The 120,467-nt window shown below is 45.5% G+C and overlaps 1 protein-coding gene across 1 annotated transcript; it reads left to right on the forward strand.

The window, feature by feature from the left end:
* Positions 1–21,953: 21,953 nt before the first annotated feature.
* EXO5 (exonuclease 5) lies at positions 21,954–106,671 on the forward strand (the record flags this gene model as incomplete). The annotated part of the gene is given in 6 exon segments (XM_082246366.1): positions 21,954–22,094; positions 68,352–68,540; positions 105,453–105,588; positions 105,591–105,649; positions 105,653–105,713; positions 106,459–106,671. Coding segments are annotated over 6 exon segments (789 nt in total). The 3' UTR covers positions 106,662–106,671.
* Between the last annotated feature and the right edge of the window lie 13,796 nt (positions 106,672–120,467).

Below are 120,467 nucleotides of genomic sequence, written 5' to 3' on the forward strand. Positions count from 1 at the left end.
CTGGAGCCTTGTCATAGGTCCAGGGTGGGTAGGAGACGGCAAGACCTCAACCAAGCTGTGGCGGTTTGTGGGGTCTGACGTGGTTATGGTGTCTAGTGGAGTGCTTGGAGCCCTCGGGAAGCACTAGGAGCATCCGTCAACGGAGGTACCCGGTCAGGGATGCCGGTTTATCCGTTAACACACTGCATCTGTTAGTGAAGGTAATAGTTAATTTGGACTAGCTTGGCTTCACTAAAAGCTGGAGATCAGCTTTAAAGTTATCACTGAATTCTGCAGACTTAAAAAAAAAGACTAAGACATGTAGACATTTTTTTTATTATTGCAACCAGTGTAAGTACCTGAATTTCACTTAGTATTAGCCTCTTCCAATATTCTATATAGCTGCATTAGGATGAAGAGAGGGAGGGGCAGGACTAGGAGTTGCATGCAAATGTACAGGCAAGGAACACGCTGACAGGAGTAGAGTGAGCAGAGGGATGGTGTTGTCAGTCTGCTGCCGCTCTTTCATTGTCCAGTCAGAAACATGGGGGTGGAACAGAGGCACCATTGTAACTGTACGTGGTGCCATCTACCTAGTTCTCGTCTTGTTCATTAATATCACAGAGCCATAATAATTTATCCATCAGATTTTAATCAGAATCAGTGTTACTGACAGCATCCAACCTAATGTGCACTTTCATGTCCCAGCCTGAAGTAGAAAAAGTATAAGAAGTAAAGCAGTTTGCTGAATAAATACTATTTTAACCAAAATAATTAAAAAAAAAATACACTTTTTTAAATGCTATGCTTTTTTTTAATATTGTCATCTAAAATACATACCTACAAATAGCTTTAAATGGAACTTGTAATGCTCATAGTTTTCTGTGTGCTGAACAATCAGTTATTTTGCCAAATCCAATAAACCCAGTGGGTAGAATCTGACAGTTTTAATGCTGTTCAATGCAGTAATTAAAGCTAAAGCCTTGCGCATATATCAGCAGGCTGAAAATAGCCGAGACAGACAATGCCTGCTGCGCTGAAAGCCAATCATTTTTAAGGGACAAGCTGATGAAGCAAAATAGGAACATGGAAAATCAGTGTTAATTTAGAGAAACAATGATTGCATAAATTACAGACCATTACATGTGTCTAAACTCAGAAGAAAAGTCTTAAACAATCAACGCTAGCAAGACAATAAATAAGTTAAAGCGTTCACATTTTCAACCATTGTTCATACATCTGTTGTGTCAGCCCCGCTTATGGTTTGCAAAACTTGGCTACTTTTCTAATTAGTGGTATTTTTCAACTTTGACTGTATACAGTGTCATTTATAATCACCAACTGTTTATAAATTACAGTGTCTTTACCAAATATTAAAGATTCTGAATGATTTTCCTAGCATTGTCTGGTTTCTTTTTCAATTGTTTTATTCTAGTCTATTATATTTAGTGTAAAGAACAACATGCTTTTTTTTTTTTTTTTTTTCTTTTAATGTCATGCTGCAAAATTCTTCTTGATTGGTTTATGGGGTCACCGCAGTTCATTGATCATTTCTTTGTGTCGTTTAAAGATCAAGTCAGTTCAATAAGACATTCTCTATAAGGGTAAATGAAATGCCGATAGACTGGTGACAAGAAGCTTAGCTGCAGACATCAGCCATGCTGTGGACAGGTGGAGATTTCACTCTTGGGTTCCACAAAGAACAAAAGAAACAGCAGGGGATCAAACCCAATCCCACACCACTTAAAACTGAGGAATCAATAGAAAATACCTTTTATCTTTAAAGAAGGTCTCACTTTATTACCACGATCTATCACACTGTTAAGCTGGCCATACACAGCTCCAATTTTGGATGAATTCTGCTAAATTTGTTATTGGTTGAGTCGGGAGTGGCCCTGGCAAGCACCACCTGGCTCAACACACTTTGATTTAAAATTTGAAGAAGCCGTTGGAAAATTGTCAGATGAACAGCGACTGCATCCTATCAGATGCAGTCACTCTTCAGACATTTCAAGTAACAGTAGGTGCCGTACCTGCTTGAATAAAATAGCTAGCTGCAAAGATACATCTATCCATGCTGCTTAGTAAAGATGGAGTAAGGATAGAGGAATCTATAAGATTTCTCTTGTACAACCCGAAGGCTGAACATGGTAAATCTATCCTTTTATGGCTAGCCTTACCGGTAGCATGGGGGTAAGTACGACTGAAAATATTACTGTGAAAATATGTCAAGGATCTTTGGTTGCAGCAAAGTCAAATATGCTGTACATGTCATAAGGTACATTGTCAAGTCCAGCAATTCAATTAAATGGACTCTGTCATGGAAAAAATTAAGTTCTGCAGGTATAAAATACAGGCACACAGAGGTGCCTAAACATTCCTACAGCAGATTCTAAAACCTGCTACAGCCAAATTCCAGGCCACCCTGATATACAAATCTCTGACACTCCCAGGTAGTCTCAAAGCTTGCCTCTATATCTTGCCCCCCATTTCTATTGGTCCACTATGACAGACATCTTTATTCTCCAGTTGGAATCTGCATGACGTAGGAAGGGAAGAGCATGCATTGGGACTATCTGGAAGCTTTGCCTGTCAGAACAGTTCAGTGTCCTTCCATACCATTAGCACATGCTCTTTATATCCACAGCAGTTATTGTTTTTTTTTCTCCTGGCCGAGTTTATTTTTAAACTGTGCTTCTCTTTTTAAAAACAACTTTGTACCTCACCACTGGAGACCTCACAGAGCAGTGTAACTTAACAAGACTTTCAAAGTTGCCATATTCCACCTCAAAGAGGTTCTACACATTTTTGAAAAATGTTATCCCACCCTTCTCTCCTCTTCTAATGCCACAGTCCCATTAATTTCCAAAAAGTGGCTTGAAGACCTACCTATCCCTAAATGATCCTCTTCACATCTAGATATACTAGATGCCCCCATCACGGATGATGAGATAATAAAGGTTATTAATAGAGATGTCCCGAACTGTTCGCAGGCGAACTTCGCATGTTCGCGTTCGCCTCGGCGGGCGAACATATGCAATGTTCGGTCCGCCTCCTATACATCATCATTGAGCAAACTTTGACCCTGTACCTCGCAGTCAGCAGACACATTCCAGCCAATCAGCATACCCTCCCTCCCAGACCCTCCCACCTCCTATAAAAAAAGCAAGGGCAGCATCCATCTTAGATTCATTCTGAAGCTGCAGAGTTAGTTAGAGCAGGGAGAGGGCTGCTGTTGCTGAATTAATAGGGAAATCATTAGCTAGGCCAGTGTTCTGTTTCTACTCCTGCTGTAAGGACAGCATCCTGACAGCACCCCAAAAAGCCCTTTTTAGGGCTGGTACATCAGTCTGCTTTTATTTATTTTTTCTATATATTTATCAGGCATTTTTAGAGGCATGCATGACTTTTTTTGGGATTAGTGTAGGGGGGGGGGTCTAAAAAGTGTACCTGTGAAGTTTCAGCTCTGTATCATGTCTAGAACCAGAAAAGAAAGGTCATATAGGTGTAAAAGGAGGGTTCCCACAATCCCTGCTCTACTGAAAAATGATCTTTTATTCTGGTTCTGGACATGCTACAGAGCTGAAACTTCACAGGTACACTTTTTAGACCCCCCAGACACTAAATCACACAAAAAAAGTTCTTAAAAATGGTCATTTTTGATAGAGACAATTATTGGAATAATTTAAAAAAAAAAAATCTTTGGATTTAGTGCCTGGGGGGTCTAAAAAGTGTACCTGTGAAGTTTCAGCTCTGTAGCATGCCCAGAACCAGAAACAAAAATTAGAATTAGGGTTAGGGCTAGGGTTAGGGCTAGGGTCGGGGCTAAGGTTAGGGTTATTTTTAGTGCTTAGGGTTAGAGGGTTAGGGTTAGAGGGGTAGGGTTACTAACTCTAATCCTAAGTATCTCACCGTAACCCTATCCCCTAACACTAAACCTAACCCTCTAACCATAACCCTAACCCTCTAACCTTAACCCTAACCCTCTAAGCCTAGCCATAAAAATAACCCTAACCCTAAACCTAACCCTAGCCCTAACCCTAATCCTAACTCTAACCCTCTTTAAACATATTGGACTAGGTGGGACTTTTAGTGAGACCCAAGCTGGTGTTGCCCGGCGTCTCCATCCCTATAACAAGAAACAAAATGAGGTTGAAGGATTGTAAGAGGTGCATGAAAGTCAGCCAGCCCCCAGTCTGATGTACTCACCCTCCAGTCTGTCACCAACCAAATAAACCTGTCTCTTGGTACAAAGAACAAGGGTTTAGTTGACACACATTTGCAAACGCATGTGAAAGCTGCAGAGCCACTTCACGGCACCCTGTTAAATCTGCAGTCCTCACACTCTTAATTTAGTGTCCTCACACTGGAGGCACATGGCCGCTAATGGATGGATGGGGTAACAGGTGAGAGGGAGACAGCCCAACCTCCCCCAACCCACCCTCATCCACGACTGGCTGTTGTCTCAAAGACTCAAATAATTAGGTTATGACCATGGTGCAAACTGGAAGAGACCAGCTGAAAAGCATTACACCTCCATCCCCTTGATGGATGCAGTATATAGACAGGAAGGGATTTTATGTATGGGGCATGGCCTGTAAACCCTAACCCTCTAACCTTAAACTTAACCCCCTAACCCTAACCCTAGCCCTAACCATAATTCGTAATTTTTTTCTGGTTCTGGACATGCTACAGAGCTGAAACTTCACAGGTACACTTTTTAGACCCCCCAGACACTAAATCCAAAGACATTTTTTTTTTTCCAATAATTGGCTCTCTATCAAAAATGACAATTTTTAAGAACTTTTTTGTGTGATTTGGTGTCTGGGGGGTCTAAAAAGTGTACCTGTGAAGTTTCAGCTCTGTAGCATGTCCAGAACCAGAAAAAAAATTAGAATTAGGGTTAGGGCTAGGGTTATTTTTAGTGCTTAGGGTTAGAGGGTTAGGGTTAGAGGCGAAGGGGTAGGGTTACTAACTCTAACCCTAAGTATCTCACCATAACCCTAACCCTATCCCCTAACACTAAACCTAACCCTAACCCTTAAAGCCCAGTTCCTGTCCCATTTTGGTCGGTTCTGGTCTGTTTGCGTATGTTTGCGGTGCGTTAAACAGGGAGTTTGGTCTGTCAGAGTTTGGTCTGTCACTGTGAAGCGGGTGTAACCCTTACACTACCTGATCAATACAACATCATACCTGATCGTATACACACACTGGATGTTTTAAAGCACGTTATTGCAAACAATTTAGTAATGTTAGGTGATTTATGCCCTTTATGGATTAAAACCAGACTCTGCGTCAACTACGTAATTTTCCATGAGAGTTTTGCCATGGATCCCCCTCCGGAATGCCACAGTCCAGGCGTTAGTCCCCTTGAAACAACTTTTCCATCACTATTGTGGCCAGAAAGAGTCCCTGTGGGTTTTAAAATTCGCCTGCCTATTTGTAATGTTCCGGTACCTTTGGTACCCTAAATTACACTTTCCACAAGTGTATGCGCCCCACCATTTACTTTTGGAAAGGTGCGCATACACCTTTAAGACTGGAGCTGTCATCACCCAGCGCCGGACTAGATGGCTATTTAAAGCGCCGGTTCTCACTCACATGTGTTCGTTCAAACACCCTTACCTGGATGCTAACCTCGCTTGAAGCTTCCATGCTTGCAAGCTTACCTCGCTGACGGAAACTCGCCGCGCTGATCCCTGTATCCCGCTACTGGATCATCCGCCTCTCCTGAACCACCCTTCGGCTGTATCGCTAATAGTGCTAAGTACCCCGCAGGGGAATTCTCTATAAACTTATACTAAGCTTACACTATCTAGCTCTGCATAGTAAAGACTGTTTATCACATCTGCATAACTAGATTGCTAGCTCTTGAGACTACTGCTACTTTTCTGCACTGGGTTGATCTCTTTTGTATGTCCACCTGCTATTCTGTCATCTGCTCCCATACAACATTGCTAAACCTTCCTGCATCCATCTGCTACTGTCTCACCTTCAAGTGTCTATCACCTACCACCTCCACTCAACCTATCCCTCAACCTTCATCATTGTGTTACCACATACATAAAGTCATTCTAGGAACCAGCTTGTTAATTGTGTGTATTTACTGGCTGAAATAAGACCTTCCACACATGATGAGTCATTGAGGTTGGGAATGGTATCTCAGCATATCTCTTACATGACTACTGACGTGGAACTATTTCTGCAGCTGAAAATCCACACCATATAAGAAACGCAGGAGCGTTACACTATTGAAGTCTATGGCGGTTCGCAATGTTCGCCGGTTCGCGAACATTTGCGGAAGTTCGCGTTCACGAACATTAAATTTTATGTTCGCGACATCACTAGTTATTAAATCCCTTAAATCCTCAGACCCAGGTTGAGATAGATTTATAGCAATATACTATAAAAAAATTCTCCGTGTTCCTGGTCCCTAAACTCTCACAATTATTTAATCATTTAAGGCAACAAATTCCCAGAAAAAATGTTATTAGCAAATGTGTCTCTTCTTCCCAAACCGAACAAAGATCTGGCCCACCCACAAAACTATAGACCAATATCAGTTATTAATAACGACCCTGAAAATTTTTAGTAAAATTGTTTCCTCTATTATTCCTAAAATAATCCTCTTTTATTCCTAAAATAATTTCCCCTAATCAATCTGGCTTTATCCCTAATCGTCAAATAACGGACAACATTAGACCAGCAACTAACATTATTCAAGATGCCAACAAATTTACTAATAAAGTCTTACTCCTTGGATTAGACATCCATAAAGCCTTTGATAGTGTTTCATGGTGATATTTAGAATTCATACTATCCAGATATGGCTTTAAAAAAGAATTCTTACATGGTTTCCAGTCTCTTAAAGTTACTATTTATCTTTTTAAAGTCATTACTATACTTACTACACTATGGAGACCCTATCTTATTTTATATGAGCGGAGAATTGTCCATATTGCATTTATAAAATATTCACACCAGTTATCCAATCATGTAAATTCCTGTTCACTTTAAACATCCAATCACCCAAATCACATGCAGATGAAATAAGTAAAAATGAATTTGTTTTTTACAAGATCAATAACTGATTAGAATATTTGCTCAATGTTTGAGTGAAAATTCTCAACTTGTTTCAGAAAAGTGCTGGAGTAATTCTACTCTCAGGATACGCCCTAATGAATGGCTGTCTACAACTGTTATTGGGGTGCAGACTATCTGCATATGCAGGTTTAGGCAAGCGGAGAGGAAAATACAGCTACATTCAGCCATTCATTACTAGGGTCTGCTGTGGCAGATGTGTATTCCAGGAGAAAAGTACTACTTCTTGGACACATTGGACTCCACTGACAACTGTAGTGCCCAACTACAGAGGAGTGAATAATGAAAACTCAACTTTACCAGCACATCACCTATCCTACGTTGAAACCTTTACCTATTCATTCTAATATACACTAAGTAAAGCAAAATCAAAACATTAATACTGACTGTTAAAATATATCCTGGGGAATATATGTAGTAATAAACTAACTGCATCATTGAAACTGCATAGGAATCACAGCATTGGAAATCCCTCAGGACACCATGCTCTCTTTTTGAAGAATTTAATCAAAGTTCAGAAGGACTTGCATTTGTTATCAGAAACCTTGTCTGTATCAGCCCACAGATGTCGGTTATCCTAACATAGGATAGCCATCCTGTGTGAGAAAACCATTGATCCACAGTAAAGGAACATTGAATGTTTCTCAGAGCTGTTGAAAAATAAAAAATAAACACATGTAAAAGCACATACACACCCTGACTAATATTCTAAAGTATACATTTACATATATTATTTTTTTAAAACTACTATTCCTCCACCATCCTCCACCCTAAAGGATCATAAGTTAATCCTTAGAGCTGAGCTATGGGGTTAAAATATAGCCAATAAAAAAAAAACATATTTAAAACCTATACACACCTTTATTAAAATAATAAAGATATTTTTTAATATTACCTTGCCACCCCTTCCACCTTAGCTAACTGCATTCATTTCCAGACACATTATTTTTTTCTCTTTTAGGGCTGGTTCCCACGATGCCCACACATGAATCTCACAGAAATGTACTGTGCATCCCTATGCGATTAAGACTGCATGCAAAATGTACTCCATTTGCGATTTGCAGTGGGTGTCAATAGAAAGTTAATGACACCCCAAACGCAGGTTGCAAACGCATTGCATTTTCCCACACCTGCCCGCACTGGACTGCATGGTACAAAAGATCTGATTACAGTGCGGTTTAAAAAGTAGCGGATGCACTACTTTTGGTGCAGCGTGGTGTGATTTTAGCCCATTCAAAACAAATTGGCTGAAATCGCACTGCATAGAACCACATGTAAATCGCACAGGAATGCACAGCTCATTTCTGTGTAGGCATAGTATGAACCGGCCCTGAATGGGCTAAAATCGCACTACGCTGCACCAAAAGTATTGCATGCACTACTTTTTAAACCGCACTGTAACCAGATCACATGGTACAAAAGTACTATGCGATCCAGTGCGGGCAAACGCACTGCATTTCCAACCTGCATTTGGGGAGTCATTACCTTTCTATTGACACCCACTGCAGATCACAAATGGAATGCATTTTGCATGCCTTCTGATGGCACAGGAACTCACAGTGCATTTCTGTGTGATTCATGTGCTGGCAAGGTGTGAATCGGCCCTTAAAAGTACATATCAATCCTATGTGTCAGCTGCCAAGCTTCAGACATGCTAAGGCTTACATTAATATTTATTTATTTTTTTTCAATCACCGAGTTAAACAAAAAAATGACTTGATTCACCCATTCACACATTCCATTTATGTGGATGGGGGAATCATTTCCACTGAGCTATTGTGTTCTGACCACAGGGATACCTACCCTCTGTCAGAATACTGATCAGTACTGCAGGCTATAGCTGGCAGCACTAATTGACAGGCTGGTTGTACAGAAGTCCATCTACCACTCAACTTCTGTACAACCAGCCTGCCCATACATTGATGGAATTTCAGTTGGTCCGTGCTGAACCAGCCAGATTTCCGTCCATGTATGACTGGCTTAAGATAGTGGTCTCATGCAGTAAATATGGTCTCATCAAGAAATATGCACCTCTCTGTCATTGAGGTCTACTGCTCTCCTTTCTCAGCATAGATGTCCCCTCTGCTCTGCCATTATATATGCGTGATATGTGAATGCTGCAGACACAGGGTTCTAGATGAACACATACCCTGCAGTCTACAATAGTGTTGTCCTGAAGCACTTACTGACCACAATGAGCAGTAAAATTCCTTTTCTACACTGAAAAAAAGGCCTTAACACCTGGTCTGACTAGGTGTTAAATTCAGGAGATTTAACACCAAGTTTACACTGGTTTTAAGACTCTTCTGAGCTAACACGGGTTACTAAACAGGTACATTCCTATACTAACACTGTAGTTATCACAGAGACAACACCGTAAGGTGAAGAGATGTGATATTTGGTTCCTACCTTAACACGGTTTACTAAACACATCTTAGGAAATAATCACTTTGATTCTCTGTGATAAGGCCTAACACCACTTAAAACCCATTTAACACCGGTTACTAAACGTACACCTTAGTGCATTTTGTGTTTTACAGAAATGTACTACAGTCCATTTAACATTGTTTCCCTTTAAGACACGTTCACATCTCTGTTTTTCAGCCGCTGCATTTTTGGAAAGGGTCAGGGACTTTTTTAAACGCAACACTGTTGCGATTTTGGTTCAATAAACTTCAATGGACATGCTGCAGAACCTCAAATAGTGCGGTTTTTTATATGTTTTGCGGTTTTTAATCAGCCTAACATATACATCTCCAAAATAAAAAAAAAAAAAACACAAAAACGCATAAAAAACAAATGGCAAAAACGCAAAACACACTACAAAAAGAACTGCAGAAACAGATAAAAAGCAAACTGCATACGTGTGAACTAGGCCTAAGGTAGCTCTCAGGCACAGAAGAAGGAATATTAGGAATGGATGGATGAACTGAGACATCATAGGCATACTTAGGCGGGATGCCGGGTGTGCCTGGGCACACCCTATTTACCCCTGCACTAGCGCCATCCAGTGTATCATCCAGTGTACAGAAGTGCGTGTTATCTGCAGCACTTGATCTGCTGCATCATCTCCCTTGCCAGGCAGTGCTGATTCGATTGGCAGTGCCCAGTACAGTGTGTAAAAATAGGACAGAGGAGGCTGAATCTGCTCTGCCTCCCATCCTATCGCTCCTGAGTCTGCCCTGTCCCACACTCCACCTCATCTGACTTGCAGCTGTAGATCATGGCTGCCTAAGCCTAGGGACATGATTGTGAGCAGGCATATTGAACACCACCCCCCTCCTCTCCCATCCCTTCTCTCTCACCTCTCCTCTCTTTCTCTCTCCCCCCCTTTCTCTCACCTCCCCATCACTCTCACCCCCACTCACTCTCTCACCCCCTCTTTATCTCATCCCCTCTCTCTTACCCTACCTCTCTCTCTCTCTCTCTTACCCTCCTCTTCTCTGTAACCCCCTCTCTCTCTTTCTCTGACCCCCCTCTCTCACCCCTTCTCTCTCTCTCACCCCCTCTCTCTCTCTCACCTCCCTCTCTTTTTCACCCCTCTCTCTCTCTCCCCCTCTTCCTCTCACCCTCCTTTCGCTCTTTCGCTCCCCCCTCTCTTTACCTTTGACTGGCTCTGTCATAAGATGTAAAACACATTAAAAGATTAAAAAATGTTTTTATACACTTCAAAGTGTTTGTTTACACTTCTTTAAAAAAGGTGTGTGTGTCTATAATGTATATACAGTATATATATATATACAGTATATATATATATATATATATATATATATATATATATATTGTGAGGGGACTAGCTCGGTGGCGGGCGTGGATGACCCCTTGGGGGGGATTCGTTACACAGGGAGATAGCCGAGAAGTGGTTGCAAACAACAGTTTGGTTTATTCATGCAATTTTCTTCACCAGACTGCAAGCGTCAAAACATCCAAAATAAAATAAAACACAAAATAAATCCTTGCCACTGTGGGCGGCTACCTTCTCACACACAGGAACCTATCTAAAGAAGTCTGTCCCCAACCTACTGTTGGGCAGACTTGGCTGATCATACAGCAGACTATCAATAGTCCATTTATTATCTCTTCACATAGAGAATGTCCCTTTTCTCTTCACACAGCACATGTTCATTGGACTTTCCTTTCATATAGAAAACATCCATTTGTTTTTCACTTCACACTCTTCACATAGCAATAGTTCATTTTCTCACCTTGAGAAGTCTTCACACTTTTTACCCTCCTCAGTGCACATCGCCGCAGGAGGTCTTCCCCATGCTCACACAGCTTCAGGGGGCATTCATCTGACTGTCCTCCTCTCCCCAGCTCACACAGCGTCAGGAGGCAGCAATCCTTCTCCCATGCTCACTCAGCGTCGGGAGGCACACATCTGACTTTTCTCCTCTCCCCAGCTCACACAGCGTCAGGAGGCAGCAATCCTTAGACTTCCTCTGAACAAATTATAGAGGCCTTAATTGCCTCATTCTGAACAGCTGAAGTCTGTTCAACGTCCTTAGACAGTTCTGGCTACCTCTGCAGCCGACACCCTATAGTAATTGGTGAATTTTCTAAACCAGGTGGAAATGTATCTCCTGTCTGTGACTACATCCACAGATTTACTTGACTTCCTGTCACAATATATATATATATATATATATATATATATATATATATATATATATATATATATATATATAGTGTATCTCACAAAAGTGAATACACCCCTCACATTTTTGTAAATATTTTATTATATCTTTTCATGTGACAGCACTGAAGAAATGACACTTTGCTACAATGTGAATTAGTGAGTGTACAGCTTGTATAACAGTGTAAATTTGCTGTCCCCTCAAAATAACTCAACACACAGCCATTGATGTCTAAACTGCTGGCAACAAAAATGAGTATCCCCTAAGCTAAAATGTCCAAATTGGACCCAAAGTATCAATATTTTATGTGGCCAACCATTATTTTACAGCACTGCCTTAACCCTTTTCGGCATGGAGTTCACCAGAGCTTCACAGGTTGCCACTGGAGTCCTCTTCCATTCCTCCATGATAATATCACAGAGCTGGTGGATGTTAGAGACCTTTCGCTCCTCTACCTTCTATTTGAGGATGCCCCACAGATGCTCAATAGGGTTTAGGTCTGGAGACACCACCTTTACCCTCAGCTTCTTGAGCAAGGCAGTGGTCATCTTGGAGGTGTGTTTGGGGTCGTTATCCTAATGGAATACTGCCCTGCAGTCCAGTTCCTGAAGGAAGGGGATCATGCTCTGTTTCAGTATGTCACAGTACATGTTGGCATTCATGGTTTCCTCAATGAACTGTAGCTCCCCAGTGACAGCAGCACTCATGCAGCCCCAGAGCATGACACTCCCACCACCATGCTTGACTGTAGGCAAGACACAATGTAAAAGGAAAAATGGTTGTTGGATAAACTAGTCAGCATCTGGTATGAGCTACCTCCAATCCCGAATAATATGATAAAAAATGTAACGGGGATAGTGGGACACCCCCCTAAAAGGGTAAGGCCTCCACTGTCCCTATAAAAGAGAAAGGGATGGTAAGGAGGCTGTCACAACCAGCTAGTTTAGAGCATCGAAACCGCTGTATTCCAGCAAATTAACAAACAAACTTGTATAAAAGTAAAAGTTTATTTATGAGTTACAGACATACAAAAAGATAAAAATGGAGCCATCTCCATAAACTGACATTATTGTCTTGCATTTGGCAGTACACATGACACTATTAATAACCGATAAGGATAGGTCTAACGCGTTTCGCATGAATGGCGCTTTTTCAAAGACCGTTTGTTAATCCTCGGTTAACTATCACAAAAGAAGAAAAAATAAGTTACATATAATAGAGAAAAAATACATATATATCCATCTGAGCATACAATTAAAATGGACTAAATTCTGCAAAGAGATTATTTGATGCTCACCAAAGTGCTCGTGCTGCATGTGCTTGGACAAGAGGCCAGAGACATTGGCTGTGCTAACCACCGCGTATAGGACCATGTGCAGGAGGGATACAACCGGGCAAGGACCTCAGGGTGGCCACCCTTAAATCCTCACTCTATAGAGACAGGGAAAGGTGCCGAGTCCCGCACCCTCAGAGCACAGTCAAGGAAGTGAACTCCCTCGCCACCATACGCCCCCAAAGAGTCCTAAGGGCATATCATCTGGGGAATAAATCAAGTGAGAAAGGGGGATTTAGAGCTTCAAAAGCAATTCACTGTAGACTCACACTTAAATAAGGGGAGTAACTGGGGAAAATGGGTGTAGGCATCTGCCAAAACAGCATGTATCCCCCACCCTCCGAAAAAAGAAGGCCATTAACAATATATATATATATATATATATATATACCCAGGTAAACATAGTTAACCCAAGGCAAATCAAAAAATACGCACTTAAAATAAAATAAAGTCCTCCTATAGGGAGGACAAGGGAGGAGGAGGATAGACATATCCCCACTTACCCAATAGACTTGCAAAATGATACCCCGCTGGTTCTATCCATTGATTCCAACCTGATGGAATCATTCCCGGGACAAGGTGAGCCTTGGTGGAGAAGAAATCCCCCCACACACACATGTGCGTCCAGAGGGGGAGAAAGACAGCCGCGTGTGCACGCCGGCCAGTCCATACTCGGGTCACCAATCCAGCATCTGCAGCAACAGTAAACACAAAAGGAGAAAAGAAGAAATATATACTATTAAAACAGTAATTATAATAACAAAACATCATATAAATCAAAAAATTATCAATAATTTATTACATGAGGCATTTGTTACCCGGAGCACAAAAAAAAAAAAAAAAAAAAAAAGGGAAGAACCCCAAGAGAAAAAGAAAAGGGAAGAGAGGAGTTAGTAGCCAATGCTATTATTTATTTTAAGAAGGGCTGATATGAAATGACTGAGTTCAAGCCCGGAGAAGTCGTAGCGTGCAGGTTATAAATCTTTTAAAATTCTATTGTCAACATCACCCCCCCGAATACTGGGGTTAACCACCTCCAGGACATAAAATTTAACTACTTCAGGGTTGAAGTTGTGGTGATTACCCACATGCTTGCAGATGGGGGTGTAAACCAACCCCACCTCCATGTAGTATAGATGATCACCCACTCGACTAGGGACCTCTTAGTTTTACCCACGTAAAACGAACCACACTCGCAGAGAGCAATATAGACTACTCCAATCGTTTGACAGTCTGCATAGCAGTTGAGTTTATATGTAGAGCCATTCGGGAGAGTACAGGTTGGACCTGCCTGTATCCATGGGCAGATATCGCACTGACCACATGGATACGTGCCTTTCCGTGTCCAATCACCACTCTGCTGTACCTGCCGAAGATGGCTATGAACCATAGAGTCACGAAGTGACTTGGACTTGCGAAAAACTAACTCTGGATATTCGCGAACATAGTTGGACAATGTCCTGTCATCTGTTAAAAAATGCCAGTTTTGCCTCATGATTGCTCGAATCTGCGAGTGATGGTCATTATACGTGGTAACCAATTTGGTTGTACCGGAACCTAATGCTTTTTTCCTGAAATTAAATATTAATTCGTTCCTTGTACGGGCTTTAGCCTTATTATACGCCTTTCGGAGTACATTTTTGCTGTAGCCTCGAGATCTAAGTCTCTTCCTCAGAGCTGCGGCTTCCATTTCAAAGTCACCGTCCCTGGCACAATTCCTCCTAAGGCGGAGGTATTGGCCAAACGGGATGCTGTTGATTAAGGGGCGGGGGTGGCTGCTCGTGTAATGTAAGATCGTATTGCCCGCAGTTTCCTTGCGATACAAGGTAGTGCGGAGCAAACGATCCTCATCCACGAACAACCTAGTATCCAGAAATGGAAGACTTTCAAAACTGTGTTGCATAGTGAACTTTAAATTAAAGGTGTTTCCTGCTAGTAGGTCCATAAATTGGTACATTGCCAGTCCAAATGACGAAGACGTCATCGATGTACCTGCGCCACAAAAGAATGTGGCGCAGGTACATCGATAAGGCCTCATCCCGGAACACTGATCTTTCCCACCCCCCAGGTACAGGGTCGCGTAATACGGGGCACATGAGGTCCCCATCGCCACGCCCTGTACCTGGAGGTAAGCGACATCCTGGAACAGGAACACATTTGACCGTAATATATGATCCAACAGGATAATGATAAAATCTGCCATTGGCCATTCAGATTGATCTTGCTCATAGAGGAAGGTAGAGATAACCTCAATACCCCTAGAATGGGGGATGCTTGAATATAAAGCCAAGACACACTTGTCTTTGTACTCCTTACCTGGTTGCCACCACACACGCTTTACACCATCTGAACCAAATACATTTATCTTGGTCTCATCAGACCACAGGACATGGTTCTTTGCGGGCTTTCTTGTACATCATCTTTAGAAGATGCTTCCTTCTGGGACAACAGCCATGCAGACCAGTTTGATGTAGTGTGGGGCGTATGACAGGCTGACCCCCACCCCTTCAACCTCTGCAGCAATGCTGGCAGCACTCATATGTCTATTTGCAAAAGACAACCTCTGGATATGATGCTGAGCACATGCACTCAACCTGTGTGGTCGACCATGGAGGGGCCTGTTCTGAGTGGAACCTGTCCTGTTAAACAGCTGTATGGTCTTGGCCACCATTCTGCAGCTAAGTTTCAGGGTCTTGTCAATCTTCTTATAGCCTAGGCCATCTTTATGTATAGCAAAAATTATTTTTTTAGGTTCTCAGTGAGTTCTTTGCCATGAGGTGCCATGTTGAACTTCCAATGACCAGTATGAGAGAGTGAAGAGCGATAACACCAAATTTAACACACCTACTCCCCATTCACACCTGAGACCTTGTAAAACGAATGAGTCACATGACACTGGGGAGAGACAATGGCTTACTGGGCCCAATTTGGACATTTTTACTTAGGGGTGTACTCACTTTTATTGCCAGTGGTTTAGACATTAATGGCTGTGTTTTGAGTTATTTTGAGGGGACAGCAAATTCACACTGTTATGCAAGCTGTACACTCACTACTTTAACTTTTAGCAAAGTGTCATTTCTTCAGTGCTGTCACATGAAAAGATATAATAAAATATTTACAAAATGTGAGGGGTGTACTCACTTTTGTGAGATACTGTATATACATATACACACAGACATGCACACATACCCACACGCATGTGTGTTTGTGTTTTGGGGTGCACACCCTTATACAATAGGCAGCGCACACATGTGAGACATACTGTAAATAGGAGGGGTTAGATGGAGCAGACTGAAGCAGACTACTAGTAGTTGAATCCAACCAAGCAGTATCTAATGTGGAAACTGCAGGCTATGGTGGCATATTCTTAATTTTTTTAGCTCAATTTGAAAAAGATGAAGCCATACGTAAAAATAACTGTAAATGATCAGACTCACCAGAATTAGGCATAAAATCAGCCATAAAGGTAGGATTTACTGTGTGAAGCACATCTAACATTGATACTGGATTAGTAACAGGTAAAGTATCATCATCATTAATTAGGGGCACAGGTGGAGAAACTGAACAGTTAGCAGCAGGAGAAAGTCAGAGTGGGGGCTGCAGCCTGCAAAGGATTAGGAGCAGCTTAACATTTTTGCTTTTTTCTTGTAGGTCTGGATAATGTGAAACTCTGGCTAAGGGCCCTATCCTTTAGAGATCTGCAAGGAGGCAATGGTTATTTGAACTGGTGATACCTGTTTGAACTGCATAGCCTCTATCAAGGGCGATCTGAGCGGGGCATGTAAAAAGCCAGGAGGAAGCTGCAAAGATGTTTCAGATACCAGCAGGGACAGGCAGTGGCACATCCATTTATCCCTATCTGGTTTAGTGGTCTGCTCCAGCAGTCAATGCAGCATAGACTTCATGGTAAGCAGCTGCAGCACTGGAGATTTGTCTTTTTCCGCTGTAAACTGTTGGTCTGATAAGTACACAGTATTCTTTTCTGTTATAGGTTGCCTGGACCATTGAAGAATCCACGAGCCAGAGGATACACCACATGACAGGTAAGTCCATTCAAATTAAAACTTAAACACACACACTTTGGAATCTGCAGCGGCCTCATGGGTGGAAGGGGGCAAATGGTTTGCCCCTTCCACCTTTAATTTGTTATGGTATGAATTATTAGTTTTCAATATATTTATTTTTGGCTAGCACTGTATGTTGTATATAAATTTTAATATCATTTAGATACAGCAGTTTGGTACAGAAATGTTAGTATTTTCTTTCTGTAAGAGGAAAACATCCTAAACACTGGTACCAGTGGAAGGAATAATTTACCATCATTAGTGCCAGTGGGAGCAACATAGTGCCCCATCATTGATAGAAGTTGGAGTAATAAAGCCCCGTCCTTGATGTCAGTGGGGGGAATAGTGTCTCTATTTTGATGCCAGTGGGGGAAATAGTGCCACACTGTTCACATCAGTAGGATATATAAAGTGAAAGTGGGGGGTGTCATGGCGCTCTTCTAATATCCCAAGGTGGTACAAGGAATGTGGGTGGATGGGAGGGGGGGGGTTATGGGGCTGCGTGGGGGGTAACAAAGTTTGGTACTGTAGGGAAGCTATAGTCCGCGGCAGCCGGCTGAAGCGTGGAGAAGCCCTGAGAGATGCAAGAAAGGAGAGAGCGGCGCCAGCTTAGTATAGTACAAGTTTATTTAACACTGTTAAGATAGCCATCGCCTGACGAAGGAGCACGGATGCTCTGAACGCGTGCAACCCCTATTTTTCTCCTGCCAGGAAGTGATGCCATCAGGGATCAGAAGTCGGCAGCCGGAGCCCTGTTGTGCATGCTCCGCCGCGGCCAGTGACAACTAGCAGCCCCACAGCGGCTCGGCTATACCTCTGGAACCTCACCACCTTCTCCTATGACCACTATCCTGGAAGAGGAAGATGGATGACCCTAACAGTCTTTGTGTACCGGTCTCACCCAACCTCGGACAGTGAGTCACCAATTTTAACAGTGTTAAATAAACTTGTACTATACTAAGCTGGCGCCGCTCTCTCCTTTCTTGGATATATAAAGTGCCCTATCACTGGGATCAGAGAAGGAATAGTGCCACATTATTGGTGTCAGTGGTATGAATATTGTCCCATCATTGCTGTCAGTGGGAAAAAATAGTGCCTCATCATTGATGTTCCTTGGGGAATAGTACCCATCACTGGTCTCAGCTGAAGTTCCCTATTGTTGCTGATAATGGGCGGAGTTGTGTCTCATTGTTTGTGTCAGAGGGAAGAATGGGGTCCCAAGGGATTGTTATAAGCTGGCAAGGGGCAGCAGTTTATGAAGGACTGTCTTAGTTAGTTGACCATCTCTACTACAAGTAAAGGATTTTTTTCAGTGTTCTTGATATTACTTCTATAAAAAGAACATGTAGGAAATCCTTCAATTGTTTTTTACTGTTGATATATGACAATAACATGTAGCTGTTTACAGAAAACTGTTTTCCAGAGTAGAATTGACAGTGCTCTAATCTGATGTTTATGGTTCGCTCAAATTAACTATTTACAATATTCCTTTTATGCAAAATCTCAAATGATCTGTTTGATTTTACTGCATTACCCTATAAAATACAAGTTCCATGCACCATCTAGTGGTGTTTTGCCTAACACAAGTTATACAGTAAATACATTAAAAAAAGGTATACAATTGGTATGGCCTAGAAAATGAACATGACTGTAAAACTTCTATCACCATTTACCTCAAACTGTTCAATTTTGGGAGCCATCTTTACATTTTACTACGTTGTATACATTGCTTTAATTTGAAGATGTACCAAAACTCCCATGTTCTTAAATCACTCTAACAGAATTATTATGCATAATTAAAAACACGTCTGCCTTCGATATTTCAGGCTATTAAAAATGTAAAGAAAATGACATTTGTACATACTCCTAGTGACAAATGTCACCAGTACAGTTCTCATAAGGCCTATGCATATGACTGGCTCATCACTAGAATATAGTAAGCATGGATCTTCATCCATTAGTTTCAAGTTAATTGTTGTTCTATATTGTTGTAGTATACTAATGGCTTCTTTATTTACTCACTGTAAGCTTCTGTGCAATATGTTGTCACTTTATAAGGCCTCATGCACACTGGGCATAAAATATGCTGCTTATACAGGCATTTGGCTTTTCAGCCTCTAGAAGCAACTCTGTGTTAGCCTTTGTGTCTATGCATATTTGGGCATTTACAGGCATATTTGTAGAGGAGCGTTTACAGGCTAAAAAAAAAACATCATAGGCAAACTTCTAAACTGCCCATTCTCATACCCTCTAAACACCTATTCTGCAATTACTGTCCACCATCATACCCTCCACACCTCTGTCCAACATATTATTTAGGCTGGAACACCCTCTGTACTTTTCTCCTGCACATACTACCCGCTGTAATATCCTCTGCACTCCACTGCTACTGAATACAGTGTCTTACTGTCAGGGTGCCAGGAAACCAGACCGCACGAAGATGCAAGTAAAATAAAGCAGTTTATTAGAGCAACAACAATAAACACGCAGCAAGAGTGAGGAGTGAAATCAGGAACAACCAGGGTCAAGCCCAAAGTGGGTAGTCATCCAAGCCGGGATCGAGTCTAGAAGCGGGTATTTATCCAAGCCGGGGTCGACTCCAGAGGTGGGTCGTCTGCCGAGGCTGGGTTATTTACCGATGTGGTATTGAGAGCCAAGAAAGTCATCAGCCAAGCCAGGTCATGCACGAAGGAACACGGAGAACAGAAGACTGCTAGCAGTGATGCACCTTGGAGCACAAACACAAAGGCAAAGGACTGCAAGCCAAAAGGTGATAAAGGTGGCACAGTGGTGTAGTGGTTAGCACTTTCACCTAGCAGCAAGAGGGTTGCTGGTTCAAATCCCAACCACGACACTACCTGCCTGGAGTTTGCATGTTCTCCCTGTGCCTGCGTGGGTTTCCTCCGGGTACTCCGGTTTCCTCCCACACTCCAAAGACATGCTGGTAGGTTAATTGGATCCTGTATAAAATTGGCCCTACTGTGTATGTATGTATGAGTTAGGGACCTTAGATTGTAAGCTCCTTGAGGGCAGGGACTGATGTGAATGTGCAATGTATATGTAAAGCACTGCGTAAATTGACAGCGCTATATAAGTACCTGAAATAAATAAATAATATATAGTCAGGTGTGCAACATCATCACTGAGCGACGCCCAGGCAGCATGCAAGTGATGATGCAAACAGAGTTTATAAAAGACAGCAGCGTGCACATGTCCAAGAGGAAGGCAAGGTAAGACCTTGACACTTCCCCTCTAAAATACATTTTGAACATTGCAATATGTCCAGTTCTGCTCATTCTGGAATAGGCACACTTTGCTAGTAATAATAACAATCCAGAATCTGCAACTACAATCCCAGGATGCACCAGTCAACTGACAATTTTGCTGCACATTCGGGATTGCATGTAAATGCAAGAAAATGCATGTAATTGCATTAGAAAGTCGTATCCAGAACACACTCATTACCTGTAATGTAATGTAATTGCAATTAGCAATGAGTCAAGGGAACCCAGTTTGATTTGAGGCAGAGTTTGGCGACCATTACTAAAATTAGGGTGCCGAATCTGAAACGCTTTGAAGTCAATAGAGCCGAATGGTACAAAAAAAAAAAGTACCGGCCATTTTCTAGGCCAGGGGTCCCCAGAAGGCCCGCTTGTATGTTCTATCCGGCCCCCAGCTCATCCAGATACTGTCGAGACTGCAGGCACAGAACTGCCGGCCTTCTTGCTCCCCCCCCCCACACCCCCCGCTGTTCTCAACAGGAACAACCTGGATCTCGACACACATCAGACACAGCAACTCCCCCACACCCCTTCCTGATATGCCAGACATGCCGTGGATTGGTTGCCAGGACCGCCGGCGTCCAAGCAACCAGACGTCATCAGTTCAGCCCCTCCTGTCTCCCGCCCTCTGTTTAAATTAGTGATCCTTCCACAAACAGCCTCCTTGTGTAGCAATGGGCTGGAGCCACGAGGTGCAGGAGAACTATACTGAGCCAGTGACAGCAATGTTAGAAGCAGATGCACGACTTTACTTGAATGTTTCTAACACTAAGGACACAAATTTCTAGGAGACTCTGATGGGGACACATATGTGGGGGAGACTCTGATGGGGGACACATATGTGAGGGGAGACTGATGGGGGACACAGATGTGCAGAAAAGCTCTGATGGGGAAACAGCTGTGCAGAAAGGCTCTGATGGAGACACAGAAGTGCGAAAATGCTCTAATGGGGGACACAGATGTGCAGAAAGGCTCTAATGGGGACACAAATGTGGGGAAAGGCTTTAATGGGGGATACAAATGTGCAAAAAGGCTCTGATGGGGACACATATGTGTGGAAAGGCTCTGATGAGGGACATCGATGTCCTGAAAGGCTCTAATGGGGACACAGATGTGGGGAAAGGCTTTAATGGGGGACACAAATGTGCAAAAAGGCTCTGATGGGGACACATATGTGTGGAAAGGCTCTGATGAGGGACACCGATGTCCTGAAAGGCTCTAATGGGGACACAGATGTGTTGAAAGGCTCTTACGGGGACACAGATGTGCGGAAAGGTTTTGATGAGGACACAGATGTGTAGAGAGGCTCTGATGGGGACACAGATTTCGGAAAAGCTCTGATGGGGACACAGATGTGCGGAAAGGCTCTGATGGGGACATAGATGTGTGGAAAGGCTCTGATGGGGACACAGATATGCTGAAAGGCTCTGATGGAGATACAGATGTGCGGAAAGGCTCTGATGGGGACACAGATGTGTTTTTTTCTAAAGGGGACACGGATGTGCAGAAAAGCTTGAAAGGACACACAGATGTGTAAGAGACTCTGACTGGGACTCAGATGTGCGGAAAGTCTCTAAAGGGGACACAGATGTGCAGAAAAGCTCTGATGGGGAAACATGTGCAGAAAGGCTCTGTTGGGGAAACAGATGTGCAGAAAGGCTCTGATGGGAAAACAGATGTGCAAAAAGGCTCTGATGGGGTAACAGATGCTCAGAAGGCTCTGATGGGGTAACAGATGTGCAGAAAGACTCTGATGGGGAAATAGATGTGCAAAAAGGGTATGGTGGTGTTATTTCAATTTTATTCATTCATTTATAAATAACTAGATTTTTCGGCCTGCGAATATTTGTATCTACAATGTGGCCACCAAACTAAAAATTTGGCTACCCCTGTTCTAGGCTAATAATCATCATTTACTGCAGACCCACATCAATTAATATGAACAGAAGCTGAAGAAAAAAAAACCTGATCTGCTCCAGATGCTTAGTAGCACTGAATGACATCTCACAGGGCTCCTAAGCTTAACCTCCCTGGCGGTGATCCCGAGCGTGACTCGAGGTTGATTTTTTCTATCAGGAGCGGTAACCCCGAGTCACGCTCGGGGTAGTATTGCAGAGTGCCAGCGGAGCCCCATTAGCTCCCCGAGTCAATGCACTTACCTTGTCCCGGCGATCCAGCGATGTCCTTTGCTTCGATCGCCGGGTGACCGGCGTCTGACTTCCTGGTTCCGTTCCCTGCGAGCAGAGGCGGCGCACGGGAGCGGAACTGGGCGGGAGTTTTGAAAAGTGAAAGTAAATAAAAGAGGTGATACACTGTAATCTGAGAGGATTACACTGTATCACCACAGATTACCACACATCTGACAGTACAGTGCCCCTTCTTACATTATAGTTGTGATTTGTGCCCAAAAAAATATATATATTATGGCATCAAAAAAGCGCCAGTCTAAAGCGCTTTTGGACCAGCTGAGTGACAGCGGCAGCGACCCGGAGGGGCTCGCGGAAGTGAGCGATAGCAAATCATGCGGTGATTTGTCGTCTGACACTGACACGGATCTGGCAAGTGACAACGGCGATGACCCTGCACCTGACCTGAGCGATGTGCGCACTTGGTGCGCTATTGATTGCGATGCGGACCAGGTAGCGCCCCCAAGATTCCCGTTCACCGGATCACCTGGGATGAAGGTAGATGTCGAGCGTGACAATCCTCTGGCATACCTGCAATTATTCCTCACTGAGGAGGTAATTGAAATAATTGTCACGGAGACGAATTGCTACCAAGAGCAGCAATCTGCTATGCTGCATGCCAGGCTTTCCCGAAGCAGAAAGTGGGAACCGGTGACGAAAGAGGACATGTGGCTGTTTCTGGGACTCCTCTTTCTTCAGGGGTTGGTGGGGAAACCGTTCCAGAAATGGTACTGGACCACCAACAGGTTACTGGCCACTCCATTCTTTGGCACCATGATGTCTGAGTATCGCTTCTCCCTGACTATGAAGTATTTCCACTTCACAAACAATGAGGAGTTTGATGAGGCCACGCATCCTGCGCCCAAACTGAAAAAAATCTGGGAGGTATTGAAAATTATTGTGGCCAATTTCCAGCGGACCTATGTGCCAGAAAGGGACGTCAGCATGGATGAGAGTTTGATGGCCTACAAGGGTCGCCTAAGCTGGATTTAGTACATCGCATCCAAAAGAGCGCGGTTTGGCATCAAATCATATATGCTCTGCGAGTCATCCACGGGGTACATATGGAATTCGGTAATTTACACCGGCAAAGGCACTAAATTCAACCCCAGGTACAGCGGCTATGAGATGGCCACATCATCCGTCCTTACACTTCTGGAGCCATTGCTGAACCAGGGATATTGTGTGACCACGGACAACTTCTATACGTCCCCGGAACTATATGATGTTTTGCTACAAAATAGAACCGACACATATGGTACCGTTAGGCCTAACCGACGAGACATGCCATCTTTGTTTGCCAAAAAAAAACTAAAAACAGGAGAAATGGTTGCCTGGCAGAAGGGTAAGATGATGGCAATGAGATGGCGAGGCAAGAAGGATTTGTGTCTCATGAGCACTGTGCACACTACCTCCACTGCCATGGTCCACACAAAATGTGGGACAGATGTGCTGAAACCACAGGTCGTGATTGACTATAACAAAACAATGGGAGGTGTCGACAGAGCCAATCAGGCCATGACCTTCTATCCTGCTATGCGAAAACAGCAAAAAAAATATTATAAAAAAATATTCAGACATCTTCTGGAACAATGTCTATGGAACGCTTACATCCTGCACAAAGCCAACAGTGACAAGCCTCTTGCTCATTCCAAGTTTGTCTGGAAGGTGGCTGAGCAGATTTTTGTAAAGCACCAGACACCATCAGGAGTTGTAAATAGACCTGGACGTCGCGCTGTTGACGTGGTCAACCCAGAGCGTCTGACCGGCCGTCACTTTGCAGACTATATCCCGCCAACTGCAAAAAAGGCAGCACCGACCAGGATGTGTGTTGTTTGCTGCTCAAAACGCGATAGAAATGGAAAGAAAGTCCGAAAGGAAACCAGGTTCCATTGTCCTGATTGTGACGTCGGACTTTGTGTTGTTCCTTGTTTCAAAATTTATCACACGCAGCATGTGTATTGAATTTTCTTTCTTTGACAAATTTCCTTATTTACTACATTATTGAATAAAATTACATTATTTATGAGATTATAATTCATGATTTTGTGTTTCAAAATTTATCATATCTGGGATGTCTACTAGAGTCTTGTTTTGGTCAGGTTTAAGTCAGTAATTACTAAGAATTGTAGGCCTGTAATACATAACACCAAATTTCCATGCAAATAATTGTACCGCTTTTGGTATAAACTTCCAGACATAATCATACCGCCAGGGAGGTTAATGTCAACAAAGGGTCTCCAGGGTGACGTCACTGATAGAATATGGATATGACCATACTTGGCCAGTGACATGAAAGAAATTCCTGTGATGTCACTGAACAAGTATAATCAATGTGCATTTTGGGGGTACATTACATTTTTTTCCCTGTGTTTTTGCGTGAGGTTCTCCCTTACAATCAATATATGAATATTGAGGGGACTGCATGTTTTTTTTTCAACTGGAATTCATTTTTCAATATATTAAATTGAATACCAGACCTGAAAGGTCTAATGTGAATATTGGCAACTGGGATGATTTTTTTTATTCTACAATCCCGAACCCCTGTGTTTACATTCTGCTATCAAATGGTATTTCCTGGCTGACAGGAGACTGTGTAGAGCCAGGGATGATTCACGGTTAATAGAACACCAACCAGCTGCTGGCTTCCTAACAAGCAGCTCGAGGGGAAACTGTCATTTTAGCTGAAAATTTAGCAGAGGTAGTGGAACCTCTATGAACACCAATTTAGTTCTGCCATTCCCAAACCTCTGAACAAAAGCTCCGGAGATCTATCATATGGCATCACTTTGAGGCCTTTGGTGAAAAAAGTCATGAAACATCCAACTCCCACTGTCCATACACCTTGCTTGCTACATTAATTTCTGTGGCTGGGATCCCATATCCCTGGATACTGATGTCATCATAAATACAGACACGCAATAGGAATGGATGGAGTAAGCAGAAATGTTCTCTGTGCATGTTGTTCAGCTTTGGACAGTGGCCCAGAGCGAAGATCTCAGGAGCAGGACTAAAAGTCAGTATTTTGGTATGTGACCATAGATTTCTTAAGAACTTTAGGCTGGAAGCAATCAACCAGAAGAGGAAATAATATGAGGAAGACCTCTGCACTGTGTACAAAGTGTATGGATATTCTTGGGCTAACCAACAGCAGTGTAATTCTAGTGCGGACAGTGAAAAACTATACAAAATGAATACAATATTGCATAGACAGAACTCTTATTTACCTTAGTTCATTTGTTGCTCATCAATGAAGTGGTTCAGTTCTAAACACTTGTCAAAAATGTAGTTTAATTTCTGCAACATTATATCAATTCTGGATAGTAGTTCACTTTCTTCAGTAATTGATTAATTTAAGTGTCGGTTCACACTATGGCGACACGACTTCGGGCGAGTTATGCCGTTACCCGTGCACAGCGACTTCGGCACGGCTTGCAACGACTTAACATAATGGAAGTCAGTGCAAGTCGCTCCGATATCGCCCCGAAGTAGTGCAGGAACCTTTTTCTAATTCAGAGCGACTTGAGTCGCTCCTATTAGAACGGTTCCCATTGCAGAGCACGGTCCGCTACTTGTCAGGCGACCAAGTCGCCTGACAAGTCGGAACAGTGTGAGCCGGAACTCACTGTGATAAGCACAGGAATCTTCAAAGACATAAAATTAGACTAAAACTTAGTTCCTTAGTGGCCAAATGCAGTGATTTCTTTTTAAACCACTTGCTAACAGTACATTTACTGCTAGTGAGCAGCACAGCCAAGTACTGCGACGCACCCGCACATCTCGGGGTACTTCCTGGATTAGCAGCACGCTGATCTGTAATGTGATTGGACACAGCACTAATTTGTCAGCAGGTTACTGCCAAACATTTTGGCTGTATACTACCTGATTGGCCTTGGCCAGTCACAACACAGATCAGTATATGTTTGTAAACAAAATACACAGGATTCGTCTGTTATTTCCTCCCTCTTCATTCTAGGAGAGAAAAAAGACAGGTCTGTGTGAGTACAAGCAGCACAAGTACAATTGCATACAGCTGTTAGGCACATTTATCCCCTTGATTGCCCTTCACAGCTAATATTTTGATTGCCCTGTCATCCAGCCACTGCCATTAGTACAGCGTCAGTGTACAGTATTACCACTAACCACTGTGCCCAGACTCTGGCTGGGCAGCAGCCTGGGAGTCAGCACAGCCTAGCTGGGTGACAGCCCAGGAATCAGCACAGCCCGTCTGGGCGGCAGGCTTGAAATAAGCACAGCCCGGCTGGGCGGCAGGCCTGGGAATCAGCACAGCCCAGCTTGGGCAGCTTGCAGCAGATCATAAGCACTCTTGGCAGAAGGCAGCAGTTTACCAGTGGCAAGCTTGGCAGTAGACGGCAAGTCACCAGCGGCAGCCTTGGCAGAGGACGGGAGGCTGAACCCCATCTGCAAGCATGGAGGCAGGCTGAACCCCACCGGCAAGCATAGAGGCAGGCTGAACCCCATAGGCAGGCAGCATGGAAACAGATTGGACCCCCATCAGCAGACAGCATGGAGGAGGAATGGACCCCATCAGCAGATAGCACAGAGGAGGAATGGACCCCGTCAGCAGGCAGCATGGAGGAGGAATGGACCCCATCAGCAGGCAGCATGAAGGTGGAATCGACCCCATCAGCAGACAGCATGGAGGAGGAATAGACCCCATCAGTAGGCAGCATGGAGGAGGGATGGATCCCATCAAAAGGCAGCATGGAGGAGAAATGGACCCCATCAAAAGGCAGCATGGAGGAGGAATAGACCCCATCAGCAGGTAGCATGGAGGAGGAATGAATCCCATCAGTGGGCAGCATGGAGGAGTAATGGGCCCCATCGGCAGGGAGCATTGACAGTGGCAGAGTTGTATGAGCAGGAGAAAAGTTCTGTTTCTTTTTTGGCTTAAATACTGGGGTCCTGCAAGTAATTGCATAGTGCTGACCAGAGTGTACTGCTGATGGAAAAGTAGTAACAGTACTGGGGAGCATAGAGGAAAGAGTAACAGAAGTATAGGAAGAGGTCTGAGAGGTTGCTATGGGTAACGATACTGCAGGGGGAGCCTTCTATGGATTACATGCAGAGGAAGTGTGGTTACTGAGAGCAGAGTACTAATCTACAGTGGGTAAAGAACATTCAGTAGCAGCTGTGGTTTCTAAGGGTAACAAAGGAAGAGATTCTTGATGTTTAGCATCAGATCTGACTTTGTGTGAATCTAACCCTGGGGATAGGATCTCTGACCAGGCTTGTAGCAGAGGCTGAACTAAGGTAAATGTGTCTTTCCCTTGCTCAATTAAACAGTGCACAGCAGTAATACAATCTAACATCACCTGTTGTGAATAGGCTAAATACTGAAAAAAAAAAAACCTATACAATGTCTCAGCAGCCATCCCAAAAATCCAGCCTGAAACATAGTAAAAGGAGAGGTGAAAACATCATGGTCCTGAGAGGTAAACGGAAATAACAATTCAGAACAGACCCAAATCAACGTCTGTATTTCACTAAAGGAAAATCTGCCCTCATCAACTAAAGCATGTGCTGTTAAAATGTTTCCCAACAGTTGCTCATATGTTAGACCCTGCCAAAATGGGTAATACAAGTCATAGGGCTCTTTCACACTATCCGTCCGTCAGACGGGCTCCGTTTATCTCAGCGGGCGATCCGCTGAGCAGGAGGATGACAGCTGTTCTCCACGCTGTGTGTGGAGACACAGCTGTCAGTTCCCCATACATCTCTATGGGGGAATCGGATGGGAATGGACCGTCGGTCCGTTCTCATCCGATCCCATCCGATCCGATACGCTGGACGGATGAAAGTAGGGTTTCCATCCATCCAGATTTGATGGATCAGATGTCAGCAAACATGTCTCCACTGACATCCGATTCCCCATAGGGATGCATGTGGGGACCGTTCAGATCCGCCAAAAAAACGGACAGGCAGATCTGAACGGTCCACCTGTGTGAAAGCGGCCTTAATTTCCTATTGCAAATTAAACATGACAAATAACCTTTTCTCTAAGCATCTTGAGAAAAGGGGAAGTAAATACTCCAAGCAAATGGCCCCCAGTTCCCGGGTGTAGCTGCTCTGGTCATTAGCGGGCCTTAGTGTTGTCAGAAATCAACAGCTGGGAGACCAGATATATGTAGCTGCATCAAAAAACTGGGACCAGACTATGTACGTATAAAAATGAGATTTATTTACAGTGAACAATAACCACACACCAACAGCAATAAACATGAGAACACATAAAAATCAAAACTAAATGACAAAATGCCTAACCATTAACCTAACAAACTAACTGTTTACATACAAATGTACACAAATGAGAAATACACAAAGGTAGGGGAGAGCAGGGAGAAGATAGGAAAGGGGGAAACCAACCTGGGATGGGAACAAAGCAGCAGGATACTGGATGCAGAGTTATAAGATCAAGAGAAAATGGCTACAGAGTCAGGCAGCAGCATGACAAATAGGATACAAGCAGGAGCAGCCAAAACACTGAGGCAAGGAGTAATAGCAAAGGAGGGACTTAACCTTCCTAGCGGTATTCCAGAGTGTGGCTCGGGGTTACATTTCACTGTCAAAAGCGGTAACCCCGAGCCACACTCGGGGTACCACCAGAAGCATCGCTGGATCCTGGTAGAGGGGTTACTTACCTTGTCACCGGGATCCAGCGATGTATGCGGGCAGTGTGCTGCGACGGTTCTTCCTCCCGATGCTCTCTGTGCCCCAGCTTTCATCTCCTGTGACGTGACGCTCGCAGGGGGGTGGAACCGGCGGCAAATTCAAAAGTAAAACACACCAAAAACACTGATACATAGCAAAATAAAATAAATTCACATTAGATTGCCCCCAAGTACCCTTTTCTGCAGTTTTACTGTACTTTTTATGTATATATATATATATATATATATATACTGTGAGGAGTTAGCTCGGTAGCGGGGTTCGTTACACATAGAGACAGCCGAGGAGTGGTTGAAAACAACAGTCTATGGTTTATTCTTCCAATTTTCTTCAAACAAGTGCAAGCATCCAAAACAGCATAATTCAAAAACAAACATAAAATAAACCCTGGCCACTTGGGGCGTCTACCTTCACACACAGGAACCTACCTATGGTGTCTGTCCCAACCTACTGCTGGGCAGACACTGCTGGTCATACAGCAGAAAACCAATGGTCTTCGTTTTCTTTTCACACAGAAAAAATCCAACACTTCACCTTCAGAAGTCTTTCAGTACACTGCTCTCCTTAACGCACACAGCTTCAGGAGGCTCTCAGCTCACTGCTCTTCTTAACGCACACAGCTCCAGGAGGCATTCAGCTCACTGCTCTCCTTAACGCACATAGCTCCAGGAGGCATTCAGCTCACTGCTCTCCTTAACGCACACAGCTCCAGGAGGCATTCAGCTCACTGCTCTCCTTAACGCACACAGCTCCAGGAGGCATTCAACTCACTGCTCTCCTTAACGCACACAGCTCCAGGAGGCATTCAATCAGTAGTCATCCTCTGGATAACTTATAGAGGCCTTAATTGCCTCATCCTGAATAGCTGAAGCTTTTTCAACGTCCTTACACCTTTCTGGCTACCTCTGCAGCTGACACCCTATAGTAATTGGTGAATTGTCTACACAAGGCAGAAATGTATCATACCCAAGATGTTATAAAGAAGAACGCACAGTAAAAAAAAAAAAATTATATGTAAATAGTTGGTTTGGGCTGCTCATTCTTAAGAATTACATGCAAAATAATTGTACTGCTTTCAGCACCTAAAATCGGAAAGAATCATACCGCCAGGGAGGTTAAATACTCTCCCAGCAGGTGTGGCCAAGTGAAGCTGATCACTGGAAACTGCAGGCTTCTTCAAGACACCTGATGTTGGACACTAAACTTGCAGCTTTCCACCTAGAGGACCACAATGCCACCGGCAGGCAAACTCAATCCTAACAACCCGTTTTCCCCCCCCCCCCCCCCCATTCACAGCCCAGCTAAGGGTTCAGGTAGAAACAGCTAATTTAACAATGCCCCTTGACTTTTTTTTTAGCTTTTTTCACCAAACACCTCTATAATTTGTGTACCAAATTAATGTCTATGCCCAGTACACAGGTGCCAAGACAAATTCACACTTTGCCAGGCTATTTGAGTGGAAACATATCACAGTTTCCGAATCTAAAACTTTTTTGGGCCTAACCCTTAAAATGTGCATTACAAAAGAGAATGAATTGCGGTCAAATTGGTCCACAGACCAGTTTCATTATATGCTTATCTTCTCTGCTGCAATGGCCAGGAGAAGATAGGAGACAATAATGCATTTTAGTGACAATACCACATTCGACCCCCCATAAATTGCCTGTCCAAGGAGATTTGCAGACGTGTATACAACCCAAAGAAACATTTGCATAGACGAATTCCTTGTACATTTTACTGGCAGGCTTGAAATTAGGCAATATCCCCCCAACAGGCATGTCAGATATGTGGTCAAAATGTGTAAATTCTGTGAGAGGGCCACAGGCTATACATACTGCTTTAGAATTTATGAGGGAAAAGACAGTCAAATTGAGCCCCCCAGATGCCCAGACTACATGGGGAGCGGTATTAACATAGTGTGAGGCTTATTGTCACTCGTGTTCTGTATAGGGGTATCAGCTATACGTGGACAAATTATATTCAAGCGTGACACTTTTTTGACATTTGTTCCCCAACGACTCAATAATGCCCCACTTAGAAGAGGGAGGAGGCCTCCTAGTGCAATGAAGAACTACTTGGAGTGAAATGGAAAAACAAACTGGATGTTATTATCTTGTCTTCCATTCACCTAGACACAAATACTGTATAATCGTATCATTCACATGTCCACGAGTATTTAGCCTCTCGCAGAGCTAGACATTGGTACAAAAAAGTGTCTATATAATTATTTTAATTGGCTTTATACAATGTGTAGGTTACAAAGCAACTGAAAGAAATGGATCCTTCCTATAATTTCAGGAAGCTGTGGTCTCAGCCATTTTGTATTCAGAAGGCACTTTCGCCCAAAGCCCAAATTCAGATGTAGTTACCTGGCTGCATGAGAGGCATTTTCCAGATGTCCTCCAGCTACCCCAACACAAAAGTCACCGCAAATAAAGATATTGTGTCTGTGGTAAATGCAGAAGGTGCAATGCCCTTTTTTTTGTCCCCCTATCCTGGCCAACTTGGCCCCTGCATCAAGGACTGCTTCTGTCGCTTCCACACCGCAATGGACTATTAATCTAGGGTACAGCATGGCACAAAAAAAGGGGTCCACACAATTGTGCACAAATATACATGGAATTTCACCCCAAAAGACATTTTGCTACTTCTCCTAAGTATGGGGCTACCACATGTGAGAGACTTTTTGGTAGCCTAGCCACGTACAGGGGCACAAAATCCAATGACCACCTCCAGGCTTTCAAGGGGTGTTAACTTCACAATGGATTTCCTGACTACCAATGACATTTTCGGAGGTCCTAAAATGCCAGGACAGTATAAACACCCCCAAAATTACCAATTTTTGGAACGTAGACAACCCAAGGTATTTGCTGAGAAGCATGTTGAGTCTTTATTTTTTGCCACAAGTTGGAGGCACTTATTACTCCTCCTACTTATCATACGTAATTCAATTTATCAGTCCCGTCCACTCAAATCCCCTTGGAACATTTCCTTCTTGTTTCTCCAAGTTGGAGGCATTTAAATCCCAGGATAGTAAAAGCATCCCCCAAATTACACCTTTTTAGAAGGCAGACTCTCAAAAGTATTTGCTAAGAGGCATGGTGAGTATTTTGCAGATCTCATTTGTTGCCACAAGTTCATGGAAAATGAAGAAAAAAAACAAAAATGTATTCTTCATTTTCATTTTTCAAAACCTTGTGGCAAAAAATGAGATCTGCAAAATATTTACAATAGGCTCCATTCACTGTTCCATGCTCAGCGCTTTTCAAAAAAACTTTGCTAAAATACCGCATGAGTTATTGAGTTATGAGATATTTTAGTAGTGAAAACATATGGTAATTTAACACCTGGCAGTAGCTGGCATATTTATTTACATTGACAAATAGACGTTGTTGCTCAGCTGCGCGTAATCACGTAGATCTATGTGTTTATGTGCAAGCGGTCTCGTGATTAGACACAGCGGGAGCCAGACCGTTGGAGGAGTGGTTTCGATCGCCGCCGGTCTCCCGCGATCTTCAGAGAAACTGACAGGTACCATATGTACCTTTGCAGACAGTATCTGCTTCACATAGTGTATGCCGTACCATTTATGTTATTCTTGTATGATGCTTTTTGATTCTGTATCATTAAAAATTGTTTTCATTGTATACTAAATTGTTATATACATGTTGTTTCAATACCGCTGCAACAGTGCCTTAAACATCCCATTGGGGAATCTTCTCGTCCATTTCAAAAGATTATGGCAACAAAATGTGTCAAGGCAGAGCAATAGCATGGGGTGGAAGAAAAAGCCGGCTGCTGCTTCACACCGAGCAGCTCCACAAGTGAGCCGGCGGAGCTGTATATAAGCAATGGCTGCCTTCATGGCCTCATAAGATGTTTTTATTGTCTGCATGCTTTTATTAGTTTGATTGAAGTAGCTTTCTTCATTTTAATAAAATCTTTTGCAAGGTTTTACACAGACCTCAGTGTTTTTTTCCTATCGGCACTAACCCACTGTGGAGATGGAGAGTACTAAAGGGAGCGGTAAACAGAAGTCTCAATGTGGTCTATAATGATCTTCTCATTAACCCATTTAGGAGGAGGTGGAAGAGAGAGCAGTGTGCTGGATGATATTAATATTGTATATTTAAGCACTTATGCCTTCCAGAAAGGCAATTATTACTGGTAAATATAGAGTATTTACTTTTTTTTAGGGGGAAGGTGGTAGGTGTCACTGGTGGATTATCTGCTTTTTTTGGTGGTGGAATGCGTTTTTTGACGGACTTACATTTATATTTTTACATTTGCACATGATTAAAATGGAAGTGATTTTGGACAGTTTTATATATATTTGAACACTGGTGGGAATATGCTTTTAAACAACAAATGGACACTTTACCTTTGAGGCAGATTTTTTATTTATAGTTTATTTATTTTTTTCACTTTGCAACATTTTGGAAGTGTTTGGTAAAGGTCTGATACACTGTATTTTTTATTTTTTTCAGGTTCATTATCCAGAGCGCTGGGCTTATGTTGGGTGTTCCTTTACTGAACATACAATAATTATCAAATGTCAGATTTCAATTCGTCTGACCACTGAACAGTTTTCCACTTTGCAACACACCACTTTAAAGCGGAGTTCCGCTTCCCACTCCAAAAATTAAAAGTCAGCAACTACACATACTAGGACACTTACCTGTCCTGAAGTCCAGCGATATCGGCACCCAAGCCAATGTTTCCATCGGCTGTTGGGTGCTGCCACCGCTACTGCCGGTAAGGGAATCCAGCAGTGAAGCCTTTCGGCTTCACGGGCGGGTCCCTACTGCGCATGCGCGAAGTGCGCTGCGCATTCCTACTGGCTCAGCGGCAGAGGATGGAGGAGGGGGCCGAGCTTCCGAGGGACGGCGCCGCAGCGCCATATCCTGGAAGTGGGGAAGGATATCTGTCTAAGACAGGTACCAGTTCCCCCCTGTACACTGAAAGGTGCCAAATGTGGCACCGAAGGGGGGGGAGGAAACAAAAGAGTGGAAGTTCCACTTTTGGGTGGAACTCTGCTTTAAGTGAGCTTTGGCCCAGAGAAGACAGCAGTATTTCTGGCTCATGTTCAGATATGGCTTCTTCTTTGCATAATAGAACTTTACTTTATGTTTTTGGATTGTATGGCAAACTGTGTTTACAGACAGTGTTTTTTTGGAAGAATTCCTGATTCCATGCAGTGATATCCATCACAGAATCCTGCCTATTTTTGACACAGTGCCTTCGGAGGGCCCGATGATTACGGGCATCCAATATTGCATTCCAGCCTTGTCTCTTGCGCTCAGAGATTTCTCCAGATTCTCTGAATCTCTTGATGATTTTATGTACTTTAGATGATGATATTCACTATATTACCAAAAGTATTGGGATGCCTGCCTTTACATGCACATGAACTTTAATGGCATCCCAATCTTAGTCTGTAGGGTTCAATATTGTGTTGGCCAAACCTCTGCAGCTATAAAAACTTCAACTCTTCTAGGAAAGCTGTCTACAAGGTTTAAGAGTGTGTCTATGGGAATGTCTGACCATTCTTCCAGAAGTGCATTTGTGAGGTCAGGCACTGATGTTGGGAAAAAGACCTGGCTCCAAGTCCGTGTTCTAATTCATTCCAAAGGTGTTCTGTTGGGTTGAGGTCAGGGTTCTGTACAGGCCAGTCAAGTTCCTCCACCCCAAACTTGCTCATCCATGTCTTTATTAACATTGTTTGTGCGCTGGTGCACAGTCATGTTGGAACAGGAAGGGGCCATCCCCAAACTATTCCCACAAAGTTGGAAGCATGAAATTGTCCAAAATGTCTTGGTATGCTGATGCCTTAAGACATGGATGAACAAGTTTGGGGTGGAGGAATTTGACTGGCCTGCACAGAGTCCTGACCTCAACCTGATTGTACACCTTTGGGATGAATTAGACCACAGACTGTGAGCCAGGCCTTCTCTCATTAGTGCCTCGCCTCACAAATGTGCTTCTGGAACAAGGGTCTTCAAACTATGGCCCTCCAGCTGTTCAGGAACTACAATTCCCATCATGCCTTGTCATGTCTGTGAATGTCAGAGTTTTACAATGCCTCATGGGATGTGTAGTTCCACAACAGCTGGAGGGCCGTAGTTCGAGGATCCCTGTTCTGTCGGCTTTTTTTCTCAGAAAATAGGTACAGGAACTCAAACACTGCCCCCAAAAAAACCCTCACCCCTCGCCCCCACACACACACAAACCCTCCAAAGAGCATCAAATAGTGGGTGCGGTCAAATTTCCCTAACAGTGGGAGGGTCTTAAAAGGGCAAAAAATCCTAGGAGTGGATTATGTACAGAGTGCAGAGTTCAGGGGGGTTTACACACAGAGTGCAAAGTTTGGAGGTGCACTATGTACATAGTGCAGAATTCAGGGGTGCACTACACGTAGAGTTCTGCCCTCTTTCACAGCTTCTTACCTCTGTACATCCCATCATCCACATCTCATTTTCACCCCTCTTCAGCTCTGACCTCTGCATGCAACCCCTCCCCCCCCCCCATCTTCTCCTCACTTCCTTAAAAGCTCCACCATCTTCTACATGTCTTACTTTTGTTGCTGTATTAAGCTGAAGCACCCAGTTGGCTCTAGTACCCCTCACACACTGTAGTTGGCTCTGCCTCTCTCACTTCCTGGGAGATCATCCAGTGGGGGTGTCTGCATCTGCACTGCACCCCGGGCACCTGCATCTCCCTTGTCCCCATCATGCACTCAGTAGGAGCCACTCAGAAGATCAGATCTGTGGATGCCAATGGAAGACAAGCTGTCACTTGTAAACACAGAAGCTGGACTTCTGTGTTTACAAGTGATGGTGGTGATTGGGGAGCAGAGGGCCTGAGCCAGAGGTGGTGGAACTCAGTTCCACCAAGTTCCAGCTGAAAAAAAGGCCTGTCTGGCAGAATGGTCAAACATTCCCATAGAAACACTCCTAAACCCTGTGGACAGCCTTCTGAGAATATTTGGATCTGTTATAGCTGCAAAGGGTGAACCAACTGAATATTGAACCCTACAGACAAGGACTGGGATGCCATTAAAGTTCATATACGTGTTACAGCAGGTGCTCCAATACTTTTGGTAAAATAGTGTATTTAAAGTCTTTGCTATTTCATGCTGAGGAATGCCATTTTGAAATAGTTCAATTTTTAGATGCTACTTTCACAGATCGGTGAGCCTTTGCCCATCTTTACTTCTGAGGCACTCTGACTCTCTAAGATGCCTTTTTTATACCAAGTCATGTTAGGCAAGCCATAGACAGAGCAAATTTCTTTCCTGCATGATTCCTCTATCAACACAGACAGTGCTGACAAGAAACCCTCCTGCCAAGCCCTTGTCTGTTCCAGGCAGGGGGGAAGACTGTGATTATTGCTACCAGCTACAGCAACTACAAGCGATAATCGCAAGGGAATCTGGCAGGCTGGTTGTACCCAAGTTGATCGATCGACCAACAGCCTGCCCTCACACGGTTCGAATATCGGCCGGTTCAGAGCAACAGATTTGAACTGTCTATGGCCGGCCTTACTGACATGTTGCTAATTAACCTTATTAGTTGCAAAATGTTTTTCCAGTTCTTCCTAGTTAGTAACCATTACTTTGCCCAATTTTTGTTGCCCTATCCCAACTCGTTTGAGTCGTGTTGCTACCATTAGTTTCAAAATGACCTTATTTTTCTGAGGTCTATGATATGTGACCTGTTAGCTATAATCCAAATGTAATAGATAATGTCCCCTTCTCCTACTTGTTACTGCAGTGAATATGCACTTGTACTCATACCTTCAATTAAGCTATCAGATATGGTAGCAATTTAACTTTTGTTTCATATTTTCTCAAAATATATTCAGTGTATTAATTTTCCAGTCTTTATTAGACAAAGGAATTAAATTTTGCTGCTCTTTTGTGTGCCCGGCAAATACTGCTCTTTTATAGATAAGAAGCATGAATATTAACAGTATATTTCAGTTGAATAAATGATTTCTGTCCTTTATGTACTTCCCTACAATGAACTGAAATTCTTAGCTTCCTCCAACTGTAAAGGGCCAGCCTAAAATCAATTTACTGCACTTAATTACATCAATTTTTCATTTACAATTAGAATATGCGTTTTTACTGCAATTTTGCTCCAAAGATGCAGCACTTTTCAAAATGCACCGCACCTGTATTGTAGTGGGGGGAAAAGTCCCATAGGATTTAAAGGGAAAGATTTTTCTTGCGTTTTTCTTGCAAGGAAAAAACGCCGGAAAAATTTATCATTGTTAAAAGGCCCAAAGTCTCTAAGAACTTTTCTGTATTTCCCCTGCCAAGGTTATTTTTTCCAGACAGCTAGAATCGAATCCTCATAGCTGAGCTCATCCATGCCTCTTATCAAATTAGTTGTCTTTCTCTGAACTTTCTCCAGTTCTCCGATATCCTTTTTGTGAACTGGTGACCAAAACTGAACTGCATATTCCACATGAGGTCTGTGTAATAATTTGTACAGGGGTAAAATTATATCTCTCTCTCTTGAGTCTATCCCTTTTGTAATGGAGGGCAGAATTTTTTTTTTTTTTTGTGTTGTGTTGTTGCAATCAACAGTGTGTAAAGCAGTCAGTTTGTCTGATTAATTAATTTATGAGTTCCTGTGCCCCGCAGGGGGTGGGAGCTAAGGTTAATCTCAGCAGGAAGTGCAGATAGCATGGTGTCCTGTGGCTGGACAGGGCCAGACATGCTGGCACTGGGTGTTGTGTGCTAGTCTTGGTTGAGTTTAAGGTATAGTATAATTTTCCTATGCTGGGAGAAAGTGGCAGTCTTTTTCTAAACGTTGCCAAGTAATTGACAAAGGGGAACTGGTGTCTGGGTATCCCACAGGAAGGAGACTGGAGGGTGTTTAGAGCTGCTGGTGTCTGATGGTTTGGTATGGATGGTGTGCAACTTTCTGGACCATGGGACTGCTGTGTAAACCTCTGAGCTATGGCCAGATCCCCACAGCCCCCTTCCAAGAGCCTGTGGACTTTGTGGCACTGCCTGCCCTGCTTCTGCTACCAGCCCCTACCCCTGTCTGCCTGGATCTCTGCCCTGTTTTGGACTTATCTCTGTCTGCCCAGTTCTCTGCCCTGTTCTGGACTTGTGCCTGTCTGCCTGGATCTCTGCCCTGTTTGGACTTAGTCCTGTCTGCCCGAGTCTCCACCCCTGAGTACAGATTCTCCATTTCTGCTGGGCCATCCTACGTGTACTATCTATGTTGTGTTACATTGCTACCCGGTGGACTGTTTCATTGTACTGTATCTTGCTACCCTACTCTACCAAACACTGCTCTGCCCTGTTTGCCCTGTGGACTATCATCCATTTTCTGTACCATATTGCCGTGCTGAGGGTCATACCAATTGATATGTTTGTTAAAACGATCGTATAGCAAAAAGCGTGCTCTGTTCAAAATGTTGCGATTGTCGAAGTAAGCATTGGAGTTATTTCAGAAATCTGCAGTACTCCTGGAAAACCTTCTCTCTAATGGGATCACCTGATATGGAGAGCATCCTACCACAGTAGAGACATCTCATACATGGGATCACAGGTAAGCATTGTCCACAGGAGTCCTTAGACCCCTGCATATCACAATCTCCTCTCCACATCAATTTCCCCTTGACAGCAATGTTCTGAATCACTCCCTCTTCACAGCTGTGTCCTTTCCCCCCTCTTCACAGAATGCCCCCCACAGTACTGTCCTTTGACCTCCCTTCACATGACAGCCTCTCCTCCTGTAGTTCTGCCCCCCTGTACATCACAGCCCCTCCACATTTCTGCCCACTTCTTTTCTGAAACACCGAAATAAATCCTTGAAAGATAGCTGAAATGTTTGTTCAGATGATCGCATACCAAAAAGCATGACCTGCATTATGACCGTCAGAGTAAACATAGGAGCGGTATTTCAAAGATCCTTGGAGTGCCGGCCAAACCTTCTCTCTCATGGGATCACCATCCTGGACACAGAGAACACCCTAACACAGCAGGGGTACCTCATACACAGGATCACAGGTAAGCACCGTCCTCTTAACTGCATATGCAGGATCGGAGGTAAGCACCGTCTTTATGATTCAGCACCAACCGCCAAACCGTATCGCCACTTCCAACCTTCCACAGACTGGGGACCTGCTGTCAAGGAACAAAGGTAAGGGGGGTCAACAAAGCTAAGGCGGTCATCAACCACAGAAACTTTCCTCAAGAGAATGGGCCTCTCCAAAAGCCAAATAGGCAGAGATAGAGCTAGGACAGAGCTAGGTAGACAAAGGTAGGGGTAGATGAAGCTAGGGTTAGAGCACCGTAGAAGAGACAGGGTTAAGCGTAGACAAGCAGACAAAGGGAGGAGGGGGAGCAGTAACTAGCGGTTTAAAAGAGGTAGGGTTAAGTGGGGCTAGGAGGATACAGGGAGCTGAGGGTAAGCAGGACCGGGGGAAAGAGTAGCTGAGGTTAAGCGGTGGTAAGAGGTGTTAGTAGGGGGTGAGGGTTCAGTGTGCCCAGGTGGACAGAAGGAACCAGGACTAAGCACGGCTTGGGGGTCGGGAGAAGCCAACGAGTGGTGGATGCCAATATCAAGTTGGCACAGGGTAAAAAGGGGCAAGGTTTAAGAAGGGCCAGGGTTACACATCACCTAGGTCTGCAGGGTCTACAGTATGTATGGTATAAAAAAGGGATAAGCAGGGGCAGGTAAAGCCAGGGTTAACCAGGGATAGGTAATGAAGGAGTCAGAGCTAAGCCAAGGGGTGGTAGAAGTCGGGTCAAATGGGGCATTCCAGTCAAGGGAACCAGCGTTAAGCAAGTCCTGTGTACAATGTAGCCAGGGTTAAACAGTGTATGATTTTATGTGGGCCCATGCAATGGAAGGAGGCAGGATTATGTGGAGCTGGGTGTGGGAGGAGCCAGGGTTACATGTGGCTAGGGGTGAAAGTAACCATGGAGTTACCCACTTGCGGACCGCCCACCATACATATACTGCGGCAGGGTGGCAGCTTTGTGCCAGATCACGTATCTAGTGTGTGATCTGACACTTCTGGGTCTGCGGCGCACGTCATCGGTGACCCACTTCCGCTGTGATCACACTCAGTGGGAGCCCAGAGGTGGGTTCCGTGGACTCGATGTCTGCCAGAACCCACTGATTACACAGGCAGAAAGGCAATCTGCCTATGTAAACAAGTCTGTCAGAAGGGAAGGTATTGATCCTGTGTTTCTGCAAAGCAGGAACATGGATCTTTGCCTTCCCCTAGTCAAATCACCTCCCACACAGAAGTAAGCACAATCTAGGCACACAGTTAACCCTTTTATGTGTAGAAAAAAAAATGATATTAATAATTTAAAAAATAAATAAATAAATAAATACCTAGATCAAGGTTTGATCTAGGTTAGCCCCAGGGTTAGTGTCTGGGTCAAGGTCAAGGTCAAAATTCAAGGTGAAAGGTCAGGGTCAGTATTGTATGGACAGGATTATTTTTTAGTATCAGTGTCAGTTAGTGTCAGTGTGTTTAAAGCGGAGTTCCGGCCACTAAATTTTTTTTTTCAATAAAAATACCCCCAGGACAGTCAGGGCTAGTACATTCCACAATGGATAGCCTCTGTACTGTCAAGGGTCACACTTATCTTTTAGAAGAAATACTTACCTTTAAAATTTCTTTTCCAGCGTTGTCATCTCGGATGTGGGCAGCTGAAGCCAGCGCGTCCTCTTCTGCGTACTCTTCTGCATCCTCTTCCGTGTCCTCTTCTCCCAGAATGCACCTGCATCGGCCCCGCTCGTCACTTCCGGTGTGGCGCCACATTCCTCCACAACTTCTGGGCATGCCCGGAAGCTATTTAGCAGGGAATGCGGCGCCGCACCGGAAGTGACGAGCGGGGCCAGTGCAGGCGCATTGATTTCTGGGAGCAATGACGTTCAGCTCCCAGGAATCAATGCAAAGAGGAAGTGACGGGGCGGGCCGCGGCCGCAGAGGGAGGAAGTGCAAGAAAGGTGAGTATATTTTTCTTCAATAACAAGGTAAGTAAAAAAATAAATAAATCGTAACTATCCATTTCTTTTTCAGGTGACAAATAGGAAGCGGATGGCCCAAAATCGATTATGTTGATTTTGTGGCCGGAACTCCGCATTAAGGTAGGATAAAAAAAAAAAAAATTGTACTGTATTGTTTCTGGGCTGTACTACAGGTACAAACAACAACTATGTAGGTAGTAGAAATGAAGGCGCCAAGTATTTTATTAATAATATGAAGATGACCTGCTGCTTCTTTTTTGTTGTGTGTGTACACAAAAATAGGGGTTAGAATCAATAAAGTGAGCGCTGGTCCTAGTGTATGTTTGTATTGAATACAATCCTCAACAAATAATTTCAACAATACATCAAAAATTATAAGGTGCAAGAGTGCTCCAATGAAGCCAGTGCAATAAGCTGTGCAAGCTTATCTAAAATCCATAACATTAAACATGGCAGAATTCTGAATAATCAATAATAGTGCTCAAACATGGGCCTTAATTAGAAGCAATAGTGAAATGTATACAGATATTTGTGAATACTCCTTTGTATCAATAAGTGAATTAATAATTAAAAAAGTGCAATAGTGCCAATACTTAATCAATATCAACAGTGGAATATATACAGGTATTGTGAGTACTCCTTTAAAGAGGTTGTACACCGAGAAAAAAAAAATTTTCTCTTCTTTACATCCTGAAAGAGAAACCCATAATGAGCTAGTATGCATCGCATACTAGCTCATTATGAAATACTTACCTTAGAACGAGCCCCCGCCGTGCCGTCCGCTTACCTGTATGACGGGCGACATGTATAGTCGCCCGTCTTCCGGGATCGCGGCATCCGGCCATCTGATTGGCCGGAGCCGCGGTGACGTCACTCCCGCACACGCGCGCGGGAGCCGACGGTCACAAGACAGGGCTCTGAAGGAACGGCACGATCTGCCGTTCCTTCAAAGCGCATGTGCCAGTGACGTCACTGGCTGCATTAAAGGTAAATATCTCCTAAACGGTGCATGTTTAGGAGATATTTACAGTACCTATAGGTAAGCCTTAATATAGGCTTACCTATAGGTACAACTTCCTGAGGAGGGTTTACTTCCTCTTTAAATCAATGGGTGAATGGATAAAAAGTGCAACGGTGCCAATATTTAATAAATAAATGTGGCTAATAATGTCCGTGCTAATGCTCTATAGAGGTATGACTGATAAAAAAAGTCAGGACTTCCTGATGACGCATTCACTGCAAAATGCATTGTAGTCTAAGTCTTACCCGGACATCGTAAACCAAAGACATCATTTCCTGTGAGGCGGTGGAACGCACGCCGACCGCTGCCATGCTACAAGGTTACTATTCGGGGATACAACACCCACATAGCAATGAGCGATCTATCCTGTGCCAGGTGGGCACATTTCCATGTAAGCACCCATCCATTTATGTTTATTTTATTTAAATAAAGAAACAGTAGTACACTATTGGGCTTCCTATTTTTCCACTCTGCATGTATATGAGAACTATGCCCAGAGGATTCCATGTGAAGTGTATGAGGTGAAAGAGTGGATTCCTGGTTGTGTCCTATTGTGCATAATAATATAAAAGATATCCAGGGGTTTCCATAAGAAGTTTCCATGAGGAGGAGAAGTTTGGCTACCTGATTGGGGATAATAAACACAAGCACTGTGAGGTCTGTGAGACCCACCTCTATCTCGTGAACATATACTTATATTACTAGCTCACAAGATCACAAGGGAGAAACACCTGGATTTGATCTTCTTTTGGATGCTCTGCACGGATTTTTTATCAGTCATACCTCTATAGAGCATTAGTACTTTATTAGCCACATTTATTTATTAAGTATTGGTACCATTGCACTTTTTATCCATTCACCCATTGATTTAAAGGAGTACTCACAATACCTGTATATAGTCCACTGTTGATATTGATTAAGTATTGGCACTATTGCACTTTTTTAAGTATTAATTCACTTATTGATACAAAGGATACAAACATACACTAGGACCAGCGCTCACTTTATTGATTCTAAACAAACAACAACTAACATACACATATGTGATATCGCTGTGATTGTCAGGAGCAGGGGAGCAGGAGAATTTATTATTGGTTGTTCTTTGGTTGTAGAATATGGCAGTTGCAAGAAACATAGTTAAAGTTTAAAAAAAAAAAGTGTTTTATTTTTACTATTTTGGGTCACTTTTCCTTAGATAATAAAAAAAATCAGGAGCTATCCATTACCAAATTCCACCAAATGAAAGCCCAATTTGTCCTGAATGCACAAAGTAGTTGTGATGATATGTACAGTTTTACTAAAACGTGTCAAAGTTGCAAAATTGGGCTTAGGCATTAGGATGTGTTCTACCCGGGCAAAGAAATTAATATTTCTCTTAAGTCCTCCGACAGTCGCCGCCCACTCATACAGTCTTCACCAATGGGGTATTGACTTCCTCTCCACAGGAGTAGCTAGGCATAAGACTTGTTAAAACAAAAGCATTTACATAGACACACCCATGGGGGCTGTCCCACTGGTCCAATACCCCCCTGCAATCAGCCATCCCAACTTAGTTTGTCTTCTGCCTAGTCAAGTAGTAGATAGGCTTCCCTGTGCTGGGGCTACAGTCTCAGCCTTCTTTTTCTTCTATTTTAGGATTTATTTTCTGAAAATGTCATTTTTTCTTTGCATTACTAGCTGTTTATTTTGTCAGCGCTAGTTAGTCGGATCTTCGGATGAAGACGGAGTTTGCGGAGCTGGGAATCAGACTGATCGTCCTGGTTCTCCAGGACAGAGGGTCAGATGGAATCCCAGCCCGCCATCGAGCGTTTAGCAGGCTATGTGTTTGCCCTGGCCTCGCAAACAACCCATCCCTGTCCTCAGGGATGCAGCCTGTGAGGTGGCTACCTCACTGGACACATCCACGGTTCGTTCGTGCACTACTGGTGTCCTGCTTTTTTTGGCTGACGGCATCCCCTGCCATCTGAGGGTGGGCGGTTTCCCGTTTGATATGAGGCACCCCACACCATCGAGTTCAGGTAAGTACACTCTGTGTGGGGCCTCTGTCTGGGGCTGGCAGTCCTGTGTTGTGCTCCCTGATCCCGGTTCCTGCGGGGGGTTTTTTCTCTCACAGCCAGTGCTGTGTGGGGTTTTGGGGGTCCCTCTCCTGTGTCACTTTAGGGTGCTTCGAGGTACAGACACGTGCGGTGACCGCTGTGGGGTTAAAAACCGCCGGTCAGCCATTTTAGATGTGGGCAGCATGTCTGGCTTCACTATGGGCGCTTATACAGCATGGTATGTAGTGTATTTTTGCGCCTTGCGGCGCCATCTTGTGTGTGGCAAAAGATCGTTCTGAGCACATGTCGGCGGCCATTTTACCGAAGCCTCCCATTACTCTCTATAGGCAACCATTTTTCCTCAGCCTGCAGCCTCAGTTCAGTCTCTGGTGGTGATATCACTTCCTTCTTTCACTCAGGAGCGACCGACTGCGGTGGTAACACACTTCTGCGGTGCGCTTAAAGGGCCAGTACCTTACAAAAAAAATGGAATCCCAGGACAGCAAATTCCCTCCAGCTTTGGTGGGGGACTCAAGTTCCTCTGAATCCTCTACCCTGACTAATTTGGCTGCTGTAGTGGCGACTTTGGTGTCCAAAATGGATGTGCTGATGACTGAACGTGCTGCTAGAAAAAGGTCTAGGATTTCCTTCTCTTCTGATTCTGAATGTGACATGGTTGCTGTAGGTAGCATGCCCCTTTCAGGGTCTCGCTCTTCTCAGGACCCGCAAGAGTCTGAGGGGGAGGTGGAGGTTGCAGGGGTGGATGAATCCCCCCGGGGACGCCCGAGGAACGCGCAGCTATGGATGCGCTGATTCTTGTCATTAAAGAAACACTACATTTGGAGGATGAGCCCAATCCTCCGGGCATTGTGTCCTCTTTTGGTACTCACAGGACCCGCAAGACGGCGCAGGTTTTTCCTTGCCCCACTGAGTTTCATCACACAGTGAATGAGCAATTGCACAGTTTGAAACACACCTTCACGGTGCCTAACAAGTTTCAACTTCTCTACCCTTTTTCGTCTACTACGGTGTCGAGCTGGTGTTTGTCTCCTCAAGTGGATCACACTGTAGCCAGCTTGAACAAGACTACTCTGGTTCCCACCGAAGATTCTCCAGTATTTAGGGATCCTACGGATAGGAGGCTGGAATCACTTGCCCACCATGCTTACATGGTGACAGGCTCCATGCTAAAACCTATTTTTGCCTCTGTCATGGTGGCTCAGGCTGTGGCAGATTGGACCAAGGTGCTCAAACACACCCTCGTGGCTGATTCGGCCCCCCCTACTACCTTGGAGATGGTAGACCAGATCTATCAAGGGGTCATGTATTTGTGCAATGCGGCCTTAAATGAGGCCCCGTTGGCTGCGTGCCTGTCCAGGGTCGCGGTGATTAACCGTCGACTGATCTGGATGAAAAGTTGGTCGGCTGACCAAAAATCCAGAAAACGGTGGCTGACATTCCCTATGCCGGGTTTCGCCTTTTTGGGGATTCCCTGGATGAATTGGTTAAAGGAGTTACTGGGGGCAAGAGCACTCTGCTTCCTCAGAATCCTAAGGGTAAGTTTTTCCGCGGCAAGCGGGGCCCTTCCTTTAAACCAAATCAGGGGTCCTTTCGTGCCTTCAAGGCGCAGAACAAGGGAAAACCCTTCAAGGGCCAGGGTGGCCAGAGAAAGCCCTGGGCCGGAAAATCAAAATCCGGCCAAGCGGGTGCGGCGGCTCAGTCCGCCTCTGCCTGAAGGGACGCCCTCACCCATTTCAGGGGTGGGGGGACGTTTGCACGGTTTCCTCCAACCTTGGTTGGTCCAAATTCCGGAAAGGTGGGTTCAGGAAATCATTCGATCAGGGTACAAGATCGAATTTCTTTCCCGGCCGGCGGACAGATTCTTTCCCTCAAATCTTCATTTGACCCCAGGGCGGTTACAAGACCTGCATCAAGCAGTACAGGATCTCCTCGCCCAGGGGGTAATCGTTCCGGTGCCTCATCGGGACAGATTTCGCGGGTTTTACTCAAATCTGTTCACTGTGCCCAGAAAGGAGGGCAAGGTTCGTCCGATTCTGGACTTAAAAGCTCTGAACCGCTTTGTGTGCGTTCAAAAATTCTGCATGGAATCGCTCCGCTCGTGGTGGCCTCTCTGAGTCCAGGAGAATTCCTGGCCTCTATCGATCTGAAGGATGCGTATCTGCACATCCCCATTTTCGAGGGTCATCAGAGGTACCTCCGATTCGCTATCGTGGAGGATCATTATCAGTTTGTGGCGTTGCCTTTCGGTCTCGCTTGGGCTCCAGGAGTCTTTACCAAGGTGTTGGCGCCTGTTCTGGGCCTGTTGCGGGCACAGGGCATTGCGGTCTTGGGTTATCTGGATGATCTCCTGTTAAGATGGAGTGCCAGCCAGAGTTTGTTGCGCGATCTGTCCACTACGGTCCAGACGCTCCAGGAGTTCGGTTGGACCATCAACGTTCAGAAGTCGACCTTGTCTCCTTCGCTTCGTCTCCCGTATTTGGGAATGGTTCTGGCCATTACTGTGGACTGTGATTACCACAGATGCCAGCCTGTCGGGCTAGGGTGGCGTTCCTGGGCAACCTGTCTGCCCAGGGCACTTGGTCGGAGGAGGAATCCTCCCTTCCAATAAACATATTGGAATTGAGAGCAATCAGGCTGTGCCTGCTCTATTGGTCGGATGGTCTTCAGGGCCGTCCTGTACGGGTGCAGATGGACAATGCCACTGCGGTGGCTTACATCAACCACCAAGGGGGCACCAGGAGTGCCCAGCGGCCCAGGAGGTGACCAGTATTCTGTCTTGGGCTGAGACTCATGTCCCGGCGATATTGGCAGTTCATATTCCAGGTGTGGAGAATTGGCAGGCTGATTATCTGAGCTGCCAGACCCTGGACCAGGGGGAATGGTTCCTGCACCCGGAGGTATTTCAAATGCTGTGTGCGAAGTGGGGATCCCCGGATATGGATCTGTTTGCGTCTCGGCTAAACCACTAGGTGGAAAGGTTTGTGGCAAGAACGCGTGATCCTCTGGCAGACGCCTCGGATGCGCTGGTGGTGCCTTGGCCTTATGCCTTTCCTCTGATTCAGTTGTTGTCCAAGTTCCTTCGCAAGTTGGCCTCGGAACAAACTTTGGTGATTCTGGTGGCGCCGGACTGGCCACGCCGGTCATGGTACGCGGACATCGTTCACCTGGCCGTCGAGCCTCCATGGCGGCTGCCGATGCGAGAAGATCTCCTGTCTCAGGGACCGATCTTCCATCCTGCTTTACAGTCGCTGGCTTTAACGGCATGGCTGTCGAAAGCCAGGTCCTAAGAGACAGGGGTCTCTCCTGAGAGGTCATTCCTACTTTAATCAAGGTTAGAAAAGCCTCATCTGGTAAGATTTATTACCGTACATGGAAAGCTTATTTTGCCTGTTGTAAGTCCAGGGGTTTCTCTCCTCGTTCATACTCGGTGGCGAGAGTGTTGGCTTTCCTCCAGTCTGGTGTGGACCAGCGCCTTGCGTTGGCCATGATTAAGGGCCAGGTATCTGCACTGGCTGTTCTTTTCCAGTGCCCTGTGGCGTCTCATTCTTTGATTCGCACCTTTATTCAAGATGTGCGTCGCTTGGCCCCTCCAAGAAGGGAGCCCTTACCTCCATGGGATTTGAACTTGGTTCTGTCTGTGTTACAACATTCCCCGTTTGAAAACATCAGGGACATTTCGTTATCTCTGCTGTGTAAAAAGGTTGCCTTTCTTGTGGCGATCACTTCTGCTCGCAGAGTGTCGGAGTTGGCGGCGTTGTCTTGTCGCCCCCTTACCTGGTGGTTCATAGGGTTAAGGTGGTCTTTCGACCTAACCCGTCCTTTCTTCCAAAGGTGGTTTCGGATTTTCACCTCAATGAGGACATTGTTTTACCTTCGCTCTGTGCGAATCCTAAGCATCCTAAGGAGGTTGCCTTGCATTCTTTGGATGTTGTCAGGGCGATCAGGGTTTACCTGTCGTCGACTGAATCCTTTCGAAAATCGGATTCTCTCTTTGTCCTTCCTGAGGGACCTTGGAAGGGTATGGCTGCGTCTGCGGCGACCATTGGAAAATGGATCAGACAGACAATTGTACAGGCCTATTCATTGAAGGAATGGGTACCACCCTTCCCTGTCAAGGCGCACTCTACCAGATCGGTGAGTGCGTCCTGGGCCTTCCGGCATCAGGCCTCGGTGGCCCAGGTGTGCAAGGCTGCGACTTGGTCGTCAGTGCACACCTTTTCCAAATTCTACAAAATTGATGTTCTGGCATCAGCTGATGCCTCCTTTGGCCACAAAGTTCTCTGTGCGGCGGTACCATAGGGGACCCTGGTTTTGTGCGGGTCCCTGGCTGTTGGGGTTGTTTACCCCCTTGGTTATTTGCTTTCTTGGGTTATTGCTCCTGTTGAGCTTTTTTGTTGCCCAGAAGGTTCCCTTGCTGTTCATGTAAGGTTCCTTTCTCTGATGTGGGTGCTGCGTTGCCTTTTCTGACAGTTGCGTTTCCCACCCCTCATGTCTACACTGCTTTGGGACATCCCCATTGGTGAAGACTGTATGAGTGGGCGGCGACTGTCGGAGGACGTAAGAGAAAACGGAAATTTTGTAAAATCTTACCGTAAAATTCCTTTCTCTGAGTCCTCCGACAGTCGCTGCCCCCGCCCCTCTTTTGGGGTTCTTATACACTTAACTGCTTGCTACCAAACTGAGTTGGGATGGCTGATTGCAGGGGGGTATTGGACCAGTGGGACAGCCCCCATGGGTGTGTCTATGTAAATGCTTTTGTTTTAACAAGTCTTATGCCTAACTACTCCTGTGGAGAGGAAGTCAATACCCCATTGGTAAAGACTGTATGAGTGGGCGGCGACTGTCGGAGGACTCAGAGAAAGGAATTTTAAGGTAAGATTTTACAAAAATTCCGTTATTTATTCAAGACTTAAAAAAAGACAGGTAAACAAAACAGTGTGACAATCCCAGACATATTAATTTTGTGTTTGTCTTAAAAAAAATGTCTTAAATACAATTATTATTGCATTCCAGCTCTAAAAAAGACCATATAACAAAACAGTGTGGCAATAAAAGACATGAAAATGTTATAGTTGTTCCAAAAAAAATTTAAAAAGAATTTCCTAAATATAATGAATCTTACATTCCAGTTCTAGCAATTTTCTGCTGTTCCCTGAGTAGGATTACAGTTTGATTTGTAATCTAGTGATGACACCTGGTGGATATTTTTTCAGCTGCAGGCTTTTTCATGATATCAAATAATTTCTAATACAATGGTGACATCTGGTGGTTATTTTGTTTGTTACAAGTTAAATTTTTTCTTTTTAAAACAGAGCTCATTTTAATGTCCTTTACTAGCATATTAATTTCACACATTTCTGCATGCCAAACTGCCCAGCCTGTTATTGAACATTTCCTTCATGTTTTACACCTATATTTTAAAAATGGCTATTTTGCATGTGTTTGAAATGTATGGGTAAAAGGGACTAAAAATATTAAAGAAAATAAATAGTGAAAAAAAAGGTAGAAAATGTTTTATGCCGATTTCATCACAGCCAAAGCGAGGAGTAAGGTCCTGTTCATCGCCTGGAGGGCTGTGCAAGTGATCTTATACACCTAAAGGTCCCACCGCGAGTCTACTGCCAAATTAGAAAAAGAGTCGCCCCGAGCGCACTGCAAGTCAGGCCCGATAGCAAGATGACTCAGTGCTGCACGTCATCTTTCCGCACTGTAGGCGACGCAGTTCACGGAATGCGCTGCTTAGATGTTAAAGCGAGTCATGGCAAAACCTCATCCCTGTTCTATAGACATACTCAGGATATTGGTGACCATCCTGCTTTGCCCTGTACAGAATAACAGCAGGGAGGCAAGTGCTGAAATGCTCTGTATCCCATGACCCAGCATTAAAATGATAATAGCCCTGCCAAGCAGAGTAGTCTTCTACCTGACAGTAATAGTAAAGTTTTGATAAATCTTCGGGCCCTAGCTCCTGAGTATGTCAACTTTTGATGGCAAAACACGTAGGCTGGTACTTTCGGGTGACGTCACATCTGGAACTGGAAACATGCTTTGGTGAGTGTGTATATATACACCTACACACATATATAGGTGTGAAAGTAGCAGAAACCTATGCTTGCGCTAATTAAATAATTAACAGGCATAGGGCTCCGCTCCTATAACACCTATATATGTATATGTGTATATACACATATAGGTGTGTGTGTATATATACCCCTATACAGAAGTTCAGATGTTTTGCCTGCCTCCAAAGACCCCAAAAAAATGCCCCAAAAAAACGCCTGGGCCAAAAAAAAAACGCCCAGGTGTGTTATTGCAGGCGTTTTTTGGGGCATTTTTTGGGGGTCTTTGGAGGCAGGCAAAACATCTGAACTTCTGTATAGGGGTATATATACACACACACTTATATTTATTATACACATACACACATATAGGTGTTATAGGAGCGGAGCCCTATGCCTGTTAATTATTTCATTAGCGCAAGCATAGTATTCTGCTACTTTCACACCTATATATGTGTAGGTGTATATATACATACATGTGTGTTTATATATACCCCTATACAGAAGTTCAGATGTTTTGCCTGCCTCCAAAGACCCCCAAAAAAATGCCAAAAAAAAAACGCCCAGGTGTGTTATTGCAGGCGTTTTTTTGGGCATTTTTTTGGGGTCTTTGGAGGCAGGCATGACATCTGAACTTCTGTATAGGGGTATATATACACACACATGTATGTATATATACACCTACACATATATAGGTGTGAAAGTAGCAGAACACTATGCTTGTGCTAATGAAATAATTAACAGTCATATGTCTCCGCTCTTATAACACCTATATATGTGTATGTGTATATATACATATAAGTGTGTGTGTATATATACCCCACAAAAAATGCCCAAAAAAACGCCCAGGTGTGTTATTGCAGGCGTTTTTTTTGGGCATTTTTTGTGGGTCTTTGGAGGCAGGCAAAACATCTGAACTTCTGTATAGGGGTATATATACACACACACTTATATGTATTTTACACTTACACATATATAGGTGTCATAGGAGCGGAGCCATATTGGTGTTAATTATTTCATTAGCGCAAGTACAGTGTTCTGCTACTTTCACACCTATATATGTGTAGGTGTATATATACATATAAGTGTGTGTGTATATATACCCCTACACAGAAGTTCTGATGTTATGCCTGCCTCCAATAACCCCCAAAAAATGCCCAAAAAAATGCTTGCTACAAAACCGGCAAGGTGTGAAAATAGCGGAGCCATATCCCTGTTCTATATTAATTCTAATACAAACAATCTTTTTTTGCTGGTTCTGGACATGCTACAGAGCTGAAACTTCACAGGTACACTTTTTAGACCACCCAGACACTAAATCCAAATAAATCTCATTTTTTTTCAATAATTGGCTCTCTATCAAAAATGACAATTTTTAAGAACTTTTTTTGTGTGATTAATAGTCCCTGAGGCATGACTCAGAACCCTGGGCACTTTTAAGGGGCATTTATTGGGTTTTAGGGCTTCAAAATTGTGTTTTTTGATTACCGAAGTTCGGGTCCCATTGATTTCAATGGGGTTCTGAAATCCGGGCCGAACTTTTGGGAAGTTCAGGTGTTCTGGTCGAACCGAACTTTTCAAAAGTTTGATCATTCCTACTCCTGACCCCCATTCCAAGCTGAAGCTCCAGATACTTTCTACACACTGGCTGAATCCGGGTTCCCAACCTGGGCAGCAAGGGGTGGTTATGGGAGGCATGGAAAGCTCGGTCAGAGCTGGTCAGGGGAGAAGAGTCTCCAGTGGGGTATGGAACTGGCCTCTGCTCAGACACAGTTTACGCCATCCATGCTGGAGGGGGCCTGCACTCTGTTCTTGTCTTTAATCTGCACTTAGTAGGTCAGTGGCAGGGACTTTTTACTTCTCTTCACCAGTAATCCTTTAGGCATGTCTGTGGTAGAAGCAGTGCAGCCTTTTTGCGGGGCATCAGAGCAGCCCAGGGGGCAATTGCCCCCCTTCCCCCTGGCCCAGTCCTCCCCTGCTTATTTCAGACACTTATAAGTGGATTCCTATGTTTTTTTAAATCGTATTTATGGTTATATCTATGATATAAATTGAGAAATATAAGGTAGCGCTGTTACCCTTAGGCATTGGGGTATTTCTATTTGGTAAATTAAGAGGTGTTAATAACACAGTACAACAGCAGCCACCTAATTTTTCTTTTTTTATTTATTTTCATATTTATTCATTTTTTTCACCATTTACAGTGAGGGTATTTGTAGGAGACAACAAAAGGTTTGCACTGCAGACCATGAGATGCTCCACCGCTGTAGGAGAAACCAGGTATGGCTCTTATGGAGAGCTGGGTGCCTGCCAAGGCCCATGACCAAGGGATAGACACAAAGAAGAATAAAGGTGGTGGCACATCCAGCATAAAATCTACATATTTTATTGTAGATCCATAAGACGACTTACATTTAAAAATGGTGCCGCCCGGCGCCAACATGTCACAGCGCATGCGCTGCCACCGCTTGGAAAAGGCCGTACACGTTCGGCTATTCCCGGGCTTTCCCGAGCGGCAGCACATGTGCAATGACGTGTTGCGGTCGGGCGGCACCATTTTAAAATCTATGGCGCTCAGGAACAGGTAAGTGTGAGACTCCTCCACAGCCGCACTACCTGCCATTATGCAGGGCTGCGGGCATACTACAAGAGATGCAGTGCTGCGGGGACGGTACATCTGTACCATCCCCGCAGCACTGCATCTCCTGTAGTATGCCCGCAGCCCTGCATTCCCCTGTACAATGCCCGCAGCCCTGCATTCTCCTGTATAATGCCCGCAGCCCTGCATTCTCCTGCACAATGCCCCCAGCCCTGCATTCTCCTGCACCATGCCCACAGCCCTGCATTCTCCTGCACCATGCCCGCAGCCCTGCATTCTCCTGTACTATGCCTGCAGCCCTGCATTCTCCTTTACAATGCCCACAGCCCTGCATTCTCCTGTAAAATGTCTGCAGCCCTGCATTCTCCTGTACCATGCCCGCAGCCCTGCATTCTCATGTACAATGTCTGCAGCCCTGCATTATCTTGTACTATGTCTGCAGCCCTGCATTCTCCTGTACCATTACCATGCCCACAGCCCTGCATTCTCCTGCACCATGCCCAAATGGGGGGTCAGTGTAGGGGGGTCAGTGTAGGGGGATCAGTGTAGGAGGGGTCAGTGTAGGGGGGGTCAGTGAAGGAGTCAGTGTAGGTGTCAGTGAAGGGGGTTAATGTAGGGGGGGCAGTGTAAGGGTTCAGTTAAGGGGGTGTTAGTGTAGGGAGGTCAGTGTAGGGGGGTCAATGTAGGGGGGTCAGTGTAGGGGGGGTCAGTGAATTTGTCAGTGTAGGGGGGTCAGTTTAGGTGTCAGTGTAGGGGGGTCAGTGAAGGGGGGGTCATTGTAGGGGAGCAGTGTAAAGGGGTAAGTGTCAGTGTAGGGGGAATCCTCAGGGAAGCTGTGCTTAGTCATTGCTCATCATGACTAATTGCTCACAATTAGAGTTGAGCGGACACCTGGATGTCCGTGTTCGGCGGGTTCGGCCGAACTTTAAAAAAAAGTCCGGGTCCGTGTCCCGGACTTTTGCCGAACTTTTCCCGGACACCGAACCCCATTGAAGTCAATGGGGACCCGAACAGGGTGTGCCGGATGTGCCTGGGCACACCCTAATCACCTAGGGCACATAGCATTATCGCTCTGTTTGCCAGTGAGGAAAGATCTCCCTCGGACCTGCTCTGCTCTATTTCTCTTTGCCAGCAGGGAGAGTAATGTATCGGGGCCATGTACATGTAGGCAAACACATGCATGTGTATTTCAACTTTGGGGTGCACACCCTAATGCAATAGGCTGCGCACACCTATGGGCGGTGTAGGTGGAAGCGGTGGTGGAGGAGGACCAGGGCCGGATTAAGAGCATCATGGGCTTGGTGCTGAGGATTTTGAAGGGCCTTAAGGGCCGTGCCTTGGCATGCACCCAGAGGAGGAAGGGTGCAGCCATGCGTGCCTAATTCAACATGGGATGCTGTCTCTGAAGCCCATAAACACATCCATGCATCGGCAACTGTCCCTCCTTGTCCGGCCTTCGTGCTGTGTGGGGAGGTTCTGAGGGAGCTGCCTGGGGAAGCGAGCATAGAAGCCAGACTTCTGTGTTTACAAGTGACAGAAGAGTGGTAACAGTGAATATGGCCAACCCGGGGCCTATATAAAGGTAGGGGCCTGGAGCTGCAGCTCCAATAGCCCCTACGTTAATCTGGCCCTGAGGAGGACGAGGTAGCCAACACTGCTTCTTTTCACAAATTTTAAATGAGGGTACACCCCAAAAGAGTGAGAAAGAGCAAAAATAGAACAATGGCTGGGTAAGGTCGGTATCCATCGCTATTCTGCACAAGATACAGAAAAGTCCCGTGGGATCCATGCCTGGTTCATTTTAATGAACGTGAGCTTGTCCACATTGTCTCTGGACAGGCGGCTGCGCTTGTCTGTGATAACGCCCCCAGCCGTGCTAAATACCCGTTCAGATAATACACTGGCTGCAGGGCACGCAAGCACTTCCAAGGCGTAAAGGGCAAGCTCAGGCCATGTGCCCAACTTGGAGACCCAGAAGTTGAAGGGGGCAGACCCCTCATTCAGTACGTCTAGGCGTGTGCACACATACTGCTCCACCATGTTGGTGAAATGCTGCCTCCTGCTAAGACGTTCCATATGAGCTGCTGGTGCTGCTGTTTGTTGTGGCATGCTGACAAAGCTTTTCCACATTTCGGCCATGCTAACCCTGCCTTCTGAGGTGCTGGCGGTGCCCTGGTTGCGTTGGCAACCTCTTCCTCCTCCTCCTCCTCTGCCTTGTGCTTCCACTGTGGCCCCGCTGTCAGGTGGGAATGCCAGCAGCATCGCGTCTACCAGCGTGCGCTTGTACTCGCGCATCTTGCGATCGCGCTCCAGTGAGTGAATTAAGGACGGTACATTGTCCTTGTAACAGGGATCCAGCAGCGTGGCCACCCAGTAATCAGTACAAGTTAGAATGTGGGCAACTCGGCGGTCGTTGTGGAGACACTGCAGCATGTAATCGCTCATGTGTGCCAGGCTGCCCAGAGGCAACGAAAGGCTGTCCTCTGGGGGAGGTGTATCGTCCGTGTCCTCTGTATCCCCCCAGCCACGCACCAGTGATGGCCATGAGCTGGCCTGGGTGCCACCCTGCTGTGAACATGGTTCCATCTCCTCCTCCGTCTCCTCCTTCTCATCCTCCTCATCCTCCAGAACTGTGCCCCTGCTGGACAATTGTGTCCCTGGCGTTTGTGTGTGCAGGAACCCACCCTCGGAGCCCCTTGTGAATGACTGCCCTGAAAGCCTTGGAAATGTTACCTCTTCATCCTCCTCCTCCTCCTCATCCTGTGCCACATCCTCTTCCATCATCGCCCGAATTGTTTTTTGAAGGAGGCATAGAAGTGGGATAGTTAAGCTGACAACGGCGTCATCGGCACTGGCCATGTTGGTGGAGTACTAAAACAGCGCAACAAGGCACACAGGTCTCTCATGGAGGCCCAGTTATTGGTGGTGAAGTGGTGCTGTTCCGCAGAGCGACTCACGCGTGCGTGCTGCAGCTGAAACTCCACTATGGCCTGCTGCTGCTCGCACAGTCTTTGCACCATGTGCAAGGTGGAGTTCCACCTTGTGGGCACGTCACATATGAGGCGGTGAGCGGGAAGGCCGAAGTTACGCTGCAGCGCTGACAGGCGAGCAGCAGCAGGGTGAGAACGCCGAAAGTGCGCACAGCGGCCCGCACTTTCTGCAGCAGCTCTGACATATCGGGGTAGTTTTTAAGGAACCTCTGCACCACCAAATTCAGCACATGCGCCAGGCAAGGGATGTGCGTCAAACCGGCTAGGCCCAGAGCTGCTATGAGATTTCGCCCGTTATCGCACACCACCAGGCCGGGCTTGAGGCTCGCTGGCAGCAACCACTCATTTGTCTGCTGTTCCATGCTCCTCCACAACTCCTGCGCGGTGTGTGGTTTTTCCCCCAAACAGGCAAGTTTTAAAACTGCCTGCTGTCATTTACCCCTGGCCATGCTGAAGTTGGTGGTGAAGGTGTTACGCTGTCCGGATGAGGAGGCGGTAGAGGATGAGGAAGCGGAGTAGGAGGAGTTAGGAACAGGAGGCAAACTGAAGCGCCCTGCAATCCTCGGTGGTGAAAGGACATGCGCCAAATTGCTATCCGCCTCAGGCCCATCCGCCACTGCATTTATCCAGTGTGCCGTTAGGGAGATATAACGCCCCTGACCGTGCTTACTGGTCCACGTATCGGTAGTTAGGTGGACCTTGGCACAGATGGCGTTGCGCAGTGCACACCTGATTTTTTCCCCCACTTGGTTGTGCAGGGAAGGGATGGCTTGCCTGGAAAAGTAGTGGCAGCAGGGCACGACGTACTGTGGGACAGCCACCGACATAAGGTTTTTAAAACTGTGCGTCTCCACCAGACGGAATGACAGCATTTCAAAGACCAAGAATTTTGAAATGCTGGCATTCAGGGCCAGGGATCGCGGGTGGGTAGGGGGGTACTTCCTCTTCCTCTCAAGTGTTTGGGAGATGGAAAGCTGAACGCTTCCACGGGACATTGTGGAGATGGTTGGTGACCCAGGTGGTGGTGTTGCTGACAGATCCTCTGTTTGCGGGGTGGCAGGTGCCGGTATCACTACAGATGTGGCTGGAGCGGCCGAGACTGCAGCAGAAGAGGAAGCAGGATGAGCCAGAGACGTTTCTTGGTTTTGAAGGTGTCTACTCCACTGCAGCTCGTGCTTTGCACTTAGATGCCTGATCATGCAGGTTGTGCTCAGGTTGAGAAGGTTTATGGCTCGCTTCAGGCTCTGATTGCACAGGGTGCAAACCACTCGTGTCCTGTCATCAGCACATTTTCTAAAGAACTTCCATGCTAGAGAACTCCTTTGAGCTGACTTTGGTGCGCTCATTCCCTTGCTGCATTGGGCAGTAGCGGGCGTAGTGTCTAGGGCACGGCCGCTCCGCTTCTGCACCCTGCTCCCTCTTCTGCTGTGCTGGTGGCTCTGTGTGACCACCGCCTCTTCCTCCAAACTACTCAGGTCACCTGCATGACGTTCATTCCATGTGGGGTCGAGGACCTCATCGTCCTCCACATCATCTTCCACCCAGTCTTCACCCCTGCCCTCCCTGTCGGTCTCCACAATTCTGAACGCCGCAGCAGTTGGCACCTGCGTTTCGTCATCATCGGAGACGTGCTGCGATGGTCCTTGCATGTACTCATCTTGAGAAATAAGTGGTTGGGCATCGCTGCACTCAATCTCTTCCACTTCTGGGGCAGGGCTAGGTGGATGGCCCTGGGAAACCCTGCTAACAGAGTCCTCAAAAAGAAGAAGAGACTGATGTATGGCTTGGGGCTCAGACTGCTTGCCTGATTTCCAAGGGGGTGAGGTGAAAGACGGTTGGACATTGGCTGCAGGTGCCAACTCTGACCTTTCTGCAGTAGACTGGGTGGGAGACAATGTGAAGGAACTGGAGGCACTGTCAGCAACCCAATCTACTATCGCCTGTACTTCTTCAGGCCTCATCACGTCTAGAGGCGCATTATGCCCTACCAAATACTGCTGCAGGTTCTGTCGCCTACTCACACTTGAGGAAGGTGTTTCACTTGTGCGTGTAGCTGGCACAGATCGACCACGTCCTCTCCTTGCAACAGGAGCTCTACCAGCAGCACCACGACCCAGGCCACGGCACCTAATTGACGGTCTCCTCATATTTCTGTGATTTATGATCTTGCCCTAGAAAGGTGTTTATTGAATAGCGGAACAAAACAACAACAGTATCGCACGGGTGTATCTGACAGTCAAATATGCAAACTATGCCGCAATTTAATGTTTTTTACCCCAAAAGGGTGTATATTGAATAGCGGAATAGGAAAAAGGATAAAAAAACGGTGTATTTCACACGTACAAACACAGACTAGGCCCCGATTAAAAATTTTTGTACCCTAAAGGGAGGATGAGGAAGAGGAGTAGAAGGAGTTGGGAACAGGAGGCAAACTGAAGCGCCCTGCAATCCTTGGCGGTGGAAGGAGATGCGCCAAACAAATTTAAAAGGTGTATCTCACACGTACCGATACAGACTATGCCGTAATTTAATTTTCTTACACTCCAAAAGGGTGTATATTGAATAGCGGAATAGGAAAAATGTTATAATACGGTGTATCTCACACGTACAAACACAGACTAGGCCCCGATTACAATTTTTTGTACCCTAAAGGCAGGATGAGGAAGAGGAGTAGGAGGAGTTGGGAAAAGGAGGCAAACTGAAGCGCCCTGCAATCCTCGGCGGTAGAAGGAGATGCGCCAAACAAATTTAAAAAGGTGTATCTCACATGTAGCGATACAGACTATCCCGCAATTTAATTTTTTACACTCAAACAGGGTGTATATTGAATAGCGGAATAGGACAAATTTTACAAAACGGTGTATCTCACACGTACAAACACAATCTAGGCCCCGATTCCAATTTTTTGTACCCTAAAGGCAGGATGAGGAGTAGGAGGAATTCGGAACAGGCAGGAGGCAGACTGAAGCACCCTCAAATCCTCGGCAGTATGAGATGCGCCCCAAAAATTGGAAAGGTGTATCTCACACGTACCGACACAGACTATCCCGCAATTTAATTGTTTATACCCAAGGGTTTTGATTAAATAGCGGAATAGAAAATATGATCAAAAAAAGTGTATGTATCTCACACGTACAGAACCACACTAGGCCCCAATTACTATTGTTTGTACCCCTAAAGGCTGGATGAGGAGTAGGAGGAGTTTGGAACAGGCAGCACCCTCAAATCTTCAGAAGTATGAGATGAACCCCAAAAACCCCAAATATCATTCAGCTCTGCTGCAGGCCACAATTTATTTATTTTTTAACCCAAGGCTGTATATTGAATAGTGGAATAGAAAAAAGTGTATGATTTTTGAAACCACTCAATAATAGCACATGTGAACTGAACACAGCAGTGTATGATCAGTCAGCACAGCACAGCTGAAGGAAAAATGCTGCACACAGTGACTGATAGAAAAATACTTTTCTGTGATGGCGGAAGGCCCAAGAAGCACTGATCGCCCGAGTGGAGTGCGCCTTAACAGGGAACGGAGGATTCCAACCCTTAATAGAATAAGCCTGTACCACCGTCTGTCTGATCCATTTGGACATAGTTGCCGCAGATGCAGGCAACCCCTTTTTGGGGCCATCCGTGATCACAAAAAGTGAATCCATTTAACGAAACGAGTCCGTAGTTTTTAGGTATACCCTGATTGCCCAAACCACATCCAAGGAATGTAACGCACACTCCTGAGGATGACTGGGCTTAGGACATAGGGAAGGCAATACAATGTCCTCATTCAGATGAAACTCTGAAACCACTTTAGGAAGGGAGGATGGATTCGGACGAAGAACCACCTTATCCCTATGAACCACCAGGTATGGGGAACGACAAGATAATGCGGCCAGTTCTGACACCCTGCGTGCAGAAGTAATGGCCACCAAGAAGGCCACCTTCTGGGATAAAGTAAGCAATGGAATCTCCCTGATATTTTCAAAGGGAGGTTTCTGAAGAACCGACAACACCAAATTAAGATCCCAGGGCGGTAAGGGCGCGCTAAATTCCGCACCAAGGAATGAGTAGCCAAAGGCTTCTGAAAGAAGATTGCTAACGCTGAAACCTGACCCTTGATAGGACTCAAGGACAGCTTCTGCTCAACCTGTTGCAGAAAAGCCAATATACGGGCCACCGAATAGGCACGTGGAGGGAATCCAAGGGATTCACACCACGCAACATAAGCCTTCCATGCGTGATGATAGACTTTTCTGGAAGTCGCTTTCCTTGCTTTAATTAGAGTAGGAATAACTGAAGTTGACAATCCCTTGTCCTTCAGCACCTGGGTCTCAATGGCCAGGCCATTAAAGCCAGCGATTGTAAAGCAGGATGGAAGATCGGTCTCTGAGACAGCAGACCCTCCCTGAGATGAAGTCTCCAAGGAGCGTCCGCGACCAGCCTGACCAAGTCGGCGTACCAGGCTCGACGAGGTCAGCCCGGAATTACCAGGATAACTGGAATTCCCTCCACCCAGGGCCGATCCCAGGCGGGCGCTGCGGGTGCAGTGCGCCCAGGCGCCGCCTGGTGGGGGGCGCACTATCCTCTCCCGGCCGCAAGTCTCTCATTGCAGCCTCGGAGCTGCTATATACATTGCAGTTGTGAGCTGAGGGGAGGGGCGGGGCGGACCGCACCAGGGTGTCCACAGGGGGAGGGTGACACCACTCTGCCTCTCATTGAATCGCCGCTGCTCCACATAGTACTGAGCAGGACCAGTATGGGAAGAGGGCGCAGTTTGATGGGTAAAACCCTGCCCTGCACAGAATATGCTGCCGAATGTAAGAGACAGAGAGCGGCTATGTACCTACATGTAGAGTAGATGGTATCACCCACCCCCTGCCTGCACAGCGCGCTGTACTATTCCCCAAGTGACAGAGTGGAGGAGGCGGGGCAGGTGAGGATGGAAAGCTCCGACTATCAGTGCTTCCTGATGACTCCAGAATAGATGCTCACTGTATAACTTTCCTGCTTCTGAACAGCGGCTTCCCCCTCCCTATCTAATCCTTTCTATCACTCCTGATTTCTCTCACAGTTTCCTGATGTCCGTGGGACATCGGCACCCCCCCCCCCCCCCCAGCCTTCTGTTTTTATCTCTCCCTGCTCTGGAGATCTCAGAGCTCATCCCTCCTCTGTGTAGTGACCCCCCCCCTCCTCCTGTGCCCTTTCCTCTGACCCCCTCCTCTCTAGCTGTACAGCAAAGTTGAATGGTGCTCTCTATCCTCCTATCTCTGTGCTGCTGAGTCTACCACTCTCTACTCAGCTAACAGGTAAAAAGTTCAGGCTTTTTAGTCCCTGATATAGCTGTGCAGACAGCTGTTCTATTTTTAGTAAGCACCTATTAACAAGGGGTGCAAACAATGTTTCTCCCATGCTGGGCTGTCTTTTATCAGCACAGGGGGTACAGAGGTGTGTGCGTCCCTGTGCCAGCACCTCATTCATTTCTATTGGGACATAAGACTGCATGGACACAGCCTCTGTATTCTAATATGACACACAGATGCAGGTGCCAATAGAAATGAATGGGACGCTGGCACAGGGACGCACACAGCGCCCGTACATCCCTGTGCTGATAACAGAGCGCCCTGCACAGGTTACACGTCTGCACCACATATGAATGGGCTCTAAAGAACTCAAGTATATGGAGGCAGGGCCGCCATCAGGGGGGTACAGCCAGTACTCCTGTATGGGGCCCGGGCAGCAGGAGGATTGGTGGGGAGAGGGATCAATGACAGAGCGATGCACTGTCTGCCTCTTCCTCCACCAGCTGAAAGCCAGGTTTTCCCCCCTCTTGCCGGCTTTCAGCTGTTTGTCCCCCCCCACCCTCAGAGCTGAGACACGGGGGCGGCAGTCTGGAGAAGTGGTGGAGTCGTGGAGAGGTAAGACCTGGGAGAAGGTGCGCTGTGTGGTGCTCCGTGGGCTCTCCTCTCCTGTCTGCACAACACTCGTCCATGCAGCATAAGAGACAGGATCGCTCTTACATTGCATCGCACTGTACACACACAGTTTGATTACCACCCCCTACCTTCTCCACGGGCTTCTCATCTCCCGACAGCAGGAAATGTGGGTGGGGGGTAATCAAACGGTGTGTGTGAGTGTACAGTCCGATGCAATGTAAGAGCGATCCTGTCTCTTATGCTGTGTGTTGTTCAGACAGGAGGGGAAAGCACAACACAATGCACCCCCTCCTGGCTTAGTAGTGGTTTCTCCCTGTCGGTTTGGGGGGCTTTCAGAAATAATAATGGGAAAATAATTTATGCCTGGGATGTTTGAGGGATTGGCAACTCTCGTTGCTAGAAAGTGTAAAAGTGTAATGGGGATTTGGGGGGGGGAGGCATTTAATAGGAGGAATGGGGGGGGGTATGTGCTTGTAGGAGGGTTTGGGGGATTTGAACCAGAAGGGGGGATTGGGGGGAAAGTTTGTGCTAGGAGCGGGGCTGGGGCATTTGTGCTAGGAGGGGGGAATTTGTGCTGGGGGGATGGGGTTGTGAATTTGTGGAGGGATTCGGGGGGTTGTGCTAGGAAGAGAGATTGGGGGGGTAATCATTTTGATATTTTTGCCGGAAGTGGGGGGGCCCTGTCAAATAGGCTGTATGGGGCCCTGGGATTTCTAGCGGCAGCCCTGTATGGAGGCTTAGTGATATCACTCCGTCTGTGAGCCAGGACTATGGAGGAGCCGTTCTCACAGTGACAGCCGCAGCCCCGCTGAGATATCACACAAGAGCTTTACACCACAGAGCCCAGCACACCCCAGAGCCCAGCACACCCCAGAGCCCAGCACACCCCAGAGCCCAGCATCACAGAGACCGGCACACCACAGAGGAGCAAGGAATCAGGACAGGCAGCCAAGAATCAGGACCAGCAGCCAAGAATCAGGACCAGAAGCCAGCCCCAAGGCCCCAGCAGCCAGACCCCAGGACCAGCAGCTGGAATACAGGACCAGCAACCAGGAATCAGGAGGACCAGCAGCCAGACCCCAAGACCAGCAGGCCAGCCCCAGCAGCCAGACCTAAGGACCAGCAGCAAAGCCCCAGAAGCCAGGCCCCAGGACCAGCAGCCAGCCCCAGTACCCATTATTTAAGGTAAGTGAAGTCTTCTAGTCTTGGGCCTGGGCATCAAAGTGCTATTAATTAATATAATATGGTTTATTTTTCTATTGTTCGGTGACACTCTAATGTAGTCTCTCATGGGGGCTGGAGGGGACTCTTTCTATCAGAGACTCTCCAATAGGCACAGAGAGGGCCTCTGTAAGATAAACCCCCCTCCAGGTCCCATTAGACTCCGTTGTAGTCTCTAATGGGGCCTGGTGGGGGTCTTTCTAACATAGACTTTAAAATGCACACAGAGATGACCTCTGTTAGAGAGATCCTCCTCCAGGTCCCATGATACAACCCCATTGTAGTTTCTAATAGGGCCTGGTGGAGGCTCTTTCTAACAGACTCTCTAACAGAGGCCCTCTCTGTGTTCCTTGGAGAGACCCCCCTCCAGGTCCCATTAGGAAAGCGGAGGAGTTAGTAAGATGACCACGCCCACACGGGGGCGCCATAAATATTTCTGCACCCAGGCGTCTGTTACCCTAGGATCGGCCCTGCCTCCACCTCTATCCTGCGAAGAAGTTTCGGCAGTAACTTGAGAGGATGGAAGGCATACAGTAGCTGATACTGCCCCCACGGGGCGATCAGCGCGTCTGCTGCGTCCGCTAGAGGATCGCAGGCGCGAGCTACAAACCTCCGCACCTTCCTGTTGAGCCGAGATGCCAACAGATCCACATCCGGATGTGGATGCACATTGGAGGCACAGCTGGTGAATTACCTCTGGATGAAGAGACTATTCCTCTTGATCCAGAATCTGACGGCTGAGATAATCTGCCTGCCAATTTTCCACCCCCGGAATGAATACCGCGGAGAGAGCTGGAACAACTGTTCCGCCCAATGAAGAATGCTGGCCACTTCTATGGCTGCCAGGGCACTCTTGGTGCCCCTTGGTGATTGACATAAGCCACGACCGTGGCATTGTCCCATTGGATCCGAACCGGGCTGCCCTGGAGCTGCTCGGTCCAGGAAATCAGACAAAGTCTGATCGCTCTCAGTTCCAACACATTTATCGGTAACCTGGAGTTTATCAGACGAAATGACTTCCTCTGGCTGAGCATCGGAGACCGAAGCCACCAGACCAGAGACTCCCTGGTCCGCTCGCTTAACCGGATCCGATTGTCCAGGGAATCGGAATTCCGATTCCATTTGAGAAGAATCTCCTCTTGGAGAATTCGGGTATGAGACTGGGCGAACGGTACTGCCTCTAAGGAGGCCACCATCAGTCCCAGCCAGTTGACGGACAGCAACATCCGAATCGTTGACTGAATCTTCTGGAGTTTCTCCGCAAGGAGAAAAACTCCTGCCAAGGATGTATCCAAATTTAGGCCCAGATAGTTCAGTCTCCTGGTGGGAACCAGGGATGATCTTTGGGAAAAGCGAAGAAAACGCTGATGTCCTGCGAAGATGGGGATATGAAGATAGGCATCCTAGATGTCTAGGGACGCCAGGAAATCCCCCTGATGCAGGGAGGCCACCACTGTTCGGATGGACTCCATCTCTCCCAAGACCAGAATTGGACGCACCTTGCCCTCTCTCTTGGGCATTGTGAACAGGTTCGAATAGAACCCCTGAAACTGTCCAAGGAACGGGAACTACCACTCCTTGTTGCATCAAGTCCATTACTGCCCCCCGCAAAGCTTTTAAGCGATCTGGGGATAGTCGAATGTTGGAAGGGAAGAATCGCACCGGTGGAAGTGATCGAAACTCGATCTTGTATCCCGATTGTATGACCTCGCGAACCCCTTTTTTCCGGGATTCTGGAAAGCCATGGATCCGGAAACCGGTGAAGACGTCCCCCCACCCCAGAGATGGGTGGGGGCGCACCTCCAGGCTGTATTGGACTTATCTTCAGGCTTGGCTGCCCTTAGCAGTCTGTGGCAAGAAAGTGCTCTTGCCCCCAGTGAGATCCTTATAATCTTACCCAAACCGGCGATCCCCTTGAAAAGGGAGATTAGCCAACCCATTCTGTCAATGTTTGTGAAACTAAACCAATGGAAACCACTGGCCTAAGGGTTGACCCTATCAGGGAAAAAATGGAATGGAATTCCGCTTCCACTTTTCGATCCACCGGATCCCTAAAAGACGGAGCGTCCTCCAACGGGATAACAGTGGCTTTATTTAGTCTGGAAATCGGTGAATCCACCACTGGTGGTACCTTCCATTTTTTAATGAGGGATTCCTCAAACGGATAGCGCCTAGCAATGCGTTTGGAAATAGCAGGGGTTCGTTTTTGGACGACTCCATTTGGGCAAGGGAAACCCTTCGCCATTTTGGTAGGCTTGCTAGTACCAAAAGGAATATCAGTCTCAGCTACTTCTGCCGGTGTAACCTCAAGACTTAAGGTTTCCCGGACAGACAGAACTAGTGCATCCACCAACGCTTCTTCTTGTGCTATGGCGGAGGCAGAAGCGTCCTCCTCACTGTCTGAGGAGGCCGTACCTGAGACAACAGCCCCAGAAAAAGGACCTGCGGCTGCAGTGACTAGCTCAGAATCTGTATCTGAAGTATCAGATAATATAGGGGTAGGCGGGGGTCGCTTTCTTGACCCCCATCCCTGACAGGCCACCTCCACCCGGGATACCAAAGACTCCAAAACTGCTGATAATGCATCAACCCCTTTACACGCCTTTCGGTGCCTCCCAATTACTCCTTGAGGTGTTTGGTCATCTCAAACATGGCCGCCCCCATGCTGGAGACACGAGGCTACGCCAAGATGGCGGCCCCGCGCGACCTGCGGTAAAATGGCGGCGGCCTGTAGAGGATGGCAGCAGTCTGTGCAAAATAGCAGCGGCCTGCGGGAGGTAGTCATCGGCCTGTGCGGCCTGCGGGAGGTGTGCGGCCTGTGGGAGGATGGCGGCCTGCGGGAGGATGGCGGCCTGCGGATGGCGGTAGTCCAGGCACAGGCATCGGCCTGTATTGCACCTTATGTATCAGGTAAGCCCTCTTACATGGCCATCCTAATAGTAATGCCAGCCATTGACTACAGTCATGATCCCTTACAGTGCCTAACTAACTAACTAACAGTGCCAAACTAACTAACTAACTAACTAGACAGAAAAAAACTGACATCCTGTAGCAGGAAGTGAGAGGATATACCCTCTGGGACTGCCCCTAAGGTGTGGCCAGAACGTTTTCCTTCTGCCTAGTGTCCTACTCCTGTAGAGGGCAGTATAACCCGATTTGATATTAATCAAGAGGACTGCGTCTGTCAATGAGCGACAGAGAAAATTCATTTTAGTGTATTTCCTCCTGGAAAAAACAAAACACGTAAAAAAAAAAAAAATAAATAAAAAAAAAAAAAGCAGTCTTTATAGGCACAACAGGAGGCAGACAAGGTTAAAATCAACTCATTTTATTACTACACTTAAAATTGGAGAACACATGAACACATAAACAAACCCCAACTCTGGAATGGATAAGGACTACCCACTCATATACAGTGTATACAATGTACACTATTTGCAGTATACACAAATTATTGCTCGAAAACAGGTGCCTAAAAGCCACTTCGAGTCCAGGCTGTCAACGTGTTTCGCTATAGATATAGCTTCTTCAGCACATGTTGGGTTGTAAATTATGCTAAATACAATAAACAAGAAAATTAAATAGTATTCATAAACACACAATTAAGAAATCATATAAAATATGTATGCATCTTAACAAAAGCTCTGGATGCTTACATGAAATATTATCACTGATGGACTGCTTGCAAAAATTGGCCTTGGGGGCGGACACATGAGTGAGAAGAGACCAACAGGTCCAAACAGCCCCACATAGAAGGCAGAAACAAGAAAGATTTCAAAATGTTACTGTTTTTTACATGATTACTAATTTAAATGTCATTTCTGAGTGTTGATCGATGCTTTTTACATTTCCAGTCTGAGATCTGGTTCTCCCTGTTGGACTATTGAAAAAGGCAAGACCGAAACACGTCTGGTCCCACCCAGACATCTCAGACAAACTGTACACCAGAGACGTATTTATGGCCATGTTTTTATAACATTCATGTGGTCTTTTTGTTTGTACCAATATTTGTTTCTTGTAAACTACTATAAGATCATTGTTAAATAAACTTGTTACTACACATACTTAAGCCCTGGTTTTTGCCTAGAAAATCCAACTCCTAGGGGATTTTCTAGGGGGCCCCCCAGATCCTGGACCCCCTCCGTATGTGAATGGGTCTGGGGTACACTGTACCCCTACCCATTCAGCCCATAAAAGGCAGTGTATGTAAATAACGACAGGAGACGTTTTGGAAAGTTTATTAAAATCTTCATCTGTTCTTCTCTGCTCTGGTCTTTGGGGTGGGGGGGTGCAGAGCTCCCCCTGCCCCAAAGCACCAACACCCCCCCATGTTGAGGGCATGTGGCCTGGTATGGTCCAGGGGGGGTGAGGCCGCTCGCTCGTCCCCTCCCCCTTCCTGCCCTACCGGGCTGCATGCTCGGATAAGGGTCTGGTATGGATTTACGCCGGACCCCACGCAGTTTTTTTCCCATTTTTGGCGTGGAGTTCCCCCTCAAGATTCTCGCAGCTCAAGTCGCTCCGCAAGTCGGATCATCCTTATCCGACTTGCGGTGCGACTTCCATTCAAATCAATAGGCTCCCATAGGGAACCATTGATTTTGAATGGAGGCAGAAAAAACGCTGCTAAAATCAATGTGGCCAAACGTGCAATAACGAAAATGGAAAAAGCTACTGAAAGCACGTTTAACAGCTGCTTTTTCCCGGCGTCAAAACTAGCTTTGCAGCACGTTTTTTTTTAACCCGTGTACATGGAGCCTTACTGTTAATGCTGTTTTCCACAAATCTCCATGACAGCACACAACTTTCTCCTCGTTACTCACCTGTATAGTTATCTATATTATACCCTGTGGATCAGGAGAAGTTGTCAAAATGAATAATTTGTCCCTTTCATGCCATGCTTTTATGGAAACTTGTGAAAATTGTGTAACTGTTAAGTGCAATTTGTGTTTTTCCATCTCTAGCCAAATTTTTGTATGGTTGATTATCTACATCAGTAGAGAATACAGTAAAAAGATCTGTTTGATTGCTGCTATTGTTAGTTTACTTCTACAAAGGTTAGTTGTCTGACTTCATTTGGCAAAGCATCTGTATGAAAGCCAATAAGGTAAGATTTTTCAAAAGAGAGTTGAGCAATACCTATCTTTTATATTTGTTTTATGACAGGGTTTATTTTACAGTCTGTTCAGGCTAATTAGTTACCTTATCTTGCAGGTGGTCGCATTCGTGAATTTCCAGTTTTAGGAGAACTGGATGGTATTTTCATGGTCAGAGTAATTGATGAATTAGGTTACTCCCCCACTGGTAAGCTAGGACTGCGGGAACTGAAAACACAAGCAACCCTAACCTTGCCTCGACTGGATCGAAGGAGAACTCATGAGCTCCAGATGGTTCATGTATGTGTTGTGTCCATTAAATTTATTTATCCATTATTGGAAACACATTTCTTACTTTCATTCATCTAAGTTATGAGTGTAACATGGTCAATTCCAAAACTAAAATCTACGTTTCATTAGAGATATGAGCTGTATGTCAGAGCTGCATTTAGTAGTTTCTCCTGTTAAGATGACTTGGTCTAAGCAAACTGGAAAGCCCTCATGTGCATGACAATTCCCCCCAAAGAGCACACTCCATTTTTTTCACACCTATTGATTACAGGCAGGGCAGCCATCAGATATTGTGGGGCCCCTTACACAGTTTTAGGCCTGCCCCCCCCCCCTGGCCTGACCACCAACATTCAGCAGTGCCTGTCCATGGGCCATCCCACCAAATCCACCCACTAGTCCTTCAGTGTACACTTTTAATTTAACACTTACAACGTAATATATGAAAATGAAAATTCTATTCCAAGTCATCAGTGCTATCACGATTTAACAGTAAGGAATTATATTTTGTCCAAAAAGATCCAAATTCAACAGCTGTACACACTCTGCCCCCCTCACACGTGTACGCACTCAGCCCCCCTCATACATGTACGCACTCAGCCCCCCCTCACACGTGTACGCACTCAGCCCCCCCTCACATATGTACGCACTCAGCCCTTCTCACACGTGTATGCACTCAGCCCCCCTCACACATGTACGCACTCAGCCCCCCCTCACACATGTACGCACTCAGCCCCCCTCACACGTGTACACACTCAGCCCTCCTCACACGTGTACGCACTCAGCCCCCCCTCACACGTGTACGCACTCAGCCCTCCTCACACGTGTACGCACTCAGCCCCCCTTACACGTGTACGCACTCAGCCCCCCCTCACACGTGTATGCACTCAGCCCTCCTCACACGTGTACGCACTCAGCCCCCCTCACACGTGTACGCACTCAGCCCCCCTCACACATGTACGCACTCAGCCCCTCCTCACACATGTACACACTCAGCCCCCTGTTATATTCTCCGTGTTGTGAGAGACACAGGACTCTGGTCTGGAACAACGGATGTTTATTTAGTACTCTCTGTACAGCATTACAGGACAGCTCTGTATATCAATACATCTCTACATGTGTCTAAGATGGCCACTCTGCCCCTTGACCCTTGTCATCACTCCTGGGTGGAGCCAGCCTTAAAGTGACAGTACATGTGAAACCCTTCAGGTATAACACCTTCCATCCATCCCTAAAAAAAAAACAACAAAAAACAAAAAAACAAAAAAAACACAACAAAACGAGAACAGGCATAAAACAGTAACTCATAATTGTCCAATACAGTCCTCCAACTCAGGAGATTTACATGGCTTCTTCCGCGTCCGGATGTGAGAACAACTTCCAGGGATGCTATGGGGAGAAAATGGCAGCAGATCAATTTCGGTGGGCCCGTCTAAAGTCTCGTAACCGCTCTTGCATTTGAAACCGGTCAGGAGGGCGACAGTGTTGTTGAGGACGGGCACCCAGCGACTCGGGGCCGGAGGAAGCAGGGCTGGCCAGAATGGACACCGGTGGGGCCAAGAGGGGATCCCCTAGCTCAGAGCGTGAACAGACCTCTGGACCAGGGCTGGAGGGCTCTGTTGGAGCTGAGTTCAAAAGTTCAGAGTCCCCCCAAGCATCAGTCTCAATGCCTCCTGATCCGGTGTTCCTTGAAAAAACCATACCCGTGAGAAAACCATACCCTCGTCACTTCTGGTGCACCTACGGAGGGTATAGATTTATCACGGTAGTGTGTGTAACGTTACACTTGCGGTGGTTACATTAAAACAGCTGTGCTGCAATATGAGTCATCTCCGCTCCTATCCCTGTCACTTCCCTGATCTTGGCTAATAAATATAAAAGCGGATCACGGAGCCGACATCTCCGTCATTTAGATTTCATACACACGCCACCGCTTTTATATTTATTAGCCAAGATCAGGGAAGTGTCAGGGATAGGAGCGGAGATGACTCATATTGCAGCACAGCTGTTTTAATGTAACCGCCGCAAGTGTAACGTTACACACACTACCGTGAGAAAACCATACCCTCGTAGCATGCGCACTTGTCAGGCCCTCGGCGGTTCAATGACGTATCCGGGGCTGTGAGCATGCGCACTGCTACGCTGCTCATCTGTTCCTGACAGGAAGTGACGAGGGTATGGATTTCTCACTGGGTATGGTTTTCTAACGTTACACCGGTAAGAGCAGATCCTTGAGACACTGGAGGTGCAGCCGATGTCAGGGATTCGGGCAGCTGAGAATGAGGACACAATTGGTCCGCATGCCGTCTGCAAATGGAACCATCTTCCAGGCAGACCCTATACATTTTGGGTCCCAAAGTCTCTGCGACGATAGCAGGAAGCCAAAGAGTGTTGGAAGCGCCATAAGATCGAGCCCATACCTTTTGCTGGGCTGTAAACCGGGGAATCTCGTCGTGTTCGACCCTCTTGTCTTGGGACTGCCGTACATGTTCCTGGACCGTTTGAGGGCGGAGCATATCCAAAACAGTCCATGGCTGCTGACCCAAAAGAAGTTCAGCTGGAGTTTTCCCAGTGGTGGCATGTGGTGTGGTTCTGTAAGCAGAAAGGAAGGAGTCCAGCAGCTGGGGTGACAGGGACTGTTGTTTACTTGTAGCCACAGTAGCTTTGAAATAGCATTTGAAGGTCTGTACAAACCTTTCTGCTTGACCATTTGTAGCCGGGTGGTAAGGTGCGGTCAACTTGTGTTTGATGTGGGCAGTAAGGAAACTCTGAAACTCCTGGCTTGTGAATTGTGCACCGTTGTCTGTGACAATCTCTTTGGGGTATCCCAGCGAGATGTAACAGTATGGAAATCGTCACCTTAGTCGCCGGCTGGGTAACAGGAATGACCTCAGGCCACTTTGAATGGGCATCAATAATGATCAAAAAGGTGTGTCCTCTGATCGGGCCTGCAAAGTCCAAGTGTAGGCGAAACCAGGGAACCGTGGGCCAAGTCCAGGGCTGGACGCACCCTCGAGGAGGGTCTCTTGCAGTTTGTTCACATCCAGCACACGCATTCACATATGTCGTGATATCGGAGTCGAGGTTCGGCCACCACACATAGCCTCGGGCCTTTTGTTTCATGCGTGTGCCCCCGGGATGACCAGTATGTAGCAAGTCCAGAATGTGTCTCCGGAGGGTCTGTGGAACGATCACTCGGTCTCCCCATAAAACACAGTTGCCAGCCACAGTTAATTCCAGACGCCTACGGAAGTAAGGTTCATAATCCTGTGTGACAGTAGCAGGCCAACCGTACCGTACCCAGGAGAGTATTGTCTTAAGGAAGGTATCCTTGGCTGTATGGGCTGCTACTTCCCCGGAAGACAGAAAGGACAGGCTGGTGTAACGACAACTCTTGACAGGTGGAGAAGAGTCTGTTACTGTCCTTGTCAGATTGGACATGGCGTCCGCATTAGCATTGGCATCATGGCTGCGATACTGGATTTTGTAGCTATATGCTCCCAAGAATAGGGCATAGCGTTGAAGACGGGCCGCAGTCGTCTGGGAGATGCCTTTGTCAGGGCTAAAGATCTGAAGGAGTGGTTTATGATCAGTCAGTATGGTGAATTCCCTACCATACAGGTAAAGATGAAACTTCTTAATTGCCCATATGAGCGCCAGAGCCTCTTTGTCAATGTGAGAGTAATTGCTTTCTGCTTTTGTCAAGGACCTGGAGGCGAATGCCACAGGTTTCTCTGACCCATCTGGTAAAACGTGAGATAGTACAGCCCTTAGACCATAGGGTGAGGCATCACAAGCCAAGGTGAGAGGCCTTTGGAGGTCATAGTGCACGAGCATGCGTGACGCCAACAGCTTTCGCTTAGAAACTTCAAAAGCACGTTGGCACGCAGCCGACCAGTTCCATCTGGAGTGTTTCTCCAAAAGCTTGTTCAACGGAAACAAAGTGTGTGCTAGATCCGGCAGGAATTTGTGGTAATAGTTCAGCAAGCCCAGGTATGATCGCAGCTGTTGGACGTTGGTTGGGGCTGGAGCTTTTACTAAAGCATCAACTTTGGCTTCCGTGGTGTGTATACCCTCTGAATCCACAAGGTGGCCACAAAACTCCAATTTAGGTACCATGAATTGGCATTTCGCTAAGTTCACTTTTAGACCCTGCTCTTGGAGTTTGGCCAACACAAGCTCCACATTACGCTTGTGTTCCTGGTCCGTCAGGCCCGTGATGAGCATGTCATCTAACAGGCACTGTGTGAAAGGAATGTCCGCCAAAATCTCATCCATTTTGTGTTGCCAAATGGCTGGGGTGGAGGCTACACCAAACACCATCTGATTGTATTCATACAGTCCCTTGTGAGTGTTGATGGTTAGAAACTTGCGGGAAGAGGGGTGGACCTCAAACTGTAAATAAACTTGCCTGAGATCAAGCTTGGTGAACTTTTGACCTCCTGCAAGAGAGGCAAAAATGTCATCTACTCTGGGTAGGGGATACTGGTCTATCTCCAGTTGAGAATTTAGTGCCATGCGGAAATCGCCATAAATCCGTAAGTCCCCATTCGCTTTCTTTACTGGTACAACTGGTGATGCCCACTCGCTGTGCTCTACCTTTGAGATGACACCTTGTTCCTCCAGCCAGCTTAGTTCAGCTTCCACACCTGCTCAGAGTGCGAAAGGTACCGTCCGAGCCTTGAAGAACCTAGGCTGGGCATTGGGTTTCAGCCTGAGTCTCACACAGTCATGCTTTATTTTTCCCAAATGGTTATCAAAGACTTGTGGAAATTGCTGTTTCAGAGATTCCACCCATCCCTCGTTATCTCTTGATGTGATGGTCACGGCGTTGCAGGGGTTAATGGCGATGTTTGGCATGCCAAAGTAAGCAATCCCGTCTATCCCAAAGAGAGGGGGTCCCCCATGTTCTAGGATATATAATGGCATTCTCTTTGTCTGGCCCTTGTAGGATACCTGTACTTTCACTTAACCCAGTGGGTGGAGTATTTGCTTTGAGTATGTCTGTAGTTTGATTGGTGTTGGACGGACAGTTGTTCGGATCAGAAGTTTTCTCCATTGTTTCTGGGTGATAACTGAAACTGCTGCTCCTGTGTCTACATCCATCTTGAGTTTCTTTCCTTCCACGGTTACCTCTACAGTCATTGCTGAGGTTGCTGAATGCATATGATGTATGTCTAATCTGTGGAGCACTTCCTCATCCTCTGATTCAGATGACGATGTATATCTTCCCACCATATATGCCTTTGTCCTGGTGTTCAGAGGTTGTTTATTTCGCACCTTCTTACTACGGCAGACTCGTTTCAGATGGCCTGCCTTACCACAATTATGACAGAGCTGATCCTTAAACCGACATACTTTGTAATCATGGTCTGTATTCCCACAACGGTAGCAAGCTGACTCCCGGCTTGGTGAGGGTCTATATTTACAGTTAGCTGCAGTTGGCTTGAGTGCTGTTCTGAAAACATCCTCTTTAACCTCTTCCCTTCTGCTCTGGGGGTTCAATGCCTTTGTATATTTCACAGCCATTTCAATCACTGAAGCTCAATTGCCTTTGTAAGGGTAAGATCTTTCTCTGTTAACAGTCTCTTTTGGCTAGACTCACTATTTAGTCCCATGACAAACTTATCCCTCAGTGCAGTTGGTAAGTACTCCCCAAAAGAACAGGTTGAGGCTAGTCTGCGAAGGGCGAGCACATAAGCCCCTTAATGTCTTCACCCGGCTGCTGCTGCCGCTGATAGAACCGAAATCTTTCTGCAATCTCTAGTGGTTTAGGCTGGAAGTGATTCCCTAACAGTGTCAGGAGCTCTGGCAAAGTCTTAGTTGCTGGTTTTTCAGGGAAAAGGAGATCCCTAAGAGTGTCATATGTCCTAGCACCAACTAGTGTCAGAAATACTGCTACTTGCCTGTCGCCTGGGATGGCATTTGCATAAAAATATTGTTCTAGTCTCTCAATCCAGGAACTCCAGCATGTCTGTTCTCCATCAAATTCACTTAATGTCCCGATCAATGACATTTTCCTACTGTGCTCTGTGGGTGTTTGTATCCAGGTGACAATCCAGAGTTTTTTTCCTTCTTTTCTTTTCTCACACGGATAGTTACCTTGTAAATCCCACACTCGTCGCCACTGTTATATTCTCCGTGTTGTGAGAGACACAGGACTCTGGTCTGGAACAACGGTTGTTTATTTAGGACTCTCTGTACACTACAACAGGCATTACAGGACAGCTCTGTATAACCACACATCTCCTACATGTCTCCAAGATGGCCACTCTGCCCCTTGACCCCTGTCATCACTCCTGGGTGGAGCCAGGCTTAAAGTGACAGTACATGTGAAACCCTTTAGGTATAACAGCCCTCCTCACACGTGTACGCACTCAGCCCCCCCTCTCACATGTATGCACTCAGCCCCCCCCCTCTCACGTGTATGCACTCAGCCCCCCTCACATGTGTACGCACTCAGCCCTCCTCACACGTGTACGCACTCAGCCCCCCTCTCACGTATACACACTCAGCCCCCCCTCTCACGTGTACGCACTCAGCCCCCCTCACATGTGTACGCACTCAGCCCCCCCTCACACGTGTACGCACTCAGCCCCCCTCACACGTTTACGCACTCAGCCCCCCCTCACACGTGTACGCACTGAGCCCCCCTCACATGTGTACGCACTCAGCCCCCCTCACACATGTATATATTTCACACACACATGTACAGACACGTACAGACACACACAGTCACGTGTACACATACATGTACACTCACAGATATATACACACACAGACATGTACGCACACGCACACACAGTCACGTGTACACACACATGTACACTCACATGTACATTCACAGATATATACACACACAGACAACATGTACACACATGTACACACAGTCATGTATACTCACAGATATATACGCACACAGATATGTACACACACACAGACATGTACGCACATGCGCACACAGTCACATGTACACACACATTTGCACTCACATATATATAAACACACAGACATGTAAACACACACAGTCACGTGTACACACACATGTACACTCAGATATATACACACACAGACATGTACACTCACAGACATGAACACACACAGACATGTACACTCACAGACATGAACACACACAGACATGCAAACACACATACTCACAGACACCCACCCACCCCCATGTACACACACAGACATGTACACACACACACACAGATATGTGTACACACAGACAGGTACATACATACACACACATGTACATACAGAGACACAAGACACACATGTACATACAGAGACACACATGTACACAACCACCCCCCCTTCAGTTGTACAACAGCCCTTACTTGTAAGGTGGTCTTCTCATCCCCCGCTCTTGTTTCCCCCATCTGTCCGTGACACAGAGAGGAGCTGCAGTCCAGGATACAGTACAGGCAGCACAGACAATGAGTGTAAATGCAAGAAGTAGCCAGAGGTGGCAGCAAAGAGCCAGATGTGAGCTCAATGACCCAGAGACGCAGCAGCTTCCGACTCACACTCAAAGCCAGGGCAGTCACGGAGCACTGCTGCACCCACCTCCACCTTTTTCCCATCCTCACCAGGCCCGTCCAGAGGCTAGGGCCCCTTACAAGTGTATGGGCTGTACCCCCCTGATGGCGGCCCTGATTACAGGACTTGCTGAGGTAGCCTTCTTATTTGATGATATCAAAAATATTTTAAAGCCCAACTCCATTTGTGTTCCCCCTACCCACTCTGAAGCATCCCCCCCCCATCACTTTATACAGACCTCTATTTTTTTTGCATTTGTCTGTCAGACAGTACAGCTGGTCCCTACGTGAATCTTGGAACTCAGGAGGTGAGAAAAAGCAGAATTTGGGAAGTAAAATAAACTCAGCAAGGGAATAGGTCTGTTTCAACCACAGAAATAACTGCCCGGCTAGAAACCTCTCTAAGTGAAAATGATATATGTCTGGATTGCTCCATTCATCCAATAGAACTCATTGACCTGTTTGTATTTGAGAATTTATGGCTTTAAATGCAAATCAACTCCAAAAACCTTTTCTACATGTAGCACCCTCTTGTGCTAGAAATGCTCAAATAGGTTGTGTTCGTGTAGGTAAAATGTTTTAATCTGGGTCAGGGTGAATGACCCAGGGAGGCTGGTATGACTCAGCAAGCAGCATCTCTGATACCTCCCCCTACTTCTGGAACTTTGGGAATTGAAGAGGGAGGGAGGTTAGGAGGAGCTGCTTTGAGTATTAATGAAGGCCCTGACCAATCCCCAATAGATGGGTTGGCAGGGGACAGGCCACCCCATAAATACTCTGGGTCATGTCAGCCAGCAGGGGCAGAATAGAGTTTGGGTGGAAGCAGGGGCTGGAGTGCTAAGGAGGCTGTCATAGCCCCCTAATCGGGGGGGGGGGGAGTGATTTTCGGTCTGGGGCTCGGGTGCTGAAGGGACCCTCTACAACACTGGTGTCAAACACAAGGCCCGCGGGCGGAATGCGCCCCCCCCCAGGCCATTTCATGTGGCCCTCGCACCTCTCCTGCAGCTGCAGCACCCCCCTTGTCTCTGCCCCCACCTTGTCTCAGTAGTCGACAGAGAGAGAGAACAGAACTCCTTTGCCAGATCCTGTGCTTCTCTGCGCTGCTGCAGAAAGGCTCATCTTTGCCCACCCCTCTTCTCAGCAGTCTGCAGCAGAGAGGAGGTCAGAACTCCTACAGATCCTGCACCTCTCTGTGCAACCACAACACCACCTTGTCTCTGCCTCCCCTGGTCTCAGCATTCAGCAGACTCTGTAAGCTGACTCCAGCCCTCCTCTGGTCCTCCTCCAGACCTTTCACTTTCTTCTTCCTGGAAGTAGCACAAGATAAATTGGTGCATTGTGATATAAAGAAGGGTGATGATGATGACTCTTGACTTATGATGGTGGGGGGGCTCTTGACATCTCTTGTAAGGGGGCGTGGGATGCTCTAGACATCTAATCCTACAGATATAACTTTGAGGGCAACCATAATGCTGATGTGGGCAGCAATGAAATTAGGTTTGACACCCCTGCTCTACAACACATGGAGGAATCCTTAGTGGATGCATGGGATCAGGTGTGAGGACAGCAGAAGCCAGTGAGCACTTCCAGGTGATTTCCAGGGAGAAGACGGCCGGGTGGCCAGTGACTGACAGTCTGGGATGACTGTGGGAAGAGTACACAGGAGGCAGGGCTGGCACTAGACATTGTGCTGCCTGGATCCAAGAATAAAATGCTGCCCCCCACCTCCGAGAAAAAAAAATAAGGCCCCCACATCCATTATTTTCTCTCATGATAATTAAAACTAAAATTTAATTTATCAGGAAGTCAGATTGACACTGATGGAACTGTGATTGTACTGATGGGGCATTGATGGCACTATGATTGCACTAATGGGGCACTGTATTGACACTGATGACACTGTGTTTGAACTGATATGGCACTGATGGCACTGTATTGACACTGATGGCACTGGGTTTGCACTGATGGCACTGTAAATGCACTAATAGGGCACTGATGGCACTGTGTTTACACTGATGGGGCACTGTATTGACACTAATGGCACTGTGATTGCACTATTGGGGCACTGATGGCACTATGATTGCACTAATGGGGCACTGTATTGGCACTGCTGGCACTGTGTTTGCACTGATGGGGCACTGTATTGGCACTGATAGGGCACTGTGATTGCACTGTATTGACACTGATGGCACTGTGTTTGCACTGATGGGACACTGATGGCACTGTGACTGCACTGATGGGGCACTGTTTTGACACTGATGGGACTGTGATTGCACTGATGGGGCACTGTAATGCCACTGATGACACTGATGGGGCACTGTGATTGCACTGATGGGGCCCTCTTGACACTGATGGCACTGTGATTGCACTGATGGCACTGGGCTTGCACTGATTGGGCACTGATGGCATTGTGATTGCACTGATATGGCACTGTATTGACACCGATGGTACTGTGATTGCACTGATGGGGCACTATATTGACACTGATGACACTGTGATGGCACTGATGGGGCACTGTGATGGCAAAGATGGCACTGTATTGACACTGATGGCACAGTGATTGCACCGATGGCAGTGTGATTGCACTGATGGGGCACTATATTTACACTGTGATGGCACTAATGAGGCACTGTGATGGTAATGATGGCACTGTGATTGCACTGATGGGACACTGATGGCAGCATGATTTCACTGATGGGGCACTATATTGACACTGATGACACTGGCACTGTGGTGGCTCTGTGATTGCACAGATGGGACACTAATGGCATTGTGATTGAACTGATGACACTGTGATTGCACTGATGGGGCACTGTATTGACACTGATGGCCCTGTGATGGCACTGATGGGGCCCTGTATTGACACTGATGGCACTGTGTTTGCACTAATGCAGCACTGTATTGACACTGTATTGACACTGATGGGGCACTGTGGTGGCACTGATGACACTTAGATGGCATTGATGGCCCTGTATTGGCAATGATGGCACTGTGATGGCACTGATGGCCCTGTGAGGGCACTGATGGCAATGTGATTGAACTGATAGGGCACTGTATTGAAACTGATGGCACTGTGATTGAACTGATGGGGCACTGTATTAACACTGATGGCAATGATGGTCCCATGATGGTACTGTGATTGCACTGATGGGGCACTGTATTGACACTGATGGCACTGATGACATTGTGTTTGCACTCATGGCCCCGCAATGGCACTGTGATTGCACTGATGGGGCACTGTATTGACACTGATGGCACTGTGATTGCGCTGATGGCACTGTGTTTGCACTGATGGGGCAATGATGACACTGTGTTTGCACTGATGGGGCACTGTGATGGCACTGATGGTACTGTGCTTGCACTGATGGGGCACTGATGGCACTGTGTTTGCACTGATGGGGCACTGATGGCACTGTGTTTCCACTGATGGGGCACTGTGATGGCACTGATGGTACTGTGTTTGCAGTGGCATTGAAGGGGCACTGATGGCACAGCACTGTGTTTGCACTCATGGGGAATTGATGACACTGTATTGGCACTGATCGGTCAGCAAGTGGGTGGGATTTGCCCTGAGCTGAGTAAACAACATACAAACCCAATTCCAAAAAAGTTGGGACACTGTACAAATTGTGGGTAAAAAAGGAATGGACTAATTTACAAATCTCATAAACTTATATTTTAGTCACAATATAATATAGATAACATATCAAATATTGAAAGTGAAACATTTTGAAATGTCATGCCAAATATTGTCTCATTCTGTATTTCATGAGAGCTACACATTCCAAAAAAGTTGGGACAGGTAGCAATAAGAGGCCGGAAAAGTTAAATGTAAATATAAGGAACAGCTGGAGGACCAATTTGCAACTTATTAGGTCAATTGGCAACATGATTGGGTATAAAAAGAGCCTCTGAGTGGCAGTGTCCCTCAGAAGTCAAGATGGGCAGAGGGTCACCAATTCCCCCAATGCTGCGGCGAAAAATAGTGGAGCAATATCAGAAAGGAGTTTCTCAGAGAAAAATTGCAAAGAGTTTGAAGTTATCATCATCTACAGTGCATAATATCATCCAAAGATTCAGAGAATCTGGAACAATCTCTGTGCATAAGGGTCAAGGCCAGAAAACCATACTGGATGCCCGTGATCTTCGGGCCCTTAGACGGCACTGCATCACATACAGGAATGCTACTGTAATGGAAATCACAACATGGGCTCAGGAATACTTCCAGAAAACATTGTCGGTGAACACAATCCACCGTGCTATTCGCCGTTGCCGGCTAAAACTCTATAGGCCAAAAAGGAAGCCATATCTAAACATGATCCAGAAGCGCAGGCGTTTTCTCTGGGCCAAGGCTCATTTAAAATGGACTGTGGCAAAGTGTAAAACTGTTCTGTGGTCAGTTGAATCAAAATTTAAAGTTATTTTTGAAAAACTGGGACGCCATGTCATCCGGACTAAAGAGGACAAGGACAACCCAAGTTGTTATCAGTGCTCAGTTCAGAAGCCTGCATCTCTGATGGTATGGGGTTGCATGAGTGCGTGTGGCATGGGCAGCTTACACATCTGGAAAGGCACCATCAATGCTGAAAGGTTTATCCGAGTTCTAGAACAACATATGCTCCCATCCAGATGTAGTCTCTTTCAGGGAAGACCTTGCATTTTCCAACATGATAATGCCAGACCACAATTACAACATCATGGCTGCCTAGAAGAAGGATCCAGGTACTGAAATGGCCAGCCTGCAGTCCTGATCTTTCACCCATAGAAAACATTTGGCGCATCATAAAGAGGAAGATGCGACAAAGAAGACCTAAGACAGTTGAGCAACTAGAAGCCTGTATTACATAAGAATTGGAGAACATTCCTATTCCTAAACTTTAGAAACTTGTCTCCTCAGTCCCCAGACATTTGCAGACTGTTATAAAATGAAGAGGGGATGCCACACAGTGGTAAACATGGCCTTGTCCCAACTTTTGTGAGATGTGTTGATGCCATGAAATTTAAAATCAACTTCTTTTTCCCTTAAAATTATACATTTTCTCAGTCTAAACATTTGATATATGTCATCTATGTTGTATTCTGAACACAATATTGATATTTGAAACTTCCACATCATTGCATTCTGTTTTTAGTCGCAATTTTTACAGTGTCCCAAATTTTTTGGAATCGGGTTTTGTACATAGAGAGCAACTAATAGAACCATGCCAGCCACTCACATTCATTATGAAAATAGGGCTCACCAGCCTGAGATGAGCTCCTTATTTCGTCTTGCAGCTCTCCCTGTGATGAGCAGATACTTGTGCTGTGCGTCCCGTCTGTGATGATGATTTACTGTTTCCCGCCGGGAAACCTTTTCGGGTCTCTGCACCGCTCCCTAACCCATGTGCTGCTCTGGCTCGGCCCCCACAAGCCATGCCCACCCCACGCCGCTCCAAATCATTGCCGCTTGTCTTGTTTGCCTGCTGCCCACCAATACTCAGAACACAGGAGGAGCCAAGGAGGTGAGGTCAGGTGACACCCCCCCCGCCCGTGACGGACACTATACTGGAGGAGGCTGACGGATAGATTATTATATACTGCATTTCCGGTGGCTGAAGAGGTGATGCTGGGAGCCACAGGCTTGACATTGGGACTTTTTTCTACACATCAATAAGGGGCCCGTGGTCCCTACCTGTAATGGGCATTTGCTAGATCTGACAGAGTGCCCTGTCAGATCCCATTTAACAGTGTGCCAGCTGAGTCTGTGATTTTCTTCTGTAAGCAAGTTTGTACAGGAGGTAGAAGAGGAGTGTACATAGTTAAGTGTCCCTTAAGCAAGTCAAGTGGGCATCCCATAATACCCATATTCCCATCCAAGTATTACTCCTCAATAAAACTAAAAACAAAAACAAAACAAAGCACTGGACTGTTTCCTGACTCACATGTGCTGTGAAAATGCGGTGTGCCTGGCTGCGTAGGGTGGGGGCTTCTCTTCTACTTGTGATTTAGGGGGTGCATACATTTTAAAGAGAGCAGTGAAGGCCTAGAAGCTTTACAGGGTGTTTGGCTGTATATGTGCCTGCTGAGGAGGACTTTCCAAACTTTGGTTTCTAGCAATGGTTGTCACCTAGACTGGAAGTGAGTAGTAGTCTTTCCAGTGAAGGCACAAGCAGCAACACAAGCAATTTTAGTATTAGGGAAGGGTTAGAGCTAGGGATAGACCAATATGTTTTCTTCAGGGCTGACATCGATACCGATATTTTGGTCTCAACATATCGGTATCGGCCAATATTTTGTACATTTAAAAAATGAAAAAAAAGACAATTTTTGACCCCAGTCTGGTACTGAACATGTTAATTTTTGTTTAATGCTTAATGGCTGGCTGGCACCCTGTGGTGGGTGGCTGGCTGTCTGGCACCCTGTTGTGGGTGGCTGGCTTGCTGGCACCCTGTGGTGAATGGCTGACTGGCTGGCACCCTGTGGTGGGTGGCTGGCTGGCACCCTGTGGTTGGCTGTCTGGCACCATGTGGTGGGTGGGTGGCTGGCTGGCACCCTGTGGTAGGTGGCTGGCTGGTACAGGGCCTGTGGCTGCCTGGTACAGGGCATGTGGGTGGCTGGCTGTCTGGCACCCTGTCTGTGGGTGGCTGGCTGTCTGGCACCCTGTGGTGGTGGCTGGCACCTTGTGGTGGATAGGTGGGTGGCTGGCATAGGGGCTGTGGGTGGCTGCCTGGTACAGGGCCTGTGGGTGGCTTGCTGTCTTGTATAGTGCCTGTGGCTGACAGGTACAGGGTCTGTGGGTGGCTGGCTGGTACAGTGCCTGTGGGTGGCTGGATGGCTCGCTGGTACAGTGCCTGTGTCTGGCTGGCTGGTACAGGGCCTGTGGATGTGGGTGGCTGGCTGGCACCGGGCTGCTGTGGGTGGGTGTATGGCTGTGATACACTCCTCTGAGACTAGTCCCGACTCCAGACGAGGCTGTCCAAGGCAAGGGAGGTGGCCTAAGAAGGCAGAATGACGTCACAAAAATATTGGCAATATCGGTAACTTCCGGGGCCGATACCAATATATCAAGGAAAGTGCCGATAATCAGTCTATCCCTAGTTAGAGCCTCTGTTAGGTTTCTGTTGGCAGAGTGTTATCCGAGAAGACTATTCCCCTGTGCTGTCCCAAGGACAGAAAAGAAAATGAGGGGGACAGTTTCAATACTTGCCGATACTTACTACCTATTTTAGGTGTCATGTAACAGTTTTTTTTGGGTTCGTTCACACCATACATGCATGAAAACTCATGGGAAAACTGAACAGATTTCACTTGCAGAGACATCAGTTTCACATTCATTTTCATGCGCGTTTCAGATGAATTTTTAAAGCCTGCTCACATGTGTGCGGGCTGGCCGCAGTGCAATTTGAAAAGGAGTCTTGTGCGATTTTAGTCCGGTTCAGGTGCAGTTTCTAATCTCAAACACTACAATTCACATTGGAATCACACCTTTTTTAAACAATATCTTTTTATTGGGGTTTTTCAAAACACAAAGGAACACAAAGGAGGGGAGATATACAGACCAGGGGCATGTGAAAACTTCCATGACACGCAGGTCATTGCATAACAATATACAATATCAACAATGTTCATACAAGCGGTAAACAGAAGGGTAACATTCAAAGGCAGCGGGGGTGTTAGATTCTAAGAGGGCATATGGTACCTCTCCCCACCCGACCAAGCCCCCCCAACACCCGAGTCTCTCAATTTGGCCAGGGTCGAAGTGGGCCAGGGCCGGGCAGAGCGATACCTGCCACAAAGAGTTGCCCCCGCTACTCACAGTCTAAAGTAACAGACAAGAAAAAAAAAATAAATCATGGGAGTAGCACCGGTCTATAGGGCGGGTAATTGAACTGGGAGCATAGGGGTAGGTAGGGTAGGGGGAAGGAGAGGGTACAGTCACTGTGTAACTAAGGGATATTTGGCTATCCATGGTTCCCACAATGAGATCGTCTGTTGCGCTCTATTGAGAGAAGATGCGAACATGATCTCGTAGGAGGCATGCGTGCGGACAGTGGTAACGATTTCATCCGATCTAGGGGGGTTGGGTTCCTTCCAGTGGCGGAGGATAGTAAGACGGTAAGCCAGGAGGATATGGGCTAGTACCGTCATGAGGGAACAAGGTATGAGCTCAATCCCTAGGGAGCAAATGGCCAAGGAATCACACCTTAACCGCTGAATGAAATTGCACCGGACCACACTTTGAAATAGCACTTCAAACCAGCCCGGGTACAAATACTGTGCAAATTCTTAGTATCGGCACCTTTTTTTTTTTTGGATCAGGAAAAATGTTTATTAGAAACTCAGCATACAATACAAACTTAAACTTCAATCCAGAGAGTCAGTTCACATGAATTGTAGGCATGTTTCACAATAATACTGCAAAATCTACAAGGTGCTTTAAAGTACAAATATACACATAATTGCGCTGCCGCACCCATAACCATCGGTCCGTTCTCATCTGATCCCATCTGATCCGATCTGCTGGACTGATGGAAAATAGGGTTTCCATCCATCCAGATTTGACAGATCCGATTGGATGTCAGCGGACATATCTCCGCTGACATCCGATGCCCCATAGGGATGCATGGGGGGACCGTTCAGATCCGCCAAAAAAAACGACAGGCGGATGGATATGAACGGTCCGCCTGTGTGAAAGGGACCTTAATCCCACCCCTGGCCCTGCCCCAGACCCGGCCTTGAAACAAAGTGCAGGTTTGTCTTCAAGTAAAATGTATCTTTCTCCAGCCTGTTATAAATTTGATAATTCAAAATTAATATTGTTTTCAGATGAGAACAGACCTCTTTAACCACTTCCCGCCCGCCATATAACAAAATGATGCCCGCAAAGTGGTTAAGTTATCCTGACTGGGCGTCATATGACGTCCAGCAGAATAAGCCACAGGGGCGTGCAGAGTGGCGACCGGTGGTGCAGTGTGTCACTCTGACACACCGCATCTCAGATCCCGGTAAAGAGGCTCCTTACTATGTGATCAGCTGTGACCAATCACAGCTGGTCACATCACAACCAGGAAGTGCCGTTTATCGGCTTTCCTCCATTTGCGCTGACCAGGCGTGAGTAGAGGAGAGCCGATCGGGTGCTCTCCAGACGGAGGGGGGGAGGGTTTGCACTGATATTCAGTGCACTGATTATCTGTGCAGACCCATCAGGGATGCCCACTAGAGCCCACCAGGGATGCCAACCCATGCCACTGGGGATGCCAACCCATGGCCACCAGGGATGCCAATCAGTGTCCATTAGTAATGCCTGTCAGTGCCTCATCAGTGCTGCTTATTAGTGCCATCTATCAGTGCCCATCAGTGCCGCCTATCAGTGCCCATCAGCACTGCATATCAGTGCCCCCTATCAGTGCCCATCAGTGTTACATATTAGTGCCTCATCATCAGTGCCCATAAGTGCCACCTTATCAGTGCCCCTCAGTGCAGCCTCATCAGTGCAGAAGAAAACTTACTTATTTACAAATTTTTTAACATAAACAAAGAAAAACTTTTTTTTTTTTTTAATTTTCGGTCTATTTTTTTTTTTTTTGTTTAGCAAAAAAGAAAAAAAAACAGAGATGATCATATACCACCAAAAGAAAGCTCTATTTGTAGGGAAAAATGATAAAAATGTTGTTTGGGTACAGCGTTGCATGACCGCTCAATTATCATTCAAAATGTGACAGCCACTAGAGGGCATGGAAGGAAGCGAAGATAGGAATTAAAGAAGACGAGTAAAAAGGAAAGAGAAGGAGAAGGAAATGTAAAAGGGAGGGGAGGGGGAGGCAATGGAGTACTATTGATAAGTGGTACTTGATCAAGTAGCTCATTGTAGGGGCGTATACTAAAGGTCCAGGTGGAATGTGAGGGTTGATTGTGAGATTGCTAATCTTTAATCAGTTTTTTGAAATCCGAAGAAAGAGTAAATATCAACCATGGTCTCCACATGTCATGGAAGGGTCCGCTATTTTCTTTTTTGATGGCTAGGGTTTCCTCCATCTCATATGTGGAAGTTACCTTGTCTACCCAATTCTTAGTCGAGGGGACGGATTTGGAATTCCAGTGTAAAGGTATAAGAGATTTGGCCGCGTTGAGTAGATGTCTCGTTAGAGACTTTTTATATGACCTATATGAGAGTTTATTGATGTGTAATAAACAGCTTGCTGCATTAAATTCTAAGGTAGAACCAGTGATATGTTTGATCAGAAGCACAACTTTGTTCCAAAAGGTTTTGATTATGTCACAATTCCACCAAATATGTAGAAATGTGCCTGTGTGAGCTAGACATCTCCAACACCTTCCAGAGTACTGTGGGGACCACGTCTTCATTTTCGCTGGTGTTATGTACCATTGCGTGCGGATTTTAAATGATGTTTCTTGAGTTTTTGTGCTCAGGGAGCATTTGTGAGTAAATACACAGGCTTTCTCCCATTCCCTATAAGAAATTTTGCGTGATAACTCGAGTTCCCATAATTTCTTATATTTGTCGTCAAAATTCGGCAACGGGGCTATAAGCCACTGATAGGTCATCGATGTCGTTTTCGATATTGGAGACTGTCTCTCACATATCCTCTCAAAAGCAGTTAGTTGTCTAGCCCACAACGTTTTCTTTTTATTATTTTGAACAAAGCTGTGCAGCTGGATGTAATTCCATTCGTTCAATGAGATGTTTTGGGGTTTTAGGTTGTTTAGTTCGTGAAGAGATAGGAGTTTTTGATCACGAATGCAATGTTTAATGAGCAAAGGATGGTCAGTAGAGCACTTTATATTAAGGCCCGGACCAAAGTCTGGGTTGTGGGAAATCGGAGTTAGAGGGCTCGGGTTGGTGGATAAGTTAAATGATTTTGCTAGCTTGTGATAGATGGTAAGGGTGGTATTGATTAGGGGGTGGTGTTTAACTTCGGAAGGGAAGTTGTGAGGGTCTGTCCATAGCAGGAACTGGGTCAGATACCGGGAGCAGTGCCTCTCCATGGCCACCCAGTCCTTTTGAGTTGAATGGCAGTGCCAGTCGATCGCTCTGGTGAGGTGAGTGGCTTGGTAATATTTATAATAATCCGGGATCCCTATGCCTCCATTGATCTTGGGCAATTGCATATATTTTAGTTGTATCCTAGGTCTTTTGTTGGCCCATATGAATTTCCTTTGAATAGTCGTTAGTTTCCTGAAAAAGGAGGAAGGTATTGTGATGGGTAGAGCGTGAAATAGATAGAGCAGTCTAGGTGGGATGACCATCTTTAAGATGGCTGCTCTGCTGAACCACGAGAAATGTTTAATATCCCATTTACTCAGGTCATTAGTGATATTTTTCAGGATTGGGAAAAAATTGGCCTCATAGAGGGCATCCAGGGTTGGGGTAAGTTTGATTCCTAAGTATTTAAGTGAGGTCGAATCCCATTTGTAGGGGCAATTAGATTTAGTTAATTGTTTTACTTTATTGGGGAGTGAGATGTCCATGGCTTCCGATTTGGAATGATTGATTTTAAAGTTTGATATGTATCTGAAGGTGCGGAAATGTAAGTTCAGTTTTGGAATGGAGATATGTGGTTGTGATATATAGAAGAGGAGATCGTCCGCATAAGCAGAAACTTTGAATTCTCTTTCTTTAATGCCGAAGCCATGTACATCCGTGTCCCCGTTAATATGTCTAATTAATGGTTCTAATGCCAATATAAAGAGGATGGGTGACAAAGGACAGCCTTGTCTAGTTCCATTCTTTAGATGGATAGGGGCGGAAAGGATGTTTTTCACCTTAACTTTGGCTGTGGGATTAGAGTAGAGGGATCTTATCCAAGATAACATACTACTTCTCAGTCCTATATGTTCACAAATCATCAACATGTAGTCCCAGGCCACTCTATCGAAAGCCTTTTCGGCGTCGGTTGAGATTAACAGACCTTCAATTCCTAATTTGTGGGCTCCATGTATTAAGTTCAGGGATCTGATAGTATTATCCCTAGCCTCACGGCCTGGCATGAAGCCTACTTGTTCAGGGCCTATAACTTGTTGTAATAGCGGTCTTAACCTATTTGCCAAGATTTTTGCTAACAGCTTCACATCAAGATTTAGTAGGGAAATCGGTCTATAGCTGGCGCAGGTAGTCGGATCTTTATCCGCTTTCGGAATCACTGTGATGTGAGCAGTAAGAAAATCCTGAGATGGTTTATGCTGTTTGGTTAGTATGTTTAGTGCGTTTGTTAGGGGGTCTGTTAAAGAGGTTTCAAACATCTTGTAATATTGGGACGTTAGTCCATCTGGACCAGGACTCTTCCCATTCTTAAGATCTAGAATTGCCAATTTAGTTTCTTCTGGGGAAATTTCCTTTTCTAATGCCTCCACATCTCCATCTGAAATCTGAGGAAGGCCACTTTCAATGATATATTGTTTCATAATTGAATGTCTGGAACCTATGAGGTCGCTGGGTCTATTCTGTGGGGGCAAATTGTAAAGCTTCTCATAGAAAGATCGAAAGGATTCCGCTATCTTTCTCGGGTCATGGGTTAGTTTATTGGATTTGTCCTTTAGTGACATAATGTGTGTGGAGGCTAGAGATATATAGAACTGTTCGCCGGCGAACAGTTCCCGGCGAACTTCGCATGTTCGCGTTCGCCGCTGCGGGCGAACATATGCGATGTTCGGTCCGCCCCCCATAATACATCATTGAGGCAAACTTTGACCCTGAACCTCACAGTCAGCAGACACATTTCCAGCCAATCAGCATACCTCCCTCCCACACCCTCCCACCTCCTATAAATAAGCAAGGGCAGCATCCATCTTAGATCATTCTGAAGCAGTGTGTGTAGTGAGAGTAGGGAGAGAGCTGCTGCTGGTGCTGCTGCTGTTAAGCTAGGGACAGTTAGTCAGTGTTCCTGGTCTTGCAGTGTTCTTGGTCCACTACTGCTGTAAGGACAGCACCCCAAAAAGCCCTTCTAAGGGCTGGTATTTGTGTAATTTTTTTTTTTTATATATATATATATATATATATATATTTCTAGCGTCCCCAAAAGCCCTTTTAAGGGCTGGTAATTGAGTTGTTTCTTCTTATATATATATATATCTATCTAGTGTCCCCAAAAGCCCTTTTAAGGGCTGGTAATTGAGGTTTTTTTTTTTTATTTATATATATACATATATATATATTTAGCGTCCCCAAAAGCCCTTTTAAGGGCTGGTAACTGGTAATAGAGTTTTTCCTATATATATATATATATATATATATATATATGTATATATATATATATATATATATCTATTGTACACTGCAGTTGCCTGCCCGCTGTGTGTGAGAGGCCAAAGACCTACCACAGACTGTACTGTGTGCACACCACACTCATTTCGGGTGGCACAGGCACAGTACCTGGCATTTTAAAAAATATTTTTTTTTTCCTCTGTCATAATTGCAGTGAGTGCTGTGTCAGGTCCACAGAGTGCACTGTACCCACTGCAGTGCACTGCCCACCACTGATATATATACGGTGGCACAGCATCTTGTTGCAATAAATTGAAAAAAAAAAATATATATTTTTTTTAAATTGCAGTTGCCTGGGTGCCAGTGACTGCTGTCAGGTCCACAGAGAGTGTACTGTGCCACTGCCCACCCACCACTGATATATAAGGTGGCACAGCAGCTTGCAAAGTAAAAAAAAATATATATTTTTTTAAATTGCAGTTGCCTGGGTGCCAGTGACTGCTGTCAGGTCCACAGAGAGTGTACTGTGCCACTGCCCACCCACCACTGATATATAAGGTGGCACAGCAGCTTGCAAAGTAAAAAAAAATATATATTTTTTTAAATTGCAGTTGCCTGGGTGCCAGTGACTGCTGTCAGGTCCACAGAGAGTGTACTGTGCCACTGCCCACCCACCACTGATATATAAGGTGGCACAGCAGCTTGCAAAGTAAAAAAATATATATATTTTTTAAATTGCAGTTGCCTGGGTGCCAGTGACTGCTGTCAGGTCCACAGAGAGTGTACTGTGCCACTGCCCACCCACCACTGATATATAAGGTGGCACAGCAGCTTGCAAAGTAAAAAAAAAATATATATATTTTTTAAATTGCAGTTGCCTGGGTGCCAGTGACTGCTGTCAGGTCCACAGAGAGTGTACTGTGCCACTGCCCACCCACCACTGATATATAAGGTGGCACAGCAGCTTGCACTCATAGTACAACAGTAACAACACATTAAAAAAAATGACAGGCAGAGGCAGGCCACCCCGCAAGGGCCGTCGTGGTCGTGGTGCTGTGATTTCCTTAGGCCCTAGAATAATGCCCAGTGTTCAGAGGCCACCACAGACCCTGAACTCAAAAAATTCTGAGGCCATAGTTGACTGGCTTACACAGGACACCCAATCATCTACAGCTTCCGCTCGGAACCTTAATGCACCATCCTCCTCCAGCTCAGCTTCGGGCACCTCTCAATTTACCACTTGCCAGCCCGCCGGCACCACCACCAACACTAGCACCACAGCCGCTTCACTTGATCCATCAGAGGAGTTATTTTCACATCAGTTGGAAGAAATAAGTGATGCGCAACTATTAGTGCCAGAGGATGTAGATAACGGGGATATGTCTCAGTCAGGCAGCATTATACACATGGACGTACATTGTGATGATGATGATGATGATGTTGTACCTGCTGCTGCTGCCTTTGCTGAGTTGTCAAGTGAAGCGGCTGATGATGACGATGTGTCTGTGGATGTCACCTGGGTGCCTGCTCGAAGAGCAGAAGAAGAGGGGGAAAGTTCAGATGGGGAGACAGAGAGGAGGAGGAGACGAGTTGGAAGCAGGGGGAGGAGGTCATCGCAAGGAGCTAGTGGCGCAGTCAGACAGCATGTAGATTCGGCACCCGGGGTCAGCCAGACAGCACGCCAATCAACGCAAGCTGTTGCCACCACCAGAATGCCGTCCTTGCAAAGCTCAGCAGTGTGGCATTTTTTTTGTGTGTCTGCCTCTGATATCAGCGATGCCATTTGTAACCTGTGCCAAAAGAAACTGAGTCGTGGGAAGTCCAACACCCACCTAGGTACAACTGCTTTGCGAAGGCACATGATCTCACATCACAAACGCCTATGGGATCAACACATGAGTAAAAGCAGCACACAAACTGAAAGCCACCATCCTCCTCCTGGTCCAGCATCTTCAGCCACGTCAACCACTGCTGTCCTCCATGCCCCCTATCAACAACCTGCCCCTCCGCCTCTCACCTTCAGCAGTTCCTGCTCGTCACCTGCCCACAGTCAGGTGTCTGTGAAGGAAATGTTTGAGCGTAAGAAGCCAATCTCACAGAGTCACCCCCTTGCCCGGCGTCTGACAGCTGGCTTGTCGGAACTCTTAGCCCGCCAGCTTTTACCATACAAGCTGGTGGAGTCTGAGGCCTTCAAAAAATTTGTCGCTATTGGGACACCGCAGTGGAAGGTACCCGGCCGAAATTATTTTTCACAAAAGGCAATCCCCAACCTGTACTCTATTGTGGAAAAGGAAATCATGTCCCGTCTGGCACACAGTGTTGGGGCAAGGGTCCATCTGACCACTGATAGCTGGTCTGCAAAGCACGGTCAGGGCAGGTATATAACTTACACTGCGCATTGGGTAAACCTGCTGGCGGCTGCCAAGCATGGAATGCGTGGCTCTGCTGCAGACGAGTTGGTGACACCGCCACGACTTGCAGGCAGGCCTGCTGCCACCTCCTCTACTCCTCCTACTCCATCCTCTTTGCTAACCTCCTCGGCTGAGTCCTCTTCTGCTGTTGCGTCTTGCTCCACACCAACTGCACCCCCCCAGCTCCCCAGGGGCTATTCCACATGCCGGATACGACAGTGTCACGCTGTCTTGGGGTTGACTTGCCTGAAAGCAGAGAGTCACACCGGACCAGCACTACTGTCCGCCCTGAACGCACAGGTGGATCAGTGGCTGACCCCGCACCAACTGGACATCGGCAAAGTGGTGTGTGACAACGGCAGCAATTTGTTGGCGGCATTGAATTTGGGCAAGTTGACACATGTGCCGTGCATGGCACATGTGTTGAATCTGATTGTGCAACGTTTTGTGCAGAAGTACCCAGGCTTACAGGACGTCCTCAAGCAGGCCAGGAAGGTGTGTGGCCATTTCAGGCGTTCCTACACGGCCATGGCGCACTTTGCAGATATTCAGCGGCGAAACAACATGCCAGTGAGGCGCTTGATTTGCGACAGCCCGACACGTTGGAATTCAACACTGCTAATGTTCGACCGCCTGCTCCAACAAGAAAAAGCGGTCAACGAGTATTTGTATGACCGGGGTGCTAGGACAGCCTCTGCGGAGCTGGGTATTTTTTTGCCACGTTACTGGACGCTCATGCGCAATGCCTGTAGGCTCATGCGTCCTTTTGAGGAGGTGACAAACCTAGTGAGTCGCACCGAAGGCACCATCAGCGACATCATCCCATATGTTTTTTTCCTGGAGCATGCCCTGCGAAGAGTGCTGGATCAGGCCGTAGATGAGCGTGAAGAGGAAGAGGAAGAGTTGTGGTCACCATCACCACCACCAGAAACAGCCTTACCATCGATTGCTGGACCTGCGGCAACACTGGAAGAGGAGTGTGAGGAAGAGGAGTCAGAGGAGGAATGTGGCTTTGAGGAGGAGGAACACCAACCACAGCAGGCATCCCAGGGTGCTCGTTGTCACCTATCTGGTACCCGTGGTGTTGTACGTGGCTGGGGGGAAGAACACACCTTCAATGACATCAGTGAGGACGAGGAATTGGACATGAGTAGCTCGGCATCCAACCTTGTGCAAATGGGGTCTTTCATGCTGTCATGCCTGTTAAGGGACCCTCGTATAAAAAGGCTGAAGGAGAACGACCTGTACTGGGTGGCCACACTACTATACCCCCGGTATAAGCAGAAAGTCTGTGATATGTTACCCAATTACCGGCAGTCGCAAAGGATGCAGCAGCTACAAAATAAGTTAAAAAGTATGCTTTACACAGCATATAAGGGTGATGTCACAGCACAACGGGAATCCAACAGGGGAAGAGGTGAAAGTAATCCTCCTCCTACCACCACAACCACGCCGGCAAGGACAGGACGCTTTACAGACGTCTTGTTGATGGAGGACATGCAGAGCTTTTTTAGTCCTATGCATCGCCACAGCCCTTCGGGGTCCACCCTCAGAGAACGACTCGACCGACAGGTAGCACACTACCTTGCCTTAACTGCAGATATTGACACTCTGAGGAGCGATGAACCCCTTGACTACTGGGTGTGCAGGCTTGACCTGTGGCCTGAGCTATCCCAATTTGCCATTGAACTTCTGGCCTGCCCCGCTTCAAGTGTGCTGTCATAAAGGACCTTCAGCGCAGCAGGAGGTATTGTCACTGAGAAGAGAAGTCGCCTAGGTCAAAAAAGTCTTGATTACCTCACGTTTATTAAGATGAATGAGGCATGGATCCCGAAGGGACTGACAGTGGGGGATGCATTTGACTAAAAAAGGCCTGGTGATGACTGAGATGCCTTGGCCTAAAAATGGTCCACACGCTGCTGTATATAATCATTCTCTGCATGCCGGATGACTTACGTGTCGTCTCCGCCACCAACTACGGTTCAAGCCGCAATTTTTTAGTGCACTTTCTGCCTTAAAACCTCAATTTTTCAGGCCGCTGCTACAGCAGCTGCTGCAACAATACCTGCTTTTTCATGCATGTGTACATGCCTAATTTTTCTGGCCTCTGGTGCTACACTGTGGCTGCAAAAAAACAAAAAACAAAAAAAAAGGCACATACATGTGTCAATTCCCCTTCGTGATCGTTACCTTGTCGTGGTGAAGGGGCTTGCGCATCACAATGAAGCGATCACCTCTGGGATTGTGTTGGCACACCCCAGATGATAAGGTCGTTGCTTCATTGTGAACAGACCAAAAGCGATCCGCAGGATAATTTTTCATAGAAAAAACATTCATTTTCTTTCATTCTTTCTGCGGAGCTGGGTATTTTTTGGCCGCGTTACTGAATGCTCATGAACAATGGCTGTAGGCTCATGCGTCCTTTTGCGGAGGTGACAACCCTGGTGGTCAGTCGAACCCAAGGCGACATCATCGACCTCATCCCATATGCGTTTTTTCTGGAGCGTGCCCTGCGAAGAGTACTGGATCAGGCTGTAGATGAGCATGAAGAGGAAGAGTTGTGGTCCCCATCACCACCAGAAGCAGCCTTGTCGTTGTCAATTGCTGGACCTGTGGCAACGCAGAGAGAGGAGTCTGAAGAAGAGAAGTCAGAGGAGGATGGTGGCTTTGAGGAGGTGGAATACCAGCCACAGCAGGCGTCCCAGGGGGCTTGTTGTCACCTTTCGGGGACCCTTGGTGTTGTACGTGGCTGGGTGGAGGAAGAGACCTTCAATGATGTCAGTGAGGACAAGGAACGGGACATGGCTAGCTGGTATCCAACCTTGTGCAAATGGGGAGTTTGCGGTTGTGCAAATGGACTGACTGACTGTTAAACGGGGAGTTTGGTCTGTCAGAGTTTGGTCTGTCACTGTGAAGCGGGCGACGGGCGTAACCCTTACACTACTTGACCGATAAAACATCATACCTGATCGTATTCACACACTGGATGTTTTAGTGCTGGTTTACACTGCCGCTACCACTAAAGTAGCGTCGCTTCCAGTGCGACTTTGGCGCGACTTAGCGTGACTTTGGCGCGACCTCATCGCGAGGCGACTTTTTATTTGGCCAATCACAATATCATGTTTTGTGACCGTCACCTAATTTCCTTTTCCTGTTTTTTGTTTTACATATTTCCCCATGTGTGCAGTGTTGTCTGTGTCATAGCTCAACTGATAGGCATGTTTGCCTTGGCATATCATATTTCAGCTTGCCAGAAAGAAAAAAAGACAGCTGGAAAGACACTGCATTAGTTTTCTACTAAAAATTATAAGAAAAATGCTGTTTTTTTGGGGTTCTGGACATACTACAGAGCTGAAACTTGACAGGTACACTTTTTAGACCCCCCAGACACTAAATACAAAAAATGACATGCCTGCCTAAAAAAATGCCCGATAAATGCCTGCAAGAAAAAAAGCCAGCCGCAGAGAAGCCATATTCCTGAAAATATAAGAAAAATGCTGTTTTTTAGGGGTTCTGGACATGCTACAGAGCTGAAACTTGACAGGTACACTTTTTAGACCCCCCAGACACTAAATACAAAAAATGACATGCCTGCCTAAAAAAATGCCCGCTAAATGCCTGCAAGAGAAAAAGCCAGCCGCAGAGAAGCCGTATTCCTGAAAATATAAGAAAAATGCTGTTTTTTAGGGGTTCTGGACATGCTACAGAGCTGAAACTTGACAGGTACACTTTTTAGACCCCCCAGACACTAAATACAAAAAATGACATGCCTGCCTAAAAAAATGCCCGCTAAATGCCTGCAAGAGAAAAAGCCAGCCGCAGAGAAGCCGTATTCCTGAAAATATAAGAAAAATGCTGTTTTTTAAAGGTTCTGGACATGCTACAGAGCTGAAACTTGACAGGTACACTTTTTAGACCCTCCAGACACTAAATACAAAAAATGACATGCCTGCCTAAAAAAATGCCCGCTAAATGCCTGCAAGAGAAAAAGCCAGCCGCAGAGAAGCCGTATTCCTGAAAATATAAGAAAAATGCTGTTTTTTAGGGGTTCTGGACATGCTACAGAGCTGAAACTTGACAGGTACACTTTTTAGACCCCCCAGACACTAAATACAAAAAATGACATGCCTGCCTAAAAAAATGCCCGCTAAATGCCTGCAAGAGAAAAAGCCAGCCGCAGAGAAGCCGTATTCCTGAAAATATAAGAAAAATGCTGTTTTTTAGGGGTTCTGGACATGCTACAGAGCTGAAACTTGACAGGTACACTTTTTAGACCCTCCAGACACTAAATACAAAAAATGACATGCCTGCCTAAAAAAATGCCCGCTAAATGCCTGCAAGAGAAAAAGCCAGCCGCAGAGAAGCCGTATTCCTGAAAATATAAGAAAAATGCTGTTTTTTAGGGGTTCTGGACATGCTACAGAGCTGAAACTTGACAGGTACACTTTTTAGACCCCCCAGATGCTAAATCCAAAGAAATTTTTTATTTTTATTTTTTTTTAATTTTTCCAATAATTGGCTCTCTATCAAAAAATTATAATTTTTAAGAACTTTTTTTTTGCGTGATCCCTCTCCGGCATGCCACAGTCCAGGTGTTAGTCCCCTTGAAAAAACTTTTCCATCACTATTGTGGCCAGAAAGAGTCCCTGTGTGTTTTAAAATTCGCCTGCCTATTGAAGTCTATGGCGGTTCGCCCGGTTCGCCGGTTCGCGAACATTTGCCGATGTTCGCGTTCGCCGTTCGCGAACGGCGAATTTTAGGTTCGCGACATCACTAGTGGAGGCTTGCGCGTCCTTTAATGTCCTTGCTAGGTACTTGCTTCCTTTATCCCCAAATTCGTAGTATATTGCCTTTTTAAAAAAAAGTGACCTTTTTATTTTGTTGTTTAGGATTTCGGACAAGGATTTCCTAAGAGATAATAGTTCTTGGTGGTGTTCTTTGGTTAATGACATTTTATGTTGGGCCTCAAGAGTCGAAATTTTTGTGATCAAATCTTGGACCTGTTGCTCCTTCTATCTCTTTCTCCTGGCCCCGTATTTAATGATTTCACCTCTCACCACACATTTGTGGGCCTCCCACAGGGTCATGGGGGAGATATCAGAGGATTTGTTTTCATTAAAGTAATTTGTGATTGTAGTTTGGATTTCACTTTGTATTTTAGCGTCTATTAAGAGAGAGGGGTTAAGCCTCCAATTGAATACTGGTTTGCAATGCGTGGTTGAGGAGAGAGAGAGCGATATCGGAGCGTGGTCAGATGAAGAGATGATCCCGATATTAGCGTCCGTAAGGTTGGGAAGATCCCTCTGAGTAATGAACAGATGGTCTATTCTTGTGTATCTATTGTGCGGTGCCGACTAGAAAGTGAAGTCCCTGTCGACCGGGTGTAACGATCTCCAGGCATCCACCAGATTCAGTGATCTTAGTGCATTTTTGATTTTTTTCAGTGATTGGTATTTAATACACGAATGACCTGAAGATGTGTCCTGGAGGGGATTTAGGGGGACATTGAAGTCTCCCCCTAAAATAATACATCCTCTGGCAAAGCTTTTTAATTCATCAATAATTCTTGAGCAAAAAGACACATGTGCCTTATTTGGGAAATATACATTTGCTAGCGTGGTTGGACGTCCGAATAATGTACCAGAGAGGAACAAAAACCTGCCTTCTGGGTCTGAGTGTTGATTTTCAACTACAAAGGGTGCAGATTTGTGTAATAAAATGGCGACTCCTTTAGTCTTAGTGATGGTACTAGATGCCTCATATATTTTAGTGTAGTTTTTGTCAGTCAGGGTAGGGATCTTGGGTCCCTTGAAATGTGTCTCTTGTAAGAACACAATTTGAGCTTTTGATTTTTGTAGTTCATATAGCAATTTCCTCCGCTTTTCAGGAATATTAAGGCCGTTCACATTATGGGAAATTATCAGGGGGTTCTTCCCCATCTGTGAATAAGCCATGGTTAGTCAGGGGACAAAAGGGTATTGGACACGGACAATGAGGGGAGGGGGAGAAGGGTGGTAGAGAAAAGGCAAAGAGAAGAGAGAAGAGAAGGGGGAAGGAAGAATAGACAAGTAAGTAGTATCACCGACACACTGATCAACAGACCATGAAGGTGAGAATCAGGATTAGGTACAAATCAAAGAATTATTTAACTTTGAATGAATTATGAATAATATTCCCTACTGGGGGGTGAGTGGAAGGAGTACAGTCCGGTCTGTCCGGTGAGAAGCCGTAAAAATGTGAACGAATTACGGACAACACGCCAGTCTGAAGCCGGACAACTCCCCATCCATTATTAAACAAACAAGAAAAAAAAAAAGACTTAACGTAAGCCTAGATTCCATATGTAACAATAGGCAATGAATAAAAGGACTGCAAGATATGATATATTTGGTGAATAACCAATGTATCCCTGGGTCCGGCAGTAGCACCCAGGGACACACATATATAAAAAAAAAAAAAATTTCCCTCAAAGGTTGAAGAAAATTAAAGAGGTACTGTGAAGTAGATTGTGACTCCTTGAACTGTCAGCATGTTTATCACGTAACAATTGCTGTGATATGGATCTAAGAACTTTTCAACCTTTTTGGAGAAAATGGAGGCAGACGCCGCCCCGAGAATTAGGTGACCCCCGCCTCCATATCCCCAAGAGCATGATAACATTAACTACTAAGTCACATAAACCACTACATTGGATGGATCAAACCTTTCCAGCATTGAAAAAGAGGGAGAAGGGACAGATAGAGTTTTTGATCTCCATTGTTCCGCGTGGATGCTATAAGAAGTTAGTTACAGTACCTTGGAGTAGACCCAGGAATATAACCCGGTAGGTATTTCAACAACGGTCCTCTGTGGAAGTCCCAGTGTAGTTGTCTCTTTTTGCTGCAACCCAAACTATCTCGGAGGTAGGGAGATAGAAAGACAAAAAAAGAAAAAAAAAAAAAAGGAAAAACAAACCCGTTATGGGGCGAGGTTAATTAAATCAAGTATCGACAACATGAGATATATCATTGCGAAAGAACATGGGTAGGCATGGCATTCTAATGACTCAGTCTATCAGAAACTCCTGAGATTGAAATCAACCACACAATATCGGCATCTTGTGGTGAACTAAAGTATTGCAAGCCGCAGGATAAAGAGAGTTCCATTAATGAAAAGTGGTAATATCTTGTAAGATATCATAGTAAATTCCTCATAAAGGCAAATCCCTGTGCGTAGGAACCTTCCACAATAGCCAGTCAATCAGGGCTTGCATGTGAGTATTCCTATTATACATAGATAAGGTAGAAACTAGGCATCATTGAGCCGATGCGTCTCTTGTTTCTTTGTTTATTTCCACCTTCAAGAAGTGGTAACCTGTATGTTGACAACTTCCTGTGGACATAGGAGAACAGTACATCTACCAATTATTTCTGTGGGTCTAGCACCATCTACTGGACAGATGTTCAAACATCAACCTATTAAGAAAACTTGAAAGCAATTGAGCAGAACCAAAAAACAAAACGAAAAGAAAAAAGTAAGAGACTTGCAGTCTTTTTCAACTTGAGTGAGCGGGATCAAGTGTGATCTTTGGATCTGGGGGTTTTAGGAGGTGAGGAGAAGACGTTGTGAAGATCTCTGCCTTTAAATTTCTTTCTTCCATTTTTAGTTGCAGGTGAAGAACATGAGGCTTTGTGGGTGTCACTCATAGATGTAGGCAACAGAAATTCTGCGTACCATTCTGGCAATGAGATTGGCTCCAAATTTAGGTTAGTGCAGAATGTGGGGAGATCGTCTGGTGTGAGAAGAAAAAATTGTTTCCCTTGATATGACGCCTGGACCGCAAAGGGGAATTTCCACCTGTAGGTGATATTTCTCTCCTTTAATGCTTCCAACACAGGTCTGACAGCCCTTCTATTTTTCAGTGTGATGGGGGAGAGATCTTGAAATAATTGAATAGGCGTTTCATTGAACAAGATCTGTTCATTTTGCCTTGCCTTATAGAGGATTTCTTCTTTAACTGGGTGGTTTGAGAGGCAGCATATAATGTCTCTCGGAGGGTTGGGATCTGGAGCTTTGGGTCTGAGCGCACGGTGTGCTCTATCAAACTCAATCGGGGACTCTGGGGGTCTCTCCAGAAGATTATTAAAAATGGAGGTCAACACTGGTCTGATATTTTCCCCGCTAACCGTTTCAGGTATCCCTCTAATCCTGATGTTATTACGTCGTCCCCGATTGTCCAAATCCTCTAGTTGACGATTCATGGCAATAAGATGTTCAGAGTGTGAGGTGGCTACAGTCTCCAGTCGTTTAATAGCCTTATCTCTGCCTTTTCCTGCTCTCTCCCCCACCGCAATTTGTTCAGTGATCCTCAGTATGTCTGCCTTCAGGTCAGTTATAGCTGCGGCAAATGAATTTTTTATGTCTGCAGTTATGTCTGCAGCAATCACAGTCATGTCTTTAAATGTGAGTTGTCTGTCAGAATGTGGAGAATCTCCTACCGTATCCTCCGATGCGGTGATTGAGTCTGCATCATATTCTTCTTCTTCCTCCTGTGTTGGTCGTCTCGCCATGTTGGAACCTGCTTTGTTCCTCCTCACAGGAGCCTGGGTTTTGAAAATATCGGCGATCCCCTTCCTGCTAACAACTTTTCCAGAGCATTGTATTTTCCCCTGGGATCCTGTCTTAAGTATCCTGCCCATTGTATGCTGTCTTACATTAGAAATGTGGCTGCATGGAGGATGGGGAGCTGTCCTATGACCGGCTCTCTCTTTTTAGTCGGTCATCTCCGCTGCGCACAGTCTTTTTAAAGTTACTTCAAGTGCTACTGTGTCAGGTGGGCGGGTGGGTGAGCCCCGGTTTTGCACAATGTCCGCCACAAGCAAATAATGCCAAATTTCTTGGGTATCCAGGGAGGGGGTAGCGAGTGTGTGAAGTCGCAGTCAGTTAAACCAGAATATCTTAAGGGGCAATTACTGGATTTAATCAGTGGTGTGCTGCTTGCTTAGTGTCTCTGTCCCCTTCTGCAGCCAAGATGGCGGACTGCTATGTTGTGGGGATTGTAATTTTTGTTGGGGCCTTTCTATGAGAAGCCGGTGGGGATGGGTAGGCAAATGGGGCACCCCGAGGAGGGAGGACGGCCTCTGTACACTGCGGTCTCCCAAAACCCGGAAATCGCGGCCTACTTCAGGAAAGGCCGCGGCTCCGGAGCCCAACTAGGCCGCCGAAAACCGGGCCTTCAATCTGGTGTATCACCTCCCTATATTGTCCAGTGTCAGCACCTGGAGTGCCGATGGGTCCCCCCGAGGTGTTTGTAGCCCTCTTCAATTGCAGCCTTACCCGAATCCCGTATCGCGGGCGCCGCTTTTAGGCGAGTCCGCGGCTTTGGAGTCCGACTAGGCTGCGATCACGAAGCTACTCCCGGGATCAAAATGGGCCGATGGATCGGTTCCTTAGGCCCTGGTGGTGGAGATTATGGTGTCGGATTATCTCTTGGGGTACTTAAAAAGGAAGATTAGGCCGGATTGATGTTGCAGGATCGGAGCCTCTGCACTAGACGTCCGTCCCGGTCCGCTTCCGACCACGCCCCCCATTCTTTTCTTAACAACTTTACAGAATTTTAAATCAGGTCGCAACGTCCATTGCAAGCTGGGAACAATTTCCGAAAATATCAAAACAGAAAAAGAGAATGCAATTGAACAAATTCCAACCTAAGAGTGGAAATGACATCCAAAGTTTTTTGTGAACCAATATCATTTCCACCTAAATGTATAATGATAATAGAAGGGGAAGGCCAATGTAGAAACAAAAAAGATAGAGAAACAGACAAATCAGTACATTTCATTCCTCGTTTTCCAAACCACCATATTTGTAGAGAGTCCATGTCAAAACCAAGGTTTGAAACGTAATTTCGTAGTGAGGCCCAGAAAATGAAAGAATGCCCTAATATCCACACGTGCTTCCGAATACCTGAAATGTTAAATAACAAAATTAGGCCTAATATATGATCGATAACAGGAAGAATCCCATCTACCAATATTTTTAATAACTGGTACTGACAAAACCCAAATTAGCTGCTTCAGTAGCGGCCCCAATACAGAATGAATGGGAGGTAATGTGAAGGTGTTGTAAACCAAGATGTAATAGACATTTCTTTAAAACCGAGTTGAACTGATATACAGTTAAAGGGGGGCCCGGCTCATGAAGAAGAAGACAAGCACCCTCAGGACGAACGAGGAAATAATCATAAACCAAACCTACAACACAGATCAATGGGTCATTGAAACGCCGAAGAGTGATCCAACGTCCAAATCCCATTTGATCAGTTTTACTTTTACCTAGATAAACTTGTACAAAATCTGCGCGCAGCTTAACGTATAAAAGACCAGAAATATAAAAGACCAGAAATGGAGACCGAGTTCTTTGGCAACAACTCAGATATTCTGAAAGCTCAGAAGAAACAAATACAGAAAGCCACTTTAAACAACAGCGCCTCAAAGGGAGAAAAACAAATAGTATTGGTGGCAGCACAAATGCGCCTCAAAATATCAGCCGTAATCGGAAACTTTGAGTCCGAAGAAAAATGTTGCCTGCGGTAACCCTTCATGGCTTGTTTAACAGAAAACCAAGACATAAGCGAAGGGGCACCAGACAATTTATAGAAAAAGCAAACACCACAAATAATCTTATGAATATGTGAGTAGGAATAACCCTTAGACATCAAGTCTTCAAGGAAGGATAAAACCTTTACTTCAAAACAGGGAGAATAACCGGCTCAACATTTAATAAAGAGAGTTCATTCCTAGGAATATTCAGCTCCCTGCTCTCTTTTGGTGCAGCGGAGCGGCGTGGAGGCGAAGGGGATTCGAACCTGCGCGGTCTGCGCTTGGTCCTGGGTTCCTTGTCTCTTCTGGCCACTGAGCATGCGCCGGAAGGACCCGGTAAGTCGTTCGGAAATTGCCGATCCGAAGGCCTGTCAGGAGGAGAAGACCGGGCGGGGCGAGATGACGCAGTCACAGGAGGAGGAGACCGGGGGCAGCGGTGAAGAGAAGTGCGGGAGTTCACAGGCACAGATGACCCAGGAAGAGGAACTGCTTGAAAGCTGTCAGATAAGGAAAGAGAAGGGGGGTGAGATGGCAGGTACAAGGCATCATCACCCTCGGAAACAGGAAAGTCAGGCATCTGAAGACAGCGGCAGATCCATTCTTCCCCACCGGCGGATCCAGCTCGTTCCAAAACCGACTGAAGCAAGGACTGCATACTGGAGACCAGAGAAAGCAGGAGGCACAGGTACTGATACAATTCCTCTTCTCTGTCCCCACCGACTGATAGCTGATGACGCAGCTATCTCCTTTTTATATGGTCTAAATAGACAAAAGGACCGTTAGAACAACTGTAGCAAATTTTAACCCAATCAGGTCATATATGTAAATATCCTTAATTAATATTCATTAGCTTAAAACTGATTTGTCTGTCACTATCCCATAGGTTTAGGTGGATCAATAAATGCTCCCCCTAACCTTATATTCTGCCCCACGAAAAAAGCCTTATGTTAACACACAACGCATGTTAAGATCATCAGCATTATGGTAAATCGCAGGCAGGTGCTCTATCATGGCTGGCTCTGTCACAGTGTGTGATATGATATGGCTGTTGGATGCTGACCTTGTTAGCTTATGACCAGTAAGTTAAAAAAATCAGCCCCCAACAGCCATGTCATGTGACACAGTGTGACAGAGCCAGCCATGATAGAGCACCTGCCTGTGTGTTATATCACAATAGTAATGTGCAGTATATTTTAATATTCACCCAGGTACCCCTGTGCTGCAGGCAGCCACAATGAAATCTGGCTCCTTCTGCTCCCTGTCAGCTGCCGCCTGCCATGCACCAGCCTCACAAAAACCCCTCACTCTCGGAAACTGAGTGTGGAGCTGAGTAGAGGAAGATCACTCTACCAGAGAAGGCTATGGGCAGCCGCAGTGGCAAGCAGCTGGCACTTGAGCAGAGCAGACAACAATATGCGGAGCAGGTGCAGCGTGCACCCAAAACTGAAAGAAAAGTATTTTGACTGCTCTATCATCCCATCATCAGAGAGGGGCCCAGGAAATAGTAGTAATAACCCCCCCCCCTCCCCTGTAAGCTAGTAGGAGTGGCTGAGTGGGGTTGAAATTTAGAAAGCCCTCTTTTTTCTGCACTGGTCTGTGATGCTGCCCAGCCCCCCCCCCCCCTGCAGAGCTGATGATGCCAAGCAACAGGGCCGGTTGTACTGGCTCATCAGTGGCCCTGTTCTGCCTCCGGCCTTGAGATCCAGTGAAAGGGCTGAGATGGCTGGGAAGTGGTTAATGATGTCAAGACGTGCCCATGTCTTACTTTGTAAACTGTTTACTGTATTTATGTGCATTATATTAAAGTATGCTCACAAAGGGGTTTTGCTACATGACAGGGTCTCTTAAAGAATTAACTATTTACTTAGGACCCCTTCACCATGCCACAATGCATCAGTACAGTAAAAAAATTAAAAAACACCAAAACATGGACAAAAAAAAAAATAATAATTTGCTTAAAAAAAAGGACTAAACCCGCAGCTTATATGTGCTCCTCCACCCACAATAAAGTCCGGCTCCTTCTGCTCCCTGTCAGCTGCCTCTTCCTGCTGCCGCACTGCTACTCGCCTCTCTTGCTCTCGGCTGCTGAGCGAGGGAGATCGCTCCACTAGGGAGGGCAACAGGCAGCCGGGACTTCAGCTGTCAGCAGAACAGCCAGCAACATGCAGAGCAGGTGCCGGGCACGGAATACACATGCGCCTGACATTGAAAAAAAAGTCCCTTGACTGCTCCTCCTCTACCATCAGAGAGGGGCCCTGGAAATAGTATTATTAGAACACCTTCTAAGCTAGTAGGAGCAACTGAGCAGGGGTGTAAATCAGAAAGCCATTTTGCTTTCTAAAGTCTGTGAAGCTGCCCAGACCCCCTCTGCTGGCCTGGCTCAGTGCAACAGGATTGGCTGTACTGGCTTATTAGTGGCCCTGTCTGCACCTCTCCATAGTACAAAGTATTCCATCCATACACACCTTGAAGTTACAATAGTAATCTGTCCAATATTAAATCTAATGGAGCAAGGGCTGGTGTGGCCAGCCAACATCCCCACACTTTTTTGAATTTAGGTTAACCCTGTGTTGATAAATCAAGTGCTCATATCTAAGCATTGCTTCCATTTTGTCAATCCGCATCTGAGATGCGGGAGGGGACTGCGAGGTCCAATTCAGTAAAATTAGTTTGCAGGCCTGGAAAAGGGCTCTAGACACTGCCTCTCTGACATAAACATCATCAAGAATGCCCACAAGACACAGTTTGGGGTCTACGGGTATAGTCAGTTAAAAGATACTGTTAATGGTAGAAACAATAATACGCTAGTAACTGTGAAGCTTTGAACACATCCACAGTACAGTAAAAACTTTAGAGAGACAAGTAACTCCATGATTTGTTCTTATGGAACTCGAGTTGCCGTTCCTATCCCTTCATACCAGCCCAGTTCGTACACTTCAACCCATTGAAACCCTTAATCAGACCGCCACTAGGCCTGGGCACCGAGTTGCTTTAAGCCCATGCAGATTTTGACCGTCACAGTTTCTTAGTTGTACAGGACCTTTGGATACTTGAAGTGGAGGATTCTACAACAGGGGTGTAGGCCTGTTAGGAAAACATACCTACTATGCCAATTTGTGACATGTTTTCTTTTTTTTTTGTAGAATTCCTTTAGATCTTCTAGACATAATTATGTTTTTCAGGTTTGTGTATACAAACTGCTGTTTGATGGCATGGTTATTGGTGTTCTACAATCAAAATACCTAATTCAGATCTTGAACCTGAGGCCAAAACAAGAACTGGGACCTGAAGTAAAGGAAAATGCACTTAAGTGTGGGCTGATGTGTCTACACTGAAAAATATCATAGAGCTGACCTGCCTGAACTTGACTTTCTCAGAGTAATCTAGGATTGACAGCTTGAAGCTGGAATATTGCTATCAGGGGAATGGAACCTTCTTAGGATGTGACATGGTCAGAGATGTATAGTAACGAAGTAGAACTACTTAAGTACTGTACTTAAGTACCGAAATGCGGTATCTGTACTTTCCTAGAGTAGAATATTTTTCTCCTACTTCTACTTTTACTTCACTACATTTTTTCGATGATTTCGATACTTCTACTCAAGTATTTTTTTTTTGTGCTGCATAGTTACTCGTTACTTTAAAAAAAATTACCACTGCCAGAACAGTAGATGGCAGGTTACACAAAGCTCAAAAAATTGTGTATAATGTCATTTGTAAATCAGCGCATACGAAAATAAAGGCTGTGTATAATAAAAGCTGCTATACCAAATCTTTCCAATAAAAAGAAAATATGAAACAAACAAATAAATGGTGCTACAGCGCTTAAAGTGCATCAAGAAACTACTAACAAACACAGGTTAATCATTTGAATAAATCATTTGAAATAATAAAAACAATATGATGTTCATACTTTTGACTTCTTTCTTTAATAACTACATAACACAGTACTTCTACTTCTACTTTCAGTACTTGAGTAGAAATTTTTTTTCAAAACTACTGGTACTTTTTACTTTTAGTACTTAAGTAGCAAATTTTTTGAAAAAACTACTTGCAATACTTAAGTAAAAAAAATGTTGAATACTTTAGTACTTCTACTTAAGTAACTTTTTCTGCGAGCACTTCCACTTCTACTCAAGTAATTTTTTGATCTAGCACTTGTACTTTTACTCAAGTAGAAATTTTGAGTACTTTATACAAGTCTGGACATGGTGAACTTTAAAGAGGAGAGTGTTATGGAACAAGTGACATTTTATTTATCCTTCTGGAAAGGACAGAGAGAGATCAAGGGAGTTGATATAGAAGATGCCGGGAAGTGCAGAATGTGTGACCATTCTAATATATGTAAATGGGGGAAACAACACAGGACTCTGACAAAGAGATTTAAATAAAGAATGACACACTCAAAGATTCAAACTATGATATCATGACCTATAGAAATATGTCCTCTTCACTACAATTCCAGTGTTGTCTTATCTTTTACATTGACCAACTTCTTCTCTTAATTTCATCATTCTCCTAATTTCAACAAGAAATGTTTATGTTTTTTTTTTTTTTATGTACTTTTTTAGTATTTTAAAATATTTATCAATTTTATATTAATCTTCCATTTGTTTAGATTTGTATTATATTTAATAATGCTGTATTTTTGGCCTTTATATTGCTATATCATGAAAACAAAATGTTTTTATTTTGGTATTGTGTGTGTGTAGCATTGTAGAGTAAAGGCCCGTACACACGTACCGATCGTCGGCCGACAGAACGTCCTACAAATGTTCGCGGCTGGTGTGTTTGTTGTTTGTCTGTTGAAAAGTGCTCTAAACTTGCCCAGGACATTTGTCTTCCGACAGAAAATGACGTCACTACGTTCCACGCACGTTCGCCGCTACAAAAGAGGAAGTGAGTGTTTGGCCGTGACCCTTCTGGGCATCTCGCGCTGATTTCGGTAGCATTTGTTTGGTTGACGACATTTCGCTATTTTCCGAGACATCGTTCGAGAATTTATTATGGCGACCGTGAATTCGTCCGTTGCTGTCGTTAGTGTTGGAGTTTTGGCTCTGAGACGACGTACGAGCAATAGGAAGAAGAAGCGGACCTCCTGGACGAAAAATTGGTTGCTTAACCGTGATCAATTTTCTCATATGTCCTTGCTGAGGGAGCTCCAGGAAAATAATCCTGATGACTTCAGGAATTATTTGAGGATGACGGATCCCATCTTTTACCGTCTTCTTGCCCTGGTGTCCCCCTATATTCTGAAGCAGGATACTTGTATGCGGCTTGCAATTACTCCTGAGCAAAGGTTAATTGCGACGTTGAGGTATCTTGCAACAGGGAGAAGCCTGCAGGATCTGAAGTTCACCACAGGCATCTCCCCCCAAGCTCTTGGTATCATCATCCCTGAGACCTGCTCTGCCATCATCAAGGTCTTGCAGAAGGACTATATCAAGGTATGTTTGATTTTTTACATTACATTACATGTATTACTAGTTTCACCCGAATTATGATGTTTTTGGATGTACAGCAATTGACACAGGCCATTATTTGTAAACTACCCTCTGTCCGCATGCACATAGTAGTAAAGATGTAGATTATCTTTAACCATTTGTAAAATTACCCACTAACCACCCCACCATTCTCTCCTATGTGTCCCTAAACGCATTGCCTGTTAACAGTATTTTGAATTTGGGTCATTTTATTGCTTTCCCTCAAACAATTATTCCTTGGCCAATGTTTTAGTACCTAGTTAATGATTTATCTAAAATACATCAGTCCATCCATTCCCACCTATGATTCTGTATGTTTATGTAATGATGTTAAAACCTTCACTGACCACAAGCCCTTATTGATGTATAAATGCCCAGTTTTACTTACCCATCCCCCACCCACATGCTAAATCTCAAAGTCAGCATATACCAAAGCTCAAGTTCAGAGGTCTTCAAACTATGGCCCACCAGTTGTTCACGAACTTCAATTTCCATCATGCCTAGTCATGTCTGTGAATGTCAGAGAATTACAAGGCCTCATGGGATGTGTAGTTCTGCAACAGCTGGAGGGCCGTAGTTTGTAAATCTCAGCTCTAGCTGGTGAGTATAATGGGCCATACACACTAGAAGATTGTCAGAACAATTTATCCTTCCGATTTACCAAAACCAAATAATATGAGGTCCAACAAACACTTTCAAATCCTATGCAATCTGGTAGGCCCTTGCACTACATAGAAAAGGTAAATCTGCACGAAAAAGTCTTCAGAGAATCTTCTAGTGTGTATGGCCCTTTACAATATAAGAACAATAGGAGTTTGAAAATAAATGTATGTAGATGTTACATCCCCATATCCAAACCTTTGCCTTCCTGTTGTATATTTTTTTAGCAAGTTGCATAAGCATTTAACAGACAACTGTGTGTGTAATTAATAATGTGATGTGCTCAAGCACTAATTTTATTTTTTTTATTTTTTCCCCACAGTTTCCTTCAAACGCAGAGCAATGGCTGGAGATTTCTGATCAATTTCTGGAGAAGTGGAATTTTCCCAATTGTGGGGGTGCTATTGATGGGAAGCACGTCCGCATTGTCCCCCCTCCGAATTCCGGCACATTTTATTATAATTATAAAGGTTTTTTTAGTATAGTCATGCTAGCCATAGTTAATGCAAACTATGAGTTTATTTTTTTGGATATTGGCAAAAATGGCCGCAATTCGGATGGGGGAGTTATTGATCAGACGGAGTTCGCTCGTCGTCTAAAGAACGGCACTCTGAACCTGCCATCCAGGGAGCAAACTGTTGAGGGTATGAGCTTTGTGTTTATCGCAGATGAGGCTTTTGCGCTTGGGGAGCATCTCATGAAGCCCTACCCTCAGAGGAACCTCACCCCAGACCAAAGGATTTACAACTACCGGTTGTCCAGAGCTCGCAGAGTTGTGGAGAATGCCTTCGGGATAATGGCCAACCGGTTCCGGATATTCCTGACGTCCATAAACCTGGCACTGTACAAAGTGGATAATGTGGTCTTGTGTTGCTGCATTTTGCACAACTTCCTACGCAGGAATGCACAAAATTATGTATTGCAGCAACTGGATACTGACCCTGCTATGCCAGGTACAAGTGGAGAGGCCCAACCTTCTAACCAAGTGGAGTCCATGCCGTCAATGGAAGTTGGACGGTCAGCATTGGCATCACACAGGGCCCGTCAGATCCGCCAGGAATATCTGGACTATTTCGTGGGGAGAGGAGCTGTGTCCTGGCAGCAATCACTGTCACACACCCATTAATCTTGTTAAAGATTGGACACACAAGATAAATGTCAGAGATATATTATTTTTCAACACATTAAACAAAAATTGCAATGATTCTGTATTGTGGATTATAATCATTTGGGCACATATGCCAAACACAATTATTTGGGTTAATCATGTGTTATATATGTGTGACTTTGGAAGGGTTAATACATTCATCAGTGTGTTTCTTGACTGTAGTCTCTCACCAGCTGATCCAAAGTGATGATGGCCATGTGTTATTTTTTAGCCAGTGGTGTAAATACAAGGGCCTTCTGCACCCCACAAAATGTACACAAACCCTGTCACATTGAGAACTAGGTCACACCCAAGGTTCATCTAATGTCACCTTACATTGGTGTTCATTGTCCAGAAGTTGCCCATACTATATATTTCATATAATACATTAGGGTATTAACAAAGTACCTACACCTGTTATGTTGTGTTCATTTATGACATCCTTCTCACTGCCCACCAATGTTAGGATATGTCAGTGTTATGTGAAACTTGATCATTGTTCATCTCAAAGTGTTATATATATAGGTAATGGAAAGTGAACTAGAGCAACGAACAAGCAATACACTATAGATTACACTGATCTCCCTACACTGATTGCTACTGGCAATATCAATGCCATATTGAATCCTAGGACTGCTAGTACCTTGAGTGTTGAGTCACACTTATGCGATGCGGGAAGTCTGCGACTTTGCAGCCTTCCAGCATTGCATAAGGGTGACCCGCCACTTACTTTTTGCACAGGATTGTATTCCACAAGTGTTAAGCACTGTGCGATCCAATCCAGATACATCAGAAATAAAGGGTCATGTGCGACTTGTATGCGTGTTCAGTGCGAATGTAGCCATACAAAGTGTATGTCTCAATTCACACTGCACATCTGATGGCATGTAATATCGTAGCGCACTGCTCCTTTATTACATGCGATCAGATGTTCATGCGAAAATCAGCTATACAGTTTGTATGGCTCAATTCGCACTGCACTCGCACAAAAGTCGCACATGATGCATTTATTCAGCCGCATCAGGATAGGATCGCACAGTCGTTCAAACTTGTGTGATCCGATCCTGTGTGAAATGTCAGATCGCACTGTGATATGCGTTAAAACTGGGGGTATCTTTAACATTTCATTGACACCTCCAGCAACTCGCATATGGCAGTGTCCAAAATGCTTTCATTAACATGTAAATATGTGAATAGGACAGCCATCATACATTTAGTGCTTCTTTACACAGCTTTAGACCTCGACCCCCCAACGAAAGTCTAATAAAGAATTGAACACACATTGTTGAATGTAAAAATGTTTTAGTATCAAACATTCACAGGGTTAGGGTTAGGGTTAGGGTTAGGGTTAGGGTGTTGTAAAGTGCTTTTCCCAAACTTGGGTACACTCTTTAACATCTGAGTGTAATTAAAATGCCATAAAACATTATAAAAAATTTGTAACATCAGGAACATCCCAATACAAACATTAAAAACGTAGGAAAATTGTGGCTTAAAATTTGCCAATCATGTCCACAAAATTGCGCATTTTGATTTGTAATGCCGTTGCAGTCTCCTTTATTTGTTCCAGGTCTGCGCAGCATTGGAGAGCCTCACGGGTCAATTTGGCTAATGTGCAACTATGTAAAACATGGTCTGTAAAAAAAAAAAAAAAAAGAGTCAATGTGAATCACCTACATGAGGTCATAATAATAGAGAAACATTTGGTGTCCAGGTAATCTTAAATTCCTCTCGAGTTAATACCTACCCTGTTCTTATGCTCTTTTGCCCTAGGCTCTTCTTCTTCCTCCTGTCCTCCTCCGATGCTGTTGCTGATGATTCTGCCGGTCTCCTGAGCTTACTATAGATTTATTAGGGGTGTGAACGCATGATGACGTCATTGTGAGGGCATGGTCGTAATGTATATATATTAAGATGCAGAGACCAGAGACGGGCAGAATGCACGGCAACAGCATCGGAGGAGGACAGGAGGAAGAAGAAGAGCCTAGGGCAAAAGAGCAGACAACATAAGAGCAGAAGATTGGACAGCAGAAGAGTGGAGAGGAGAAGATCCAAAGAGCAGAGTGGAGAAGACCGGATGAAGATATTTAAGAACATTTCATAAACGTCTCCTGTCGTTATTCACATACACTTCCATTTATGTGGTTAATGTGTAGGGGTACTATGTACCCCATACCCATTCACATAGGGATTGGGGTCTGGGATCTGGGGGCCACCCTTTGTTAAAGGTTGCTTCCAAAGTCCTAGGAACCCCCTGGCCGCATGACCCCCCAAAACCACCAGACAGGGTTGTGGGGATGAGGCCCTTGTCCTCCTCTACATGGGAGCAAGGTGCTTTTGTGTGTGCGGTGCAGAGGCCCCCTGGCCCAAAGCAACAAAACCCCCCCATGTTGAGGGCATGTGTCCTGCTGTGGTCCAGGGGGTGTTTGGTCCGCTTGCTCGTTCTCTTTCCTGGCCTGACAAGCTGCATGCTTGGATAAGGGTCTGGTAGGGGTTTTGGGGGTAACCCACGCTGTCTTTTTGTTGTGGGCATACCCTCAAACTCAATAACACACACAAAAGGCCTGGTTGTAAACTTGGGGTGGACACCCACGGTGGGTTCTTCAATTTTTTGGTGTAGTTCCACCTCAAAAATCTTCACAACGCAAGTGGCCCCGCAAGTCAGAGCATCCTGATCCGACTTACGGTGCGACTTCCATTCAAATAAAGAGGCTCCCATAGGGAACTAGTGTTGTAAATTGGAGGCTAAAAATAACACTGATAAAAATCATTCTGAAAAAACCTACGTGGGCACACAATTGGCTCTTGGACACTTGGTCCTGGTTCCTCCACAGTTTCGGAAGTGGCTTCCACGCTGCTTGCCAAGTTGCCAGGAGATCGGGGTTCTGACATGGCTGGGGATGCCACATCCTGGCATGATGCAACATCTGCAATGTAAATTTGTAAGGGAATACAAGAATATAAGGTTAAACAATCATTGCAAATACACATATTTCTATGATCCCACTACACAAAAATCTGTGACTACCAACCTTCTTGTTGCTCTGGTGTCTGGTCACTTGTAGGCTCCACCAGAATCACCTCAGGCATAATGTCTTCATCTACATAATACAAAACATTGGCCATATCATAAAAGTCACAAGAGGTACATTTGTTAGGACATGGTGCCCTGCTTGATAGCTCTTTTAGTAACAAATATGAAGACATGTACATGGTTATCTACGAAAAATATGGTACATTAATGTTTGACAGTGCATAGGAACCAATTACCTTTAGTGGAATCTGTGCCACCATCTGGGCCCATGTCCTCCTCTTCTTCCACAACTGCCGATGGAGCTGCCAAACCTCTCCTCCTCCTTTCCCATTGTTTGGCACGGAGTTTACGTTTTTCTCCTATTTAAAGGTTTGAATAATAATCTGTGATTAATAGGAATGTTTGCTGAGAAGATTCGTGCAGGAAAGAACGTTCGTTGCAACACAATACATATATTTTTAACTATGGCTTCCTGACTTTTAATGTCATATACTAAAACATCAACAATAGATCGATCAAATCACGACATGACAACTAAAATGAGCAATCTAACTTTTTACATAGACATTATAATCTAGACATGTTAATACAACATACACCAAATTATAAAAAACATATTGCATGATTAAAAAAATAAATAAAAAATAAAACTTACTTTTTTTCAAAATCCGATGGATTTGGGAAAGCTGATCCTGCTCACGGTGTTTGAGGTCAGACCACCGTTTCCGAATCTGATCTTTCGATCGCTCCACACCGAATTTTTTTAACAAACAGGCCACCACCTTGTCCATGATGCCATCTTTCCTGGCATTGGGCCGATCGTAATTTGCCAACTTGCCATCATAATCCATTTTTTCTAAAATGGAGACCATCTCCACCATTTCTGGCTTTGACATGGGTGTAGCCCTTGATTTTCGGGTGGCCCAATCACTTCGGCCCACACTAATTGAGCTCCCAGATTGTTGAGACATTATTCTTGATTACAAGATTTTTCCACTGCTTCAGGTGTGAGTGTCGCATGTAGGCCTGATCTTCGGCACGTACACACCCCTGCACAAGCCCGCCACTGGAGGAGGAGTTGACGCCTGCGCTGTATTTAAAGGACGCCAGATCGTTCGGCCGACGATTCGCTAGCGGACATATCGAGAGTTGGAGCACGATCGAGCGGCGAATCACGACTTTTCCCCACAAACAAAGGTACGACTCTTTTAATAGAAAGTGTGTGTTTTGGGCCCTATACAGCTTTTATTAGGAATATCTTTATTATGTGCCAAAATACATGCTATTTTAATATGTTTTGTGTTGTTTTGTGTCTTGCAGGCATATACTGTCCTGCAATATGGTGGACAATTTCACCAGCCATAATTTCCTCATCAGCTTCATTGATGAATTCAGGCAACTGCCGTGTTTGTGGCAAGTCAAGTCCGCAGATTATAAAAATAGAAAACTCAGAAAACAGGCCATGGAACATTTGGTGGCCTTCTACAAGCCCGTCTGTCCTGGGGCAAATTTTGAGTATATCCGCAAAAAAATAAACAGCATTCGCACTGCCTACAGGCGGGAGTTAAAAAAAATAGAGGAGTCCACCCAGTCTGGAGCAGGTGCACGGAATGTATATGTACCACGGCTGTGGTACTATGATAACATGCGATTCCTGGCAGACACCATGGAATCCAGGCCGTCAATTTCAACACTGCCTTCTACTTCGGCAGAGGGCTCAGTTTCGGTTGATCCAAGCCAGGATGAGGATTTCCTGGAGGAGAGTTTTACTCAGGTATGGCATTTCACAATATATTGTCTGCTAAAATGTAATCATGTAACAAAATTATAAGCTAAACCATAATTGACCCTTTATGTAAACGGGCATAGCAAGGGGTTGGCATGACAGGCAACCGCCAGGGGCGCAGGCCAAGGGGGGTGGGTCACAAAAACATTGGCATTGTTTTATTGTTTATTTTAACAATCCACTCAGCCTGCACACCCCAGAACCCCCAGTTTGCAGGCGGATTCATGCAGGTGTAAAACATTGAGAGCTGCTTCATGCAGGTGTAAAACATTGAGAGCAGCTGAGCCAAAAGACCAGGAGACTGAGACTGCCTCTCACTGCATCCCCAGCACACCTCCGGTCTTACAAACACTGCTGCATCCCCAGCACACCTCTGGTCCTAACAAACACTGCTGTAGCCTCAGCATTCCTCTGGCTCAACCTTTTTTAATACAAAACTAACAGCTCCTGCAAATGATCCATCCATCCTTGCTTCCATGTCTCTGGTCTCTCACTCTGGGTCAGCAAGGCAGGTGGCTTCCTTATTCCTGTTTCCCTGCACTGCTTCACCCTCAATGCCCTACATCAAGCCCTCTGCAAGTTCAGGCCCCTCTCTCTCTCTGCAACCCCCCTCCTCTCTCTCTCACACCCCCTCTTTCTCTCCCTCTCTCTATCTCTCAACCCTCTCTTTCTTTTTCACACCTGAGACAATGATTGCCCACTAGAGAGCTCTACACTGGGCAAACAAGGGGCAAATTAGAAACTTTTAATGCCCTTTAATTTTTTTTTTGGGGGGTGGGTTACAGTTTTACATTGATCTTGGGGGGGGGGGGGTTGTTGCCAAATACAGCTCCTCAACAAGGGCACTGGAGACCCTAGATACGCCACTGTATGTAAAGTCTGCTATTTGTTCACAATAATATAACAAACATGCATTTTTATATACACTATAACATTCTAATCAATTGTTCATTTCATCAACAGGGAAGTGTCACTGAGGAGGAGCCAGGTTGCAGCCAGGAGCCTGGGGAGCCTGCGGAGCCTGAGGAGCCTGTGGAACTCTTTCCACCACCACCTCCTCCTGCCAAACGGAGGCAAAAGAGGAAGCACGTGGATGACATAACCGATGAATTTATCCAGGAGGCCACCATAGCCCTACGTCGGAAACCGGAGGCCAATGAGTCCTTCGGCAACATGACGGCAAAAATTTTGGATAAGGTGGACCTCAGGCAGTGTCAGTATGCCAGAAAAATTATTCTTGATGTGCTGCAAAAGGCTGAAAACGGCATACTTACTGAGCACAGCCATGCATGCCAGGAGCACCCGTGCCCTCCACCTCCACCTCCACCTCCACAACACCCACCACCTCGCCAAATGCCACATGGCCAGTGGCAATATGGCCAGCAGGATCCAAACCTGCCCTCATGGCAACCTGATTACAGTTACCAGCAACTTTAATTTTTGTAACCCCCTATTATTTATTTTACCCCTGTTTGCCAGTTTCTAGTTTAATTTTGTCCAAATGGACCTTTTTTATGTTTAGTTTATTATACGGAAAGTATTGATGTTTGCTTTGGTTTTTTTTTGCTGAGATCCAAAAAATAAAGAAAATGAAAATAAAAAATGGCCTATCTGAATTTGTTAACATGTTTAATATTGTGCATAACCTGAAAAATATGTTTTAGACATTAATTCAGACAAGAATAAAGGGTCATATCAATAGTTAGATCTTTGGTGTGAAAATACAAAAATAATGGTGAAGAGTTCAAATTATTTAATTATAAAATTTGATAGAACAGATAGAATAGACAAACATTATCTTCATCATAACAGAACACATGCCTTTTTATTAGAAAAGTATGGCATTATGAGCAGCATCTTCCTTCTTCTCACATTTATCAAGATGAGCATGTGCTCCGCATTTCACCTATTTCTTGGACTTCCGCGAGCCGAAAGTTCTTTCTGAATAAAATGTTGAGTTTACTAGAGAAAATTCTTCCGGGAACTCATTTGGTTTGATCATGCGTGTTGGGATTTGTAGCTGTGTGTCGGCCGAATTGTGTACTGACAGGCGAACAATCGTCCGTTCTGGTGTCGGCATACAAAAATTTTCATGTTTGCAAGAAAGACTTTTGTCCGCGGATTGTGCGCAGACATCTGTCGGAGGCACCATACTAACACGCGTACAATCGGCAGATCCTTCGTCCACCGACGTTTGTATGCCGACGATCGGTACGTGTGTACGGGGCTTTAGATTATCCTTTGTGCAAAAAACGCTGGCACTAATCCAGGACTCCAGAGTTCTGCGTCCTTCTCTCATACACCCTTTCATTCCTTTCCTTTTTTAGCTAGTATTGCAAGAACTCGTCTGCTTTGAACCCAAAGTAGGTCTATCGGAGGTGAAACTCACCACTGTAAGAGCCATTATCCACATATGGAGAAAACCTTGAACAGTGGTGAACCTTCCCAGGAGGGGCTGTCCTACCAAAAATCCAAGAGCATGACGACTCATCCAGGAGGTCATAAAAGAACCCAGAACAACATGTAAAGAACTGCAAACTTCACTTGCTTTAATTAGGATCAGTGTTCATGATTCACGAATAAGAAAGAGACTGGACAAAAATGGCATCCATGGGAGAGTTCCAAAGCCGCTGACCAAAAAGAACACAAAGGCTCGTCTCACATTTGCCAAAAAAGATCTTTGATTATCTCCAAGACTTTTGCGCAAATATTCTGTTGCCTGATGAGACAAAAGTTGAACTTTTTTGAAGGTGTGCATCCCGTTACATCTGGTGTAAAATTAGCACAGCATTTCATAAAAAGAATATCATACCTACAGTCAAACATGGTGGTGGTAGTGTGATGGTCTGGGGGTGCTTTGCAGCTTCAGGACTTGGACGACTTGCCATAATTGATGAACCATGAATTCTGTGCTCTACCAGGAAACCTGTCAGAGAATGTCTGGCCAACAGTTTGTGATCCCAAGCTCAAGTGCACTTGGGTTATGCAGCAGAATGGCTAAAAAAAAACAAAGTTAAGGTTTTGGAGTGGCCTAGTCAAAGTTTAGACTTAAATCCAATTGAGATGTTGTTAAATGACCTTAACCACTTGTGTACTGGACACTTAAACCCCTTTCCTGCCCAGGCCAATTCTCAGCTTTCAGCACTGTCACACTTTGAATGACAATTGCGCAGTCATGCAACACTGGAAAACCCTCAATGTGGCTAAATTAAAACAAGTCTGCAAAGAAGAGTAGGCCAAAATTTCTCCACAGCAATGTGAAAGACTCATTACCGGTTAACCCAAACGCTTGATTGCAGTTGTTGCTGCCAAGGGTGGCACAACCAGTTATTAGGTTTAGAGGGCAATTGCTTTTTCACATAGAGCCAGGCAGGTTTGGACAGCGTTTTTCCGTCAATAAATTAAATCATTATTTAAAAACATGAATTTTGTATTTGCTCGGGTTATATTTGTGTAATTTTAAATTTGTTTGATGATTATGAATCATTTAACCACTTTAAGACCGGAAGATTTTGCTGCTTAATGACCAGGCACTATTTTGTGATTAGCCACTGCGTTATTTAACGGACAATTGCACCGTCGTCGTGCAAGGTTGTACCCAAACAAAATTGACGTCCTTTTTTTCCCCACAAATAGAGCTTTGTTTTGGTGGTATTTGATCACCTGTGCAATTTTTATATTTTGTGCTATAAACAAAAAAAGAGCGACAATTTTGAAAAAAAAAAACAATATTTTTCACATTCTGCTATATAATGTGAATATTATAATATAATAATATAATAATTACATAAAATTGAAAAAAAGGGGATTTTGATTGGTTTGCGCAAAAGTTATTACGTTTACTAACTACAGGAAAGATTTATGTCATTTTTATTGATTTTTTTTTTACTAGTAATGGCGGCGAACTGCGATTTTTTGCGGGACTGCCACATTTCGGTGGACAGATCGGATCCCTAACTGACATTTTTGACACTTTTGGGGGTACCAGTGACATAGCATCAGTGCTAAAAATATGCACAGTTACTGTAAAAATGCCATTGGCAGGGAAGGGGTTAATACTATGGGAGTGATTCTAACTGTGGGGGGTTGGGCTTGTGAGATGATCATAGAGACATGCGATCCTATATAGCAGGATCGCATGGTCTTTGTGATCATGTCAGGCAGAAGGACTGACGGCTGTGTTTACATCAGCCGTCCGTCCTTCTCTGTCAGTGGGGAGAGATCGCCGGTGTCAGGCGGCCATCGGAGCCGCCTGACACTCGTGGCAGTTTCACCGCTTACCCCCTGTACAGGCGTGCGCTGTACATGTACGGGACTTTGCCTGGGAGAGCCGACCTGCTGCTGTACATCTGCAGCAGCTGGTCAGCAAGTGGTTAAGTGTGACAAATATGCAAAAGCACTGCATGTGAGCATTCGTTCCCGTCACAGTGTCAGTGTTACGGGAGTGTGGGGGAGTCGGCTGAAATCCCCATACCCCGACAATGCCTGGGGAGAAGATGTTGTCAATGAAATTCAACAGTCGCATTGCTGTAATGGAGCTGAAGACTTTGCAAACTTTAGTTCCACTTTAAAATCCTGGAATGGCCTAGTCAGTTTCCTGTCCTTCCTGTCCCATGGCCAAACAGGAAGTAAGAGAAAATCCTTGCAAATTTAGGAAGTACCTTGGGGTACCCCAGGTCACCTCTATTACTTTTCTGGGAACAACCCAAAATGTGGGGTTTTCTTTCACTTCCAATGACAAATAGAGAGGATGAATCTCCTTACCCACTTTATGACCGCCCGCCGTAGATTTACTGCGGCAGGCAGCCGCTCCTTGGAGAACCGACGTAGCTCTACGGGGCTCTACGGGGCGAGCGTGCGCCCCCGCTCGTCAGAGGGGATGCTGGCGCGTGTGTCAGGCGGCTCCGATTGCCACCTGACACGAGTGATCTCTCCCAGCTGACAGAGAAGGATGGTCGGCTGATGTAAACACAGCTGTCCGTCCTTCTCCCTGCAATGATCACAGAGGCTAGGTGATCCTGTTATATAGGATCGCATGTCTCTGTGATCATTTCACAAACCCAACCCCCCCACAGTTAGAATCACTCCCCTAGGCTTACATTCATACTTGCCAACTGTCCCTTTTTTCCTGGGACAGTCCCTGCAAATAGGAGCCTGTCCCAGATAATTTATATTGTCCCTGGAAGTGTCTGTTAATCGGGCTGCCCATAAATGTTACGCAGAGGTAGTGCAGCTGAATGGGAGACTTATTCCATCTCTGCTACTGTGGCCTTAAATTTAAAATTCCCTTTTTTATTTCCTGTAATTCTCTCTTTATTGAGTAAACTCTATAATCTGATAAATAGGCGAGATTAATTATGCAGAGTGGGCAGAGCTTCAGGGAAGTGGGTGTGGTAATTGATAGCTGTGCTGCAAAGTGTCCCTGGAAATTTTTTTTAAATGTTGACAACTATGTACATTTAACCCCTTGATCACCAACAGGGTTAACCCCTTCCCTGCCAATGACATTATTACAGTAACAGTGCACATTTTTAGCACTGATTACTGTAATAATGTCACTGGTACCCCCAAAAATGTCAGTTAGGGGTCCGATCTGTCCGCCGCAATGTCGCAGTCCCGCAAAAAATCACAGATCGCCGCCATTACTAGTAAAAAAAAAAAGAAACCATAAAAATGACATAAATCTTTCCCGTAGTTAGTAGACGCAATAACTTTTGCACAAGCCAATCAAAATACGCTTATTGCGATTTTTTTTTACCAAAAATATGTAGCAGAAAACAAATTGGCCTAAAATGTTAAAAAAAATTTGATTTTTATATATATATATATATATATATATTTTGAGAATGTCATAAAGCAGAATGTAAAAAATATTATTTTTTTTTCTTCAAAATTGTCGCTCTTTTTGTTTATAGCGCAAAAAATGAAAAAAAAATCACACAGGTGATCAAATACCACCAAAAGAAAGCTCTATTTGTGAAAAAAAAAAAAAAACAATGTAAATTTCGTTTGGGTACAGCGTCACACGACCGCGCAATTGTCTGCTAAAGTAACAGTGCTGAATCGCAAAATAGGCCCTGGTCATAA

Source organism: Pelophylax lessonae (genome assembly GCF_965119305.1).
Source record: "Pelophylax lessonae genome assembly, chromosome: 2".
In the NCBI taxonomy this organism is placed as follows: domain Eukaryota; kingdom Metazoa; phylum Chordata; class Amphibia; order Anura; family Ranidae; genus Pelophylax; species Pelophylax lessonae.